The sequence below is a fragment of the Schistocerca serialis genome, chromosome 3, assembly GCF_023864345.2.
Source record: "Schistocerca serialis cubense isolate TAMUIC-IGC-003099 chromosome 3, iqSchSeri2.2, whole genome shotgun sequence".
In the NCBI taxonomy this organism is placed as follows: domain Eukaryota; kingdom Metazoa; phylum Arthropoda; class Insecta; order Orthoptera; family Acrididae; genus Schistocerca; species Schistocerca serialis.
In genome coordinates, this window is record NC_064640.1 from 220181927 (window position 1) to 220326105 (window position 144179).

The 144179-nt window shown below is 44.3% G+C and overlaps 1 pseudogene; it reads left to right on the forward strand.

Annotated features, from left to right (window-relative positions):
- The first annotated feature begins 39621 nt into the window (after positions 1-39621).
- Positions 39622-39739, forward strand: LOC126471819 (5S ribosomal RNA; annotated as a pseudogene).
- The last annotated feature ends 104440 nt before the right edge of the window (positions 39740-144179 follow it).

The window sequence follows — 144179 nt, forward strand, 5'->3', positions numbered from 1 at the left end:
TTTGACACCTGTGAGATGGAGGTCAGGACCACGACGCTCAGCGCTGAAATCAAGCGGTTTTCTTTTGGGCGGCCGAGGAAAACATTGCAGAGTCACTGCCGCCCAAAACAGACACAGGAAGACCTCAGGCGGCTGCATGAAACCACCCCATTCCTTGAGGCGTTGATTCCCACACATATAACGGTCGGAAACGGCATTTCGCAGGCAGTGCGTTGAGCAACAGGAATATGTTCTTGACAGCCTTTGACAGTGCTGACAGCCCCCAGCCGATTCCACCCTTCTCTAGGGATATCGTGGTCTGCCCCAATGAACATAATCGTATCCATTTCGATTGCAGTGCTCTGGTGTACAGGATGGAACTAATAGAGACCGTTCAAAACCATTCGACGAAATTTGAACGTGATTTGAAACAACGAAACGTGCTTACACTTTTTCAGCCCTCCTGCTGTTTCGAGCTCCTCTGTAGCAAGATCGCGTGGAGGGGGGGAGGGAGTCAGGTGCGACATTGACACATGCATGAATAAAATGTTAAAGTGTTTCTCTAAGACCACCCGGTTTGGCAACTCCGTTGGTACCACCCACTCACCTTTGTTGTGCACTTTAAAAATGTACCTGTGCATTGGCCTGCAGGCAAACAGCTCTGTTGCTGTAGGCTCTGCTAGCGAGCATGCTGAATCAGAGGGTTGCCTGCCTGAAGGCATATGACGATTTCCTCGTATGGATCGTCCCCTGAAGTGCAGTTTTTAGGGTGCATACGTTTACGGTAGGTTGCGCGATTAATTAAACACCGTCGTGCGGCGTGGCCGTGCGGTTTGAGGCGTCATGCACGGATTGAGCGGCCATCCCGCCGGAGGTTCGAGTCCTCCCTCGGGCATGGATGTGTGTGATGTCCTTAGGTTAGTTAGGTTTAAGTAGTTCTAAGTCTAGGGGACTGATGACCTCAGATGTTAGTCCCATAGTGCTCAGTGCCATTTGTAGAGAAGCTCCTATCACAAATCAACAACACCACAAACCATCTGCTCATGTTACGTGGTTTTTTATGTGTACTATCAACACGAATTCTAATTTCTTATGAAAGATCACCTGAAGTCGCCGAAGTGGCGTCAAATCAAACCCGGCGAATGGTCTACCCTACGGGAGGAACTAGTCACACGACAACAGACAGATCACCTGAAGTGAAGCCATGATCACGTGATCAGTTTATAATACATGCATGGTGGTTTTTAATGTTAGTTGGAGGCATCTGTCCGTAATCTCGCAACGCAGTCTTCATCTTGTCCTTAAACTTCTTGAAATTTGTTCTCACTTTGGATTTTTCCCACCATGCGATGAGAATCACAACATCCTTCGTATTTGCTCTTGAGAATAATTACACTTCTGATTGGTAAATGGTTATATGTAGCCCATTCTTTACCAAAGCACTTGAAAATCCGAATCATTTCCCGGAATGTGGTTTGCAAATGAAAACTAATTGTAATTAAATCGACCCAGACGTGTAAAATATACTTGCTGTGGCTTATTACCAATAGCTTAGCTTAGTGGGATTGGACCACATACGATTATGTGTATCAGTCAGGTAATTTGTAACAATGGGTGAACTGTCTTAAAACTTAACTACGTTCGTTTTCATATTTAACGTGCTTCCCTCTACTACAGTAAAATCATTAGGTTTAAAGTGCTTGACAACAAGACTTCCCGCATATCCTCCTTTCCTGTTTTTGATGTTTCTTGCTTGTATCGTTAGAGCAATAAAAAATTCGCGTTAGAGGTTGAAGATGACATCACGAATCAAAAACCAATCACATAACGTGTTATTTTCATCTGTATTGTCAATACGTATTCTAATTTTAGGAGTCACGTCCGGTAGTGGAGAGACGATCATGTGACCAACTTCAAGCTCATATTATTTACCAGTAGGCGAATTTCAGAACTACGTGTTCTCAAGAGTCTCATTGTATGGTGGAAAATCCATAGGGAGAGCAAAGGTTCAAGAAATTGAAAGACGAGATGTAGATTGTGTTGCAAAATTGCAGACTGATGCCTCCAATTATATCTCTAGCCTTACAAACCGCCATGTATGTATTATAAATTGATCATATGATAATGGCTTCACTTCGGGTTATGACTGATAATAAATTATAATGTCTGTTGACAGGACACATAAAAATTCACGTAACGTGATTGATTGATTCGTGGTGTTTTAGATTTGTATTAAGTGCTTCTCTAAGGCAACAACACATAACATATGTGGATATGTGTGTTATACTTCCACCATGCTGCGCTAATGTCAACATGCTGTTGCATATACCACGATTACCAGTAATGATCAAGCTAATCTATAACAATTTAAGCCGGCCGCTGTGCCCTAGCGGTTCTAGGCGCATCAGTCCGGAACCGCGCTGCTGCTACCGTCGCAGGTTCGAATCCTACCTCGGTCAAGGATGTGCGTGGTGTCCTTAGGCTAGTTAGGTTTAAATAGTTCTATGTCTAGGGGACTGATGATCTCCGATGTTAAGTCCCATAGTGCTTACAGCCATTTGAAACATTTTATAACAATTGATCATTTGCATATACCACGTCTCAGAAAATGACTCGTGCATCTTTCATCGAATGTTATGTAGAAATACGAGGGACGTTCAGTAAGAAATGCGACACATTTTCTTTCTGAAAGAACGTTGGCTTTATTCAGCATTCCAGTACACCACATTATACCTGACTTTTTTGGCTTCAAAACATATTTTTCAACATAATCTCCGTACAATGCGGCGGCCTTATGCCCTCTTCCTGGGAGGGCTTGTATGACCGCACGGTAGCATTCTAGCACTCAGTCGGAGCCAACGGCTTCCTGCATTAATAAATTATCCATAATCCACTTACTGCTTCCCACGGAGTGAATCCTTCATTAGGCCCAACAGATGAAAGTCGGGAGCTGGCACAAGGGAGATCGGACAGGTTTGCACGACCTTGTTGTGAAGATAACAGACGCCTCTCCTAACGACTCACCGTGCTTTTGTTCACTGCCAGGTCTCCTCAGACATTCTGCAAGCGCTGATGAATATCTGCGATGCTCTGGTTTTCCTCCAAAAGAAACTCAGCTCTCTGTTCGGAACGTACCTCCGTTACAGACCTCATTTTGAAGACTACGTACAGCACCGCCACCTATCGGAACTTCGTAAAGCTATAGTGGCTGAAGTGGGAATATTCCACGACGTCCCACGACAAACTCCGCATTTTTTTTTCAATACGCCCCTCTTACTTTGAATTATCTATGCAATTGTTTTTTTAAAGCTATAATGTCACTTGTCAATAGTGCATGGATAATATAGTCTTAGTACTTAGCAAATAGAGATTTTTGTTAAATAATCAATTACGTAATTTATTCGACATTCAAGCTTCTCTTATGTGTTTTAGAATACTGGTTGGGCCCATGCTTTGTAGTGCGTACAGAAAAGTCAGACACACACACACACACACACACACACACACACACACACACACACACACACACACACATACTAAAAATACTGTAGTGGTAATGTAGATTTCGTTTATTTGTTTAAATATCTTGTTGTGGCAGGTTAATTGTAATTACATGTCTTTATTGTCTTTTTTATTCTATGTGACGGTGCTGGCTGACCAAAAATTATGCTGCACACACGTAGACTCTGATTTTTAAGAGCGTGTTGGGTGGGGGATGACGGAGCTTGGTTCTCACAGGTCCAGAGAGAAGGTGGGAGGGGGTGGGGGAGGGGGGAGAAGAATTCTGGTAGGTTGTAGGGCCTGACAGTACTTCAGTTCGTGACAGTCTGTCGTCCCAGACAGCTATAAACAGAAATGAGTGTGAATGATCATTCGTCAGTGAGCTCGCAGGAGGTCCAAGTAGGAGTTTATTTTTTGTTAATTTTTTCCGATATGTCTATTGTTAATAAAGTATGGTCGACTTATAGGGGGCTAAGGTAGTTTAGTCTCTAGAATGCCACTGTGGACCTCCTGTTCGCACCTGAAGGAAACGGACAGGTGTCCCCTCCAGGCTAACTTCGCCGAGATGACGGAAGCACGCAATTCGCCTAGAGGAGTGGATAAACTAACATTTTCCGCCATTTTTTGCAAAAGCATCTACGTATTTTGAAGACTCAAGTTTAGAAACAATGTCATGCTTTGTAATGAATGAGATTGACTCTTCCACCTTACTGGACAAAATTTGCCACACAGAATTGTCACACTATATTACACCATGAATTATATTATATTTACCATTTTTTGCATAATATATAGCGACGTCTTCAATTTACTCACACGCTGCATTGTAAAAGTGTCTTACACTATAAATTACGTTAATATTTACCGCCATTCTGCGTAATATATCCTGATGTCATTCATTTAGCTACACACTGCACTATCAAAGTGTCTTAGATCGCAAATTACTTTAATATTTGCGTCCATTTTGAATAACATACCTTGAATTTATTAATTTATAACTTCAAAGTGTCTTGCCTCATAATATTTGCCAACATTTAGCTGTGAACATCTTGACGTTGATGTGATGCGACGAGGACGTGATGTACTGCACCACTGATGTGACGTTACATGACGAAGTTGTGACGTCGAGAGCAGTAGTACAATACTAACGTAACTCGAATAATAATGAATTTTATTTATTATTTATAACAAATACCCACACCTTGAATCTCTCACTACAATGTACAGATCCCAAATGACAAAAATTCACAATTCGAATAATGATACAGTTAATGAATTATTTATAACAAATACCAACACCCTGGTCCTCTCATTATAGAGCTCAGGCCTAAAATGACGAAACCTGCAAAACTGAAATAATAATAAAATTAATTTATTATTATTAACAAGGACAAATACCCACACCCTGATCCCAAACAATCATTATCATCTCCGTATGATGCACATAACAAGACAGAGATCACCGATTCGGTTTCTGTAGTTATCAAGGATGAGGAGGGAAAGTTGTGACATGAATCTTATTGGTCCAGGGCGAGGGTTTCCCCTGCGTGACCTCGCTCTATTGTCTTTGGTGCGTGGACTTGACAGGGGATCCCCAAGGAAGAGAAGTAGGGGAGGAGGGGGGGGGGGCTGACCTCTTCGAAGAATTCCCTTGGGTGTAACCAGACACTGGATGTGTACTCTGATGCTCAAGGTCAAAGTAGTGCATAATATACTCTAGATAACCACTTACGTTGTAACTTTTTCAATTTTTTGTGCCTACAAATATTCATGCCAATTTTTCTTCCAGTGTTTCATAGACTAATATTTGGATAACTGCTTCTTCTCTTTTAGGTGATGTTGTGCATTTGATCAAGTTACCAATGTATTTTGAGTGACTGACCATCCATGAAAGCTGAGTCTTGTCACTTCTCGATGAATCGCTGCAGCTGACTTCTTTTTCCTGTGGCTGTAACGGAAGACTTCTCCCACAGAAGCTGTAATACACCAATTATCTGTAATCAATCATTCGTAATCAATAATCTTACACTATTATCCCTATACTATCACTTCCATTCCAATGCTTTCTACATTATTTACTTTTGATGTTACTTTTACCCTGTGATTTCCTGACTAAAATGTCGTTTTGCTCTTTGTATTTAAAATCTCTGATGACCCAGTTCACTTATGACTTTAATCACTTATAATTTCCCTACAAAACTGAGGCTTTTAAAATTTTGCACTCTCATTCGTTGCATATTAGCTGAATGAATTTACTGTTGGCATCCCAGTTCGTGCAACTGCTACATAATGTTCAGATTTAAGTCTACATCCACATACACAGGACTACACCACTAACCACTTTGCAGTAACATGGCGGAGCATATTTCGCACTATTCTTAGTGATTCCTTTTGCTGTTCCAGTGACAAACTGTGCGAAAGAAAAGTGATTGCCTCGTTGTGGGTGGAAGGGAAGGGTACGAGGGGACAGGAGGGCCGTAGGAAGTACGCAGTTACGCCACTGGATTTCTTTTTACAGACTATTCCACCCTAAAATGCTGATGCTGTTTGAGCTGTGAGGAAGCAGTATGTCCCAAACGCAGAATCAGCCACCTCTCTGTATCTTCATACTATTTATTATTACTGCTTCTTTGACCGGCAGGACAAGCTTCTCTCGTCTGTCAGACAGGAGCTAAGAGTAGTTCCTTAATTTCTGGCCCTTCAGGAGGAAGCTTTCGAGACAAATTTCGGAGATCATTCGTTCGACAGAACCTTTCATCCGAAATACCTTGAAAGCTGCATATTAAATAGGCACTTCCAGTTTTCCAATTACATGTTCTCGTTAGCTCACGACCTAGTCTTTGCTGATACTCTATACTCTGCAACGAAGTTTCTGTAACAAATATAACAAGTATCGACTACAGACAGTCATGATGTTTCAACAGTCAGCGCTTAAGCCGCCGAAGGGGGGGGGGGGGGGACAGCAGGCTGGCTAATTGGCTAATAACTGCGAAGGAGACACGTTGTCTTACTACATCGAATGCGTAGACAGCTGGCAGGTATGACTGCCGCAGGTCTGCCGTCTTGGTGAGGCAATTCTATTAATTACGATTATCCGAACGGATTCGTTTACCCTATTAAATTTACTCTATTAAATTGTTCATGAGGTGCTCGCATTCCACGGATAACTTTTTTTTCTAAACTTGTTATGGACTGCGGAAATGAACATGTTTTCATCCGTGTGGTGTTGCAAACGATTCGCGCCTTTGTGAAGTCAGTAAGTGCGAGTCCTGTTACAGAATCGAAGTCTTGTCACTTAACCCGAAACATTACGCAGTCAATTCAGTAATTCTTTCCTTCGGTTTATTATTCAATGATTGTCCTTGTGTCGTGTACAGAAACGAGTTCATGTGACGCTGACAGCCCTATATCCGACTTGTATTTCACGTGTCTTTGTGGTCCAAGGAGTCATCTGTAATGTCCATTTGGGTTTCAACCAATTATATAACTTAAATTTAAAGACAATTTCTTCATTTAACCATTCTGACCATTTACTGAGTATTTAAGTGCACCTTTGCATAATGTTTGTCTGTCGCCATTTTGTAATCGTTCGTTACGAGACACTACCTTTATCTAAGCTAATGGTTGTATCTAATGAATTCCATCGAGGATTTAATTTCACAAATAGCATCGCGTACTTTTAACAATACATAACTCCTTTCTGATGCATACATTTCCAGCTAACAAGGAAGGTCTTGACGACGAACCTTGGTCGGTGGGACGCTGTGCATGATCGTGCAAAAGTGTGTTTATTCCTGTTTTACAAACTACCTCGAATAGAGTATCTACAGCTGTATCTACATGAGTACTCTGCAATTAATACTTACGTGCTTGATAGAGGGTGCATCGAATCACTTTCACACTATTCCTTTACCGTTCCACACCCGAACAATGCACTGGGAAAACGAACGTTTAAGTCTCACCGTGCGAGTTCTGATTTCTCTTATTTTATTACGATAGTCATTTCTCCCTAACAAGGTGGGCGCCAACAAAATGTTTTCGCATGCAGAGGGTAAAGTTGGAGGTGAAAATACCGTGAAAAGATCTGGCCACATCGAAAAAGCCTTTGTTTAATGATTGCCATCCCAACTCGCGTGTCGTATCTGTGTCACTCTCTCTCCTATTTCGAGACAGTACAAAACGAGCTGCCCTTCTTTGAACTGTTTCAATGTCCTCCGTCAATCCTATCTAGTAGGGATCCCATACCGCACGGCACTACTCTAGCAGAGATTGGAAAGCCATAGTGCATGCATTATCACAAAGTGTCCCTCGCGTTTTGGATAACCACCGACATTCAGATCTTCCAGACCGAAACATCATCCAACCGACTTTAATTCGTATTATTAGTAGGTATTTAACGTTTCATATTTGGCTATTATCATTACAGTATGGAGTCTGTGTCCCCATTGCACAGTGACCAACAATAAGTTGCTCACTAGTAAACTCTTGATATTGTTAGGATCTTGAGAGTGATATTCATGTTACATGCTGTTCTGTTTCTAACGCTACAGCTGATATTTTCTGGCGCGCGATTTAACGTAAGCGTGTGTAGTTCATTTAACTTTCTTTCCTCACACCGAAGTCAGATTGCGTTTATTAATGAGTTCCTTTGGTCATTATCGGGCATGTTACAAGCCGTAATTTCTTCTTATCAGAGCTAGTAGGTTTATTATACAGTGGATAAACCATTTCTCAAAAGAGTACACACCTTGCAACATTCCCCGTAATATGATTAGCGTTCTCTGTAATTCCTGTGTAGCTGCTGACTTAACAGAAAAAGAGACTGGCGTTCACAAACTTTTTTACACATTTATTTAAGCATCAGGGAATATCGTAAGATTGTTATTACTGCATTTCTTGAAAAAATAAAGTTAATCGAGCGCTCCTCGTGACATTGATTTGAATTTATTTCACTTCACAGATGTGAAGCATTCTGCTAGGAAAATAGTCGATTTGTTCTCAAGTTTCTGCTCAACCAACTGTTCAAGGTCTCATACACTTTGAGCTACTTACTACTCAGCTTACATTACAGATGTGCTTGACAATGTCACAAAACAGTTAATTATGCCACCTGAAGTTGATTCGAGTTCGTTGCATACCGTAGTTTAGAAGCAGTTACACTCTCACTAGATGCCGTGTTTGCATGAGTAATGGTACGCAATCAGACCTATAACGATATAGTGATGCACGGCAGAGGTTATGTGTGGAAGTGGAAATCGCTGCCGAGCTGAGACTCCTCATCTGTCTACAGCAAGTCACCTTTATTAACATTGTAAACATCCTTGAGAACGTTCTCATTGTATGAGGATGTAGAGAAATGACTTCTACATCTACATCTACATCCATACTCCGCAAGCCACCTGACGGTGTGTGGCGGAGGGTACCTTGAGTACCGCAACGGTCGCAGGTTCGAATCCTGCCTCGGGCATGGATGTTTGTGATGTCCTTAGGTTAGTTAGGTTTAAGTAGTTCTAAGTTCTAGGGGACTAATGACCTCAGCAGTTGAGTCCCATAGTGCTCAGAGCCATTTGAACCATTTGAACCTTGAGTACCTCTATCGGTTCTTCCTTCTATTCCATTCTCGTATTGTTCGTGGAAAGAAGGATTGTCGGTATGCCTCTGTGTGGGCTCTAATCTCTCTGATTTTATCCTCACGGTCTCTTCGCGAGATATACGTAGGAGGGAGCAATATACTGCTTGACTCCTCGGTGAAGGTATGTTCTCGAAACTTCAATAAAAGCCCATACTGAGCTACTGAGCGTCTCTCCTGCAGAGTCTTCCACTGGAGTTTATCTATCATCTCCGTAACGCTTTCGCGATTACTAAATGATCCTGTAACGAAGCGCGCTGCTCTTCGTTGGATCTTATCTATCTCTTCTATCAACCCTATCTGGTACGGATCCCACACTGCTGAGCATTATTCAAGCAGTGGGCGAACAAGCGTACTGTAACCGACTTCCTTTGTTTTCGGATTGCATTTCCTTAGGATTCTTCCAATGAATCTCAGTCTGGCATCTGCTTTACCGACGATAAACTTTATATAATCATTCCATTTCAAATCACTCCTAATGCGTACTCCCAGATAATTTGTGGAATTAACTGCTTCCAGTTGCTGACCTGCTATTTTGTAGCTAAATGATAAGGGAACTATCTTCCTATGTATTCTCAGCACATTACACTTGTCTACATTGAGATTCAATTGCCATTCCCTGCACCATGCGTCAATTCGCTGCAGATCCTCCTGCATTTCAGTACAATTTTCCATTGTTACAACCTCTCGATACACCACAGCATCATCCGCAAAAAGCCTCAGTGAACTTCCGATGTCATCCACTAGGTCATTTATGTATATTGTGAATAGCAACGGTCCTATGACACTCCCCTGCGGCACACCTGAAATCATTCTTACTTCGGAAGACTTCTCTCCATTGAGAATGACATGCTGCGTCCTGTTATCTAGGAACTCTTCAATCCAATCACACAGTTGCTTTGATAGTCCATATGCTCATACTTTGTTCATTAAACGACTGTGGGGAACTGTATCGAACGCCTTGCGGAAGTCAAGAAACACGGCAGCTACCTGTGAACCCGTATCTATGGCCCTCTGAGTCTCGTGGACGAATAGCGCGAGCTGGGTTTCACATGACCGTCTTTTTCGAAACCCACGCTGATTCCTACAGAGTAGATTTCTAGTCTCCAGAAAAGTCATTATACTCGAACACAATACGTGTTCCAAAATTCTACAACTGATTGACGTCAGAGATATAGGTCTATAGTTCTGCACATCTGCTCGACGTCCCTTCTTGAAAGCCTGTGCCATTTTCCAATCCTTTGGAACGCTACGCTCTTCTAGAGACCTACGGTACACCGCTGCAAGAAGGGGGGCAAGTTCCTTCGCGTACTCTGTGTAAAATTGAACTGGTATCCCATCAGGTCCAGAGGCCTTTCCTCTTTTGAGCGATTTTAATTGTTTCTCTATCCCTCTGTCGTCTATTTCGATACCTACCATTTTGTCATCTGTGCGACACTCTAGAGAAGGAACTACAGTGCAGACTTCCAAAACCTACAGCATTTCCCTGCATTTAGGGAAAGGGCTTCGAATCCATATACAACTATCGGCTCCAAAACCGTTTCATTGTGATGTATCCTAGTGTTTTGTGAAAGGCATTTTTTGGTGTAGATCGTGCGCGACGTTTGGTAGGCCACTTGAAGTCCACATATTCGCTCCTGAAATGCTTCCTAGTCTAGTCCGTTTTCCATAATGATGTAACCCAGCTACTTAAAAATATCTATTCTGCTGATGTCTCCAAAGTTTGTCCAGAGTTTTGGGAGAGCATTTTTATGTCAATTATTATTTCTATTTTTTCTTTCAAATGATACGTATCTTTAACTCAGTTTGTTCGGCGGTTTTCTTTAGTAGTTACAGTTAAATCCTAGCAGTTTCTACGACGTTTGACAGAAGGGCTATATCATCATCAACAGATACACAGTCTACTATCATTCCCTTGATTTAATTCAGATTCTTATCGGGCTATAGTCATTTTCCATAAATCTCGTCCTGATAATTTTTTCAGTAACACAGTTCAAAAGCGTCAGAGGCAGCCCATCGCCTTGTCTTCCTCCTCCTTTGATATCAAAGGAATCTGAGAGGCACAATGGGAAGTTTGTCTTCGAGTTTGTATCCGTAAGGGTGACTCTAATTCCAGGAGTTTAAGCTCGATATTATCATAATAATAATAATAACTATTATTTTATTGTAATTATTACAAAGCCGAAACTCAATTTCGTAACAAACTAAGTCATGTAATAAAGTCGAAAAAAAACTCCTTAACGCGACCTACTTTACAAATATATACGATACTTGCATACCCAAAGGCAACAACAAAATAAAATAAAATAAATTTTCACTTTCCCATGCAGCCACTGTCGAGAGACGGAATTCTAGCGTGACCGGAGAGTGATGGACGAAGGAACCATCCTGGTATTGGTGTGGCATGATTTTAGTGTAACATTTGGAAACCGAAACCAGAATGGACGGGAGAATACATTGAGGAAGTGTCGTGAAGTTGATGTTACATGCATTGTAAAGCGTAAGGTAAAACTTTGAGAAAGTTATATTTAATACTTTTTTGCAAAACGAGATTCTCATGTTAATTAGTTATTCAGTTACTGCTTGATAAAGCAGCTTCATGCTTTTAAGTGAAAAGCGCAAAATACTGATGTTCTACAGCATTAATTTGGTTAGTAAGCGGGTGTTTGGTTTACAAGGCCAGCATCAGTCTATAACTGATACTGCACGAGTACATATCCACTATTTTATTCTTTTCGTTTGTAAAAGAAGGAACAGGTTCTTATGTATTCACTTCCATATTACTGTATGAGAACACATATTGTATTTTAATAGGAAATACAGTAGATCTCACTGCACATGCTTTGTATTGTACTGAAAATAATGTCGATATTTCTTAACAAACTATAGTTACAGTGCCTGTAGCTGCTGCGTTAAATAACATGAGTGCTTCACATAATTTTAGATAAACAGTTAAGTCATAAATAACTCAAATGCGAACCAAATGGTAATAAGTGACTCCATGGAACAACTTCAGATTTTACATTTATTGAACTTATTTAATTACACTAAATATAATTCATTTGGTACATGAGTAGATATTCATGAAAATACACTCTTGAGATGTTCAAGAATTCATTTTACTAAGAGATGTGATTAAAGTACCACACTCACATTTGGGACGAGCGTAAACAGCTTCCCTAAGTCAGTTAAGGCGAATGTTGTGATCGTTCCTGTGAGGGCAGCATGGCCGCTTTCCTTTCCCATCCGTGTCCAATCCAAACTTTTGTTCAGTCTCTAGAGACCTAGTCACTGACAGATAGTTATGTCCTAATCTTTCTTCTACATCTACATCTACATCTACATCTACGTGATTGCTCTGCTATTCACAATAAAGTGCCTGGCACAGGGTTCAATGAACGACCTTCAAGCTGTCTCACTACCGTTCCACTCTCGAACGGCACGCGGGAAAAACTAGCACTTAAATTTTTCTGTGCGAACCCTGATTTCTCTTATTTTAACGTGATGATCATTTCTCCCTATGTAGGTGGGTGCCAACAGAATGTTTTCGCAATCGGAGCAGAAACTGGTGATTGAAATTTCATGAGAAGATCCCGTCTCAACGAAAAACGCCTTTGCTTTAATGATTGCCACTCCAATTCACGTATCATGTCTGTGACACTACCTCCCCTATTTCGCGATAATACAAAACGAGATGCCCTTCTTTGTACTTTTTCGATGTCATCCGTCAGTCCCACCTGATGCGGATCCCACACCGCATAACAGTACTCCAGAATAGGGCGGACAAACGTAGTGTAAGCAGTCTCTTTGGTAGACCTGTTGCACCTTCTAAGTGTCCTGCCAATGAATCGCAGTCTTTGGTTTGCTCTACCCACAATATTATCTATGTGATCGTTCCAATTTAGGTTATTTGTAATTGTAATCCCTAAGTATTTAATTGAATTTACAGCCCTCAGATTTGTGTGACTTATCGCGTAATCGAAATTCTTTTAGTACTCATGTGAATAACTTTGCACTTTTCTCTATTCAGGGTCAATTGCCACTTTTCGCTTCATACAGATATTTTATCTAAACCATGTGTCAAGTCTTTTGATCATCTGATGACTTTACAAGACGGTAAATGACAGCATCATCTGCAAACAATCTAAGACGGCTACTCAGATTGTCTCCTATGCCGTTAATATACATCAGGAACAATAGAGGGCCTATTACACTTTCTTTGGGAACGCCGGATATTACTTCTGTTTTACTCGATGACTTTCCGTCTATTACTACGAACTGTGACCTTTCTGACAGGAAATCACGAATCCAGTCGCACAACTGAGGTGATACTCCGTAGGCACGCAGTTTGGTTATAAGACACTTGTGAGGAACGGTGTCGAAAACCTTCTGGAAATCTAAAAATATGGAATCAATTTGTCATCCCTTGTCAATAGCACTTATTACTTCATGAGTATAAAGAGCTAGTTGTGTTTCACAAGAACGATATTTTCTGAATCCGTGCTATGTGTCAATAAATCGTTTTCTTCGAGGTACTTCATAATGTTCGAATACAGTATATGTTCCAAAACCCTACTGCAAATCGACTTTAGTGATATCGGCCTGTAATTCAACGGAATACTCCTACTTCCCTTTTTGGGTATTGGTGTGACTTGAGCAATTTTCCGGTCTTTAGGTACGTATCTTTCTGTGAGCGAGTGGTCATCAGAATTAACTTACACTAGATCGCGAAAATCCAGAAACGAACTCTCTAATTTTTCTATATGTCGTTATGTGGGATATTTATGCTGAACTAATAGGGTTTTTAAATTTATATATGGTAGTGGCGGTGTAAGTAGTTATCAAGGGCCAATTCTACCCACATTATGATTATAACTGGTTTCTTATCTAAAGTCACTGATAAGGGTCTCAGATCACACACTCGGGCTACTTATATTCAAGGTCAACCCCAGTACCCACCCCCCTTTCTCCAGGGAAACACCAGCAATTATTCAAGGTCATGCGGGGTAACCACAAAACACCGCTTAACACTCCCCGTAGGCCAGTGGGATGGCACGAAGCACCTGGGCGAATAGGAATAGAGTTCATCCCTGCCCTTTATTATACACTCCTGGAAATTGAAATAAGAACACCGTGAATTCATTGTCCCAGGAAGGGGAAACTTTATTGACACATTCCTGGGGTCAGATACATCACATGATCACACTGACAGAACCACAGGCACATAGACACAGGCAACAGAGCATGCACAATGTTGGCACTAGTACAGTGTATCTCCACCTTTCGCAGCAATGCAGGCTGCTATTCTCCCATGGAGACGATCGTAGAGATGCTGGATGTAGTCCTGTGGAACGGCTTGCCATGCCATTTCCACCTGGCGCCTCAGTTGGACCAGCGTTCGTGCTGGACGTGCAGACCGCGTGAGACGACGCTTCATCCAGTCCCAAACATGCTCAATGGGGGACAGATCCGGAGATCTTGCTGGCCAGGGTAGTTGACTTACACCTTCTAGAGCACGTTGGGTGGCACGGGATACATGCGGACGTGCATTGTCCTGTTGGAACAGCAAGTTCCCTTGCCGGTCTAGGAATGGTAGAACGATGGGTTCGATGACGGTTTGGATGTACCGTGCACTATTCAGTGTCAACTCGACGATCACCAGTGGTGTACGGCCAGTGTAGGAGATCGCTCCCCACACCATGATGCCGGGTGTTGGCCCTGTGTGCCTCGGTCGTATGCAGTCCTGATTGTGGCGCTCACCTGCACGGCGCCAAACACGCATACGACCATCATTGGCACCAAGGCAGAAGCGACTCTCATCGCTGAAGACGACACGTCTCCATTCGTCCCTCCATTCACGCCTGTCGCGACACCACTGGAGGCGGGCTGCACGATGTTGGGGCGTGAGCGGAAGACGGCCTAACGGTGTGCGGGACCGTAGCCCAGCTTCATGGAGACGGTTGCGAATGGTCCTCGCCGATACCCCAGGAGCAACAGTGTCCCTAATTTGCTGGGAAGTGGCGGTGCGGTCCCCTACGGCACTGCATAGGATCCTACGGTCTTGGCGTGCATCCGTGCGTCGCTGCGGTCTGGTCCCAGGTCGACGGGCACGTGCACCTTCCGCCGACCACTGGCGACAACATCGATGTACTGTGGAGACCTCACGCCCCACGTGTTGAGCAATTCGGCGGTACGTCCACCCGGCCTCCCGCATGCCCACTATACGCCCTCGCTCAAAGTCCGTCAACTGCACATACGGTTCACGTCCACGCTGTCGCGGCATGCTACCAGTGTTAAAGACTGCGATGGAGCTCCGTATGCCACGGCAAACTGGCTGACACTGACGGCGGCGGTGCACAAATGCTGCGCAGCTAGCGCCATTCGACGGCCAACACCGCGGTTCCTGGTGTGTCCGCTGTGCCGTGCGTGTGATCATTGCTTGTACAGCCCTCTTGCAATGTCCGGAGCAAGTATGGTGGGTCTGACACACCGGTGTCAATGTGTTCTTTTTTCCATTTCCAGGAATGTATTATGAATCCAAATTCCCAAGACCCCTCAGTCAAGGCTGGATCTTCATAGTGAAAGGATGAAGCACCAGAAGGGACTAGACAGAGCTCCTAGACATAATAATAATAATAATAAGACCGTTAGATTTAAAAGTTGGTATCTGTTACTAATATTAGTATTATTAATATCGTTATTTATAGATTTATACGATTTTCCTTGTTTTGTTACTTTTTATTCCAGAAGCAGCACAGTGTGACCATTATCCTGTAGGAGCAGAACTGCTGAATGAGGACAGTGACGTACTATTGTCCATACTGCACATCAGCAGCATCTTCCTGCTTTATTGGACTTGGTGACGTCCGGCTATTCTGTACTACCAGAGCCGCAACTGCAGCAGCCACTGCCGTTGGAACTACCATAGGTCACCAACCTGCAGACAAGTCCCACAACAGCACTGATGTTTGCCAACATTTCCACTCGACTTCAAGTGGATCTATATGAATTACTGGATAGTGACTTTGGTGTGGTAATTCAAGTTAAAAATGCACAATCAGTCATTGCCAAAGTGCAGTATTCATGGTACAAGTGGGAATGTACGAGCAATATGCTGGAGTATGCAGAAAGAAAGATGGCAGACGAGCATGTCCTGCCTCACACTCATATACGAGGGTTATTCGGACAGTAAGGAATGATCGGTCGCGAAATGGAAACCACAGTGAAAATCTGATGAAGTTTTGCTCGGGTGTGTTGGGCAGTGTCTCTAGTATGCCTGTAGATCGCATTACGTCGTTCTTTTTAGTTCTGAGCACACAGGGAGCACATAAAGATACCTAGAACAACAGTGTCTCCCGCCGAGTACGAGTGCCTGGTGAGAAGTTTCGCCTGAAGCTATGCAGCCAACATTACATAACTGTTGTGCGTTTTCTTCTTCAAGACAATTCTCAGCCGCATTCTGCAGGGGCAATGAAGATGCTTCTGCATCGTTTTGAATTGCAAATGTTTGATTACCCACAATAAAGCCCGTAATTGTCTCCCTCTGAGTTTCATCTCTGCTCACGTGAACCGCTGGCTATAAAGACAACATTTTGGGACAGACACGAGCTGTAGGCCAGCGTAGAGAATTGGCGAAAAGCACTGGCGGCTGCCTTCTATAACGAGGGTATTGGAAAGCTGGTACAACGCTATGACAAAAGTCTAAGTCGGATCGGCGACTATGGAGGTAAGTAGCTGGAAGTTGTAGCTAGCTGTTGCAAATAAAACAGTTTTGATTTTCATTGTGTTTTCTATTTTCGACCTATCGTTCCTTACTTTCCGCATAGCCCTCGTAGAAATTCATATGTATTGGTGTAAAGTATCCACACGGAAGCGACCACGCAGAATACTAGAACAATTGTGGAGATGTGGATTTGCGAGCATGAATGACACCTAACGGTCCTTCTGGGACAAGGTAGTAAAGGCTACACACCAGAGGAAATTACAGTAATACAGCAATAATCAAGCTAAAGAGAGAAACACAAGCTCAATATAGAGAGAAGTCTGAGTGAGACAAGAAAAGTGGAATTCATGGTTATCAAATATGAGGGCGAGAAGAAAAGTAACGCCTCCGAAATTTTTATTCTGTTCGCAATACCGGTTGAGATATTACATGTTATCGATATTACTCGGTCGACTTTCCTGCTCCGCCGACGCAAGTTGCAACCGTCTGCCGTTAGAGGGATTGCAGTCTCTAACGTAACTATGCCGGTGTCTGAGAAACAGTTCAGTCGAGTTTCTAACTGCAGAAAACGTGCCTCCAATTGAAATCCATGGAAGAATTAATTGCTGAGTGAGGTGACGACTCTATTAACATTAGTAATACGTGATGTTAGTTTGCTCGTGCTCGTAATGAAGAAAACAGTGGTGCTAACCTCATCGTGTGTGGCCGAACTCGGAATGGTCGACCACGTACAGCAACCGACGAGACTCAGCTGAATCTAGTTGCAGAACTCACCAAAGAAAATCGTCGGATAACACAGTTACACTCTCCTTTAGCATGAGAGTGCCAGACCACACACGAACGGAGCAACGTCTGCAACTATCCTGTCATAGATCATCGTCCATACGGTTCCTACCTGGCCTCATCCCATTTTCGTCTGCTTCGAAAACTTAAAGGTCACCTTTGAGGGACTTCACTTTGATAGTGATGCAGCAATACAAACAGTTTGTTTTCCTTAGAAAGCTTTACACTGAGGTGACAAAAGTCATGAGATACTTCCTAATCGTGTCAGACTTCCTTTTGCTCGGCGTGGTGCAGCAGCTGGATGTGACATGGACTCAATAAGTCGTTCGAAGCCCCTGCAGAAATACTGCGTCATGCTGCTCTACAGCCGTCCATAATTGAGATAGTGTTGCCGTTGCAGGATTTTGTGCACAAACTTATCTCTCGATTATGTCCCATAAATGTTCGATGAGAATCATGTTGGGTGATCTGGGTGGCCAAAAAATTCGCTCAAATTGTCCAGAACGTTCTTCAAACCAATCGCGAACATTTCTGGCCCGGAGATACGGCACATTGTCATCCACAAAAATTCCGTAGTTGTTCGGAAACTTGAAGTCCATGAATGGTTGCAAATGGTTTCCAAGTAGCTGAATATAACCATTTCCAGTCAATGATCAGTTAAATTGGACCAGAGGACCCAGTCCATTCCACGTAGACACTGCCCACACCTTTATGGAGCCACCACCAGCTTACAAAGTGCCTAGTTTACAACATGGGTCCATGGTTTTCTAGGATCTGTGCAACACTCGAGCTCTACCATAAGCTCTTACCAGACTGAAATCGGGACTCATCTGACCAGGGCACAGTTTTCCAGTAGTGTGGGGTCCATCCGATACGATCACGAGCCCAGGAGACGCGCTGCAGGCAATGTCGTGCTGTCAGCAAAGGCACTCGCGTAAGTCGTCTGCTACCGCAGCCCATTAACGCCAAATTTCACCGCACTGCCCTAACGGATAAGTTCGTCGTACGATCCACATTGATTTCTGTGGTTATTTCACGCAGTGTTGTCTGTATTGTAGCACTGACAGCTCTACTACGCAAACGCCGCTGCTCTTAGACGCTAAGTGAAGGCCGTAGACTACTGCATTGTTGTGATGAGAGGTAGTGCCTACAATTTGGTATTTTCGTCACACTCTTCAAACTTTGGATCTCGCAGTATTTAATTACCTAACTATTTCCCAAATGAAATGTCCCATGCGTCTAGCTCCAACTACCACTCTGCGCTCAAAGCCTATTAACTCACGTTGTGTGGCCAAAATCTTTTCACATGAATCACCTGAGTACAAATGCGAGCCAGGTCTGGAGAATAGGGGGGATGTGAAACGAGTTTCCAATAATTTTGCGGCCACAACTGCTGAGGTGTGTGCAGGTGCATTGTCGTGATGGAAAAGGACTTCTTTGTTGTCCAGTCGCAGGAGTATTTCTTGCAGCTCGGTTTTCGAACGGTCCAATAACGATAAATAGTATGAACCTGTAATAGTTTTACCCTTTTCCAGATAGTCGATGAGGATTTTCCCTTGCGAATCCCAAAAGACAGTCACCATAACCTTTCCAGCCGAAGGAATGGCCTTCGCCTTTTTTGGTGCAGATTCTCCCTTGGTAACCCATTGTTTAGATTGTTGTTTGGTCTCAGGAGTATAGTAATGTATCCATGTTTCATCCACAGTGACGAAACGACGCTTAAAGTCCTGTGGATTCTCCCTGAACAGCTACAAACCATCCTTGCAACACTTCACACGATTCCGTTTTCGGTCAAGTGTGAGCAATCGCGGAATCCATCTTGCGGAAAGCTTTCTCATGTCCAACTGTTTATGCAAAATATTCTGTACCCGTTCATTCGAGATGCCCACAGCACCAACAATCTCACGCACCCTAACTCTTCTGTCATCCATCACCAGATCATGGATTTTATTAATTATTTCTGGAGTCGTAACCTCCACAGGGCATCCAGAACACTCAGCATCACTTGTGGCCATATGGCCACTGCGATTTTTTTTTCTTTATTGCAATTTTAATCACCTCATACAGGCGGGCTGTCAGCAGCATATTACGCTGCTCTTCAGCCTTAAGTGGTACAATAATATGACATATAGGTGACACAGACAATACAATAAAAACGGCGGGCAAAAAATGTAGATACAAAAAAACAATAAACGTGAGCCGTTCAAGCTGGATGAGAAAAAACACTAACACTTGTTGACACAGCGCACATAACACGGATGACTGCGACGGCACATGTGAACAGTGGAGGCATGACGGCGAAAGAACACTAAACACAAAACGAAGGCACACACACGAGACACTGATGGCGATGATCTCTGGCGTGCGAATGTTCACTGAGCGTGTACGAGTCCGGGGACCTGCCAAGAGAGGAGGAGGAGGAAGGGGAGTGGGAGATGGAGAGGGGAGAGCAGAGATGCCATGGGCAGGGGAGATAGGGGAAGGGAGGAAGGGGGAGGGGAAGTCAGTGGGAAGAGGGGTGGAGGAAGGGGGATGGGGGGAAAAGGAAAGAGAAGGGAGGGGAAGAGAGGGAGGTTGCCTAAAGGAAAGGGCACAGGAAGTGGGAGGGAGGATCAAAGTTGATAGGAGGGGTATATGGAGGGGAGGAGGACATCATCAGGGAGGGGGAGCTGGCGGAAGCCACCTTGGGAGAGGGTAAGGAGGGTGGAGAGATGGAGACCGGGTGGGATATGGGAATACAGGCACGGCAGCAGGCGGGGGTGGGAGAGGATGGGCGAGACAAGCAGGTCTGGAGGATCGAGTTTGCGGGAGGTGTATAGGATCCGTATCCTTTCAAGGAAAAGGAGGAGGTGGGGGAACGGAATGAGATCATACAGGATCCCAGTGGGGGAGGGGAGACGGATGCGATAGGTGAGGCGGAGAGCATGGCGTTCAAGGATTTGAAGGGATTTATAAAAGGTAGGGGGGGCGGAGATCCAGGCCGGATGGGTGTAACAAAGGATAGGGTGGACGAGGGATTTATAGGTGTGGAGGATGGTGGAGGGGTCCAGACCCCACGTACGGCCGGAAAGGAGCTTGAGGAGACGGAATCGGGAGCGTGCCTTGGCTTGGATTGTCTGGAGACGGGGGGTCCAGGAGAGGCGATGGTCGAGGGTGACGCCAAGGTACTTAAGGGTGGGGTGAGGGCGATAGGATGGCCATAGATGGTGAGATAGAAATCAAGGAGGCGGAAGGAAGGGGTGGTTTTGCCTACAATGGTCGCCTGGGTTTTGGAGGGATTGACCTTGAGCAACCACTGGTTGCACCAAGCGGTGAACCGGTCAAGATGGGATTGGAGAAGGTGTTGGGAGCGCTGCAGGGTGGGGGCAAGGGCAAGGAAGGCGGTGCCATCGGCAAACTGGAGAAGGTGGACGGGGGGTGATGGCGGCGGCATGTCCGCCATATACAAAAGGTACAGGAGGGGGGAGAGGACGGAGCCTTGGGGCACACCGGCAGAGGGAAAGAAGGTGTAGGAATCTGTGTTATGGATGGTGACGTAGGAAGGATGGTGGGAGAGAAAGGAGCCGATGAGACGGACGTAGTTAATGGGAAGGGTGATGATTTGGAGCTTGAAGAGGAGACCAGAATGCCATACGCGGTCATAAGCACGTTCGAGGTCCAGGGAGAGGGAGATGTTGGAGCGACGGGAATTAAGCCGTTCGGAAAGGAGATGAGTGAGGTGAAGGAGAAGGTCGTCGGAAGAGGAGGACGGCCGAAAGCCACACTGGGTAACGGGAAGGAGACGGTGCTGTCGGAGATGCTGGTGGATGGGTCGGGTGAGGATAGATTCCAGGACCTTGCTGAAGACCGAGGTAAGGCTGATGGGACGGTAGGAGGAGATGGCGGACGGCGGTTTGCCAGGTTTAAGGAACGTCAGGATACGGGAGTTTTTCCACAGGTCGGGGTAGTAACTGTTAGACATTGTAGAGCTTGGCCAGGGTGGAGAGGAAAGAGACAGGAGCCTCACGAAGGTGACGGTAGGTGATACGATCGTGACCAGGAGCGGTGTTGCGTTTTGTGCGGAGTGTAGCAATGAGTTCTTGTGTAGTGATAGGGGCATTGCGTTCTGTGTGTGCAATGTGGGAGTAAGGTAGGACGGTGGGGGTGGATGGTGACAGTAGGGACGTGGGCCTCGACGGCCTCAGACAAGGTCTGCCGCAGAAAGTAGGCGGCATGGGTTACATCGTCAGGGTGGTGGTAGGTGAAGCGGTGGTTCAAAATGGTTCAAATGGCTCTGAGCACTATGGGACTTAACATCTATGGTCATCAGTCCCCTAGAACTTAGAACTACTTAAACCTAACTAACCTAAGGACAGCACACAACACCCAGCCATCACGAGGCAGAGAAAATCCCTGACCCCGCCGGGAATCGAACCCGGGAACCCGAGCGTGGGAAGCGAGAACGCTACCGCACGACCACGAGATGCGGGCGGTGAAGCGGTGGCTATCGACCTGGGTTGAGAGGGTATCCCGGCAGGCATCCCAGTTGGCACGGGAATAGTCATGGACGTACTTTGGGGGAGGGTCATTACGAGGGTCGGGGCAGTGGCGACGACCAGCTGAAACGGTGAGGAGGGCAGGGAGATGGTCGCTACCAATAGGCTCCAGGACTTCCACCGTTATGTGGCCAAGGAGGTTAGGGGAGGAAAGGATAACATCAGGAGTGGAGTTGGATTTGGAATGGGTGTGCTGGGGAATGGGGATGAGGTCGCCTTGAAGGGAGGAGAGGAACCGATGCCACCGCCGTAACTGGGTGGCGGAACAACTATGGATGTTGAGGTCTGCAGCGAGCACGTAGGAGGAGAAGGTATGGTCAGTGTGGGAGAGGAAGTCGAAGGGAAGAGGGGTGTTAGGGCGGAGATAGATGGTGGCGCAGGTGACGGTAAGGCTGGGGAAGAAGAGACTAAGGATCAGGCGTTCGGTGGGGTCGGGAAGAAGAGGTTGGAGCCGAACTGGGATCTGGTGGTGGTGACCAATGGGAACTCTGCCACGCGCAATCGGGAGGGGATTATCGGAGCGGTGAAGGAGGTAGGGCGAAGTGTGGATGGTATGGTGGGGTTGGAGGAAGGTTTCATTGAGGAGGAAGGCATCCACGTGGTGGGTGGCAAGGGTGTGCAGGAAGAGGTTCTTGTTGGCGGGAAGGGAGCGGATGTTGTTGAAAAGGATACGGTGCTGTCGCGCCATGACAGGGATTTAGACAAGGGTGTCAAGACGGGAGAAGTTGAAATGGGCCTGGTTGTTGGAGTAGGTGGCATACATTTTTAAGTGGAAAACAGAACGGGTAGCGAGGGATACCTGTTGGAGGGTGTGAGGGCGCTGGACGGGTGAACATTTTGGGGGATGATGGTGAGGAATCTGATGATGTCCTCAGCGGTAGGGGGTGGGCGAAGGGAATTGGCAGGAGGGGTGGGGGCGTCCAGAGGGCGGACAGGAACGGTGAGTTCAGGAGTGGTAGGAGGGGGTCGGGCCTTACATTTCTGGGAATAAGTAGGATGAGGGAGGTTACAGGTATTACAGGAAGGGGGGACTGGAGATTTGGGCACTGCTGTAAAAAGTGGGCTTGCCTACAGTGCGGGCAGATGGGGGCCTCGCGGCACACAGATGTCGGGTGTGCATTATACTGCAAGCACCTTTGGCAGCGGAGGGATTGAGGAAGGGAATGGGAAGGGTCAACTTGGTAGCGTTGGTGAAAGAGAATGGCATCCTCCTTCAGGAGACAGTCTATGGAGGGGGCGTGTTCAGAAAAGACCCACATAAGGCGGGTGGGGCCGGCTGAGGTATGGATGCAGCAAACCACACGCACCTCCAGATGGGGATGCGCCTTGAGCTCCGCCAACACCTCCTCCTCCTCCGTGATCGCCAGACGAAGCTGAGTGATGACGGCGGTGAGGGTCGGGGGGCGATGCGGGGGTTGGCGTTGGCGGGAGGGAGGTGGGGAAGGAGCAGGGGTGAGGGAGTCATTGGGGCCAAAGCAGGTGACAGGGAAGCAGAAAAGGAGATCTGTGTGGAGGGTAGGGCTGGGGGAGGAGATGAGGACCGAATCACGGTGATGAGTGAGGAGGGAGACGGGGGCCACCAGGAAAATTCTGGCGAAGGAAGAGGGTAAGGTTCTGGGCCTCAAGAAGGGAGAGATCAGGACGGGAGAGGAGGTAGCGGTAGGAGGAGGGGGCGGAGGAGGAGGAGGGGGTGGGGCAGGGACAGGGGGGGAGACATCCATGGCATCATGGGCTGGGAAAGGGGAACGAGGTGGAGCCTTTTTGGGAGTAGAGGAGGCGGGGGTGCCACTGTGGCATTTGACGGCGGCGGAGGAGGTGTGGGGGATGGGAGCGACTCAAATGTGGCAGGGAGTGGCAGGTCCCGGTGCTGGAGTCGGCGCCGGAGATGGTGAAGGCGATGGCGAAGGCAACGGTGATGACGATGATGATGAAGGCGAAGCGGAGAGTTGAGCGTGGGCCGTGGCCCTCCGGTGGACCACCCTAGCGGGGGCCGCAGAAACGGAAGGCGCAGAGGGAGGGAGTGGAGGGAAGGGATCAGAGGAGGTGCAGGAGGGAGGAACTGGGGATGGTGCGACAAATAGTAAGGGAGATGGGAGAGTGAGGAGTGGGGGGATGGACTGACGGGTGGGTGATGGGGCACACCACGTGATAGTGGTGGCGGCGGCAGAGGGGGATGTGTATATGATGGCAGTGGTGGTGGCAGTAGTGGTGGTGGTGGGGGTCGACATTACGATAAGGGGAAAGACACAGGACAGGACAAAGAAGCAAATGAGGGATGGGCAAGGCGACGAGAGACACAGAGTAAAAGGGACGGAGAACGATGAAGGAGACTGGGGCCGAAGCCCCACTCTGCTGCTGTTGGCGGGGGAGCTACATGTCTTGCTGGCCTGTGGGGACGCTGCTGCTGCTGGAGGCTGGCTGGGACTGCTGCTGGCTGCTGGCTGGGACCGCTGCCGGACGCTGGATGCTGGACGCTGGACGCTGGACGGAACCGCCGCTGGCTGCTGGCAGGAACCGCTGCTGGGTGCTGGCTGGAACATTGCTGGACGCTGGCTGCAGGCTGCTGGCTGGACCGCTGATGGACGCTGGCTGCAGGCTGCTGGCTGGACCGCTGCTGGACGCTGGCTGCTGGCTGCTGGCTGGACCGCTGCTGGACGCTGGCTGCAGGCTGCTGGCTGGACCGCTGCTGGACACTGGCTGCTGGCTGCTGGCTGGACTGCTACTGGACGCTGGCCTCTGGCTGCTGGCTGGACCGCTGCTGGAAGCTGGCTGCAGGCTGCTGGCTGGACCGCTGCTGGACGCTGGCTGCTGGCTGGCGCCTGCAATATACCTAACGCTTCGATTAGAACCGAAAGGCCAATCGAAGGGCAGTATCCTTCCGGATTACCGCCCGGAGCCACTCCGAAAATTTTGAAACCACTTATAAATTGTTCTAATCGAAGGTGCAGAGTCACTGTAATGTTTATCAAGCTCCTCTTTAGTCTCCTGAGGCGTTTTGCCTTCCATAAAGTAAAGTTGTGTCATCACACGAAATTCTTTTTCGTACATTTTGTGACAATCACTCGACTTCCTTGATTGACACGAATGTCAAACATAAAGAAATAGACCAATACGTCTGAAACTTGGTGTGCGTTCTTTCCAGAGATGCTACTAACTAAACGTGACCTCGATACGCGCCGGTGGTGCCATCTCTCGGACATTGCACGGACTTTTCAAACGCCCCTCGTAACACCTCCGATAATGCGCTGCCCTTCTACGCCTTGCATGTGCGATGCTGCCGCCATCTGTATTATGTGAATATCGTTATCCCATGACTTTTGTCTTTTCAGTGTAAGAGATTACACACAAAGATACTGGGAGGCAATGCTTTTCAGGACGCCCTCGTATTAAAAAATAATAGCAAAATTAAGACAGGTAGATCTGTGATTGGCTGGCGCTTCTAAAGAATGGCTCACCTAGCAGAACGTGGCATCTGCCCAAGATTCTCGCTCATTTCCCTAGGAGAAATGCTAAAGGTCACTTGTAGCGATGCCTTGGTGGCTATGACTTCTCATAGACATTTTTTGTGCTGAAGAAGGCACGGTGGTTTGATGTCTAGGTATGTGGTAGTGATATTTCTGCACGCAGAGCTTTAGACACGTTTATTTCTCTGTTACAACTGTGTAGTTTTTGTGGATAGTTACAGTGAGTAATGTGTTAAAATACAGCAGACGCGATGACGTTTCCAGGGTTTTTCTAAAGTCGGTAGGAAGGTGGGCGTACTAAACTTTAATGTAAGTAATAAAATGTAATTTTTATCTTGACAGTCAAATTCCTATCGTCTCGTGTCGACCATTGCCTACAAGGCTGAACCCAGATGCTAGGAGATGTAAAAAGGGTTTTCTAGCCAAAGCTACGTAATTTTATGAAGTATAAGCAATCGGATCATTAGCTAAATTTTGCCGTGGATGTGTGAGAATACATACCTCGATGTGGTTGACGCAAAAATACAGTATTCACAATTGATGAGTTAGAAAACATTCGTGAAACCTACGAGGGTCACTCCAAAAGAAATACACACTATTTTTGTAAAAATACAGTTTTCATTCTGCATATGTGAAAGTTATACAGTGTGTAGATACACCCTTCCATCTTGTTTTCAAACTTAGTTCAACCTGTTCCCGTGAGTGGCTCCGTCACAGCATGTCTTCAAGTTGGCTGCTGCACTTGACGTTCGTCAGAAGCGACGTGCTGTCATACAATTCCTGTGCTGTGAAAACGAGACAGCGGGAAACATCCACAAGAAGTTGATAAACGTGTATGGAGATGCTGCTGTCGATCGCAGTACAGTTAGTCGGTGGGCAAGCAGGTTACGTGATGAAAGCGGGCACGGCAATATTGAGGATTGTCCTTGCAGCGGTAGGCCTCGTACTGCACACACCACAGACAATGTGCAGAGAGTTAACGAATTGGTGACTGCTGACAGAGGCATCACTGAAGAAACTTCAGACTCGACTGAGTCGTGTTCGACCACATCGGGAAAAGCAGGATGTTTTGCTCTTGCACGACAATGCACGGCCACATGTCAGTCAAAAAACCATGGAAGCGATCACAAAACTCGGATGGACAACACTGAAACACTCGCCTTACAGTCCTGACCTGGCTCCATGTGACTACCATCTCTTTGGGAACTTGAAAGACTCTCTTCGTGGACCAAGGTTTAAAGATGATGACTCCCTTGAGCACGCTGCGAAACTGTGGCTCCAACAGGTTGGTCCAGAATTTTACCGTGCAGGTATACAGGCGCTGGTTCCAAGATGGCGTAAGGCAGTTGAGAGGGATGGAAATTATGTGGAGAAATGAAACCATTGTTCCTAAAGGATGTATCTACATACTGTAAAACATTCAAACATGTAGAATAAAAGATGGATTTAAAAGAAATAGTGTGCATTTCTGTTGGAGTGACCCTCGTACAATAGGATGATGGGAAGTGAAACTTGAACGTGATTTCTACAGACATTGAGGACACCGCTTTGTCACTGTGTCACGTCGTCCCCTCGCGGGGACGAGGAACTGCAAGCAACGGTGAAACTTCTGGGCCGAGTCTGAAACTGCAAAAGCAGCGTAGCGAGTAAAGAGCGGTGCACCAAAGGGTCGACGGCGCGTTTATCTGCTGGATGCCGGGAGCTGGCACGGCACAAAAAGCCGGCAGCTGCCGCTTCTTGCGCCAGGGCCTGCCCTCTGCCCTCTGTCATCTGTTACGCGACAACCAGCTGCCGACAAATGAACGGCCACAGTTTCCTGTCTCCAGTTCTGTCCTCTCCTCATGATACATGCGGCAAGAAATTATCAGGTTTCCTTGCTTTTCATGCACTCGCATCCAGTTTTGGTGTAAATGTACACTGTCACATCGCGAATTTCGATCTCATAAAGATGCGTGTTTCCTGACAAATAATACTAATGGCTTTTGTACAACTTCAACCTGATATCCTCGCACCAGAATTGTGTGTTTTTCACTTAATATCCGGGACAACGAAGAAATCATTTTTACACAAGATCACTACTCCATACTTTGTTGATCCCTCTCAAATCTCCGAAAAATAAACTGAAAAATGTAGAAAGAAATTAAATACACGTCCTAGCAACGATTTTGTTATTTTTGAATGTTCGCTTTGCGAGTAGTGGGCTCGGACATTTCAGTGGCCTCATTAGTCTTAAGAAAAACGAATTTAACCCGACATTTCAATGAAACAGCTAAATTCCCGAGTTCTTGCGATTTACTGTCGTCAGTGAAACACGAACGTCTAGTGAAAGTGTCGAAGTCGTAAATCATTGTGCTGACTTGATGTAATGGGCCACACACTCGGCACACCAACACACCAACGGAACGTTCAAAATGGTTCATATGGCTCTAAGCACTATGGGACTCAACATCTGAAGTCATCAGTCCCCTAGACTTAGAACTACATAAGCCTAACTAGCTTAAGGACATCACACACATCCATGTCCGAGGCAGGATTCGAACCTGCGACCGTAGCAGCAGCGCGGTTCCGGACTGAAGCGTCTAGAACCGCTCGGCCACTGCGGCCGGCCCAACGGAACGTATCTCGATTCCAAGACTTGTAATGAGACGGTTAGAAAGTGAAATCTTAATGGTGAGTATGAGAACCTTCGACGAAAGAAGTCACTGACACCACTCATGAAGACTTGTTCCTCAGAACTATATTTCTTAATGAAAGTGTGAGGAAACAATGTCACGTAGCGAAATCAAAAATTTCCGTGCGGTATGTATTCGACAAGTATTTTCGTATTCTAGATCTATATGAAAGAAGAATGTCATGTCTACTTTGGAAACAAAATTTGTTTCATTAATAAAGCTGTAGGACCAGGTAGGTGGAAAAGGCAATTCTTATTTAGCTAACAAAAAAAAAAGTGGTTCAAATGGCTCTGAGCACTATGGGACTTAACTTATGAGGTTATCAGTCCCCTAGAGCTTAGAACTACTTAAACCTAACCTAAGGACATCACACACACCCATACCTGAGGCAGGATTCGAACCTGCGACCGTAGCGGTCGCGCGGTTCCAGACTGTAGCGCCTAGAACCGCTCGGTCACTCAGGCCGGCATTTAGCTAACACAGAGTAAAATAGCTCAGAGGTTAAAATACTTATTTTGCATTCGGGAGGACCGAGGTTCGAAGGTTTGAAATCACTGCTTAGGAGAACTTCTATTTTCCGTAATTTATCTAAGTCATTTGAGAACAATCCGTGATGCGTTCTTCAGCCAAATCACAACCAATTCCCTTCGCCTACCTACATGGTTCTAACTCAGACTGCAATGACCTTCATGTCGAAAAGACGCTTAACTATCTTTCCATCGTTCACCTGAGAGGCTGCATTGTTCATGAAGTAGTATCATTCTGGAATAGTGTATTTTGCCTCTATTTATACGGATATGATTATCATTGTATGACAATCCGAGAAACGATCGAGTTCGTGTAATAAACCGTCGATCAGCTTACAGAAAAAATTTTCAGAAAACACATTTCAAAACCACAAAAAGGTCTTTTTATAGTTGTTGTTTCCGCGTAGTTTCGATGTTAAATCATTAGCAGGTCGACAAATACTGTGAAAATAATGGGAAGCCGATTCGTTGGTATAAGATAAAGGGAGAGTACAGCAGACCAATGTATCAAGTCTTACGATTTTACAGTGTAGTTCCAGAAGATCGTCGCCACGGCTTTACCAGCTGAGATTGTGGCTGAACTATTTCTTCGGCGGTTAGGTGGTGTGGTGCCATACCATGGACTGCTATTTTTTTTTACGTTTAGAAGTGATGAACCCATGGTTCATCACTTGTGACGATGTTCGACAATCAATTCTCACGATCATCCTTGTAACGCGTCAGCAATTCCACACCGACGGTCATTCATGGCTCTTTATGGTCTTCTGTTAGGCAGCGAAAAAACCAGCAGGCTCACCATACGCCTCTGAGGACCACAACCGGTGGGAAAGTGTGTCAGCACTATGGACAGAGCCGGCCGGAGTGGCCGAGTGGTTCTAGGCGCTACAGTCTGGAACCGCGCTGCCGCTGCGGTCGCAGGTCCGAATCCTGCCTCGGGCATGGTTGTGTGTGATGTCCCTAGGTTAGTTAGGTTTAGGTAGTTCTAAGTTCTAGGGGACTGATGACCTCTGCAGTTAAGTCTCATAGTGCTCAGAGCCATTTTTGAACTACGGACAGAAGCCGTGCGGGGTAGCCGCGCGGTGTGAGGCGTCTTGTCACGGTCCGTGCGGCTCGCCCTGTCGGAGGTTCGAGTCCTCCCTCGGGTATTGGTGTGTGTGTCGTCCTTAGCGTACGTTAGTTTAAGTTAGATTAAGTAGTGTGTAAGATTAGCCTCTACAACACGTTACGAGAATTTAGTATACCCAGTAAAATCATTAGCATGATACAACCGTGCATGGATGGCTCCCAGGCAGCAGTGAAGTTCAGAGGATACATATCCCCCGCCTTTCCAATTACAACAGGCTTACGACAAGGAGACGCTCTTTCATGTGTCCTCTTCAACCTTGCATTAGAGAATGTGGTTCAGGAGAGTAATTTACATCTATACAATGGTCTCCAACTCGAACACAGTGAAGTAAAACTTCTGGCTTATGCAGATGATATAGTGTTGCTGAGTGAAACTGAAGAAGAACTGAAAGACATGTACAGATCTCTCAGGGACAGTGCCAGCAAATGGGGCTTTTGGTTAACCAAGAGAAAACAGAATATATGGAAGCAGGTCGAGTCATAAACCCACATCCTTACTTTGAAATAGACCAAAACTCTAAATCCAGAAAAGTTCTTCAGTTTAAATACCTTGGATCACGTTTCAACAGTAAAAATATCATAACAATGGATATAAACGAAAAAATAGCCTCAGGGTCAAGATGTCTGTACTCACTAAGCATCCAACTCAAAAGTAAAGCTCTGTCAATCACCACAAAGATGAAGATATGCAACACTATCATCTGTCCCCTAGTACTGTACGGTTCAGAAAGCTGGACGCTTACAAAGAATGAAAGGGAAAAACTGAATATCAGCTAATGAAGCAACCCACTATCATCCAGAAATTAAAATGTAGGAGACTGCAATGGGCTGGACATGTGGCTAGAACGGAAAACAACAGAATCACCGAAAAAGCATTTGAAGGAACTCTCCAGGCAACAAGGCCATTGGGCTGACCTCGTAGACGGTGGAAAGATGACATAGAGAAGGACATCGCAGAATTAGGAATTTCCGCAGGGTGGAGAGAGACTACGAGAGATAGAAGGCGGTGGAAGCAGATCGTTGATGCAGCGCGTGGTCTACAGGGCCTGTGATCGCTGAGGAGAAGAGAGAAGAAGAAGTAAGCTTAGGGACCGATGACCTCAGCAGTTTGGTCCCATAAAAAAGAAATAAATAAAAACATCTACCGACAGAAACATCCAGTTGAGCAAAGAGGTGTTTGATTGAATCCGTTGAGTACATTGAATAAGAGTGTCTGCACATTCCAACATGACAGGAGTCACAGCTATGTACGGCCGGCCGGCATGCGAGAGATCGGACTAATCTGCGTGGCCTCGTTGCAGTGATAACAGACGCCTCGCCCACCACTCACCGTTCTTTGGTCACTGCCAGGTCTCCGTAGACATTCTGCAAGCACCTGTGAATATCTGCGATGGTCTGGTTTTCCTCCAAAAGATTCTCAATGACAGCTCTCTGCTTGGAACGCACCTCCTTTACAGACGCCATTTTGAAGGCTACATACAGCGCTGCCACCTACCGGAACTTCGTGAAACTATAGAGGCAGAAGAGGGAATATTCCACGATGTCCGACAACAAACTCCGGACTTTCTCAACCGAAATTTGCCGGGAAAAAATGTGTTGCATTACGTACTGAAACACCTCGTGTATTTTTTATGGGTATTTCAAGTCGGTACCTGTGAAGATGTTCTGCTCTTTAATTGTCAACTAATTCTTAAAAATACATCTACGTGGTACTGTAACATCGTTTGATAGCAAATTTGAAGTACCCGTTGTTTATGCGACTGCATAGTAGATACTGAAACTTCTCATCCCTTTCGTATGTCATTCCCATTCATTTTTAAAGGCTTTATGTGCAGACATCCACTGGACCTGAGAACGGCCTTCATAGCACGAACAAATAACAAACGGGATTATGAGAGCATTTTGACTAATCAGGTCGATTCCATGGCGTAATGTTTGTTCCCCAATGGTGATGCTAAGTTGCAAGACGACAGTGCCCCTGTTCACACAGCTCGGGCCTGGTTTTGTGGGCACTAGGATCAGTCGTCACATCAGCCTTGCCCATCACAGTTACGAGATCTCAAAAACAGTGAGCCTTTACGGTCTGCTTTGAAGAGAATGGTGCGTGATCGCTATCCGCCTCCATCTTGTAAAAATGTTACTCAGTATGGTGGACTTTCATGTCAATACTTGGTCACCGATATCCGGAAATACACATCGTAATCACCATTCACTGTAACTTGAATGAGTGGGCTCAAGTCAGGATACTAAAAGCACCCGCGAGACATCATAGAACCACCTCTGGTCTGAACTAGAATCTCCAGACACTGCGGGTTAAATTGCTCAGATGGACGTCCGTGCACTCGACAGCTCCCATAGTATGAAGACGCTTCGAGGCAACTACCGTGCAACTACATCGTTGATTGGCTCACTGAAGATGTGCAGCTGTATGCGCCAGTATGAGCAATGACCTTTTTGGATGTACACGACCGCAAAAACCCATTCTATGCAACTTCATTCGCAATGTTCGTAAGGCAACTGGATTACATAGACCTACGTTCACTGAAAGTAGCAATTTCTGTGGTGTTTGATACTGATTGTCATTGGCGTAGTATACCTATCTCCGTTTTCTACCAGGGGGGATCTTTTACGACCACCGTTATTACGTCATATTACATGGCTGATTATTCTGTCACTTCAGCCATCTTACTGTGGTGATTCTATACAACCGACTGTCATAAACTTAGGTCAGTGTTGGAGGGTCACCTGACTGCCTGGTTCCAGTTGTACACCACCTACAGAGCTGCAAAGCGGCAGTTGTGGTCTTTTAACGAAGTGACAAATACACGACCCAGTCTCATTACTGTGAGCATTGCCTCGGTGATACGCCAACGTGCAGTAACCACTCAAATATGGCAGTTGGTAGCGCTAGCAGTGGAGGATATACCTCGCCCGCCGCGAGGTTGAATGTCGCTTGGTGGTGTTGTGGGCACGTGATGCATTAATGAAATAATGTAAGACGAAGAGAGATGAACAGGCAGTCATTATAGGAAAGATAAGGGCCACAAATGCGGAAATCCATTGATATAAGAGGTTTTGACAAAGGGCACATAGTTGTGGCACTGCAGCTGGAAACGAGAATCTCTGAAACGGCGAAGCCAGTTGCCTGTTAGCCTACTACTGTTGTGAGTACCTATGGAAAGTGGCCGAAGGATGGTAAAATAACGAGTAGATCGTATGGTAATGAACGACCATTGCTCATCACACCCCCTGTGTAATCCATGATAGGCAGCTATCTGTGGTAGATGTGACGACAGAGCACAATGCTGGTTCAGGCGCAAGTGTTTCAGAGCACATCGTTCAAAGGTCATTGTTAAACATGCAGCTCCACACCACACGTCACCTATGTGTTCCTGTGCTGACCCAACGACATCGTCTGTTGTGACTGCAGTGAGCACAGCATCACTGAGTTTTCTCCGTGGATCGATAGAAACGCCTTTCAAATGACGCCAGACTGATGGTTGGGTCCTTACACGCCATCATCCAGGCGAATGGCTGTACGAAATATGCGCCGCACCACAAATGCGGACCGGTGAGAGCAGAATTATGCTATGGGGTACATGGAGTTGGACTTCCATAAGATCTGTGCTGGTAATCTAAGTCATCATGACAGCAGTAAAAATGGAAATGAGCATTTGGAGTCATTGGCCGGGAGGCCCCATACAGGGCAAGTCAGGCCGCCTTGGTGCAGATATTATTACATTCGACGCAACATGGGGCGACCTCCGCGCCGGATGGGAATGAAATGATGATGAAGACAACACAACACCCAGTCCCTGAGAGGAGAAAATCCCCGAGCCAGCCAGGAATCGAACATGGGCCCCTTGGGACGGCAGGCCGTCACGCTGACCATTCAGCTATCAGGACTGACATGAGCAGTGAACCACATGAGTATTATTGCGCACCATCTGCATCGCTTCATGGTTGAAGTCTCCCAATGCGACGATGACACCTTCCAGCAGGATAACTGTCCATGTTGCAGAATCGTGCAATAGTGGTATGAGGGGCATCATAGTGAACTGACGTTGACGTCTTACCCAGAAAATGTGCCTGATCTCTACCCACTGGAACACATATCGGGCGCCAGATGCGTACCCGTAAACCACCATCACATAATTTGCGGAATTACTCGATCTGTGCGTAGACATCTGGTGCCATATACTTCTGAAATCCCGTCAAGGACGTGTAGAATCCATGTCAAGCGGAATATCTGATGTACCGTGTTTAAAAAGTGGAACAACACGCTATTAATAATGATTTGGCTCATCGGTGGTGTGTAAAGTGTGTCGGGGGCGGGGGGGGGGGGGGGGGGGCGATGAGCTTTGCAGCTGTTGTAATGCGGAAACGGAGCGATTTATCGATTTATATGACGTCAAAAAAGGCATGGTTATTGGGTTTTGAGCCAAGGGTGGAAAGTTTGTGAAATGTTTGTGTAGTGCCGTGGTTAAAGCATACGGTGCATGGCAAAATGGCACTGCCCGAAATCGGCGCTGGGACAACTGTGGAGCCAACGGGAACATATGACAAGGGTGGACGATGGCTGTGGAAATGTGAGCAGTCGGACAGACATGCAACTGTTGAGCAACGGACAGCCAAGATGAACTATTGGGCTCCCAACAGTGTGTTCCCTACCACTGAACGTTGCTGCGTATGGGCGTTCACAGCAGGCCCCCGGTTCATGATCCCATTCTGATTGCTGAGGAGGGCGACGAACGCTAGAATTTTCCGGCCAATACTGCAACTGGAGTCCATGGAGTAGCGACATATGGTCCTTTCAGATGAATTATGTTTTATGCTCCATCGGACAGAAAGCAAATACCCTGCAACAGTCGCAGGAAGGTACGAGGCCTGAGAAGAGAGTGTTGTGGTCTGGGGAACGTTTTCGTGGCATTCCCTGGGTGGTCTTGTCATTCTGGAAGGTACAATGGATCAACAAGTATCCTTGGGGACCGTGTCCAGCCATTTATGCTGTTTGTTTCCCCTGGGCATGATGGTATCTACCAGCAGGGCACTGTAGCGTGTCACACAGCTTTGCGTGGCTTGAATGGTTTACTCTACTCCTCTGGCCAGCGAACTTCCTAAATTTAAACCCAATCGAGAATCTGTGGGACCATCTCAATCGAGCTGCTCACGCCACGGATCCTCAGCCGAGAAATCAGTCACACTGGCGATGGTACTGGTGTTGACATGGCTCCACATCCCTTTTGGTACCTTCCAGATCTTCAGTGACTCTCCTCCTGCACATCTCACAGCGATCTGGAGGGCAAAAGATAGATATTCAAGATTTTGACAAGTCGTCAAATTAATTTGACTGAACAGTGTATTTTGTGTGGTGAGCTTGTAACGTTACATAAACAGAATTATTTAAACAAATATGAATTTTTAATAAAGATGGTTTCAAAGCGGATTGAAAAGTATAGAATAATTTCTCCTAGCCAAAACAGATTCCTAACCCCATAAAAATGTGTGCTTGTGAATTTTTAATAGCTCTGACAAAAATTGTAAGAATTACAAGGGATAATGTGCGGCGTATGCAATAACTAATTTTGAATGAGTTAGTCATGTATTGTCATGGTTATTAAAAATTCGCAAGCAAAAAATTTCGGGACTATCTGTATAGGGTTAGGAATCTTAATGGGGACAGAAGAAATTATTTTATACCTTTTAGTCCATTTTAAAAACGTGTAATATCTATAATTTATTTTTATTTAAATAATTATTTTCTGCTTTTTAGTCATATATGTGTGAAATTTGTAAATGGATTTTAAACTTTTGAAGAGATTATATTTTCTGTTGAAATATTTATTTATATATACACTGACGGAAAAAAATCGCAACAAGAAGGAGTTGTGCGAGATAAACGGAAGGTGGTGGCCATGTTTCTACGTCTGAAAGATATGTCTATTCAAATTTAGCGCCAGTCGCACAAGACTGGCTCTAGTGGCGCTAGTATGAGGACGCAAATGAGGTTTGCTTTAAATACATTCTGTAACTGTCGTGAGCGTTATGCGTAGTTTACAAGACGACACTCGGTTGCAAGCAACTGCGCTACCGGCCATTGCGCATGCCCGCCACGCGTTTGCGCAACTCGTTGGTGAAACTAAACAGTTTCGGTGTGTTCTAACTTTGGCGACACTATTTGCATGAGTTTCGAGGTTATGTGTGTTCGTAGAGTGTAGACAAACTGAAATATGAAGTGGGGAACTGAGAATAATGTTCGCTTTTTGGATATCTGTGCTTAGCATAGGTGTTTGTAGGATTACAAAAATATGCAACATGTTGCTGCCGCAGAGACCCTCATGTGCGACCATAACACAGATGGTTTGACAATATCTGACCTGCAGGGCAAAATTTATTGAGTTAGGAGCACATATAGAACTGAATTAAGAGGAAATACAAGCAAGTGTAATTCTAGCTGTGCCAATGCTCTCGTCTACAAGACTAAAATCCCATCGTTTGAGTTGGCCAACTTGTTGTTAAAGAATTTTGTTCAAAAAAAAAATGGCTCTGAGCACTATGGGACTTAACATCTGTGGTCATCAGTCCCCTATAACTTACAAGGGAACCTCCCCATCGCATCCCCCTCAGATTTAGTTATAAGTTGGCACAGTGGATAGGCCTTGAAAAACTGAACACAGATCAATCGAGAAAACAGGAAGAAGTTGTGTGAAACTATGAAAAAAATTAATAAAATACACAAACGGAGTAGTCCAAACGATGATAGGCAACATCAAGGAGAATGGGAGTCAAAGAGCGTCGTGGTCTCCTGGTTAGCGAGAGCAGCTACGGAACAAGAGATCCTAGGTTCAAGTCTTCCTCGAGTGAAAATTTTAATTTTCTATTTTCAGTTTTTATGACAAACTCCTATGTTTTCATCACGTTTTTGGGAGTGATTATCACATCCACAGGAAAACCTAAATCGGGCAAGGTAGAAGAATCTTTTTACCCATTCGCTAAGTGTACAAGTTAGGTGGGTCGACATCATATTCCTGTCATGTGACACACATGCCGTCACCAGTGTTGCATAGAATATATCTGACGTGTTTTCCTGTGGAGGAATCGGTTGACCTATGTCCCTGTGATCAAATGTTTTCGGTTCCCATTGGAGAGGCACGTCCTTTCGTCTACTAATCGCACGGTTTTGCGGTGCGGTCGCAAAACACAGACACTAAACCTATTACAGTGAACAGAGACGTCAATGAACGAACGGACAGATCATAACTTTGCGAAAATAAAGAAAGTAAAATTTTCAGTCGAAGTAAGGCTTCAACCAAGGACCACTCGTTCCGCAGCTACTTACGCTAACCACGGGACCACGGCGCTCCTGAGCTCACAGTTACCTTGATGTTGTTTATGTTGCGCATGGACTACTCAGTTTGTATATTTTACTAATTTTTTTCATAGTTCCACACAACTTCTTCCTGTTTTCTCGATTGATCTGTGTTCAGTTTTTGAAGCTCTATCCACTGTGCCAACTTATAACCAAATCTGAGGGGGGTGCGATGGGGAGGTTCCCTTGTTAGAACTACTTAAACCTAACTAACCTAAGGACATCACACTCATCCATGCCCGAGGCAGGATTCGAACCTGCGACCGTAGCAGTCGCACGGTTCCGGACTGCGCGCCTAGTACCGCTAGACCACCGCGGCCGGCAAGAATTTTGTTAAAGAATATTTTGTTAAAGAATATTGTTGACAGGAGGGAAGGCTATACAAATTCAAGATGCTGCATTCTTTATCCAACATTCATATATTTAAAACGTCGCTGCAGTGCTCCCCCTTCACATACGTTAGAATTTTGAAATACTGCTACTGTACAGATCCATCTTCAAGAGAGTAGTTTGCAAACCATTCTCTTCTTAATGCGACCTGTTTAGAATAATTACTGTTGCTAATGTTAATAATTATTACTGTTAATGTTAATAATTATTGATGTTAATGAAATAGCGTCGTCACCAACTAAATCCGATCTTATAGCATGCCGAGTGTTCTCGATTGTAATGCACGCAATATGATATGTAATTTCAGTTCTGGCGACAGTACTTCATGCATTACAGTACCTTTATTCCTTATTGCATAATTAACTCTATTTAGAGCAAACGTGAACAGTTCTAGTGACATTCTAAGATAATTAAAAGAACTTCTTGGATGTGTGTGAAATCTTATGGGACTTAACTGCTAATGTCATCAGTCCCTAAGCTTACACACTACTTAACCTAAATTATCCTAAGGATAAACACACACACACCCATGCCTGAGGGAGGACTCGAACCTCCGCCGGGACCAGCCTCACAGTCTATGACTGCAGCGCCTAAGACCACTCGGCTAATCCCGCGCGGCGAACCTCTTGGATCTTCCGTTATAAATTATTTCAGCAAGGATGCTGAGCAAACCGAGCTGACGTCTTTTCTTCATCCAGTCACGAATCGAAACATGTTTCTCATTTTTTTCTTATGAAACGATTCCACGCAAGAAGCATTAACTCCATCACAACTCGTGCGACGTGCAGCTGCCAAAACTTTCATTTCAGACATGACTCAGGGGGACCGACAAAACGACGAAACTGAAGTGTATGCTGGTGTCGCCGTGTCTACAGTCATATATGAAACCACTTGCGTGCAACTCATTCCACGCAACGAGTGGTGCAACCCAATGTCGTGTAACCTAGGCTTTAATTACTTAGTCGTGTAACAGGGTAATGAGAAGCTGATTGTTTCTTCTGCGATGTTTCAGAAAGACTTGTAAGGAATGTAGCCACTATACATGATTGCGGACAGACAGTCGCAAGAAGACTGGACGCCGGCCGGTCACGTGGCACTAACGAGAGTAAAGACAACTGAGTTCGCAGTGTGGCTCTGCGACATCTACTGCATCTGCAGCAGCAGGCTGAGAAACAGTAGGCACCGGGTAACATAAGGAATTGTTATAAATCGGTTCTTTCAAGGACAGTTTTGAGTCAGACTTTTCCACTGGCACCGAACCACCGTTGTTTGCGACTTCAGTGATGTCAGGCCAGAGCTCACTGGAGGTCAGGGCGGAGGTCTCTTGCGCTTTCTAATTAGAACTGGTTCATCCTCGGTGCCAGTGATGGCCGCGTGTTGGTTACGAGGGCCTGCAGCCAACCTATCTGCGCGCTAAACAGACTGGACCTACACCTTGAGTTATAGTCTGGGGAGCTATTTCCTAGGGCAGCACGTGCACTCTCGTGTTTATCCTACATACCCCGACTGCAAAATTGTACGTCACTCTAGTGATTCGGCCTAGAGTGCTGCCATTCATGGACAGCATTCCACGGGGTGTTTACCAACAGGATAACACTCGCCCACGTACTGCTGTTGTTACCCAACGTCATCTACAGAGTGTCGACGTGTTGTCTTGGCCTGCTTGATCACCAGATCTGTCGCCAGTCAGTCACAAAGGGGACAACATCGGTTTACAACTCCAGCATCATCCACAAGCAGCATTAACTGTCCCTTTATTGACCGACCAGGTGCAACAGACATGGTACTCCGTCCCACAAACGGATATCTGACACCTGTACAACACAATGAGAGAACGTCTGCATGCTTGCATTTAACTTTCTAGTGATTACATCGGTTATTAATGTATTAGCACTTTAACTTTGCAATGGCTTATCTCATGCTTGGCAACGGCCTTGCCGCAGTGGATACACCGGTTCCCGTGAGATCACCGAAGTTAAGCGCTGTCGGGCGTGGTAGGCACTTGGATGGGTGACCATCCAGGCCGCCATGCGCTGTTGCCATTTTTCGGGGTGCACTCAGTCTCGTGATGCCAACTGAGGAGCTACTCGACCGACTAGTAGCGGCTTCGGTCAAGTATACCATCATAACGACCCGGAGAGCGGTGTGCTGACCCCACACCCCTCCTATTTGCATCCTCCACTGAGGATGACACGGCGGTCGGATGGTCCCGGTAGGCCACTCGTGGCCTGAAGACGGAGACTGCTTTTTTTATCTCATGCTTACATTACCGGTGATCTTGCAATGTTTATCACTTAAATATGTTACATAGACAAATGTAGTGCAGAATACTATACATTAATTACTTTTTGGTATAGCGACTTTTTCCTGTCAGTGTATACTACCATTTAACCTGCAGCTATGCGCGGCTATGTGTGTATCACATATGTTGCACACATCTGCTCTTCCCCCTCTCTCGGTTTCCATCTCCTCTTCCCCTTTTGTCTGTTCAACCATATCCGTTCAGTCACATACCGCCTGGAATGCATTGTGGTATTACCTATTCAACACGCCAGTTCTGTTGGGCAGCCGAGATGTCAGGTGTTACCGAACTTGTTCGACCTCCCTAACATTCTTATCAAACATACCTACGAAAAATTGAGTTAATATTGCTGTGTCATCTAGTTGTGAGTTATGTCTAAAATTTCAGGTCTCTAGCTCATCGGGAAGTTAGTTTAAAATCAATCTCAAATTTTCATCGAACAGATGGACAGATCAGAAAGCAACCTAATAAAAATATGTTAAAATACGAATCGACATTCATAATAGAATCTCTATGTACTACAAAAAGCTTCTGAGATTAGATTTCGAGAACTGAAGTTAGCAATAATATGTTATTAAAGTTTAAAAATTTATTGTTTAAAGTCACGGCAATAATGAAATCATCGATTTTTTTCCCACTACGCGTTTCGATGGTTCATAGCTTGCTTCGCATTTGGTCTTTTGCTGTGAAAAGGCGACTATCCTTTACACTAACACCAAGAGCCTAACAACACACTTCTCCATCTGCAGATGATGGAGCGAATCACTCAAAGTCTACAGAGTGCCAAAGATACATCAGCAAAACGATCCTTTAAGGCCAGCAGTGAACTGGATTAAATCGCTTATATACAATTTGGCAAATTATCTAGCCTGCAAACTAAGAGCTCTAGTTGCCAAAATGGACTCTTATGTGAGGATCTCGACGCACTTCATAGAAATCATAAAGGGAGAAACAGTTTTACCTCCGGAAATCGTGGCCAGCTTCGACGTCAAGTCATTATTCACAAACGTGCCAGTAGACGAAACTGTTCACACCCTACAAGAACACGTACCGCAAGCTATATGAGACCTCGTTGAGCTATGTTTGACTTCAACATACATCAAAAGGCAAGGACAATACCACGAGCAGACAGACGACGTAGCAATGGGGCCTCCCTTACCACCGTCAGTAGCAAATACATTCATGGATGCGTTTGAAGCAACCGCACTTTGTTTCGCTCGTTTACGCCTACGATGCTGGTTCAGATGTGGCCTCATGGTGAAACGGAGCTACACACGTTTCACGAATATTTGAATAAAATGCACTGGAAGATACAACTCACGCTCTAGTTCAAATGGCTCTGAGCACTATGGGACTTAACACCTGAGGTCATCAGTCCCCTAGACTTAAACTACCTAAACCTGACTAACCTAAGGACACAGATCGATTCCGTGTTTCTAGATTTCCGGAAGGCTTTTGACACTGTACCACACAAGTGGTTCAAAAATGGTTCAGATGGCTCTGAGCACTATGGGACTTAACTTCTGAGGTCATCAATCCCCGAGCACTTAGAACTAATTGAACCTAATTAACCTAAGGACATCACACACCTCCATGCCCGAGGCAGGATTCGAACCTGCAACCGTAGCAGCAGCGCGTTTCCGGACTGAAGCGCCTAGAACAGCTCGGCCACAGCGGCCTGCAACTCACGGTCTACGAGAGAAGAATGGCGCAATTACATTCCTGGACGTGGAACTCTACAGGACAACGGACAGCATACTAGGACTCAGAGTATACCGCTACACACACGGACAGGTATTTGCACACTCAATCCAACCACCACACAGTGCAGAACAACTCAGTCGCCCGTTCTTTGGCCATCCGTGCGCAGGGCCTCCTCCTCGTCTCACATCAGGCCTTAGAAGGCCCAACGGTACGGACCGGCCGCCGTGTCATCCTCAGCCCACAGGCGTCACTGGATGCGGATATGGAGGGGCATGTGGTCAGCACACAGCTCTCCGGGCCGTATGTCACTTTACGAGACCGGAGCCGCTACTTCTCAATCAAGTGCTGAGTGCGCCCCGCTTGACAACAGCGCTCGGCAGACCGGATGGTCACCCATCCCGGCCCGACAGTGCTTAACTTCGGTCATCTGACTGGAACCGGTGTTACCACTGCGGCAAGGCCGTTAGCGAGCAGCGCCTAAGTGATGCTAAAAACATAACACATGGGTTCAAAAGTCTGCGTGCAACTGTTGTTGATAATTCTTCCGGGTTATATGGCCGTGGTCCATGGAATACTTCTATTCCTAGCGTTTCGTCCAATACTACGTTGGACATCCTCAGAGGTATGGCTGGTCCTGCTGAGTCCTGCCGACTGACGAGTCGGGCGTCGGAGAGCGGCCTAAATACCGAGGAAAGTGGGCGTGGTCTAGCTTGCACATAGTACCAGAGAGAAAACTAGTCAAAGATAAAATGTAACTATTGATAATAGTTCGTCATAGATAAAAATCACTTATCGATTCTGTAACGCCACTGTCCATATCTCGCTTAATTTCAAGGCCTCTTCTTTTCTATTAAAATTATCTTCATGTTTATAAATTTCAATAGTCTCCCTATACAGTCGTGGATAATAGTTCGTGGTAGCACTTAAAACTGTATTTTCAGAAAACTTAACTACATGGTCACCGGACTGAAGTGCATGTTCCGCAACGGCCGATTTATCTATTTTACCCAGTCGGCAAAGAATTTTATGCTTCTTTACCCTGGTATTCACACTTATTTTCGTAGTACCAATATAGACCCTGCCACAGGTACACGGAATTTTATACACACCGCTAGATGATAATGGTGGCCTTCTATCTTTAACAGAACGAAGTATTTTTATGGTAGGTTTGAATACCGGTTTCACTTTATGTTTCAGCAAAATTTTGCCGATTCGATCTGTAACCTTACTAATGAAAGGTAAGGACATCGTGTTCTTCCTTACCTTATCAACAACAGTACCATCCGGTCGTTAAAGCCTTCATTGTATGATTAGAAGATTCTGCGTACAACGTTCGTGGCCAACGACTGCAACCATAAGTCAATCCAAACAGCCATGGCAACGAAACAAAAGGAAGCGAGATAGGCAAGAAATCGATATACTGTGTCACTGACCGGATTGGTAAACTCCTCCGTCGGGGCCGGCCTCTGTGACCGAGCGGCTCTTGGCGCTTCAGTCCGGAACCGCGCTGCTGCTACGGTCGCAGGTTCGAATCCTGCCTCGAGCATGGATATGTGTGATGTCCTTAGGTTGGTTAGGTTTAAGTAGTTCTAAGTCTAGGGGACTGATGACCTCAAATGTTAAGTCCCATAGTACTTGGAGCCATTTGAACTATTTAAAACTCCGTCGGGTTGGTGTCCTGCCTGTCTACCACAGCAACCGCAATATTCAGGATGTGCTAGGTTCCACAAAAACCGAGCGAGGTGGCGCAGTGGTTAGACACTGGACTCGCATTCGGGAGGACGACGGTTCAATCCCGCGTCCGGCCATCCTGATTTAGGTTTTCCGTGATTTCCCTAAAATCGCTCCAGGCAAATGCCGGGATGGTTCCTTTCAAAGGGCACGGCCGACTTCCTTCCCCATCCTTCCCTAATCCGATGAGACCGATGACCTCGCTGTCTGGTCTCCTTCCCCAAACCAACCAACCAACCAACCGTTCCACAAAAGACAAAATAGGTGCTTCACACACTGCGGTATGTACAAGGTGGAATATCAGTGTCGAGAAGTATACATCGGTGAGACTGACAGGCTGACAGCAACGCTCATACGAGAACATGAGCACTACGATCGTCTGAGGCTGCACAGAAAGTTTGCAGTGGCGGATCACCAACAAGACTGCGGCAATGAACTCAAATATAACGAAACCTGCGTACTGGCTAAACAGCCGGCTTTGAGCGAAACGCAAGATCAGAGAAGCCAAAGAAATAATGAAACACTGTAACAACATGAACAGAGAGGATGGATACAAGCTTGCCCCATCCTGGTTGCCAACCCTCAGAGTCCAGCAGGCCGCACGATCAACACGCGACGCGAGCGCTACCGGCCTGCGTCCAGCAGGAGGAAAACAGGAGCCTACGACTCATTCGCCGATGATCACCAATGCAAGAAGCTAAAGACAGTAACAGGTCCTCACTCCCTCCATCAGAATACACCATTAGAATAAATGAAAGCGAGGTGGCGCAGTGGTTAGCACACTGGACTCGCATTCGGGAGGACGACGGTTCAAACTCGCGTCCAGCCATCCTCATTTAGGTTTTCCGTGATTTCCCTAAATCGCTTCAGGCAAATGCCGGGATGGTTCCTTCGAAAGGGCGCAGCCGATTTGCTTCCCGATCCCTCCCTAATCCGTGATTGTGTTCCGTCTCTAATGACCTCGTTGTCGACGGGGCGTTAAACACTAATCTCCTCCCATTATAATAAAGTTCCGTTCCTTCCGCCGCAAATGACCAACGATAACTGTGACCTTTTAAAACTATGACGTAACGTCATGCTCAGTGAGCGGGAGTGACGAAATATAAGCGACTCCTCACATATAAGTACTTCAGTAGACCCAGAAGAAGACCACTGTAACCCTGGCCGAAACGTTAGTTTCTCCAGGACAGTTTCTTTTTCTTACATTATGACGTGTACGATGCTCGGAGAACTTTTGTGTCAACTGACTCTAGTCGCGGAAGCCTACGCAATTATATCCTTGAAAATCATTGTGGGGAAAATAAATGAGTGACTGACGCAGTCAACCGTTTCATTTATATACCAATATTTTCTTTAAGTGGTGAGTTAACCAACGTAAAACTTTTGTAAAGAGAGTTAGACGGGTATTTAAACTCCGCTCTTCCCGAATGAGAGTCCAATGTTTTCACTACTGCGCCAATACGCCCGTTACACACATTACAGCAATTTCGACTGCATACTTCCATTAGTCTGTCTAGAAAACGTTATCTCACATTCTTTAATTAAATTAATTTTTTTAAAATAGGTTCAGTTAATTTGTTAGTAGACATGAGTTCCCGAATAATTTTGTCCCTGTCGCAGACGTTTTCGATATTAAGCGTAACTCCTTCGTAAAAAGTGAAACAAGTTGCCGAAATACCCAAAACTGACTGGCTCTTCCTAATTACAGAGTAAGAAATCACATGGTCTTGACGTCGTGCATCTTGGTGTGTGTAATACTGATCCCTCAGCAGCCGCTCACATAAATTTGAGCTCACATCTCGTGGTCGTGCGGTAGCGTTCTCGCTTCCCACGAACGGGTTCCCGGGTTCGATTCCCGGCGGGGTCAGGGATTTTCTCTGCCTCGTGATGGCTGGGTGTTGTGTGATGTCCTTAGGTTAGTTAGGTTTAAGTAGTTCTAAGTTCTAGGGGACTGATGACCATAGATGTTAAGTCCCATAGTGCTCAGAGCCATTTGAACCATTTTGAACAGAAATTTAAGAGACGATTGAAGGAAGGAAAGTGATAAGTAAATTGAACAAACAGTGTTAATTTGAAAGGATTACCCATGCACGCAAGAAATGTTTGAGCGTGAATGGTGAGATATCGACAGTCTGATCACTCTGTCTATAAGCAGAAGCCCCAACGTGGAGTTAAATGTGCCAGTGTCTCCAGAACTAGGCTGTGCTGGACGTGATGCGGAATTCCTGCAGAGCTTATTGCACTCAGCAGCGAAACCTGGGGCGGCAGAAACTTTGTGGATATCGATTCATCGTTCCCAGCTGCGGAGAAAAGTTGCCCAATATCGTGCTTTCATACCGAAAGCCACTCTTTCCCGACAGAAAGGAAACTGACTGGTCCAGAGTATCGACTTTCGGAACTGCAGCGTAATTTCATCTCACTTTACGTCTGTAGTTCCCAACGTAACAAACTCAATGTATCACTGAATAAACTAACAATGAAAAATTCGATAGTAATAAAATACGTATGTTTGTTCGGATCTCTATTTTTAACATATTTTCTCTTGTTATGGATGGATGAATAAACTAACAATGAAAAATTCGATAGTAATAAAATACGTATGTTTGTTCGGATCTCTATTTTTAACATATTTTCTCTTGTTATGGATGGAGAAGTAGCTCCAAAGGAAGGATTGAAGCCCGCATCTCGTGGTCGTGCTGTAGCGTTCTCGCTTCCCACGCCCGGGTTCCCAGGTTCGATTCCCAGCGGGGTCAGGGATTTTCTCTGCCTCGTGATGGCTGGGTGTTGTGTGCTGTCCTTAGGTTAGTTAGGTTTAAGTAGTTCTAGGGGACTGATGACCATAGATGTTAAGTCCCATAGTGCTCAGAGCCATTTGAATCATTTTTGAAGGATTGAAGCAATCATTTATTGAATCGGTAAAAGTAAAGCACATGATACATCGCATATGTCTACTCGTAGGAGAAAAAATATAATTTGCAACATGAAAGATACATCTGCTATTTATTGTAAGTGATCCAAAAATATCACAGCGTTCGTGTAGACGCGGTGGACGGTGAATGAGAATGGGCGCTCGGAGTGGCCGAGCGGGTCTAGACGCTACCGCCTGGAACTGCGCGACCGTACGGTAGCAGGTTCGAATCCTGCCTCGGGCACAGATGTGTGTAATATTCTTAGCTTAGTTAGGTTTAAGTAGTTCTCAGTTCTAGGGGACTGATGACCTCAGAAGTTAAGTCCCATAGTGTTCAGAGTCATTTGGTGAATGAGAAAACCGTCCCGCCATTCAGATTTACGGGAGGTGAACAAAAATATGGCACCATCATAAAGCAAAACACATTATCATACCTAATACCGCTTTCTAGAACTGTTGGCGTTCAAAACAGCTCCCAGTCGTCTCGGAATGGATAAATACCGGTCCTGTATAGTTTTCACGCGAATCTTGTACCATTCTACCTTCAAAATAGTGGTTAGTTCAGTTAACGTTATTGGAGGTGAATAGAGATCACGCATCTCCTGCCCAAAGCAGACCACTAAGGCTTAATATGTCTGAGATGTTGTAACTGTGACGGGCAGGGGAGATGTGACAGTTGATCCTAGTGCTCACAAAACCTATCCTAGACGAGCGAGCTGTGTCAACAGGTGGCCTGCCGTCCCGGAACCCAGCATCACCAAAGGGGAACAAACATTCCGCCATGGGATGGACCTGATCAGCCAAAATGGTCTCATAAACCTTGGCAGTAATGAGACTTTGCACAGTAGGCTTGCCAAACTTCCCGTGCTGCCTGTGCGGCCCATGTGCAGGCCAGGGCTCGACGCATTTTCGGCTTTGCTTGTTCTTTCCCAGAAGTGTTCTCACAACGTGACACTTCATTTAGTAATGATGTGTGGCATTTTTCTGTCGGGAAAATTCTTTTCAGTCCGGCAGAATCGTGGTAGCGGCGTTGCTTACCCTTTACTATTTGTTCGTGATATGAAGGACGTTCACAAGTTCAGTGGCTGTTTGCACAAAAAGAGTCTGTGCAGTGATATATTGTCACAAGCCTTTAGAAATGAATGGGAATGACATAAGAAAGGGATCAAAATTCTCAATATCTACTATGCAGCGACGGGTACTGGAAATTTGCTCTGAAGGATTTAGTTGACAATTAAAGAGCAGAACATCTTCACAGGTACCGACTTACAGTACCCATAAAAATTTTTTTCCTTCCCAGTTTCGGTTCAGAAAATGCGGAATTTAGGAATTTTTTGTGGGACGTCGTGGAATATTCCCGCTTCAGCACCTGTACTTTCATGAAGTTCCGACAGATGGTGGCGCTACACGTAACCTTCAAAATGGTGTCTACAACGCAGGTGCGTTCGAGGCAGACAGCTGTCATCGAGATTCTTTTGGCGGAAACACAGAGGATCGCAGATATTCCTAGGCGCTTGCAGAATGTCTAGGGAGACGTGGCAGTGAACAAAAGAACGATGAGTCGTGGGCGAGGTGTTGGTCATGATTGCAACAAGGTCTCGCAGACCTGTCCGGTTTCCTCCTTGCCGGCCGGCCGCACATATCTGTGACTCCCGTGGAATGTTGAAACGTGCGGACACTCTCATTCGAGGTGCCCAACAGTTTACAATCAAACACCTCGCCGGTCAACTGGATGTCTCTCTTGGCAGTGCTAACGCACTCGTTCACTAGTTGGGGTCCTCAAACGTAACGGAAGACTATAAAAAGCTTTGTGTTCTGCCTTACAGCAGGTCTGGTCATGGGGGAAGCCTCGTCAGAGAGGTCCACCGCATGCTCATCCAAGGAAGTGATTCCAGTGGTGGTTTCCCGTTGCCTTCCACTGCTGATGATGAAATGATAATGAGGACAAAACAACAACCAGTCCCTGTGCCTAGAAAATCTCCGACCGAGCAGGGACAGATCGCCACGCTGACGACTTTTTTTTCTTTTCTTTTTTTTTTCATTTTGTTCGATATAGTTCGTTGCGTTTGGTCTGGGCGGACGTCACATGGCATCCGTTCAAGTTGATCGTTGATTCCTTGACACATCCCTCTGACCGAACTCGATGAGCTACAGTGCCGGCATTTAATGACGATGAAAGGACACACAACACCCAGTCCCATGCCGGGAATCGAACCCGGGCCTCCTCCGTAGTAGAAGAGCACTCTGCTATAGGGGCGGACAGAAGACCATAAAAAGCAACGAAAGACGATCTATGTGTAATTGCTAACGCGTTACGAGGATGATCGTGACAGTTTATTGTTGAACATCGTTACAGGTGACGATACACTGGTGCATCACTTCGACACAGAAACAAAACAGAAGTACAGTGTGTAAACTTTTAGATGGCAGACCTCTCCCTAGTCCTGAATCGGTAGAAGTCGGTAAACGTCGGGAGGCTTCGGTATGCACGCAGTTTTGACTGCTGCCAACATTACGTCTGCTTCGTTATTGTTTTGCGCTGTACTGTTCCGCGTGTTTTTATTGTGCAGTTGTGCTAAACATTATCAAAATGAGTGAAGAGGCAGTTGCTGGCCCATCTCGGGAGTCGCCAACAACCCCTACCGGTAGGCTTACGGTTAGGAGGAAACCAGTATTACGTAGCGACGCTCGCAAAATTGTATTGCGTGTTATTGAATGCTGCGAAAGGGAAAGGGGGCAGAAAAAATTGCTTCACCCCATTTACAAATCTTCAGTGAGAGCTGCTACATACACAGGACAAAGCATGCGTAGCATTCGAAGATTCAAACAGTTTTCCAAGAATCATCCTGGCGTATCACCACAAACGCCTGGCAAGAAAAAGTGAGTTTCCATTTCAAATATTTTGTTCGCGATCACTTTGAAGGAGCCCCCTATTTCGTCCGAATTACCTTATATTTCATTTTTCCTTGCTATCGTATTGCTTTGTATGGAAACACCACTGGTTACTGTATTATTTCGATACACATTCATATTACAGTACATTTCAAAATTAAAAAAAAATACATGCAGTGCAGAAGGCATTTTCTTGTAAATCTTTCTCTCTCTTTTAACTTAGGAAAAGAAGTGGAAAATCGAAGTAATGATCGATGATTTCAACCAGCGTGTCATTCGCGACACGATAGCGGAATTTTATTCAGTGCGGAAGATTGTGCCGAGCCTGCAAACACTGCTTCCAGTTTTGTACGACAAAATAGGCTGGAAGTGGAGTATTGTCTCGCTGAGAAAAGTACTTTTGTCTATGGGATTCATATGGCGTAAGGTGGAAAACAAGAGGAATGTGTTGTCAGAACTTCCAGACATCGTGCACTGGCGATCTCGTTTCATGGTTTGTGAGCGCATAGTAGACAAACATACATACATTCATTTATATATATAGATTTTAATGTACATGACGATTTCAGTTTCGTTTACGAACAACATTTAAAGCGAGTTTTACTTCCAAGCGTTTCGTCTGCTTTCGTGTAAGCATGACGCGCAATTTGTAGTGCCAGCACTGCAGCTGGTAGGCGTGCCTTGTCCCCCCCCCCCCCCCCCCAAAGGCTCCACTCCCCTCGCCAACCAATGCTTACTTCCTCCTCTCCCCGCACTCCCCTCACATCTCTGCCGTCTTACAGTTAACACACTGTACATGGAGAGGCGCCACACCACCTCATCTCCGAAGAAAAAGTTCAGCCGCACCCTCTGTCGGAAAATTCATGGGAACGGTCTTCTGGTACTCTGAAGGGGTTATTCAGGTTGACGTCCTCCCTCGTTGTTATACGATCAACACTGAAGTGTGCTGCGCTATCGTCAACAAACTGAACGAACGGCTTCAGCGTGTCTGTCAACACGTAAACACAAACGTACTTCCCCTGCTCCATGCCAACGCAAGGCGTCACACAAGTCTGTTTTTAGATTTCCAGACGGCTTTCGGCATCGTTCCTCACAAGCGTCTTCTTACCAAACTGTGTGCCTACGAAGTATCTCCTCTGTTGTGCGACTGGATTTGTGATTTCCTGTCAGAAAGGTCACAGATCGTAGTAATAGACGGAAAATCATAGAGTAAAACAGAAGTAACATCCGGCGTTCCCCAAGGAAAGAAAAAAACTGGTGCGTGAAAAAAACCGATTTCAGGCAGGTGCATTTTTTGTTCATCCGCGAAAAACAAACATTTCCGTTTCGTATTCGAAAAAACCGTTTCAGGGGTGAATTCTGAACACTTCTATGGATCCAAAAATGCAATTAAAAATCGATTTTTTGAACCAAAAGATAGTAAACTTATTCTTAAAGCAAATCCGAATACATTTACGATATCAGAAAAATGAGGTCAGTTTACTATTTTCCCAATAATTTTATTTAAATGTTGATTGAAAGTGCTATAAAAACTGTTCTAGTTTAAAAGTGGCCAATCACATGTTTTAACAGTCGCCATAATTGAAAAGAAAACCAAAAGGAACTTCTGCCAAGGAGGCATAAATAATTGCTTAAACAACATATGATAACAATTCAGTGTCATTTAACGTGAGTGAACCTGCACAAGAATACTAGCTTATTTATCTATGAACAAACCTGTATTTGTAATTATTGTCAACGATCTTAGTTTGACCTAGTATTTATAACATTTTCTTATTTAAATGTTGTTTTAATATATTTTGTCTGCAAAGTGATCGTGTCTAGTCATATCATCTACATAGAGGTTAAGAATGATGTATTTTTGGTGTGGATAGTCTTCAGCCAATGGAAAAGCTAACAGAAGTTGAACACTGCAGGAATCAAGTGGAAATGAAATGATTATGTGGCACTGATGGCCGGCAGGCCCCATCCGAGAAGGTTCGGCTACTGAGTTGCAAAGTCTTATTTCAATCAACGCAACATTGGGCGTCTTGCTCGCCAGTGATGATGAAAGGATGATGAGGACAACACAATACCCAGTCCACGAGCGAAGAAAATCTCCAACCCGGCCAGGAATCGAGCCCAGGCCCGCTGCGTAGTACGAAAACACCTTACCATTCAGCTACACAGGTGGAGACTGGCATTTTTCGATTGAAGAGCTCAAGGGAGCGGCTCTGGACTCTTGGATGTTCGTTCTTGTAGAAGACAGACCTGCCTGTGGTACCGTGTGGTTTTTGATGGAGTGGGTAATAGATTCTAGGTGGTGAATGACCGCTATCATACTTTTAATTTATCAAGGGATTTTGTATTTAGAGGGATCTGAATGTGCTCCAGACTAGTACTCCAACTTGTTCTGCTTGTATCACGGAACTGAGGACAGACAGAGTATGTGTTATTATTCTTCGTCTCATGTTTGATAATTTGCAAATCATCATGTTGAAATCTGAGCTGTTTTGAGCTGGTGAATATTTCGTGTATTGTGGTTACTAAATGGACTTAGTTTTCACCTATCATTGATTACAACTTAGTTTAAGGATTTTATTACGATTCTCGTAATGCTCTCAGCGTAACTTTAATGCGTTTGAAAGGAATTTTTTTCTGTATTGTAACTGAATATCATAAGCCATTTATCTAAGATATCTTTTCTTGAATAAACATCATTCAAGACAATTGTCTGTCATCTACATGAATTACAGACATTAGAATAGAACTCTTGTTATTAAATTATTCATTTAAACTATATTTCGTGTTTCTGTTTAATTTATCAACTCGCAATTCTAGCCATTGCATATATACTACTGGCCATTAAAATTGCTACACCAATAAGAAATGCAGATGATAAACGGGTATTCATTGGACAAATATATTATACTAGAACTGACATGTGATTACATTTTCACGCAATTTGGGTGCATAGATCCTGAGAAATCAGTACCCAGAACAACCGCCTCTGGCCGTAATAACGGCCTTGATACGCCTGGGCATTGAGGCAAACAGAGCTTGGATCGTGTGTACAGGTACAGCTTCAACACGATACCACAGTTCATCAAGAGTAATGACTGGCGTATTGTGACGAGCCAGTTGCTCAGCCACCATTGACCAGACGTTTTCAATTGGTGAGAGATCTGGAGAGTGTGTGGCCAGGGCAGCAGTCGAACATTTTCTGTATCCAGAAAGGCCCGTACAGGACCTGCAACATGCGGTCGTGCATTATCCTGCTGAAATGTAGGGTTTCGCAGGGATCGAATGAAGGGTAGAGCCACGGGTCGTAACACATCTGAAATGTAACGTCCACTGTTCAAAGTGCCGTCAATGCGAACAAGAGGTGACCAAGACGTGTAACCAGTAGCACCCCATACCATCACGCCGGGTGATACGCCTGTATGGCGATGACGAATACACGCTTCCAATGTGCGTTCACCGCGATGTCGCCAAACACAGATGCGACCATCATGATGCTGTAAACAGAACCTGGATTCATCCGAAAAAATGACGTTTTGTCATTCGTGCACCCAGGTTCGTCGTTGAGTACACCACCGCAGGCACTCCTGTCTGTGATGCAGCTTCAAGGGTAACCGCAGCCATGGTCTCCGATCTGATAGTCCATGCTGCTGCAAACGTCGTCGAACTGTTCGTGCAGATGGTCGTTGTCTTGCAAACGTCCCCATCTGTTGCCTCAGGGATCGAGACGTGGCTGCACGATCCGTTACAGCCATGCGGATAAGATGCCTGTCACCTCGACTGCTAGTGATACGAGGCCGTTGTGATCCAGCACGGCGTTCCGTATTAACCCCTGAACCCACCAATTTCATATTCTGCTAAGAGTCGTTAGATCTCGACCAAAGCGAGCAGCAATGTCGCGATACGATAAACCGTAATCGCGATAGGCTACAACCCGACCTTTATCAAAAATGCCTTATAAGAGGCATCACAACAACGTTTCACCAGGCCACGCCGGTCAACTACTGTTTGTGTGTGAATAATCGGTCGGAAACTTTCCTCATGTCAGCACGTTGTAGGTGTCGCTACCGGCACCAAACTTGTGTGAATGCTCTGAAAAGCTAATCATTTGCATATCACAGCATCTTCTTCCTGTCGGTTAAATTTCGCGTCTGTAGCACGTCATCTTCGTGGTGTAGCAATTTTAATGGCCAGTAGTGTACCATTTGACTGCAGGATCATAGCTACAGGTTATTGTTTACAAAGAATTAGCTGTGGGGCATGAAACCAGACATGCATGGCTCGACCCTGTGACTACAGTGAGGCATTCTTTTTAAACAGAGCCATGCATAGCTCAAGTAACTAAAGTGTAAATAGCACAGGTAATGACACAATTGGTTTGCTCGTATCTACATCTACATCGATACTCTGCAAATTATATTTTAGTACCTGGCAGAGGGTTCATAGAACCACCTTCACAATTCTCTATTATTCCAATCTTGTATAGCGCGCGTAAAGAACGAACACCTATATCTTTCCGTACGAGCTCTGATTTACCTTGTTTTATCGTGGTGATCGTTTCTCCCTATGTAGGCCGGTGTAAACAAAATATTTTCTCATTCGGAGGAGAAAGTTGGTGATTGGAATTTCGTGAGAAGATTCCGCCGCAACGAAAAACGCCTTTCTTTTAATGATGTCCAGCCCAAATCCTGTATCATTTCTGTGACACTCTCTCCCATATTTCGCGATAATACAAAATGAGCTGCCTTTCTTTGAACATTTTCGATGTACTCCGTCAGTCGTATGTGGAAAGAATCCCACACCGCGTAAGAGTATTCTGAAAGGGGACGGACAAGCGTAGTTTAGGCAGTCTCCTTAGTAGATCTGTTACATTTTCTAAGTGTCCTGCCAATAAAACGCAGTCTTTGGTTAGCCTTCCCCACAACATTTTCTGTGTGTTCCTTCCAATTTATGTTGTTCGTAATTGTAATGCCTCGGTATTTAGTTAAATTTACGGCTTTTAGATTAGACTGATTTATCGTGTAAACAAAGTTTACTAATAACTTTTAGCACTTATGTGGATGACCTCACACTTTTCCTTATTTATGGTCACCCCTAATTTTGGCACCATTTAGATATCTTTTCTAAATCATGTTGCAAAAAAAAAAAAAAAAAGTGTGTGAAATCGTATGGACCTTAACTGCTAAGGCCATCAGTCCCTAAGCTTACACACTACTTAACCTAAATTATACTAAGGACAAACACACACACCCATGCCCGAGGGAGGACTCGAATCTCCGCCTGGACCAGCCGCACAGTCCATGACTGCAGCGCCAAGGCCGCTCGGCTAATCCCGCGCGTTTTGCAATTTGTTTTGATCTTCTGATGACTTTATTAGTTCAAATGGCTCTGAGCACTATGGGACTTAACATCTGAGGTCATCAGTCCCCTAGAACTTAGAACTAATTAAGCCTAACTCACCTAAGGACATTACACACATCCATGCCCGAGGCAGGATTCGAACCTGCGACCGTAGCAGTCGCGCGGCTCCGGACTGAAGCGCCTAGAACCCTCTCCGCCACCGCGGCCGGCTGACTTTATTAGTCGATAACCGACTGCGTTATCTGCAAACAACCTAAGGCGGCTGCTCAGTTTGTCTCCCAAATCGTTTATATAGATAAGGAACAGAAAACGGCCTATAACACTACCTTGGGAAGGCCAGAAATCAATTCTGTTTTACTCGATGACTTTCCGTCAGTTACTACGAACTGTGACCTCTCTGGCAGGAAATCACAGATCAAGTCACATAACTTAGACGATATTCCATAAGCACGCAATTTCACTACAAGCCATTTGTGTGCTACGGTCGCAGGTTCGAATCCTGCCTCGGGCGTGGATGTGTGTGATGTCCTTAGGTTAGTTAGGTTTAATTAGTTCTAAGTTCTAGGGGACTGATGACCTCAGAAGTTAAGTCCCATAGTGCTCAGAGCCATCTGAACCATTTTTGAACCACTTGTGTGGTAGAGTGTCAAAAGCCTTCCGGAAATCTATAAACACGGAATCGATCTGAAATCCCTTGTCAGTAGCACTCAACGCTTTATGTGAATAAAGAGCTAGTTGTGTTTCACAGGAACGATATTTTCTAAACCCATATTGTGTGTCAATAGAGAGTTTTCTTCGAGGTAATTCGTAATCTTAGAATACAATATATGTTCCAAGGCTAGTTAGAGACCAGCTACTACTCGGCAGTAACCGTTATGAACTGTCGCAAATCGGATTTTCTCCTCCGGATTATGAATGTAATCCCCTTGAAATCAAAACTGTAATTCTAACACTTAACAATAGTCTGTGAATCAAGCTCAGAATCCGGTGAAGAGTTCTCGGGCTTCCAGCCGGGTGGCGGTGTCTTCAAACTGCGACGTTTCGACGAGTGACATACTCATCATCTTCTGGCGAAGTGCCGAGACTTTGCGGATGCCGGTCCTTTTATACCTGCGGCGTGTCCCCCACCACCTGGACGCGGGAGGCTGGGTCCAGTGGAGCCAGCCAGGGGGGGGGGGGGGTTGGAGGGGGAAGCGGGTGCGCCGTTCGTGTCTCCGTCAGAGCATTCCGGTCGCGTCTCGTGACCTGGACGGTTCTGGTGCGTTCCTGGCGTATTGCGGCTAATGCTGGATTCCAGGCCGCGCTCAGTAGATAACCTTCGGCCCTGTTCACAAGATTCTTGTAGACCCGTATTTCTATTGATTCTTTAATGACGCTATCGCAATAGCTCGCGGCTCGGCACAGCACCATGGTGTTTTCGAAATCAAGGGTGTGGTTTTTTTGATGCTATGTTCTGCTATAGCAGATTTCTCTATCTGTCCAAGTCGAACATGCCTGATGTGTCCCTCGCACCTTTTAGAGATGCAGCGCTGCGTTTGTCCAATGTACTGCACACCACATTCGCAGGCAATGCTGTATATACCAGGTGTGTTTAGTTTGAGTGGGTCTTTAGCAGAGCCCAGCAGCTCTTTCGTCTTCGGCGGTGGTCGGAAGACGGTATTTATGTTTGATTTTCTCAATAGCCACCCGACTTTGGCTGATTTGGGCCCCAAATATCGAAGAAAGGCGAGTCACAAATGACGCACGCCGTATGTACCAAGGTGGTCAGTACTGACCGGCGTTGCATTGGATGGTGGCAGCTGGTTGCATGGAGGTACAGGTCTGTGTGCGTCTTTTTTCTATATACTGAATGGCCCAGCGTACCATCCGCTTTCTTCCTGATCAGTATGTCCAGGAATGGAATACAGCCATTCTCTTCTACTTCCATCGTGAAGGTGATATTCTCATGTATGCCGTTTAGGTGGTCCATAAACTCCTCCAGTGCCTGCCTGCCATGCTGCCAAATCACGAAAGTGTCGTCCACATAGCGCATCAGGAAGAAAGCGGATGGCACGCTGGGCCATTCAGTATATAGAAAAAAGACGCACACAGACCTGTACCTCCATGCAACCAGCTGCCACCATCCGGCGCAACGCTGTCAGCACTGACCACCTTGGTACATAGGGCGCGCGTCAGTTGTGACAAAGAAAGCCTCTCAGACGAATTACACCACCTAAGAGAGGTATTTCGGAAGAACGGGTACAGTGAAACACAGATTCTCAGGGCCTTCAAGAGGAGACAGGCTGACAAATTTCAGGAAGAGGAAGAGCAAGTTAACAAGAGACTCGCCTTTCTTCCATATTTGGGGCCCATATCAGCCAAAATCGTGAGGCTATTGAGAAAATCAAACATAAATACCGTCTTCCGACCACCGCCGAAGACGAAAGAGCTGCTGGGCTCTGCTAAAGACCCACTCAAAATAAACACACCTGGTATATACAGCATTGCCTGCGAATGTGGTGTGCAGTACATTGGACAAACGCAGCGCTGCATCTCTAAAAGGTGCGTGGAACACATCAGGCATGTTCGACTTGGACAGATAGAGAAATCTGCTATAGCAGAACATAGCATCAAAGAAAACCACACCTTGGATTTCGAAAACACCAGGGTGCTGTGCCGAGCCGCGAGCTATTGGGATAGCGTCATTAAAGAATCAATAGAAATACGGGTCCACGAGAATCTTGTGAACAGGGACGAAGGTTATCAACTGAGCGCGGCCTGGAATCCAGCATTAGCCGCAATACGCCAGGAACGCAACACGAGACGCGATCGGAATGCTCTGACGGAGACACGAACGGCGCACCCGCTTCCCCCTCCACCCCCCCCCCCCCCCCCGCCGGCTCTGCTGGACCCAGCCTCCCGCGGCCAGGTGGTGGGGGGCACGCCGCAGGTATAAAGGGACCGGCATCCGCAAAGTCTCGGCACTTCGCCCGAAGATGATGAGTATGTCACTCGTCGAAACGTCGCAGTTTGATGACACCGCCACCCGGCTGGAAGCCCGAGAACTCTTCGCCAGCTGTATACACCGGGAAAGCATACATTCACAAGTTCAGAATCTATTGCGCTATAGGTACTTTCCATGGGAACTCCGAGCATAAGATTTTGCAGCTGTTGCGGGTGTGAGGTTCGGTAGTAAAAGTTAGCGGCGAAACTTCATGAAAGAAAAAGAAAGCTACGCAGAGGCGTGAGTTCGAGTCTGAAGCGGCCAGCAGCAGCTGTGACCTCAACGGCGGCACTGGAGCAGCGGGGCCCTTGGCAGCGAGGACCACATATGGCGACTTCGAGATCGTCGGCATAGCCAGCATCTACACTTTCAGCAGCAGCAGTACGATTAAGCAATCACCCAGTCTGTGTGGTTCAGATAATGTTAATGGGCCAATTAGTCCAAATTCTGAACGTGGTAGTGTTCATATTGATGATATTACTGAGCAGATAGTCCGAAATGAGAGAAAGGAGATGTAATTGCCACTGATTCGATGGCGTGGTTAAGGGAAATCCTGACAAACCTGAAGTCTAAAATGGGGGTACTGGGTACAGTTTAGTATCAATAAAAAGAGTGGTTCAGTAGGGACAAGTGTAGCAGAAACAGTAAAAGCTAAGATGAAGAAAATTAAATCAGGTACAGAATGGATAACTGATTCATAATTTGAAGCAATGTAGGCAAAATTTCTGAGGAAGTTAGTCTGGTCAACACCAGAGTCGACACTGTAGAAAAAGATTTTGGGGACAAACTGCAAAAAAAGACCGGATGAGCTGGGTGGTGATGTTAAGAATTGTGTGCTGAGGCAAAATTCAGTTGAGGATGTGACCACTAAGTCTGTTAACAATTTGTCTGTTACAGTGATAGAGTGTCAAAAAGAGGTGGTGAAAAATAGACAACAGTTGGAAGCAGAGATTAACAACGAAGATTTGGAGCGGGAGCAGCAGATTAAAGACGTGGGGCACAGTTAAACTCCTTAGCACCCAAATCAGGATACTACTGTGATGGGTGTTCTGTGAGTTAATTCAGGAACGAAAAAGTGCTTTACAGATGATGGAAAATACTATACATGTGGTTTTATTGCTGTACGTACAGAGGGTTTTGTGAGAGAAACGTCGGAAAACGCAAAAATTAAGGTCTCTAAAAAGTATCTCGAAGGCGATGCACAACCATGGGCAGTTTTAATTTATGCTTCATTTACTACCCATGAAGGGGAGGACGGCGGTTCAATCCCGCGTCCGGCCATCCTGATTTAGGTTTTCCGTGATTTCCCTAAACCGCTCCAGGCAAATGCCGGGATGGTTCCTTTGAAAGGGCACGGCCGACTTCCTTCCTCTTCTTTCCCTAATCCGATGAGACCGATGACCTCGCTGTCTGATCTCCTCCCCCAAAAACCACCCGAACTACCCATGAAGTGGTTTATGAGTTGTCTCCTGAACAAATTCTGGAGTGAAGCGAAGGAAAAGCGATTACAGAATGAGTTGCTAAACCGATAAAGCTTCAGACAAGGAGGTGTGTCAATGTGGGGTTTTTGTATGGATGAACTGGCTAAGTTGACACTTATTAATCGTCCGCTGGAAGTGTTGTCGGACATTATGATAATTAAGGGAAGCATACTGGAACATTTCCAATGGGATCTTACAGATAGTCCCACAAATTCGAACTATGAATTTCTAAATTTAATTGAGAAACTTGAACAAGCTTTGAAAATCAAGCCACATTATAGGAACAATAGACCAGGGTACCAGAATGGGATCAATAATAATATTGTAGCCGGGTAACCTCTTTTGATGCTAGTTAATTGTCAGGATGAGCATTACTGCAAAGGGCATTTGATTCTAAAGCATTGTGTCAGGGTGAAAAACACTAAATAAATTACTTTTTCTCTCTTAACAACATGTGGGCAGGGTGGGTTCTTCCTTGGCTCGGGTATGAGGTAGAATGAAACAGCATTTTTACATAAGATAACTTTTATTGAAAGATTTGTACAATGGTTTCCTTACTGGATTGTTCTGGTTGGGAGAGCGGCAGCTGTGTCGTTTGCGAAGCCTTCTGCTGCGTGAGCGACGGCGTCTGATTACGCCTGGCAGTGTGTATCTCGTGTCGCTGTTTCGCCCAGTTGACTGGAGACGCGCATCGTGAGGTGGCCCGTTTAATTATTGAGAACGAAGTCGTGAATCGGATGGTGATACCTTGGATGTGGCGTCCCAGTGTTTCTCTTCTCTATGCGGCCGCGTGTGTCACTGTTGTGCGTCGGCAAGCGGCGCGGCGCGGTGGGGGAAGGCCAGTGTCCCAGACTCGAACAACGGACTCCAGCTTGCCAGTCTTCGGCTGTCAGATCTTCATCACCAGCTCACAGGTGACTGCTGATGTGAGGCCGTCTCCTTCCCGTCCTCACGAGTCACCCGGGCACGTAAAAATCAGTCTTCAAATACCTTCTAACTTCTGTCTTCTGGCGGCCAGGCTGCTGCTTGCTATTCCATTACAGCGGCGGACTTGGTGCTTCTGTGTATGATGTAGTCGCTTCCTGCATGACGGTCTTCAGCACCGACTGAACTGTACTGGGAACTGAACTCGAACCGAAACTGAACTGAAAACTACTGTCGGGCCCACTGCGTCTCACGTATTTATTTACTTCAGTTCACTGGAGGTGAACGACTTCACGGTCATTGCCTCTTCTGTCACGTTGAAAAGCTTCTCGAAGGATCTTCTTAACGTCGGTCATTGGCTCTTGGAATGTAGGCGAGGGCCTTTGATCACATGTGACAATTGAGAAACACTTGAGTCGGTCAGTCGTCCGCTTATGTGGGGAGAGCGATGGCTTCTCCTGAACGTGCTGACTTGCAAGCGCCAGCCGTTCCCACTGCTGCTCTGCCTGCTGTTTGCCAGTGTGTAACTCTTCTAAACTAAACTAAGTTTTTCATTTATTTTCTAATTTCTACTTCACTTCACATTGATTTCACTAATTTATTTACCTATCTTTAGCACCACTCAACAATATCCACAATAATTATAATGATCATAACAGAAATAATTATCACCATACTAATAATTACCAAAGGGGAAATAGAAAGGGGAACATTCATAATGGAAATCAAAACCTGGAACAAAGATCTGAGGGGCAGAAGCCAGAATACGAGGTCTATAAATTAGAGATTGTCGCATCTCAGATCTGGAGATGGCGAAATGAACTGGTGTTGAAATGGACATGTTATTTTAAAAATTCTATTGGTGATGGAAATTCGGCAAAGAAGCCTCAGATGTTGGAGATGGAAACTATAGAAAGTAAGAATAAAGTGAAGAATAAGTTTAAGCAACACAACTGTAAAGAGGGCGCAAGAACGGCGTAAAATGAGCAGAACAATTAGATAATGAGGATATGGGGCTGAAAAATTGATTTTGTCGAAGGGAAGTGAAAGATGTAATGAATGTTATTTTGTTGAAAGATTCTGTGATCAAAAGAGAGGCTAAGGTGGATATGAATTTGGTGGAGGTAGAATGTTCGATGAATTTTGATGAGGCACTAGTCTGTAGCAACAATTATAGTAATAAATGTGAAAGTAATGTAGATGATTTTGTGTCGGAGGAAGTAGATGGGGCTATCAGTGTAGGCAGCGAAGCTGTTGTCTCGTCAGCTGAATGACGATAGTATGTGAAGGTGTATCCGAAGGCGGCGTAGGAATAGTCTCGTCAGCTGCTGATGAATTTTACTGTGTATCGGCGGAAGTGGGTGATTTATTGTTAAGGGGACGTACAGGCGATATTTTAGGTGCTGAAGTTACGAAGGATGAAGCTAATGATTTAGATATCTCACAGGAAGTAATTTGCATATTTATTTCTGTTGATGGAAGTGAAACTGTGAGTGTTGATGAAAGCATGAATTATTAGTGGATGTGGAAGGATGAATGTTAAAGTAATGTATTAGGTAGTAGATCAGAATGCAGAGTTACGGAACATTGACAGTAGAGAAAATGTAAAGGAGATATGGTTAGATCAGAGTTTGGTGGGACTCAAGTGTATTGTGAGTTCCACTGTAGCCCATGCAAAAACAGCAATTTATATGGTGTAATGGCGGATGTTGAAAGAGCTATTGGTAGTGATTTCTATAATACATCGATAGATGTAATGTTGGAGGTAGATCAGGAAATCTAGCAACGGATAATGAGATCGAGGGTTGTTCTGAAATTATAATATCTACCACAAATAAGGAAGAAAAAGGGAGGGACGATGAAAACGATCTTTTGAGGGAACAGTGTTTAGATAGGGGTGAAATTAAAAATGTGCAACCTGTAAGCGAAGTGACAGATGATGATGAAGAAGAAAAAAGTTTGTGTGATTGTCGAACAAAAAAGTGGGTTTCCAAAATTTTGTCGGTGAAGAGTAAGAGTCCGTTGGTGAACAAGGAAAGAAAGCTTTAATTTGAGCAGGTCAAAAAACGCAGAAAGGGGAGATTCACCCTGGCGAAATAAATGTTAAAACAGGAAACAGTGGCGGAGTTGCATCTTGTACAAGAATAATGGCATGTGTATTAATAATTGTGTAAGTAAGGGTATTTTCATGTGAAATTTTTAAGAATTTTGTTTTTTTTCTGTTTTGTAAAAAGTACTGATGAATTTCAAATGTACGTGACAGTGTATGGAGGTTCAGTTTAGTGGAAGTAATGAATATGTATTGGCAGCACAACCTTTGGTGCCCGGAGGTCGCCAAATTTCTTTATTTTCGTAAGAGAGGATTATGAATTGTGCTGTATTTTGGGGGGAAATTTCAAGATGTTACTTATATGTGTTAGTTGTAGTATTTTGGATAGGTTTCTGGTGTAATATGTTTATAATTATTGTTCCCACAAAATTTGGTGCTTGGATGTCACCAGACCTTATTAAAATTGAAATTCATTGTGAGAGTAGAACGTGTAGGTATGTGCAAAGTATGAGCAACGTTTCTGGAGCTGTATTACGTGGGTTAATTCTATGATGTACGCTATTTTGAAAGCGTTTTGAATAGACCTGTAGGTAACAGTTTGGGGACAACCTTGCAATTTGTTTATGAGAGTAATTCTGGGGATAAGTGTTTTATTATGAAAATGGCATATTGAAGAGTTTAGAACGTAGTTATTTGCTGAGTTTGAAGGAAAGTTAAATGGACGATTTCTGCACAATATAATATTAGTTTAAAAGTTTCCATTAGCCATGGCAAAACTAGAGAAACGGAAAAATGTCAGTTGATTTATGGTGCTGGACAAATTTCATGCCGCGAAATACGTGTTTTCTAGTGGGTGTTTGAAATGTCGAGATGAATTAAATGTATTTTGCCTACGCTATAAATCAATTTATGCTTGCTATCTTGTTTGTGATGTATCGATTCCAATGGGGAGGGCGTTCAGTGCCTGCTCTATTTGGATTCGTAGAGCCATATGGTTGCTGATAACTATACCACAGTCGTACTTACACAGCTATCGTTCTCCAACAATAATGGTGACTGCGAACTGACGCGTGTCCAGCATCGTACGTGCCCAAGAGGGCCATGAAAGTTTGCAGAGGCGGCTGGACTGCGAACCATCTAAACTTCGGCGCTAGAACACCGACCAAGTGCTGTGTTGGTGATGATGAAATGCAACGATGTGGTCAAAGCAAAAGTCTGCTATCAGGCTCAGGTAAATCCCAAAAGAGAGCAGCTTGGCAATAGTCTCATGCTTAGAAAAATGTGGAATGAACGGCAATGGCGGACTTTGAGACAAGTTGAAATGTGACTTCTTACAGTTCTTTGAGCACGAATAATCCTTTATAAACAAGTATTAACCCCATATATACACAATAGTATTTTCAATATCTTTCAAACTTCATTTTCACAATGAACCTCTGAATTAACAACTCTTAAACGCTTCTTGCGCTTTCAACAAATGATATCTCAGGTGATAGCGTTACATGACAGCTTTCACCCCTGAAAGCCACTCATCTGTATCTGTTTTATTTATTGAGTTATGATCTCTTTTGTATCTGTTTTCTTATGCAAATGTTTTGCAAGACTACACTGGTCTTCCGGTATGATGTGAAAGGCTACAGGCGACTGTGAGTTTGCAGATTTAAAGAGGGTACATTAATCATGGCAATTTTCTGCAGACATTCTTACATGCAGTCAGAATTTAACGACACTGGGGCACTTACGAATTCTTGCCAGCTTGCAGGAACAATTTTCTTGCCAACATGGATGGTATGGCAAAGGTGAAGAAGAAAGGATGATGACTGGCATGTGCCTGGTAGAGGCAATTATAGGAAAAGGTGAGAGAAATGTGTCGGATAGGAGGAATATGTGTACTGTACATACCTGTATTAGTAATAAGAGAAGAAGTGTGTGTTATAATTATTATGTTAGGATGTGTGATAGATATTATCCGAAATGAAGAGTAATAACATCTTGTTATTATTTTGATGTCTGTAATAGAGGCAATGAGGTTGCCAGAAGAGGAAACAGGTGTTGCTATGGAGCTGAGGGGCAAAATAGTTAGTGGAAAGGAAGTTATTAACAATGAATTATTATGAGAGCCTACTCAAAAGAAGCATATGTGGATCTGGTTTTTGTGGTGGTGATGCAGCGGATGATGTTAGTATTCTTTGATAGTTATTAAATGGGCTTGCTTAAAAGGAAGCAAGTGCTGATATTAAGATTTTGCGGGTTATGGTGCATCTGATAATGTGGTTATTAATAGAATTTTAAGAGCGCGCCTTTATCAGTGGGCGATAATAATTATTTTAGTGATTAATGTGTCAGTTAAGTGAGAATTAATTATTGTAATACAATTAATATGAAATTCGTCCTAAGGTAGAAATTGAGATCTGTTTTTTTTTTTTTTTTTTTTTTATGGAAGGTCAACATCATGTGTTTAGGGATAAGAATTTCAGTACTGGTTGAACAGAGACGGAAAAAGTAGAATAGATTGAAAAGTAAAAAGAATGAAGAGAGGTAAATGTATTTATGCTAAAGTATTTATTTATTCTGTATTTTCATGTTACTGTAACTATTTTGGAGGTTTCCATTATATTATTATTATTATTATTATTATTATTATTATTATTATTATTATAATATGTGACCAGGAAGCTATATGATTTGCGCAACTGGTGTAAGTGATAGTGATGTTTGAAGTTCTATCTGAATGAGAGGGATAAATTTTGATGTCACGTAAGCATATGCTAGGTGTAAGAAAAGAATTTGGGCATTTATTTGTGTGAATATATGTGTGGAGGCATGCGGATGATAAAATATTGTGAATTGTGCTAATGAGCAGGTGTGGCATGAGAAATGGTACCTGGAGAATAAGTCTGGTGCATAGGGGTGAGATAAAGGGTGTGAATTTGAATGTAAATTTTGATTTGTAAAAAGGGAATTAATACATGTTGATTTATTTATTCTTGTTAGAATATAGAGGTAAATTGTGTTTTGTAAGGTTAGGAAAGGATCTGAGCTAGCTTTGTTTATTGTGGTTATCTATTTAGCTGGGGAAGCAGGATTTAATTTGTTGTTTCATTATTGTTAATTAATATCATGGGTAGCTTGCGGGAAGCAAAAAAATCCTGTCAAAATTTAAATGGTATTGGCTGTAGCATGGTGGAATGTCATGGATATGTGAAGCTGTTTGAATTTACATTAATTCATTTGTCTTATTGCCTTAATGAGTTTTATTTCGGAACTAAATACAGTGGACACACGGTGAACCAGGGAAGGGTTTTGTACTGTGATCACTGGGTGGTCATGGGTCAGTCATTTGAGTTATGACTTGCTGGGGCCATTTGTCTGAACATTTGATAGTACACAGCTTGGCTGGCGAGAGATTGCACAGCACTGCCATCTGCAAGGACTATAGCCATAGTGATGAGGCCTGGACGTAAGAAACTGGTTGCATATATCAGGTGCAATCACCGAACATCAGCGCCGATAAGAAGAGACGTGTGTGTTATGTGGCTAGCTGAAACCAAATCACCGATTACTGTGCAGGGAAAGTTTATGTCCCATTATGGAAAGAAAACACCTGATGTCGAGTTAATTATGAACACGAACGGAAACTTTTTAGCAACGGAATTGGTTCAGAAACGGACAAGTAGCGGCAGACCATCTCTTTCGGAGGAGACCGCGTACGTAGTTCAGACCGCATTCACCAAGTCGTCACAAAAATCGATTAGACAAGCTTCGCGGGGGCTTCAACTGCCAAAGAGTGCAGTGCACGAAGTGGTTCGCAAACGTCTTAAACTGTACGCTTACAACATCCAAATTGTCCAGGCGTTGCAACCAGATGATTGGCCAACACGTGAACATTTTGCAATGACATGCAGTACCATTTAGATGAGGACAATGATTTCTTGAAGCTTGTGCGTTTTCCCGATGAGGCTACATTTAATGTTTGTGGCTCAGTTAATCGCCATAATGTCCGGATCGGGGCATCAGACACCCCACATATCGTACGAGAACACATTCGGGACAGTCCTAAGATCAATATGTAGTGTGGGTTTATGTGTGATCGAGTGACTGACCCATTTTAATTCCGTGAAAGAATTGCGAGAGGACATAGTTACCTAGATATTTTAGTGAATTATGCCATTCCGCCGGCCGCGGTGGTCTAGCGGTGCTAGGCGCGCAGTCCGGAACCGCGCGACTGCTACGGTCGCAGGCTCGAATCCTGCCTCGGGCATGGATGTGTGTGATGTCCTTAGGTTAGTTAGGTTTAAGTAGTTCTAAGTTCTAGGGGACTGATGACCACAGTAGTTAAGTCCCATAGTGCTCAGAGCCATTTGAACCATTTTTTCTAATTATGCCATTCCATAGCCAAAGGATATGCAAGACTTTATCGTATTTCGGCAGTATGACCTCTCCGTCATTGGGTTGTAGAAGTCCATGATTTCCTTAATGAAACATTCCCCAACAGGCGGATTGGCAGGGATGGCCCAATTCCATGGCCCTTGAGATCAAATGACATTACCCCCTTGGATTTCTTTCTTTACGGGCCTGTGAAAGATACTGTGTACAAAACGGCAGTTCCGGATATTTCGACATTGCAACAACGCATCAGGGATTCCATTGACACAGTGACACCAGACATACTGCAGAATGTGTGGCAAGAGACTGAATACTGGCTTGATATTTTGCATTTTGCCAGGGGTGCACATATTGAAGTGATTTAAGTATTGAAGAGTGTTACCTGTATTAAACTTTTACGCAATGTTACAAACTTAATGAGTAGAGGCATGTGTTATATAACGCATGATTCATTTACTGTATCCATTTAAGAATTACACTGTTCTGTTATCAGGATAAACATTTATATACACCCTGTGTTTATGATTATGTTTGTATTTATGTATGTTTCCTCCGTAGTACTCATGCTGTTTCATTCACTGCAAAATATGTTTCACACCTTTTTCACAAATTAGGTATTGCTGCCAGTTTACCGTTGTGTAGGAAGATGGCACTGATAGGACACTTTTGATATCAAGTTGATATGTAAATTAATTAAACTGATCAATTAATTACCTCACCGAACTACGCCCACCCCCACATGATGCGATGTGTTTCCCTCAGCCTGCACGTGGGTCCCCGCCCATTCTCCCCTCTTCCACACCTCTCCCCCTCCTCCCCCCCCCCCTATTCTATTGGTGGGCATTTAGAATTTTGGTGGGAATTTAGAATTTTGATGGGAATTTCGAAAATGGTGGGAACTTCTTTGTCCCAGGGCTGTGCCGACGTCCAACCCGACCCCACACCCCGGAGTTGGAGGGAAATTAAAAATGGCCTCTCTGCGGCTCAAACCTTGGTCCTTCTGGACAGAAATCCCAAGTAACCCCCCAACACGTGGAAACTACCCAGATGCATGAGAGGAAGTTTAGGTTAGGGTACTTTATTTATTTTGGTTGGGTAACTAAAGTAATGATTGTCCTAATTACGCAATTAATCATAAAGATTGGGCCTAATTACACAACCATATGCATAGCGCCACACAAGGAGTGCCTAAAATCAAAATACAGCTAAAATTGATGGTGCCATACAACTGGTGCTATCCTGCTAGGAAAAAATTTCACAATACCACCCGAAACACGTGGCAGACGCACTGAAACTGTACTCTTCACCTACAAGCTGGTAGGAAAAAAGTGTGGAGTGAGAAGTACTATCTTTACATTTTTGGTGGGAAATATATTCAACTGAAGAGATGCTTGAGTTGGACAGAGAGGAGTTTAATAAGTGTATTACCTGTAAGCATATAGCTGAGGACTGTATCTACTGTTGTTTGACGTCAGGCTATAGATGCCTTCCCGACAATCAATCTGCAGCCCAGATAATCGAAGCTACTACACGCTACCACAACTGATGGAAAATGCTTCACTGTTCTCATTACACATCGTGGAAAAAACCACCACTCATAATGAATGCGTCATAATGCAACACATGAACTGGGAGAAATTGTTGTCCCAATAGACAGCAGAGGGGGCTGTAGTTGAGCCCGTGTTCTCCTTCATGTGCTATCACAAACTGCCAAAATTAGAGGCCCTCTTGTCTCCCCTCATCTCTACCCCTCCATCTCCCCTCCCTCCATCCACCTTTGGGTAGGGCATCTGTGAGCAATATGTATGTGGACATGGCCTTTTGGACAAGGTGCTGCGTATTTTTAGTTATTTTAGAGATGACAAACTTTATAATGTGCTGAGTTTTATCCACTTGACATCTTGTGAATGAGGTTCAGCATAAAAGCAACATGTTTTACTACAAAAAAAAAAAAAATAAAGAAAGAGAGTCTGAGACCTGAAGATAGCAGCTAAGGCTGTTGAAACCGATTGTATGGAATAAAAAATATTTTGTGCGTCTTGGCTTTTGAATGGTATTTAACAAAAGTTTCAGGTCTTGTATTGCCCACATCAGTCGAATACTGGACAGTTGCGATCACGAACATTGGCAGTCGGCAGTGTTTGCTGGACATTTGCGGTCAGCACGGTTTGCCGGACATCTGCGGTTATCCTGTTCGACAGGTCGTTTAAGCAGCAATCCATCAGGGAACCGAGGCCTTTCCTCGTGCTCGTCCTGTCCGCTTACGAGCCGTCGCTTCCGCATCTTACTCAATACAGCCAGTGCGTAAGGCGCCTCCTTTTTCGACATCTTGAAATCACGTTGCCAAATGAAAATATTGATATAATTATTGATGAGATTTTAGATATAATCGTTACATCTAATACTAAAATGTCTCGAACTACCGCTCCATTGTACCGGAATATCGAGCTTCTTTTCAGTATCCGGAACTCGAAACATTTAAAACTTCGGGTAACAAAAGCCATATCATCGACTACGTCGATCTGTAATTAGTTCTTCCAAGCATAAATGTAGTCAATCGGTCTGTGCAGTAGCTACTTTACACACTTGTTGACTGAGATAGAAACAGCTTATCGCCATGGGAGAAACAGAAAAGGAACTACGTAAAAAGACCACGAATGTTCGCTAATCATTTTGAACACTGCTTTTGTGGCTATTTGAATATCTACATCTACACAGATATTTCGCAATCGAAATCCACCGTGGCAGAGAGTACTCCGTACCCCTACTAGTCATTTCTTCTTCTGTTCCGCTCGCAAACAGAACGAGGGAGAAACGACTGTCTATATGCCTCTGTATGATACCTAATTTATCGTATCTTGTCTTCGTGGTCTTCACGCGCAATCTGTGTTGGGGGTAGTAGAATCATTCTGGAGTCAGCTACAAATGCCGGTTCTCTAAATTTTCTAAGTTCCAAGCACTCCAGCAGTACTCAAGAATAGGTCGCACTAGTGTCCTATATGCTGTCTCCCTGTCTCCTTTACACATGAACCACGTTCTTGTTGTTGTTGTGGTCTTCAGTCCTGAGACTGGTTTGATGCAGCTCTCCATGCTACTCTATCCTGTATAAGCTTCTTCATCTCCCAGCACTAACTGCAACCTACATCCTTCTGAATCTATTTAGTGTATTCATCTCTTGGTCTCCCTCTACGATTTTTACCCTCCAACGCTGCCCTCCAATGCTAGCTTTGTGATCCCTTGATGCCTCAGAACATGTCCTACCAACCGGTCCCTTCTTCTTGTCAAGCTGTGCCACAAACTCCTCTTCTCTCCAATTCTATTCAATACCTCCTCATTAGTTACGTGATCTACCCATCTAGTCTTCAGCATTCCTCTGTAGCACCACATTTCGAAAGCTTCTATTCTCTTCTTGTCCAAAATATTTATCGTCCATGTTTCACTTCCATACATGGCTACACTCCATACAAGTACTTTCAGAAACGACTTCCTGACACTTAAATCTATACTCGATGTTAACAAATTCCTCTTCTTCAGAAACGCTTTCCATGCCATTGCCAGTCTACATTTTATATCCTCTCTACTTCGACCATCATCAGTTATTTTGCTCCCCAAATATCAAAACTCCTTTACTACTTTAAGTGTCTCATTTCCTAATCTAATTCCCTCAGCATCACCCGAATTAATTCGACTACATTCCATTATCCTCGTTTTGCTTTTGTTGATGTTCATTTTATATCCTCCTTTCAAGACACTGTCGATTCCATTCAACTGCTCTTCCGAGTCCTTTGCTGTCTCTGACAGAATTACAATGTCATCGGCGAACCTCAAAGTTTTTATTTCTTCTCCATGGATTTTAATACCTACTCCGAATTTTTCTTTTGTTTCCTTTACTGCTTGCTCAATATACAGACTGAATAACATCGGGGAGAGGCTAGAACCCTGTCTCACTCCCTTCCCAACCTCTGCTTCCGTTTCATGCCCCTCGACTCTTATAACTGCCATCTGGTTTCTGTACAAATTGTAAATGGCCTTTCGCTCCCTGTATTTTACCCCCGCCACCTTTAGAATTTGAAAGAGAGTATTCCAGTCAACATTGTCAAAAGCTTTCTCTAAGTCTACAAATGCTAGAAACGTGGGTTTGCCTTTCCTTAATTTATTTTCTAAGATAAGTCGTAGGGTCAGTATTGTCTCACGTGTTCCAACATTTCTACGGAATCCAAACTGATCTTCCCCGAGGTCCGCTTCTACCAGTTTTTCCATTCGTCTGTAAAGAATTCGCGTTAGTATTTTGCAGCTGTGACTTTTAAACTGATAGTTTGGTAATTTTCACATCTGTCAACACCTGCTTTCTTTGGAATTGGAATTATATTCTTCTTGAAGTCTGAGGGTATTTCGCCTGTCTCATACATCTTGCTCACCAGATGGTAGAGTTTTGTCAGGACTGGCTTTCCCAAGCCCGTCAGTAGTTCCAATGGAATGTTGTCTACTCCTGGGGCCACACTTTCCTAGAATTCTCCCACTAAACAGAAGTCGACGATTCGCCTTCCCTACCACAACCCTCATATTTTCGCTCCATTTCATATTGCTTTGCAACGTTGTGCGCAGATATTTGAACGACTTGACCGTCAAACAGGACACTACCAATGCTGTATCCGAACATTATGGGATTGTTTGCCCTACCCATCCACATTAATTTAAATTTTTCTACATTTACAGCTAGCTACCATTAATGACACCAACTAGAAATTTGGTCTAAGCCACCTTGTACCCTGCTATAGTCACTCAACTTCGACACCTTACTGCACACTACAGCATCATCAGCAAACAACCGCAATTTGCTGCCCACCCTGTCCGCCAAATAAATTATGTATAGAGAATATTATTGGCCCTTTCACACCTCCCTGAGGCACTCCTGACGCTCTCCGGGAATCTATAAATACGGAATGTGCTTGTTGACCTAGCCCCATCGTTTGCAGGATATCATGTGAAAAAAGGGCAAGCTAAATTTCGCACGAGCGATGCTTTCTAAAACCATGCTGACTCGTGGACATACGATTCTCAGTCTCAAGAAAATTTATAATATTCGAAATGAGAATATGTTCAATGGTTCTGCAGCAAACCGATGTTAGGGATATTGGTCTGTATTGTTGTTTTGCTCTTCTTATACGCAGCAGTCACCTGCTATGTTCTCTCCTGTCTCTTGGAACGTTGTTCTGGGCGAGAGATTCGCGATAAATGCAAGGTAGGTAAGGAACCAATGCCATAGCGCATTCTTTGAAAAATCGAATAGGGATTCCATCGGGATCTGGTGACTTTTTTTTTTCCAACTCTTTCACTTGCTTATTACTATGTCGTATACACGGGAGTCTGTTCAATGGTCAAAAGATGGTACATTTGTACGATTCTCCTGCGTGAACGATTTCTTGAACGTGAAATTTAAAACCTCGGCTTTCGTTTTGCTATCTTCAACTGCCACACAAGACTGGTCAACAAGTGAGTGGATGGAAGCCTTAGATCCACTTAGCGATTTTACATAGCACCAAATCTTTTGCGAAGATATGACGGTGGTAGTTGTTGTATACTTCGCATACATATATTTTCACAGTTGCACGAACCTCTACTAAATTTTGCGTGTCGTCGTTTGTGATTTCTCTTTTCATCCGAAGGTGCAACAGCCGCTGCTTCCTCAACATTTTCCGAATCTCGTTATTAAAGTATGTTAGGTCTTTTCGGTCCTTAATCCTCTTACTGGACATATAATCTGCTTAAACTTTGCGCACAGTTCTTCTACGTCCATGTTACTGGAACTAAGTGACGTTAATTTACTGTCCAAGTTAGATGCTAACAAAAGCTTATCCGCTCTTTTTAGCAGAAACACTCTCCCAGCCTTCTTAACTGATTTATTAACTTTAGTAACCATAGTTGCTAATGACTGAAAGCCCAACAAACAATAAGGAAAGAAGAAATGGGTACGTGAATGGTTGAAAAGAAGAATGAAATACTGCGTGATCATTTACTCACCAAAATACGATATCCCTTACGGCCAAAAATTCATTAATATTATGTCGCGGCACAACGTTCAAAAGAGAGAAAGAAAATATGGTCATTGAATAGGAAATTACAGTTGAATAAAGTTAAATGTAAGTGTAATTAGGAGCGTCATTTGAGTAATGTTTAACATTATCTTCATTAAGTTAAAAAAAAAAAGGTTCAAATGTGTGTGAAATCTTATGGGACTCAACTGCTAAGGTCATCAGTCCCTAAGCTTACACACTGCTTAACCTAAATTATCCTAAGGACAAACATACACACCCATGCCCGAGGGAGGACTCGAACCTCCGCCGGGACCAGCCGCACAGTCCATGACTGCAGCGCCTGAGACCGCTCGGCTAATCCCGCGCGGCTCTTCGTTAAGTCAAATCCCATTGCTTATTGAGTAAACGCTGGAGAACCGAGCTGCGACCAACTATTTCCGTTATTGTTTTGCGAGACTGATGGGAGACCTGAAACACGTTTTAATTTTTACAACTAATGAAGGCTGATTCGCATCACATTTTGCACGGGCTTTGGACTGTGGAAATGATAAATGATCATTTACCATTTAGGGGTGCTTAAAAACAGCCTAAATAGGCTTCACCATTTTTAGGCAAGGACTAGAGCACACTTTACGTACAACTATAGCTCAATATTACCGCCGACAAAATTGCTTCAGTATACTTAAAAATTTTAATTAAATAATTTACGAGGACTCAGTGGTATTAATGGCTTTTTAATACATTACTTTTTAATTTATTAGTCCAGTTTCTGAGAACGGAAATGGCTTTCAAGCAGGGCCTAATGTTGCCAGTCTCTTCAGAATTTTTTTGGTTCTCTGTATCCTGTCGTCTAGCTTCAAGTATTTCTTCTTTCTCGTCTTCCCTTCAAGATTCATCTCCAACTTCATTTACATCCGTTTTGTGAGTTCCGCTTCCTTCTCAAACACTCCACCAAATAGGTGATTCTAGAGTGGAGGGTTTCCAACGACGTTGTTTATTACGCTTGCCATCCTTCAACAACATTCGTCGTTAGATGCCTTTTTCCGTAGCAATTCCACATTGCCGTGGGGTTGTCTTCATTCTGTAGCCGATGTCGACAAAACAGCCAAGAAATTGAGAGAGCCTTTCTCATCAATGTCAACTCATCCGTTATTTACGTCCTGCGGTTTTACAAACGCCAGCGCTGCGCACATGCTGACGTGAAGTCTTAAATCTTCGTTCTAGTGGTAATCATCAGTTAGATTCAGCGAACATATGTGTCTTCCTTCTTGTCAGGGAGCAGTGCAAATACAGCAAGAAGAATGTTTGTTTCGGTCACTCTGGCCTCCTATGGCTGCGTGTATAGTATAGATTTGTGCAAACTACTTGCTGCAGCTCTCAAATGTTCTATTCATTTAAAAATGGGAAGACGCTTTGAAGCTTTCTTTCCTTTGTTTCCACTAAAAGTTATTATGCTTTCCTCTAATTTATCGTCTTATAGAAGAAAAATACTGTCATCTCTCATTTTTAAGAGATATTCGTGAAGAATAATTTCATAAGAGTTCCTGGGCTCTTATTGGTTCCCCCGCTCTTGACTCCGTTGACGACGCAAGGTACTCCTCATTCTGAGTTAGACATCACTGTAAAAAGGTCAATGTTTATTACGATGATTTCCCATTCCATCAACGTATCTGTGATAATTGTGTATTTTCTTCTCGAGCCCTCCTCTTCGCCCTCTCCACTTGCTTCTTTACTTCCAGAGCTGTATCATCAGGTGGTCGACAGAAAGATCCTAATCTTCTAAGAAATTCTCCTTTCTTCGAATGCATTCTTCACTTGGAATGATTTGACTTTTGGCAGAACAGGTAAAACTGCAAGTGGCTGGACACCGTACAGGGGAAATCCATGGCCCGGCTAGTGGGGGAGGAGACAAGAGTACCCAGCCCTTCTGAGCAGGTGAAACTGCAAATGTCAGGAGTCGCAAGTTTCCGGAAACACATCAGTCAGATCGTCCAGTCACAACTGAGTTGGCTTGTTTAAGGCACTCGGGTTGACAAATCATAATCTATGTAAATTGACTCCTCTGTTCGAATTAGAAACTATTCGTTGAAGCATGCATAGAATAAACCCGATTTAAAAGCACCAGTTAACGTACAACAAATCATCACTAAAAAAAGAAAAAAATTGATGCTAAACTATGAAATCACCTAACGCTCCAAAAAGTCTAATCGACAGGAGTATTTCGCTATATACCAATTTTTTACCAACAGTTCATTATAAAGAGGCAGTACTATCTTTAATCACAGCAATTTACTTAGAAATATGGATATTGTTGATGTAAGTACGAAGACTTCTGGGACCAGTGTATTTTTGTTTAGGCATTAGGCTGTATCACAAAAAAATCATGGTTAACACCATCTCGCGGCGGTTTCAAAGCTATTATTTGCTTATAGAGATTGACGTGATCCAGTATCCAAACGGCTTTTCTTCTTCTTCTTTCGTTTCACCCTACTTTGCGTTACGTTAAATCAGTCAATTTTTAATGTTCTGCGCTTTTCTATTAGCCCAGTATTGTTTCTGACCTTGCTTTCCTTTCTTCTTCAGAGATTTGGATTGTTCGTTCGGTTTTAATTTTGATTTGGAACTTCTGTTTCTTGTCTTGCCTTTTTTTGCAGTTTTGTCTATGAGCATATTTTCTGTGATTTGGAGTTCTCTTAAGTCATTCTCCGCTTCCTTCAACCATTTTTTTTTTGAGGAAGGTCAAAAATATTTTTGTTAAATGGATTATATTCAAAATAATTATTATTATTTGCTTATGTATTATTATATTTGAGTCGAGCATTAATTCTTGACTCTGTAAACAAGAAAACCTAATTCCTAATCTGATACTAAAGAAATAAGAAGCAAATTCGACACAATTTGTTTACTACAGAATTGCTGAATTTGCTGTCACATGTAATTTATTGCAACACAACGGTAGCGGCAGTAGTAGTACCTCGTGGACGTAAGTCAGCAGGGCAGACTAAGCGGACAATACTTTTATTATGCTGTCATTGCTCGTCGGACCGGTTAATAATTCCTGACATTATTCTGTTAGGGAATCGCACGATGTTTGCATTTTGTCCTAAAGAGCCCCCGTACTTAGCTGAATGTTACCGTACTTGCCTCCAATGTAGCGGGCCTGGGTTCGATTCGCGGTCGGGTTGGAGATTTTCTCCGCTCGTGGACTGGGCGCTGTGTTGTCCTCATCATCATTACATCCTCATCACCGGCACGCAAGTCGTCTAATGTTCCGTCGACAGAAATAAGACTTGCACTCGGCGGCCGAAGTTCCCCCGATTGGGCCTCCCGGAAAACTATGTCACACGCTCATTTCATTTTTTGTCCTAGAGTGTAGTTATCCAGTCATAAACATATCTCACTTTTTGCACCCTGTAGAAATCACATACTTGGTAAGCTGACGCTATGCTGTGGTGTCACGTCCTGATACGATCATCACCCGCAGTCAGACTGGAGCGTGACTCATGTGGAAAGACAATGCAACGGCACTCCTTGGCCTAATGCCGATGTTCGGTGTTCCGCAGCGGACGCGCTGAACTCTGGCGTTGCGTCAAGGAAGACTGGCTGAGAGAGCGACTTAGCCAGAAAATACTTTTGTTAAACAGCAACGACATGGAGACCTTTTGTATTCGTAGTACAAACAGGCAGGCAGAGCCTGTAACACTGGGAATGCCTTCAGATTTCCGCCTGAGTCAGGCGAGACTGGTATATTTTTCACAACTACGTTGCTAATATGCTTGTGACGTCGCCCACATTGGCAGCTTTAGACTGATTAAACAATTAATGCCGTACGAATGTAATGTACGTCTTCCACTACAGCTGCACTCACTCCTCTAGTGCTTGTCATAGCTTGCAGTGTCATTCGGCGTGTTCTATCATCAAGGACTCGCTATATTCAAGGAGAAATCTGAAAATTACCTGACAGCTCAGGAGTTAATCATACAGTTAGTGTACCGCTCTTGAACTATTTTCGTTTTATAATTGGCACGGTCGGTGAAGGAAAAAGTTTGCGCTGTAGGCACCAGACATAATCATTAGTTTATACAGATTAAAATGTTATTCATAGACTTCAGTGTCATCAAATATCATTAATTTTAAATATGGTTTCAACTGTATCTTTTAATCTTACAATTAGACAGTTTGATTTATATATTGATAATTGATTATGTTTATTCTTTATTACATGTAGCTTTTTAAATACTCTAACGCCATATCAAAATCAGTAACTGTTAAATCTTATGACATCACGGAAGCCTCCGAAATAATTCGACACCTTCCGCGGGTGTTTGAAGATTCCTGCAGTTAATGATACAACGAGTGCATGGGTGTGTGGAAGCAAGACAGTGATATTTTGAATATCCGTTATGATTTTCTGACTCGATTACTTCATAAAGTAGCTACAAAATGAAGAGTTTTACAGAATGTCTCATTTTTACTGTGTCCCGTGCTCACAGAAACCGAAACTGAGGAGGATATCTCCAGGCGCCACATTCATTGCAGACCGATCAATGGACTTTGGTGGGTGGCGTATCGGTTTTAGCTTAAATCTAAGGAGAGGCCTTGGAAGGAAGTTTTGAGAAAACGTCCAGGAAATGATGATAGGATGCGTTGATTTTATTGTCATCAAAGTTCATAAAATTCCACATTTGTTGTGACTACATTTGGAAGTGATGAAGGCTATTTTATATTCTCCCCTTTCATCATCACTCATACTCTTCCATCATGAATAAATAGAAAGTAGGTATTCCTCTTTTGGATTTGCAGCTATTGTATTTCTTTTCCGTGTCTGTAGTTAAAATTTTTGAATATACACTCCTGGAAATGGAAAAAGAACACATTGACGCCGGTGTGTCAGACCCACCATACTTGCTCCGGACACTGCGAGAGGGCTGTACAAGCAATGATCACACGCACGGCACAGCCGACACACCAGGAACCGCGGTGTTGGCCGTCGAATGGCGCTAGCTGCGCAGCATTTGTGCACCGCCGCCGTCAGTGTCAGCCAGTTTGCCGTGGCATACGGAGCTCCATCGCAGTCTTTAACACTGGTAGCATGCCGCGACAGCGTGGACGTGAACTGTATGTGCAGTTGACGGACTTTGAGCGAGGGCGTATAGTGGGCATGCGGGAGGCCGGGTGGACGTACCGCCGAACTGCTCAACACGTGGGGCGTGAGGTCTCCACAGTACATCGATGTTGTCGCCAGTGGTCGGCGGAAGGTGCACGTGCCCGTCGACTTGGGACCGGACCGCAGCGACGCACGGATGCACGCCAAGACCGTAGGATCCTACGCAGTGCCGTAGGGGACCGCACCGCCACTTCCCAGCAAATTAGGGACACTGTTGCTCCTGGGGTATCGGCGAGGACCATTCGCAACCGTCTCCATGAAGCTGGGCTACGGTCCCACACACCGTTAGGCCGTCTTCCGCTCACGCCCCAACATCGTGCAGCCCGCCTCCAGTGGTGTCGCGACAGGCGTGAATGGAGGGACGAATGGAGACGTGTCGTCTTCAGCGATGAGAGTCGCTTCTGCCTTGGTGCCAATGATGGTCGTATGCGTGTTTGGCGCCGTGCAGGTGAGCGCCACAATCAGGACTGCATACGACCGAGGCACACAGGGCCAACACGCGTCATCATGGTGTGGGGAGCGATCTCCTACACTGGCCGTACACCACTGGTGATCGTCGAGGGGAGACTGAATAGTGCACGGTACATCCAAACCGTCATCGAACCCATCGTTCTACCATTCCTAGACCGGCAAGGGAACTTGCTGTTCCAACAGGACAATGCACGTCCGCATGTATCCCGTGCCACCCAACGTGCTCTAGAAGGTGTAAGTCAACTACCCTGGCCAGCAAGATTTCCGGATCTGTCCCCCATTGAGCATGTTTGGGACTGGATGAAGCGTCGTCTCACGCGGTCTGCACGTCCAGCACGAACGCTGGTCCAACTGAGGCGTCAGGTGGAAATGGCATGGCAAGCCGTTCCACAGGACTACATCCAGCATCTCTACGATCGTCTCCATTGGAGAATAGCAGCCTGCATTGCTGCGAAAGGTGGATATACACTGTACTAGTGCCGACATTGTGCATGCTCTGTTGCCTGTGTCTATGTGCCTGTGGTTCTGTCAGTGTGATCATGTGATGTATCTGACCCCAGGAATGTGTCAATAAAGTTTCCCCTTCCTGGGACAATGAATTCACGGTGTTCTTATTTCAATTTCCAGGAGTGTAGTTTCCGTCTTTTACGCAAAACACTGTTTTTTCTTGTTGCCCAAACATGTTTCGACACCTCTGTGCCACCGTCAATGGGATTTGTTTAGTGAACAACTGTAAAAAGTGAACATATTTTAGGTTGTAACTGATGTGATAAAATGAGGCCTACAGAAAATTTTTGTTCGTCTTTGTTATTACCTGGATTTTACATTATGTGGTTTACAGAACCATTTGTATGGTGTCCTGTACTGATAGCTAGTCATCTGCAAACCAAAAGATGTAACTGTGAATTGTATCAGGGGATGTGTTAACTTGCTGATAAAATTCAAATTTACATCGTGTGGTTTGCAGATGACGACCTATCAGCGCAGAACACCATACGGACAGTCCTGAAAAACTATGTAATGTAAAATCCAGGTAAGAACAAAAACGAACAAAAATTGTCTTTAGGCCTCATTTTGTTACATCAGCTGCACCCCTAAAATATGTTCACTTTTTACAAAAATGGTTCAAATGGCTCTGAGCACTATGGGACTTAAGTGCTGACGTCATCAGTCCCCTAGAACGTAGAACTACTTAAACCTAACTAACCTAAGGACATCACACGCATCTATGCCCGAGGCAGGATTCGAACCTGCGACCGTAGCGGTCGCAGACTGTAGCGCCTAGAACCTCACTTTTTACAGTTTTTCACTAAACAAATCCCACTGATTGTGGCACAGAGGTGCCGAAACATGTTTGGGTAACAAGAAAAAACAGTGTTTTGCATAAAAGGCGGAACCTATATCCAATAATTGAAGGTAGGTAAATTTGCACTTGTACAAGATGTTAAAAAAAGTATTCTGTATTTTGAGAGGTAACAGTATGGACAAAAACAAGACAAAAAGTCCAGCAAACATTGGCTCTAAAATGCACGTTTTAAGAACTATGAGCACTTGTTCATCTTTCTGCTGCTAGCTCTTTGCTATTGCGATCGGTTTAAAGAATGAAATTTACAAATGACTACACATATCTCTGTTATTGTCCTTGAATAAAGCATGCGAGAGGAGATATCGTTCCAACAGCTGCTGCAGATGTGGTTCATGCGCTACGGAGTACAATTCAATTTTCTCCGAAGTGCCCGAGAACAACTCACAAAGGCATTTAATGGGAAGTGGATTGCTGGGGGAGGTCCAGTTCCTTGGCCAGCTCGTTCCCCAAAACCCTTTAGATTTTTGGCTCTGGCAACGCTACAAATATTTGGTGTATGTAAGCCTGATTAACGATGTACAAACACTACAGTAACGTATAAATGCATCCGTAAACAACCTGGAGTATTTCAGAATGACGTCGGACTGAACCATGCCTTACTATGACTCGACCACGATACTCAGCGCGTCCTTCAACCATAGCTCACAAGAGCAGGTAGTATATAACAATAAACAGATTTCATAGTAACATAATGATGTGTTACTTTTTCACTCATTTCTTTATTGCATTCTGTAGGTCGTTCGTAACAGTGAAGAGTTTGCAGTAGTCGAGATGTATTCCACAGCAATGAAGATGGAAAAGTGCTGACAGCTCTTAAGATATGCATTTTAGAGCTCATGGTTACTGAATATTGTTTTCTTGTTTGTGTCGATACTAGCAACCCTCAAAATATGGAATATTTTTTTAACACTCTGTCTAAGCTTGTCGGAACTATATATTTGGCACACAATGTTCTTTCCTGTAAGAGTGCTTGCTATTACTGTGGCTATCTTAGGCAGCCGCTTCCACCAAAAAATCTAGGATAATGTGTGATGTCTTAGCATTAGTGTTCAGAGTTTGTTGGGCTCCACATCACCCAGAACGCAGAGTCAGGGCCGCTATGGCCTGGCAAGTACAGCAAAGAAAGCTGATCACTTTCTTCGTTTTGTTGTTTATGATCGGTCACATTGCAAGCAAGTATTCACTGAGCAAAATTTTCTGAAATTTGTTAAATGGAAAAAACACGTATTGCACTTATGTTAACTAGACACACTCAAGCGCCAAAGAAACTAGTATAGGCATGCGTATTCAAACACAGAGATATGTAAACAGGCAGAATACGCCACTGTGATCGGAAACGCCTATATAAGACAAAAATTCTCTGGTTATCGCTGCTACGATGGCAGGTTATCAAGATTTAAGTGACTTTGAACGCGGTGTTAGAGTCGGCGCAGGAGTGATGAGCCACAGCGTCTCCGAGTTAGCAATGAGGTGGGGATTTTCCCGTACGACCATTTCACGAGTGTACCGTGAATGTCAGAAATCCGGTAAAACATCAAATCTCCGACATCGCTGCGGTCGGAAAGAGATCCTGCTAGAACGGGACCAACGACCACTGAAGAGAATCGTTCAACGTGTTAGAAGTGCAGCCCTTCCGCAAATTGCTTCAGATTTCAATGCTGAGCCATCAACGAAACATCATCTATATGGGCTTTCGGAGCCGAAGGCTCACTCGTATACCCGTGATGATTGCACGACACAAAGCTTTACGCCTCGCCTGGGCCCGTCATCACCGACATTGGACTGTTGATGACTGGAAACATGTGTCCTGGTCGGGCGACTCTCGTTTCAAATTGTATCTGGCGGATGGGCGTGCTCTGTAATGGTGTGGGGAATGTACTGTTGGATGATGATGATGATGATGATGTTTGGATTGTGGGGCGCTTAACTACGCGGTTATCAGCGCCCGTACAAATTCCCAATCTTTGCTCAGCCCAATTTCGCTACTCTCATGATTGATGAGGACATCACAAACACCCAGTCATCTCGAGGTGTACAGTTGGAGTGATATGGGACCCCGGATACATCTAGATTCCACTCTGACAAGTGACACGTACGTAAGCATCCTGTCTGATCACCTGCATCCATTCATGTCTATTGTGCATTCCGACAGACTTGTGCAATTCCAGCAGGGCAAAGCGACACCCCACACGTCCAGAACTGCTACACATTGGCTCCAATAATACTCTTCTGAGTATAAACACTTACGCTGGCCAGAAAACTCCCCAGACATGAACATTATTGAGCATATTTGGGATGTCTTGCAATGTGCTGTTCAGAAGAGATCTTCACCCCTCGTACTTTTGCAGATTTGTGGACAGCCCTGCAGGTTTCATGGTGTCAGTTCCCTCCAGCACTATTTCAGACATTAGTCGAGTCCATGCCACGTCGTGTTGCGGCACTTCTGCGTCGTCGTGGGGTCCCTACACGACACTAGGCAGGTGTACTAGTTCCTTTGGCTTTTCAGTGTGCGATCAGCGCTGCATAATATGAGAGAGGGGATATCCACGTACATTGAGTCTTCACGAGTTTAAGGACCCTTCTGTTCAAGTCACATGATTTATTTTGAGTATTTGGAAGCAATTGAGGCCAGTTTTGCAAAAATTAAATCTGTTTTTTCTGGTGCTCATTTACTTAGAGTAATAGAGCACACGACCAGGACTCCGGGTTTTCGGTCGGAGCTTTGGTTAACTGTTGTTTTTGAAGAACTGTAAGATGAACTTACGGAGTTTAATGTTCCGATGTGGCTCTTTCCCACACGTAATTTTTCTTGACTTTTTTGTGATTCTTGTTGTGATTAAGTGGGCCATGAGGTAATTTATTCTTAAAGCAGGGGATGTTCTTAGATCATTCGCTAATTAGTTAATATGCTCCTTGAGTGCACCAAGCACGCACTATGCACGTAAAGTAATTAAAAGCAGCGCCACACCTTGCCGACGTGGGATAACGTACGGAGAGTAAAAGCAAGTTCATCGCTTGGGGCAGTAAAGAGCAAAGACCAGTAATAGCACCACATGAAATGGCAAAATATCTGGATATGTTTGTGCTGCTTCCATGTTGCAGCTGTCTCTCTGAACGAGCGATACTCCTTTATCGACCGTTACAGCCCCTTCTTTTGCGCCACTTTGTCGGCGACAGGTATTGCAGTATTACTGGGCCGCAGGACAATGGATGTGCCGGAATAAAAGCGAGGGTGCCGCAGTTGCAAGTTTCGCATCTGCCTCGGAGGGGACGGGGTGAGCATCCGCACGTGATTGCTACCAAGCCGGCGGCAGAATACTCGGGCACGCGGTTCAGGGGAGAAGGGGGAGATTACTGTTTAACGTCCCGTCGACAACGAGGTCATTAGAGACGGAGCACAAGCTCGGATTAGTGAAGGATGGGGAAGGAAATCGGCCGTGCCCTTTCTAAGGAACCATCCCGGCATTTGCCTGAAGCGATTTAGGGAAATCACGGTAAACCTAAATCAGGATGGCCGGACGCGGGATTGAACCGTCGTCCTCCCGAATGCGAGTCCAGTGTGCTAACCACTGCGCCACCTCGCTCGGTCACACGTGGTTCACCCCTCTCTCGATGTTCTCTTGATACTAGGCCTATACATAGCAAAAAGGGGAACATTCGAAGACGCGCTGACATTACATTACTGTGAAAGCCTTTTTCTCAGCATACCATAGATTTTGTTTGTCTCTATTTCTTAGAGGTGCGCGAAAGCTATTGTCACCAGTTCGGTATAAGTCAAGCGTGGTAGCGCAGTGGTCACTGCACTAGACTCGCATTCGGAAGAAGTGGGATTCAAAACCCGTTCGGCCATCCGGGTTCAGTTGTCTCATAGTCCTCTGACCCGATGAAGGTAAATGCTGAGCCGGTTACTTTTGATCGACACAGTCAGTTGCATTACCCACTCTTGTTCATGCGGCCTTGTTGTCCGTCCCTAATAACCTCGTCCTTGCAGGGACATAAAATTCTGATTTCCTTAAGTTTGGCACCCTGATCTCTCTTACCTTTGCAGGTCATTTCCTATCCTTTGTGGCCCTTTAATGTCACTGTCCTATGTGGTTCTTTACTATTCTTCTTTTCCTGACTGGTTCTTTCCTGTCCTTCATTTCCTGTCATATCAACACCACTGGCCATTAAAATTGCTACACCACGAAGATGACGTGCTACAGACGCGAAATTTAACCGACAGGTAGAAGATGCTGCGATATGCAAATGATTAGCTTTTAAGAGCATTCACACAAGGTTGACGCCGGTGTCGACATCTACAACCTGCGTACATCAGGAAAGTTTTCAACTGATTTCTCACACACAGTCTGCATTTGACCGTCGTTGCCTGGTGAAACGTTGTTGTGATGCCTCGTGTAAGGAGGAGAAATGAGTACCATCAGCCGGCCGAAGTGGCCGTGCGGTTAAAGGCGCTGCAGTCTGAAACCGCAAGACCGTTACGGTCGCAGGTTCGAATCCTGCCTCGGGCATGGATGTTTGTGATGTCCTTACGTTAGTTAGGTTTAACTAGTTCTAAGCTCTAGGGGACTAATGACCTCAGCAGTTGAGTCCCATAGTGCTCAGAGCCATTTGAACCATTTAGTACCATCACGTTTCCGACTTAGATAAAGGTCGGATTGTCGCCCATCGCTATTGCGGTTTATCGTATCGCCACATTGCTGCTCGCGTTGGTCGAGATCCAGGATATGGAACCGATGGGTTCAGGAGGGTAATACGGAACGCCGTGCTGGATCCCAACGGCCTCGTATCACTAGCAGTCCAGATGACAGGTATCTTATCCGCATGGCTGTAACGGATCGTGCAGCCACGTCTCGATCCCTGAGTCAACAGATGGGGACGTTTGCAAGACAACAACCATCTGCACGAACAGTTCGACGACGCTTGCAGCAGCATGGACTATCATCTCGGAGACCATGGCTGCGGTTTGCCTTGACGCTGCATCACAGACAGGAGCGCCTGCCATGGTGTACTCAACGACGAACCTGGGTGCACGAATGGCAAAACGTCATTTTTTCGGATGAATCCAGGTTCTGTTTACAGCATTATGATGGTCGCATCCGCGTTTGACGACATCGCTGTGAACGCACATTGGAAGCGTGTATTCGGCATCGCCATACTGGCGTATCACCCGGCGTGATGGTATGGTGTGCCATTGGTTACACGTCTCGGTCACCTCTTGTTCGCATTGACGGCACTTTGAACAGTGGACGTTACATTTCAGATGTGTTACGACCCGTGACCCTACCCTTCATTCGATCCCCGCGAAACCCTACATTTCAGCAGGATAATGCACGACCGCATGTTGCAGGTCCTGTACGGGCCTTTCTGGATACAGAAAATGTTCGACTGCTGCCCTGTCCAGAACATTCTCGAGATCTCTCACCAACTGAAAACGTCTGGTCAATGGTAGCCGAGCAACTGGCTCGTCACAATACGCTAGTCACTACTCTTGATGTACTGTGGTATCGTGTTGAAGCTGCATGGGCAGCTGTACCTGTACACGTCATCCAAGCTCTGTTTGACTCAATGCCCAGGCGTATCAAGGCCGTTATTACGGCTAGAGATGGTTGTTCTGGGTACTAATTTATCAGGATCTATGCACCCAAATTGCGCTAAAATGTACTCACATGTCAGTTCTAGTATAATATATTTGTCCAATGAATACCCGTTTATCATCTGCATTTCTTCTTGGTGTAGCAATTTTAATGACCAGAAGTGTAGTTATTTCTTATCCTTCCTCATCCATTCCTATCTTGTCAGTTTGTTTCCTGTACTACCTTTCGTGTCCTGCTTCTTTCCCGTCCTTCCTCATCCTTTCTGTGTTACCTGGCTCTTTCCTCCCTATATGGTTCTTTCTTGTTCTTCCTGGTCCGTTCCTGTCCTGTTTGGTTCTATCCCGTTTTCCCGATCCTTTCCTGTTCTATCTGGTTCCTTCGTGTTATTCCTGATCCTTTCCTGCCCTGTCTGGTTCTTTCCTGTCCTTTCTGGTCCTTCCTGTCCTTTCTGGTCCTTTCCTATCTTGTCTAGTTCTCTCGTGTCTTTTCTGATCCTTTCTTGTCGTTCTCGGTCTTTTCATGTCCTTTCTAGTTCTTTCCTACCCTTTATGGTCCTTACTTGTCCTTTCTGATCCTTTCCTACGCTATATTGTCTTTTATGGTCTTTTCCTATTTTTATCCTTTCTTTCTGGCCCTTCGTCCTTTCTTGATTTTTCTTGTACTCTCTGTCCTTTCAGATACAACTTATTGTCACAACGCATAGCTAATAACTTTTTACTCACCGCATGAAACTTACACACGGCAACGTGTGATGTTTTCAACTTTTTCTCTCGCAGTCAAATATGGCTTCGCAGAAGCAACTCATAAGAAAATACGTACGGATCGTAGACTGTCTCGTATCTGCTACCTTTTCGACAGTTTATTTCGAATTTGGCAAAACACTTGTACTGTAATTTCATTAACCCTACCATTGAATTAGAAATTCGATGAAATCATATAGCCGGTTCGGAGGCATGCTCCCTGTATAATGGCAACATTTTAGAATCGGAACTTTTTTGTGTCTGCATTATAATGCTCCTATCGGTACAATCACGATCATTACGTCGTAGATCGAAGGGAAGGAACCTGATTTTCTGGACTGGCCTCCTCAGAGTCGGAAACCGAGTACTTCTGCCACCTTCGTCTGAAGTAGACGAATTGTTAGTTGCTCGCCAGATCAATTCACCAAAAATTCTGGCAACAACTGTTCACAATGGTTTAGTTAGGATGGAAAAAAATTACTTGTCCAAGGTATCGATAATAAATACAAAGCTGTGAAAATGAGAAGATAGATCTGTATCGATATAAATAGGGACATGCTTATTTTTTGGCTTATGAATCTGTCACCCACAGGAAGTTAGTGGAAGCAACCGTTCATTATGTGGCATTTGCTGAATTTTACGAATTGCTCAGAACACCTCACACAAAGTCTACGAAGTGCCTACCTTGCTGGAAGGTGGCACTTCTGCACATTTTAGTGTTCATCTTCAAGGGCATCTCAGTGCATATTACCCTGGGAAGCGGATTGGTCAAGATGGAATAATTCATTAATGCCCACTTGTTGTTATGGTCTTCAGTCCAGAGACCGGTTTGATGCAGCTCTCCATGCTACTCTATCCTGTGCAAGCTTCTTCATCTCCAAGCAACTACTGCAACCTACATCCTTCTTAATCTGTTTAGTGTATTGGTCTCTTAGTCTTCCTCTACAATTTTTACCCTCCATGCTTCCCTCCAGTACTAAATTGGTGATCCCTTGATGCCTCAGAACGACCAACCGATCCCTTCTTCTAATCAAGTTGTGCCACAAATTCTCCTTCCCCCCCAATTCTGTTCAGTGCCGCCTCAGTAGTTACGTGATCTACGCATCTAATCTTCAGCATTCCTCTGTAGCACCACATTTCGAAAGCTTCTATTCTTCTCTTGTCTAAACTATTTACCGTCGACGTTTCACTTCCACACATTGCTATACTCCATAAAAATACTTTCTGAAAGGACTTCCTGACATTTAAATCGATATTCGATGTTAACAAATTTCTCTTCTTCAGAAACGCTTTCTTTACCATAGCCAGTCTACATTTTATATCCTCTACTTCGACCATCATCAGTTATTTTGCCTCCCAAATAGCAAAACTCTTCTACTACTTTAAGTGTCTCATTTTCTGATCTAATACCCTCAGCATCACGTGATTTAATTCGACTACATTCTATTATCCTAGTTTTACTTTTGTTGACGTTCATCTTATATCTTTCTTTCAAGACACTGTCCGTCTCGTTCAACTGTTCTTCCAGGTCCTTTGCTGTCTATGACAGAATTAGAATGTCGCCGCAAACCTCAAAGTTTTAATTTTTCTCCATGGATTTTAATTTCTATTCCAAACTTTTCTTTTGTTACCTTTACTGCTTGCTCAATATACAGATTGAATAACATAGGGGATAGGCTACAACCCTGTCTCAATCAGTGCTTCCCTTTCGTGCCCCTCGACTCTTGTAACTGCCCACAGCGCACAACAGTGTGCAGAGTTGCGCAGAGTGCCTAAATTCGTTACGCCTGCCTTGCTGGTGAATACTGTACAGAGCCAAGGAAACATTATACCGGTTCGAGGAAGAGCTTACTATGTTATGCAATTGCTGTTTATAGAAGCCGATGCATTTACTAACACGCGTGCCTTTAAGCGTTGAAGACGCTTAGCTTAAGCTGGCCAAAAGTCCACTTTTCATGATTTACGGAATGCATAACTTCCTGCGATAGTCTGATATGTGGGGCATTGCTGAGGCAATGTGTTATTGTTTATTGTGCACTGATACACGGTAGAGCTAGTCTGTATTTACGTCTCGCTTGCAGTGCATATGAAGCTTCTCTACTGGCTTGAAATCATTGTACGTTTGTGTATGTGTCAAATTGTGTTTGTACTTGAAGTGTGGTGAAAAGCAATATGAATTCCGAAGAGCTGGATGTATACCGTTATTTATAATTATTTTCATTCATATTATTTACTACTTTTATTAGTAATTGTAATAGTTCCGGGTGTTTCCCTAAATATTCGTTAATTCAGTTCAAATTGGTTCAAATGGCTCTGAGCACTATGGGACTTAACTGCTAAGGTCATCAGTCCCCTAGAACTTAGAACTACTTAAAGCTAACTAACCTAAGGACATCACACACATCCATGCCCGAGGCAGGATTCGAACCTGCGACCGTAGCGGTAGCGCGGTTCCAGACTGTAGTGCCCAGAACCGCTCGACCACACCGGCCGGCGTTAATTCAGTGTGATAGAAAAATCATTCCACTATCGGAAATTTAAAAATGTGGCCACCGAATACAGCAGTTTGATTTCCTATGATTGTTTTACATTACTGAGTTGTAAGCTACAAAAAATGTCGTCTCCGAAATGAATACTGAAAACATTTTGTTTTTATTCTGGGCCCATCGAAAGTCAAAATTAAGACAAGAAAAGGCTTCTATGTGGAGACATGTTCTGAAAAAGAGTTTGTAAAAAGATTCCACTTTGTGGAAAATTGTATATTGTCAGTTGCTACCTTCCCTGATAAGGAAAGGAAAAGTTTTAAACATACGCTGTCTTATACGAGTATAAAGTCACAATTAAAGAAACGCTGACTTGCTTCACACGAAGATGAAAGTACCTTCTTAACAATAATCATAATTGTCTACAAAGGGTCCTGGAGGGGGTTCGAGTCCACCCTCGGGCATGGATGTGTGTGTTTGTCCTTAGCATAATTTAGGTTAAGTAGTGTGTAAGCGTAGGGACTGATGACCTTAGCAGTTAAGTCCCATAAGATTTCACACACCATTAAAATTCTCTGTTGCAAAACTCGAGTTGGAAAGGCATCAAAATCGTTCGTAGAGTTAAGCGAACACTGTAAAAGGTGTAAGACACGGTTAACGAGAAATAATTTTGGAACCACAGAATTAATGTACGTCATTCAAATGAAAGTCTGAGAATCTGGAAATGTTGACGGTTCCGAAGCGGTTAAAGATATTACTTCATCTTCTACACAAGGAGCTAAATACGGACAAGCATTAGATCGGAGTCGTAGAGACTTACAAGCAAAAAATGACTTTCACGTATCCAAGTCTTGCCAGTCTTTGTGGAAGCTTCGTTGACAAGGAAACAATAAGAAATAATCGGAACAGCTGATAACAACGTCTGTCCCTGCTACACTATCCTCCAAGAGGCTAAAAACCAGTGCTAGCCTGTGTCTGAATCCAATCAGTTGTTGCCACGTGTGTGGAATTAAACTTCAAGCCTTGCTTAGTCACACATGTGAACGATTAATATTATATTTGGAAGAGGTTTTAAATTATCTTTCAAATGATGACATAAATGCATTGGAACGTTTCTATAAACGGGGTTTTGGTCGTTCACAGCGAATTCAGTTTAAACCAAAATTTGAAAAAATCCCTGATACGAGCATATGTCAGTCATCTTCTGGTTTCCTCGATGGTTTGCCGTCGATTAATACGCACTGCGACCTTTTTGAGAGGAAATGTCGAATCGAATCGCACAATATGCCGTAGGGACGCAGTTTTATTAGAAGTCTCTCGTGAGAAACGGTGCCGAAAGCCTTTTGGAAACTTAGAAATATGAGAGAAGTTTCAGATCCCTTGTCGATATCACTAACTTCTTCGAGGAAATAAAGAGGTAGTTCTGTTTCATAAGAACAATATTTTCTAAATTCATGCTGACTGTGTGTCAATAGACAGTTACCTTCGAAGTAATTTATAATTTCCAAAACCCTACTGTAAATAGAAGTTAGCGATGTGGCTCTGTAATACAGCGGGTTACTCCTATTTCCTTTCTTGAGTATTGGTGTGACCTGTGCAACTTTCTCGTCTTTTGGTACGGATCCTTCGCCAAGCGAGCGGTTGTATGTGATTGCAGAGTATGGGGCTATTGTATCAGCATACAGGTCATTATCGGTATGCTATCTGGACCGGAAGACAACCCTTTATTAAGTACTTTAAACTGCTTCTCTGCATCGAGGCTATCTACTTCTAAATTACTCATGTTGGCAGTTGTTTTCGATTCGAATTCTGGAATACTTCCTCTTCTTTGGTGGAGGATATTCGGAAAACTGTGTTTAATAATTCCACTTTAGTGGCGTTGTCATCGGTTATATTAACTTTGATATCGCACAGTGAAGGTATTGATTGTGTCTTGCCGTTGGTGTACTTTACACACAACAAGAATCTCGTTGGATTTTCTGTCAGATTTCGGGTCAGAGTTTCATTTTGGAAGCTATTCTAACCTTCTCGTGCAATGTTTCGAGCTTGAGTAAAACATCACCAGTCTTGGAGATTTTGTGTTCCTTTAAATTCAGCATGTGTTTTTAGTTGGTTCGGCAACGGTCTTCTGTCATGTTTTGTGTGCCATTGGAGATCTGTACCATCTCTTATTAATTTATTTGGTATAAATCTCTCAGTTGTGTCAGATACTATTAGTATTTCTTTGAATTTAAGCCACGTATCGTCTGCACTCACATAGTTGTTTGGGAAGGAGTGGAGACGTCAAGCGAATTATTATCTGGCTCTCAAATAGATATATTTTGCTTTTACTTTTGATGGATTTGGATGTTGCCGTGCTCAAGCGCGCTACAACGATCTTGTGATCACTAATCCCTGTATCTGACATGGATGCTACGTATTTGCTCAGGATTATTTGTTGCTGCGAGGTAAATCTTCTTTCCGCAACTATTTACACTTGGAATGGAATTCATTCACCCCTTTCATCTATAAATGTAACTCCGTCACGGGTTCAGGAGCGCGGAACACCGGCTGGCCGATGAAATGTAATAATACAGTACCAGCAGCAGTTATTTTGATATTGTTTTATTAGGCAACCAGTTCCGAGTTTCCAATCACATCATCTTCAGGCCTGTCGCGCGGGGTAGCTGCGCGGTTTAGGGCGTCTTGTCACGGTCCGCGCGGCTTCCCCCGTCGGAGGTTCGAGTCCTCCCACGGGCATGGGTGTTTGTGTCATCCTTAGCGTAAGTTAGTTTAAGTTAGATTAAATAGTGTGTAAGCTTAGAGACCGATGACCTCAGCAGTTTGGTCCCATAAGACCTTAGTACAACTTTCCAAATTCTTCGGTCCTGCCACATGAATGACACCAAGTACCACACTTGCATATATAAGACAAGGCATCAGTATTCGTATCTGGTTTTGTAGATATGCTAACTTCATGTGGCCGAGCGGCTCTAGGCGCTTCAGTCCGGAACCGCGTGCCTGCTACCGTCGCAGGTTCGACTCCTGCCTCGGGCATGGACGTGTGTGATGTCCTTAGGTTAATTAGATTTAAGTAGTTATAAGTCTAGGGGACTGATGAACTCAGATGTTAAGTCCCATAGTGCTTAGGGCCATTTGAACCATTTGTAGAGACGTGTATGTTTCACATGGACACTATACGTAAACACGAGTAAATGTAAGGTCGTGACAGAGTGGCGAAAAGGGGCAGTCGTGTTTGGCCGTTTCCATGTCCATACGGTGTGTGATGTTGCTGGATTTGTTGGTGTTTGGCCGAGAACTTGTCTACGAGCAGTGGTTTAACGCACGTCAGCATTGTGGTGATCCTGACTCAGAAGGACCGGAAACGCGTTTCACGGTTTGTGAATCAAAGTCGATTCCAAACCGGACAGGAACTGCAGCAGGCAGTGAATGATAGGTCCGTCCCAACCTGTTAGCGAGAGAACGGGAACTGCATTGAGAGGCACCCACATGCCTTGCTCATACTGTGGCATCAAGCAGTCAGGCCTGCAAGATGAGTGGTCTGCCAAGCGAGTGGATTCATTCTTATTTATCGAGTAACATGAACTCTCGTACTCACAATTAAGTTACAAATTATCCTCCTGTATGAATAATACGCAACGGAAACGCACATCTGACTATCAGTAATTTACAGAACTCTGACTGTTCACTACGAACTGGCAATACCACATTTTCTTTTTGTCTTTTATTTAACTGCTTTTGTCAACACGTGGCCACCGCACTGAATATGAATGGCGCACACATTATAAATTCGGGACATCATGACAACATACAATTCGAAGGAAAAGTCCACCAATCTTTTTCTTTTCACTATCTTATTTATTCCGATAAATTCTATAACCTAAACACACAAATTCTATAACCTACAACAATAACACATGAGAAATTCCGCCCAGTGGGCATGGCTTTACATTGGTGATTCTCTACCTTATGGTCTCGTAATTATTTAACGCTACAGTGCACTTTCTGGATAGGATGGTGGATCTTTTACTATATCTCACACTTCGACTCTCACAATCATCATCACGAAACTTTCCTCCAGATCGAGCGGTACAGAAGGAACAAGCATAACCCACTAATCTTTTGAAACTACCTTGCTACTCTCCCATGCAAACCACACATACCCAAATTACATGACATACACCACACTACAACATGGAATACAATACAATAAATAGTCACAACACTATCACTTTCAGCTTTCCCACTTCAATTAGTATTTATCCCAGTTTCACACGACACTGCCCCACTTCGTAATTCTACTTTCCTACTATGAACTCTGGAGATATAAGCACGTCTTCCTGTGCAATGCAAGCCATGTGGCGTTGCTGGATAGACGGCTGACTCACCTTGCTTCTCTCTCAGAGTGTTATAGTTTGAATCAAGCGTCACACGGAAACATATCTCGCAAAGTAATATTAATTCATCACACACACGAGTCCTCAACTGATACCATGGACGAGTACTTCTCTTTATCCTTTGTCTCATGCACAGATTGAGACTCACACAGTACTCACCACGTGGAAGTACTCGTCTCTAATTTCAAGTCCTGCACACGCCATTTCTTAAATATTTCAACTTATAGTACACACACTAGTAATTCAGCTTAACTTAAGCACACGGAAGTATTTCAACTTATTGCTACACGTGGTTTCGTTGTGACCGTTGGTCACTTCCGAAGATTACTACGATCCCATTAATATTACCTGCCTGACATTTAATTCTCCCCACAAAAGTTCCTGAAATAGAGAAATTATTATTTCAAACTACTCTCAAATATTCTACATGAAACCATGTCTCCACTCTTTTGTCTCTACGGAGCACAACTAAGACAGGTCTTAACAGCACAAGATCCAGCGGCAGAGTGCTGAAACATGGCCGTTCTTCAGGTCCTCTCGCACCTCTGTCGAAGTGGGGGAGCACCTTACTACCGTATTGGTCAGCCACATTTCAGGCGCTCAAAGCTCAGGTAAATTTCATCTCTTTGGTCCCACCAAAGGTGGCCAAAGGATCGTCTCAAAGATGATCATATATTCACATTCACTATCTGCGGTTAGCAGACGACCATACATTCATTCATTTCACAGATCTCACGAAACTGGATGTAGGGATTTATGTTGTGGTAGTGCACATGTGATCAATTAAATAAATAAATTGTCATTCTTTCCCACACTGGTATCCGGCTTAGCTGTATTAATTGAAATTGAGTTACTTTAAAAAAAAATGTGTTGTTCTGACAAAAATAATGAAGTATGTTGTACCTATTTTCAATGTCGGGCGGTACTGTACCCTTTCAGCATGCAATGAATATCTGAAGTCGGTTACTTCGCAAAAGGCACACAGGCACATAAAGACTACAACAGCAAAGTCCGTTGGCGATCAGAGGGATCGGTTTTGTGAACACTTCCCCACGCTATTGTATCAGGACTGGCCAGCAAAATCGCCTTACTTGAACCCCTTAGAAATTTTGTGGAACATGTTGGAACAGCAGATGAAATGCCGACATCAACACCCCCACAGTTTGGTGGAGTTTGCGATCAGATCCTCAGGGAGTGGCTTACTGGTACAGACCAGCACAACCTTGAGTACTCCTTTCCTAACCGAATCAAGGCGGTTATCGAGTCAAGGGACGGAATCGCAGGGCAACAAATGATGCTTGCAATGATTTCTCTAGGGAAGATCAATTGTTTCTTCTGAGCTTATTTCTTTCAACACCACGATTAATGTAGTAATTATACTATGGTGCTCTCTGAAGCTGGATTGATGTTTATCATAGGTTTCATAACTTTTGAGATAATTCTTCAGCTGTTCATGAACAATGTCCTATGATGCTTTAGATACCCCGGGCAATATAATGATCGGCCATTACACATCTAGTGATCTTGGATTATATCATATCTCTGGGCACATGTTGAATTAAGGATTTCTTATACTCGGTGGGATATGTACGACTAACAGCGGAGAATTGGAAGATGTCTATGAGAACTGGAATCACATTATCGACAGCGTTCTTAATGACACCTGTGTTCACTCCGTAATTAGTACTGCCTCGGAAGATATTCTCATGATTGCTTTCTGTACTGGGTACGTAGAAACATGTTTTAAGAAGAGCACAACTATCGGGAAGGTGGCTGATAATTTATTCCAGTTTCAGAACTAGTTACTATTAAGAAAAAGAATCGCTTAATTCGTCTGCACCGGCTTGAAAAACGGAATCATGCTTTGCCTTTTTTAGGCCGAAGGGGCGCAGTATTCTTCAGAGTGCTGTCGGATTGGACGCAACGCATACAAGAGAGCGGACAAAAGAGATTTTTACAACCACTAATAGCATCTGAACCTCTTTTACGTCTAACACTACACTCCGAAAGTCATCGCGCGATGCGTACTTGAGGGTACACAGTATACCGATATAATTTACTTTGAACTGCATATTTTTGATGTCGGGTGGATCATCATGGAACAAAAATAAAGAGTTACGAGAATTTTACTGATAGATGGTGCTGTAAGCGTCAGAATATGCACACTAACGGACGAAACATACGGGCGTTTTTCAGTTTGCGTGCGAGGCGCCCAACATGACTTTCGATGTACGATCGCGCTCTTTCACGAGAACGGTGTTTGTTCACCAGTAGCCCCCAAACGTTCCGGACACTCAAGGGTATGGAAAAAGGACATTGGTCCGATGTCTGCTACGGGACCGGGGAAATGATTGTAAAATTCTAATGATAGGTTCTTTTGAAGTGCAATGTGGCAAAGTAAGGAAAACAGTTAACCCGACGTCTTTCGAAGATGTGGCCACAGCACTGTTAGAACAACATATGGGAATTCAGCCGGTGATGTCTGCAACAATCGCCGATATTTCGACGGGTGAACATCCTGTCATTTTCAAGGCACAGGTGCAACGAGAGAGCGCTGTACAAGGAAATTTAAAAACTCGGTATGCAGAATGTATTCCGAAAGGGAACAAACATCACACACACACACACACACACACACACACACACACACACACACACACACACACACATGCACACACCGTAAACATCAGAGTCACCACACAACCGAAGATGAACAAGTCATCAATAGTAAATATTAATTACCAACGCGTGAGTTAGAATTAAGTCTGTCTCTCTGTTGTTTGACCAGGGAGAGTGTAGGATTCCAAACAGAATTTCAGGAAAAACCTCCATCGCTATTTATAAGGTCGCTTGCTAAATCTATCTCAACTGCTTTCTTAATAACACAAACCCTATAGCTGGAAGTACTTACCGGAGTCTCCGTATTGTTATATACCATAAAATGACCGCTGCTAAGACAGTGTTCTGCAAGAGTAAATTTGCCCGGCTACTGTAAGCGTGTGTGACGCTTATGTTCCATACATGGATCCTATTGCAGACCGCTCTCTCGTTGTATTTGTGCCCTGAAAATGACAAGGTGTGCACCTGAAACAATATCGGCGTTTGTTGAAGACATCAAACTGATGCATTCTTGTACATTTTTGAACATTTTACACGTCGGAATGAACTCAAGTTTCACAGTGACATCGTGTTTAAATGAATAGTTTGTTCATTGTGAACACTTTGACTGAGTGGTAACATATCTGTGTGAGAGCGGCATGTAGCTTTTACTTCATTAGAATTAGCTTCACGTTCACTATGTTTTTATCTTTTAGCTCTTTGAAGATTCTCATTCCCACATTTTTGGTGAGTCTGGCAATGTAATAAAAGTCGACGAACAAGAAGCATAAGATGAGTTTTGTCGTGAATTTTACCATATGTATTTTTGAGATATTTTGTTTCAACTGATTTAGAAGGAACTTTGTTTCTACGCTACCGATTGTATTAATGTTGCATTCAGGCTTTTTATTCGGCTTCACGATTTTCAGTTGAAGCGGATGCTTCATCTGCAAACAGTACTGATAGATTGTTGACATTGATGGGTAAATCATCAACACAGAACAAAAATGAATGGACTCTATAACACTAATGTTCTAAATGCAAAATGATAAGTGTTACCCGTTTACAGAGTTATGTGACTGTGAACGTGTGCAATAGGACTGCTAACTTCGATTCCCACCAGTCCAGAATGGACAAATAATACGAGAGTTGTTGTCTACAACTTTTTCCTTCTTTACGTTTAGAATTTAGAAATTAAATGTAAACTCTTAATGTTAGAACTGGGCGAGAACATGCTATTAATATCAGTCACAACTTCTATAAAATTCGCGACTGTTAAGAATGACCAAAGTAAATGGCTCTGAGCACTATGGGACTTAACATCTATGGTCATCAGTCCCCTAGAACTTAGAACTACTTAAACCTAACTAACCTAAGGACAGCACACAACACCCAGCCATCACGAGGCAGAGAAAATCCCTGACCCCGCCGGGAATCGAACCCGGGAACCCGGGCGTGGGAAGCGAGAACGCTACCGCACGACCACGAGATGCGGGCAACCAAAGTAATAAAACTTCCATACTATAATGTTTATTAACTGACCAGCTTTATACAACAAACACTATCTTAATGAAAATTAATCAGTCACTGATCAAAACCATTTCTAGCATACGGGAATCCCAGAAATGTGATAGGATTCAACAACACTTTTAGTAGCACTTTCCACCCACAGAAACGTGCAGCACATATATTAAATTTTGTATCAGTAATTGAAGCAAAAGACATTTTATGCGAATATGAAAATTTAACCAACTGTTTTCTGCAGCAGTTTGGTCTTTAGATCACGTTGAGCATTTTATGACCCTAAGTACCTTTGAAACTGATGTAATAATTCGACTGACATACACTCCTGGAAATTGAAATAAGAACACCGTGAATTCATTGTCCCAGGAAGGGGAAACTTTATTGACACATTCCTGGGGTCAGATACATCACATGATCACACTGACAGAACCACAGGCACATAGACACAGGCAACAGAGCATGCACAATGTCGGCACTAGTACAGTGTATATCCACCTTTCGCAGCAATGCAGGCTGCTATTCTCCCATGGAGACGATCGTAGAGATGCTGGATGTAGTCCTGTGGAACGGCTTGCCATGCCATTTCCACCTGGCGCCTCAGTTGGACCAGCGTTCCTGCTGGACGTGCAGACCGCGTGAGACGACGCTTCATCCAGTCCCAAACATGCTCAATGGGGGACAGATCCGGAGATCTTGCTGGCCAGGGTAGTTGACTTACACCTTCTAGAGCACGTTGGGTGGCACGGGATACATGCGGACGTGCATTGTCCTGTTGGAACAGCAAGTTCCCTTGCCGGTCTAGGAATGGTAGAACGATGGGTTCGGTGACGGTTTGGATGTACCGTGCCTATTCAGTGTCCCCTCGACGAACACCAGTGGTGTACGGCCAGTGTAGGAGATCGCTCCCCACACCATGATGCCGGGTGTTGGCCCTGTGTGCCTCGGTCGTATGCAGTCCTGATTGTGGCGCTCACCTGCACGGCGCCAAACACGCATACGACCATCATTGGCACCAAGGCAGAAGCGACTCTCATCGCTGAAGACGACACGTCTCCATTCGTCCCTCCATTCACGCCTGTCGCGACACCACTGGAGGCGGGCTGCACGATGTTGGGGCGTGAGCGGAAGACGGCCTAACGGTGTGCGGGACCGTAGCCCAGCTTCATGGAGACGGTTGCGAATGGTCCTCGCCGATACCACAGGAGCAACAGTGTCCCTAATTTGCTGGGAAGTGGCGGTGCGGTCCCCTACGGCACTGCGTAGGATCCTACGGTCTTGGCGTGCATCCGTGCGTCGCTGCGGTCCGGTCCCAGGTCGACGGGCACGTGCACCTTCCGCCGACCACTGGCGACAACATCGATGTACTGTGGAGACCTCACGCCCCACGTGTTGAGCAATTCGGCGGTACGTCCACCCGGCCTCCCGCATGCCCACTATACGCCCTCGCTCAAAGTCCGTCAACTGCACATGCGGTTCACGTCCACGCTGTCGCGGCATGCTACCAGTGTTAAAGACTGCGATGGAGCTCCGTATGCCACGGCAAACTGGCTGACACTGACGGCGGCGGTGCACAAATGCTGCGCAGCTAGCGCCATTCGACGGCCAACACCGCGGTTCCTGGTGTGTCCGCTGTGCCGTGCGTGTGATCATTGCTTGTACAGCCCTCTCGCAGTGTCCGGAGCAAGTATGGTGGGTCTGACACACCGGTGTCAATGTGTTCTTTTTTCCATTTCCAGGAGTGTATTTGAACGCTTTGATTATTAACTGTAGCCGGCCGCGGTGGCCGTGCGGTTCTGGCGCTGCAGTCCGGAACCGAGGGACTGCTACGGTCGCAGGTTCGAATCCTGCCTCGGGCATGGGTGTGTGTGATGTCCTTAGGTTAGTTAGGTTTAAGTAGTTCTAAGTTCTAGGGGACTTATGACCTAAGATGTTGAGTCCCATAGTGCTCAGAGCCATTTGAACTATGAACTGTAGCAAAAACGCAAATAATTAACTTAAGATTTGTAGATACTTAGTATCTTTTAGTATCAGGATTAGACGAGAACACAGGTTACCTGACTAAGGAAGGCGATGTTCTCATTACACACTCCCATAGAATTTCACAAATATAATGACGTACTGTAATGACATGACCGATTCATGCACTATAACAAGTCTAAATAACCTGTACACTGTCTGGAGGTGACGAAGTGATGATCCGCTGTGACGATAGTGCTGAAAAAGTATTCCGCAATAGTGGCTCTTCATACGAATTGCTCTGTTGAATTCTTCTTTTCACTGTTAGACGCCTTAGAGCATTCCATATTATGCAACATTGCAAAATGTTGATAGCACTCGCATCCGAGACCCTTTCATAATAATTTGGAAATAATTTTGCCTCATTTTCCACTCTTTGATGTTCATATTTCGGTAGCTAGTTACTGAATGACTGAAGTCAACTTGTCGTGATAACTGCACAGCCTCAAGCTTACTCCCGTGGCGCACTAACACTTCGCAGACAGAGGGACTTCCCTCCAACTTTTCTTTTCTATCCGTTACAGCTCTAACTATCGATTCCCCATGTATGAATCAGCAAAATGATATTTTTTACATTTTAAACTGTAAAAGAAATATATTTCTCAAATATACTCAATGAAAGGAATGCATGCATTTGAGGGCAGACAATAATAATAATGTCTAGCGGTTCTAGGCGCGCATTCCGGAACCGCGCGACTGCTACGGTCGCAGGTTCGAATCCTGCCTCGGGCATGGATGTGTGTGATGTCCTTAGGTTAGTTAGGTTTAAGTAGTTCTAAGTTCTAGGGGACTGATGACCACAGTAGTTAAGTCCCATAGTGCTCAGAGCCATTGGAACCATTTTTTAAAATAATAATAATACATCAATGTTTACTTCGATGGCACAAAAGTATAATGGTTACAACATCAAGGATATATGGTGCTTGTGTAAGGACGACCATGCAGAATTTTCCATTTGTGATCAGAATGCTCTATTGCATCGTGTCCTTAGGCCCCAATCAAGAAGTAAACATTCAGGTTAATAGTGTCATTTTTTTCTTTTCAGTCATTTTAACTTCACAATGAAACAATTTTACAGTGGATTAGTAGACATTTGTCGACATTCTGTATTAGTGAACACGTTAATATATAATGCGATCTCAATGTTGACTACACAAAACCTTAAGACGTTGGCTACATCTGCGTGTCACTTCGTAAATATTTGGTACAAATTACAAAACTTTAATGATGTGCAGGTTGGATCTTTGAGCATATCATACCAGGAAATCATTTTCATCGATCCACGATGCAATGACGCCCACTTTATGGTTAACAACGTTAGTACGCAGATAGAAAAAGTCGTTCATTGTCGAGTAGCTGTTCTGCACGATGGAAGTGGGGCCTTATCTCCTTACAGTGCGTCTCTCCTGAGGCAGTCTGTATGCAGATGGAACTACCGGATGGTTATAATTAAACTTTCCCTATTTAACAAGTTATAACACGGAAACTAATTACCGTACGAGTAGCAAACTCGGTAGCATTAATGTCCAGAGTATGGGGTGCATGATTTCCATGCGTCACAGCGCCACCGTCCAGTTCCAACTATGGCCATCAGGTGCCGTGGTCAGTCATAGTGCTTCATAGTCTCACACACCTGACCAGTCGTAGTGCAGCTGTTGACGTGTCAGCATGAGCTTGGACAAAAGGAGCAGGGCACTATCGGTGAAGCTCTGTTATCAACGCAACAGTAATGCTGCAGCTGCACTTCGAGAATATCACCGGCTGAAATGATTACGAAGGGTCCTCTTTCTCCACCTGCTGTGCGGAGCATGATGAAGAAGTTCGAATCAACTGGAGAACTGGGCGTCGCTCCGGGAAGAGGCCGACAACCGGTTGCACCACAGGTGGCTGATGAAATCGCTGTTGATACAGCAGACAACGCTACGCGCAATTCCCGATCGTCAGGCAGCGCACACTGTGTCAGGATAGTTGAACATTCCGTGGACCACTGTACGGGAGGTGCTTAGAACCATTCTCAAATGGTATCCGTGCAAGATCCATCTCGCTCATCAGCTTGCACCACAGGACGCACAACGACGTGTTGACTTCGCCCTCGACTTTCTCGCTAGGATTGAAGTTGACGAGGGCTGACCCTGGACCATTCTATGCACAGACGAGGCACATTTTTCTCTGACGAGTGAGATGAACACACAGAATTGGCGAGTGTGGGGTTCTTCACCTCCAGTCACTGAGCATGAAGTTCCTCTGTATGGTGAATGCGTCACTGTACGGTGTGGCTTCACGGCTACGTTCATCATTCGCCCATTATTTTTTGAACAGGTTGACGCTCAAGGACCAAATATGTGCAGTGTGATTGGCCAGCGTTACTGCGATATGCTTCATACCCACCCTACAGGAGAGAGACGCACTGAACTCAACAGTTTTCATACAAGATGGGGCCTCACGGCACATCGCTTGTGAAACGGTCGCCTAGGAACGGTCGAATTATCAGCCGATCGTTTTCAAATGCTTGGCCGACACGAACACCTGATCTCACTCCCTGTGGTTTCTGGTTGTGGGGCTACATGAAGGCCAGGTTTAGCCAGCGGAACATTCACACGTGTGCTGACCTGAAGCGCAGCATATCAAGAGAGGTAGCCAGCATACCTAAGGGCATGCTTCGTTCTGCTGTGCAGAATGCAATGCTTTCAGACTCTTCTGGGCGCTTATGAACGCCATATCCAGTTCCTAGCAGTAATGGTACCGGTTTGTAATAGTATGATGTACTGTAGAGTATATTAAAAGTGCCAGAATGATATTTTCACTCTGCAGCGGAGTGTGCGTTGATATGAAACTTCCTGGCAGATTAAAACTGTGTGCCGGACCGAGACTCGAACTCGGGACTTTGCCTTTCGCGGGCAAGTACTCTACCAACTGAGCTACCCAAGCACGACTCACGTCCGGTACTCACAGCTTTACTTCTGCCAGTACCTCGTCTGCTACCTTCCAAACTTTACAGAAGCTCTCCTGCGAACTTTGCAGAACTAGCACTCCTGAAAGAAAGGATATTGCGGAGACATGGCTTAGCCACAGCCTGGGGGATGTTTCCAGAATGAGATTTTCACTCTGCAGCGGAGTGTGCGCTGATATGAAACATCCTGGCAGATTAAAACTGTGTGCCGGACCGAGACTCGAACACTCCGCTGCAGAGTGAAAATCTCATTCTGGAAACGTCCCCCAGGCCGTGGCTAAGCCATGTCTCCGCAATATCCTTTCTTTCAGGAGTGCTAGTTCTGCAAGGTTCGCAGGAGAGCTTCTGCAAAGTTTGGAAGGTAGGAGACGAGGTACTGGCAGAAGTAAAGCTGTGAGGACGGGGCGTGAGTCGTGCTTGGGTAGCTCAGTTGGTAGAGCACTTGCCCGCGAAAGGCAAAGGTCCCGAGTTCGAGTCTCGGTCCGGCACACAGTTTTAATCTGCCAGGAAGTTTTATATTAAAAGTGTTTCAATTGAATTGATTCTGCATTACTTCTCTTCCTCATATCCTTGACATTAATGCTACCAAATTTGGTCGTCGTACAGTAATTAGTTTCCGTGTTATAACCTATTAAATAGGGAAAATTTAATTATAGCCACCCGTTACTTCCATCCGAACCCCCTGCCTCCCGCAATGGATAAATTGCGTGCACTGTACAGCGCCTGTGGTACATTCGCTGTTTACTATGTGTATGATATGGCAGCAAGATGAGAAACCTTCCTACGTACGTTCACTGGTGATTCTGTCTCTAGATGTTAGGAGGAGTCGTACGTGAGGGACTGGCACCCGAGAAAGGAGTTTCAACAGGAGGTCACAGCGACACGCTGATTCTAAGTTCAACTCTCGTTTCTCTACTCCGCCTCCATCACAAGGCGCAGTACTTCGTGCGTCATGGCATGTATGTTCCAGAAATAGCTCGTTTGGGAGCATTTTTCAGAGTCATCACACCATAGGAAATTGGCATTTGACTAATGGGGTGAAGGTTATATGTAGAACGCAGGTCCTTGTAGGTCTTAGAGACAGTAGGTATCTCCTCCCTTTACCATACCATCGGGAAACCTCATTCACTGAAGGTAGTTAGGTGCTCAGTACCGTCCGGTGGCATCGAAAATATGTGTGAAACCTTATGAGACTTCACTGCTAAGGTCCTCAGTCCCTAAGCTTACACACTTCTTAACCTAAATTATCCTAAGGACAAAAACACACACCCATGCCCGAGGGAAGACTCGAACCTCCGCCGGGACCAACCGCCCAGTCCATGACTGCAGCGCCTAAGACCGCTCGGCTAATCCCGAGCGGTCTGGGCACTATCGGTGAAGCTCTGTTATCAACGCAACAGTAATGCTGCAGCTGCACTTCGAGAATATTACGGGCTGAAATGATTACCAAGGGTCCTCTTTCTCCACCTGCTGTGCGGAGCATGATGAAGAAGTTCGGGTCAACTGGAGAACGGGGCGTCGCTCCGGAAAGAGGCCGACGACCGGTTGCACCACAGGTGGTTGATGAAATCGCTGTTGATATGGCAGACAACGCTGCGCGCAATTCCCGATCATCAGGCAGCGCACACTGTGTCAGGATAGTGCTCTGTAAGTAGTGTAACAGCTGTTCTGAGCCGTTAATCTTGCGTCGCTTTCTTTTGGAGGAAAACCATCCTCGTATTCATCATGGACACACTGTGGGTGGGTGAACTCCACGCAGCGGGTTTCTGCTATTGGCGACTGCTTTATTTCCTTTGCCTTCAGTGACCCAGTTAGGTGGCTCATAGTAGTAGAATTGATTCACATTCATAAGGCTAGGGCTTAGTTCCCCATGTGGCTACCCAGAATTGGGTTTTCCTTGGTTGCCATAATTCACTTGAGGCAAATTCAGAGACGGTTCGTCTCTAAAGTAAACAACTAATTTTCTAATCCATTTTTATGCTCTGCCTAATGACTTCTTCGTTGATGCGATCGTTAGACTCCAATCTTCCTTTCTTCTTGTAGAACTCTCGGGTGGCTGTCTAGGTCACATCATAAGTTCTCCACGATACTTCGTGAAACAGATTCGTTGCCATCTTCAAGTGGTTCATCATCACTGCTGCCCTACTCAGGTCGGCGTGCTATACAGTGTGAACATAAATAAAACCGACAAACTGGAGGGATGGATTCCTGACTGGAAATGGAGAAAAAGGATCCTATGAGTATGTGTCCGGCAATGCATCTTTCCCACGGTAGATGGCGCTGACGAATGACAGATCGTCTGCGTGCCGTGTGTTCCTTGTGTGTTGCTGGCTGTGTGATTGACGCAGCGTACTCGAAGCAGAAGAGTGGTCCGATATTCATGGCGGGAACAAGCCGAGACGGTGTTTGTGTACGGCCAAGCAAATGGAAATGGTCGAGAGGCAGTACGACTATACCAAAGCAACTATCCTCACGACCCCAACCACAACACACAACATTTCAAGCCCTTTTTGGGCGTTAGTGTGATCGTGGATCCTTTCATATAAACTAACGAACAGGGAGGCGTCGGACTGTACGTACACCACATTTGGAGTACCTGGTTCTACAGGATATTGAGATGAACCCTAGTAAAAGGTAACTGCCCCGACAACATGGTTTAAACCAAAGTACGATTATGGGTATCCTGCATGACAACTGCTACTATCTCTGTCACCCGCAGTCAGGTGGAGGCCAATTTGAACATCTGTTGTGATGTGGATGCGATTCAGCTCTGTACTGTGTTCCGCGACGATTTGTTGTCGTTGCACGCACACCGTTCATTTCTAGACACATGGTCATTCGACCTTTTTTCCTTCATTCTAAGTCAGGAATCCGTCCCTGCAGTTTGCCGGTTTCATTAACGTTCAAACTGTATGCGTTGGCCGTTACCCCGTCCACTACTCTGCTCCTGTCACTAGCCGTGCAGAGGACGCGGTAGGTGCTGGCAGTGGCGGGGTTGGCAACGCCCGGCTGCGAACTGCGGCCTCCAGCCTCCGTGCTCTCGCCATCGGGTTTGGACCTCACTGTATACGAACGTTTTTTTTTCTCGATTCAGTGCATTCCACACCAGACTCAGTTAGGGCCGCTATCTTTGTTAATTCAACCATCTTGGGCTCTAATTTCGATGGCCTCTTTAAGCGTCCATTCTCCTCAGTCAGCCAATAAAATAAGTGATTTTTACGGTTCTTTTTAAACTAATAACCAAGTAAGATAAATCTTTTTGCATTTTATTTATGGATTCTTGGCCAAATTTTTGTGATTTTTGTAAGAATTTCAGTCATCACTAAGCCCCCATCCGATGAGTTAAAGTTGCTCTGTCCAAAACGAGGCGTGTCCATGACGAAAGCCCTGCAGTCTGCAAATATTTTATGAAATCAGAAAGTAAACAATTTTCTTAATCTGTAGGATATTGCGCACGGAGCAGTAGCACAGTTTTTTGAAATCTGAAAAACTAACACAATGTCAAAAGTTTGAAACAAAAATGTAGTTTTGTCGTGTTTCTTTGGCCACTTTTTGCAAATACCTAATAAATAAATTAAAATACAAATAAATTACCCTATTGTTCATTGAGGACTTGTCCTAAGAGTAATTCAGCCAAATTTCAGAATTATATCTGTATTAGCGTGCCCGCATCTATTCCGTCAGCTTGAAGAACACTCTGTCGAGAAATAAGCGTTTAAAGATAAAGGTATGATTTCTACGAGACTAAAAATGAGTTCGCGCAAAAATTTTCATACTCACAGTTAATCTGCTACCCCGGCACCGTGCACGAGTCATTCCACGACCTCGAAATACTGATGCTGCACAATTTTCTGATGTTTCCCGGCCGCCCACGCTTCGCGGGAATCGTGCAATGCACACAAATGGCATCCTGCAGCCGATCACTGTCACGATCGATGACAAATGTTTCTGCGTGCTATCCAGCTTCGACTACAACGATTTGCTTCATTTTAAAAATTGCTTTGAAACCTTTACTACATTCGAAGCTGCCATAAAGCGCGACATTTCAGCTGTTCTCGAGCCGCAGTTGATGTGTTTTAGAGCAAACTGCCAGTTGGGCCATACTGACTGGCATTCGTGTGTACCATCAAATACACTACTGGCCATTAAAATTGCTACACCAAGAAGAAATGCAGATGATAAACGGTTTTCATTGGACAAATATATTATACTAGAACTGACATGTGATTACATTTTCACGCAATTTGGGTGCATAGATCCTGAGAAATCAGTACCCAGAACAACCACCTCTGGCCGTAATAACGGCCTTGATACCCCTGGGCATTGATTCAAACAGAGCTTGGATGACGAGTACAGGTACATCTGCCCATGCAGCTTTAACACGATACCACAGTTCATCAAGAGTAGTGACTGGCGTATTGTGACGAGCCAGTTGCTCGGTCAAAATTGACCAGACGTTTTCAATTGGTGAGAGACCTGGAGAATGTGCTGGCCAGGGCAGCAGTCGAACATTTTCTGTATCCAGAAAGGCCCGTACAGGACCTGCAACATGCGGTCGTGCATTATCCTGTTCAAATGTAGGGTTTCGCAGGGATCAAATGTTCAAATGTGTGTGAAATCTTATGGGACTTAACTGCTAAGGTCATCAGCCCCTAAGCTTACACACTACTTAATCTAAACTATCCTAAGGACAAACACACACACCCATACCCGAGGGAGGTCTCGAACCTCCGCCGAGACCAGCCGTTGCAGGGATCGAATGAAGGGTAGAGCCACGGGTCGAAACACATCTGAAATGTAACGTCCACTGTTCGAAGTGCCGTCAATGCGAACAAGAGGTGACCGAGACGTGTAACCAATGGCACACCATACCATCCCGCCGGGTGATACGCCAGTATGGCGATGACGAATACACGCTTCCAATGTGCGTTCACCGCGATGTCGTCAAACGCGGATGCGACCATCATAATGCTGTAAACAGAACCTGGATTAGGTTCGTCGTTGAGTACACCATGGCAGGCGCTCCTGTCTGTGATGCAGCGTCAAGGGAAACCGCAGCCATGGTCTCCGAGATGATAGTCCATGCTGCTGCAAGCGTCGTCGAACTGTTCGTGCAGATGGTTGTTGTCTTGCAAACGTCCCCATCTGTTGACTCAGGATATCGAGACGTGGCTGCACGATCCGTTGCAGCCATGCGGATAAGATACCTGTCATCTGGACTGCTAGTGATACGAGGCCGTTGGGATCCAGCACGGCGTTCCGTATTACCCTCCTGAACCCACCGATTCCATATTCTGCTAACAGTCATTGGATCTCGACCAACGCGAGCAGCAATGTCGCGATATGATAAACCGCAATCGCGATAGGCTACAATCCGCCCTTTATCAAAGTCAGAAACGTGATGGTACTCATTTCTCCTCCTTACACGAGGCATCACAACAACATTGCACCAGGCAACGCCGGTCAACTGCTGTTTGTGTATGAGAAATCGGTTGGAAACTTTCCTCATGTCAGCACGTTGTAGGTGCCGCCACCGGCGCCAACCTTGTGTGAATGCTCTGAAAAGCTAATCATCTGCAAATCGCAGCATCTTGTTCCTGTCGGTTAAATTTCGCGTCTGTAGCACGTCATCTTTGTGGTGTAGCAATTTTAATGGCCAGTAGTGTGGTTTTATGTCGTCGGGAGTCCGTTTTGAGTAAGGTCTTATTACAAAGTAATAAGAAAAAACACAATCATCATAGTCATCTAAGGGAAACTTAGACGCCGGTGGTATGTTAAGTAATGAATTAGGTAACAAGCTTTTAATTGCTGAGGCTCTGAAAATGCGTCCATCACTGTTTCTGACAACGTACCCAGTTTCAGTCATAGTTAAATTATCGTCGGAAACACAGTACCGTAGTAGTACTACAAAGTAGCATGATTCAAAATTAAAATTAGTCAAACCATTACTAGGAATTTTCTGTATGCCAACATGTTTCCCATAGGTTGCCTCCATAAGGTTTGGAAGGTTCCGTAGGAACTAAAAGCGTTCAGCAATCCGTTTCCACTGATCTTGAGTGGGGAATGCTATGTAGGCATCTTTCAACTCATTGCATACGCCATATGATCTGTGTAGTTTCAGATACTATTTGCCCAACTGTAATCTCTCCCCGACGAAAGTAGAGTTCCTGTGAAACGAATGTACAGGGTGACAATTATTGAACTATATGAAAAAAGTAAATTAGTTACAAACTGCGGCGTTGACACACTTTATTCAACATGTAATCGTCACTACAGATAATTGGCTTTAGGTTATGACAAGTTCGACATTCCTGCCATTATTGGCGATAATGTGGCGCAGACGAATAGTGGAAACCTGCATGACCCGCTGAAGTGTCGGGACATCGATGCTGTCGATGACCTCCTGAACGTCTGTTTTCAGATCAGCAGTGGTTTTTGGTGTTATTGTGTACACCTTGTCTTTAACATAGCCCCACAAAAAGGAGTCGCATGTGTACAGATCCGGAGAATATGAGGGTCAATCGAGGCCCATGCCAGTGGCCTCTGGGTACCCCAAAGCCAGAATGCGGTCCCCAAACTGCTCCTCCAGGACATCACTCTCCTGGTTCGATCAGGTCGAGCTCTGTCTTGCATGAAGCACATATTGTCGAAATTAGGGTAAGTTTGGATAATGGGGATGAAATCATCTTGCAAAGCATTCACGTACCGTTCGGTAGTCATCTGTCATCAAGGAATATCGCACCGATTATTCCATGACTCGACACTGCACACCACACAGTCACCCTTTGAGGGTGAAGTGACTTCTCGATCGCGAAATGCGCGTTTTGCTTCTTGACGAACCCATCTAAATGGAAGTGGCCCACAAAAACGTGGCGCGTGCGCATGTGCACACTAATTTCCATCATGCCCCGCGGCCAATTGTATGTTTTGAACGTCCTAACGCAAACCGTTCAGAAGTTATGACGATTTTATTTCACATAGTTCAATAATTTTCACCCAGTACTTACTGGAGCCAAATACGTGAAATAAGCATATAGGTAAGCGAAGGTATTATTACCTTCAAAACATGGTGCCAAAAAATATTTTATTGTAAATTATATACTTATCAATCAAGAAGTTACCGTGCCCGAATACAAGGAAAAATGGAGGAACCTGCGGAGTATGTTCATTAACAATTTCAGGCACAAACGCAGGCCGCTGTGGCCGAGCGGTTCTAGGTGCTTCAGTCCGGAACCGCGCTGCTGCTACTGTCGCAGGTTCGAATCCTGCCTCGGGCATGGATGTGTGGGATGTCCTTAGGTTAGTTAGGTTTAAGTAGTTCTAAGTCTAGGGGACTGATGACCTCAGATGTTAAGTCCCATAGTGCTTAGCGCCATTTGAACCATCAAGCACAAACCGAGTGACAGTGAAGCAACAAAGAAGAAACTCTGTTACCTGATGGATGCAACGAAATTTGCTTTTCCTTCCGTAAAAGTAGCTGGCCCCTACAATCCGCATCCCTCACCAACACCATATATTTCGGAAATAGAAAAATTTCAAAAAAATAACACTCTTCTCAGAAAATATTTCGTCCAAGCTTGAAATTATCACTGTTGACTAGCAGCAATCACCCTCCTCACGACCATCACGGCAGTCCAGCCCTACACAAAAGTCCCTGAATTATCTCCGGCCGTGACGCCAGGACAATCTTCGGCAATTCATGAGAATGAGGTGACACTATCACGAGACTCCATGGGTGCGAGAAGATGAGTCAGGAAGAGAAAATATTGAAACTTTCAAAGTGACGCAGAAAAGCCTGTCCTGAATATTTTTCAGCAAAAACGGCGAAAATTTCAAACACCTCCACCGAAAAAGATATGAGAGAGAGGCCAGTATACACAGTTTTCTAGTCAGCCTTGTCCCAGACCTCATGCGGTTGTGTGATTTTTAGTTAAGGTGTTATAAAAGAAAGGCATTACTCCCCATATTTAATATCTACAATCGCACAAAAAGTATCGGCACAGTTACATTTTAGAGGTTGTAGGTTAAACGAAACATATATTTCAGAACAGAACACGTGCCACCTTACGTTACATAAGGTACAAATATGACCGAATCACCTGCCCGTAAAGTAACATACAGTGTTATGAAAATAAACATCGCTGTTCTGCATCCGAAAAAGGATTGGCATACGCGTATGAATCGGGCAGTGTGTTCGTTTTCTTCATTGATGTTCACCTTCTAATAGCTAGTGTGCATTCCTTTAGCATCTATAATAGCAAGTAAACGCCTAGGAAAGCTTTGTATTAAATTCCGGGTGATATCAGGGGTAATTTTCGACCATTCCTCCAGGAGCACTTTCTCCAAGTCGTTTTTACCGCATGGACGCCTTTTTTTGACTTATGTGTCAAGATGAGTCCACAAGTTCTCAATGGGGTTCAAATCAGGGCTCTGAGGTGGTGTTAGAACCGTTCTGGGGGCATTGTACAGTAACCACTCCCGGGTTTTCATGGCGGTATGTTTTGGGTCGTTGTCTTGCTGGAAATGAAACACCCCAGTAAGGCCCAATGTCTGTGATGTCTGTGCACTAGCGCAACACGTCGATGTATCTCATATGACCCATTGTACCGTGGATTACAGCTAGATTTCCAACGCCGGACGCCACCATACTGCCCCAGACCATGATATCGCCCCCACTGTGTTCGACTGTGGTTCAAATGGCTCTGAGCACTATGGGCCTTAACATCTGAGGTCATCAGTCCCCTAGAACTTAGAACTACTTAAAACTTACTAACCTAAGGACATCACACTCATCCATGCCCGAGGCAGAATTCGAACCTGCGACCGTAGCAGTCGCGCGGTTCCGGACTGAAGCGCCTAGAAACGCTCGGTGTTCGACTGTGGGATGGATGTGTTTGATGTCGAGATGCGTATTCGGCTTGCCCCAAACTTTCTTTCTTGCATCAAATCCGAACACATTGAACTTCGATTCGTCTCTAAATATCACAGTATTCCAAAACTCTATCGGCTTGCTGATGTAGTCCTTGCAAACTGAAGGCGTTTCTGCCGGTTAATTTCCGATATGTATGGCTTTTTCCTGGGAGAACGTCCATGCATGTCAGCCTCATTCAACACATTTCGTATAGTTTGAACACTAACCGTCCTGTCAGGCGTTGTCTGAACAACCTCAGCAATAGTTGCTGCACTTGTAGCAGGTTCCTTCCGAGGAAGTTCGATGATACGGGGACGCTCTCGGGTTGTAAGCACTTTTGGATGTCCAGGACGACACTTATTCACTGTTGTTCTAGTCTCTTTGTATTGATGGATGATGGCTCGTACCGTGGAGTAGCCAACAGACACCTCTGCCTCCGATTTGTCGATAGTTTCTCCCTTGTGAATGGAGCAATACCACTCTCTCACGCAACGCCACTGAATTTTCCTTTTTCTTCGGCCCCATGCTGACCACTATCGCGCAATACAGCAACATGCTAGCGACTGGGCCGTCAACAACACGCAGTGTCTATTGCGTCAGCAGATGGCGTTCCGGTACCTGAAAACCCAGCGATATACCGGGAAGCCACGCTCTGTGCCAATACTTTTTGTGTGTAGTGGAGATACATGTTTGCCTTTACGCTGCATTTCTTTGTTAATGGTAGGCACTGTGGGCATAACTGTAATGTCTGGTAAGTGAGGTAGCACGTACATGTGCTGTGTACTGGAAGGTGCGGCGTTTGTAACCAGCAACGACAAATACGCACGTTGCCAATACTTTTTGCTGCGATTGTACAGGGCTATTACAAATGATTGAAGCGGTTTCATAAATTCACTGTAGCTCCATTCATTGACATATGGTCACGACACACTACAGATACGTAGAAAAACTCATAAAGTTTTGTTCGGCTGAAGCCGCACTTCAGGTTTCTGCCGCCAGAGCGCTCGAGAGCGCAGTGAGACAAAATGGCGACAGGAGCCGAGAAAGCGTATGTCGTGCTTGAAATGCACTCACATCAGTCAGTCATAACAGTGCAACAACACTTCAGGACGAAGTTCAACAAAGATCCACCAACTGCTAACTCCATTCGGTGATGGTATGCGCAGTTTAATGCTTCTGGATGCCTCTGTAAGGGGAACTCAATGGGTCGGCCTGCAGTGAGCGAAGAAACGGTTGAACGCGTGCGGGCAAGTTTCACGCGTAGCCCGCGGAAGTCGACGAATAAAACAAGCAGGGAGCTAAACGTACCACAGCCGACGGTTTGGAAAATCTTACGGAAAAGGCTAAAGCAGAAGCCTCACCGTTTACAATTGCTACAAGCCCTGACACCCGATGACAAAGTCAAACGCTTTGAATTTTCGGCGCGGTTGCAACAGCTCATGGAAGAGGATGCGTTCAGTGCGAAACTTGTTTTCAGTGATGAAGCAACAATTTTTCTTAATGGTGAAGTGAACAGACACAATGTGCGAATCTGGGCGGTAGAGAATCCTCACGCATTCGTGCAGCAAATTCGCAATTCACCAAATGTTAACGTGTTTTGTGCAATCTCACGGTTTAAAGTTTACGGCCCCTTTTTCTTCTGCGAAAAAAACGTTACAGGACACGTGTATCTGGACATGCTGGAAAATTGGCTCATGCCACAACTGGAGACCGACAGCGCCGACTTCATCTTTCAACAGGATGGTGCTCCACCACACTTCCATCATGATATTCGGCATTTCTTAAACAGGAGATTGGAAAACCGATGGATCGGTCGTGGTGGAGATCATGATCAGCAATTCATGTCATGGCCTCCACGCTCTCTCGACTTAACCCCATGCGATTTCTTTCTGTGGGGTTATGTGAAAGATTCAGTGTTTAAACCTCCTCTGCCAAGAAACGTGCCAGAACTGCGAGCTCGCATCAACGATGCTTTCGAACTCATTGATGGGGCATTCTGCGCCGAGTGTGGGAGGAACTTGATTATCGGCTTGATGTCTGCCGAATCACTAAAGAGGCACATATCGAACATTTGTGAATGCCTAAAAAAACTTTTTGAGTTTTTGTATGTGTGTGCAAAGCATTGTGAAAATATCTCAAATAATAAAGTTATTGTAAAGGCTGTGAAATCGCTTTAATCATTTGTAATAACCCTGTATATCTAGTATTTAATATATTTATATCCATACAAATAAATATAATCTTTTCCATTCTTTTGTATGTTTGTTACAAATGTAGACTAAAAATATTACCTTAATTTCATAAGTATTCGTTCCTCTGCACTCACGTATTCTCTCAAGTTTGTATTCATGTGCTGAATAGCTGGAGCTACAATTTTCACTAGGGCGATGTAAGATTCGTTTGACGTTCTGTATAATGCTAAAAAATTGTAATTACTCTCTTGCAATTTTCTAGCACCAACAAACAATCGATGATGAAAATTCCGTTCTATGTAAGGATGCACCAGTAACATTCGCTGTGTCTTTCTTCTCTTCTGCCGGTACCAAACATCACAGCATCCCCCTCATTGCTAGAACTGTTCATTATATAAGAAGTGATAAGCTGACTGAAGGAAAAGCGCGCCCACGGCAAGTGCCAATCGACCCGTGTGCGCACCGCCTAAGTTCACGACCTGTCTGCACACCGAGAGCTCTCGTCCACCGGAAATGCTCCATATGCCAGTAGCGAGGGGCTGTGCCCCCTGTGCGAACCGCGTCGACACAAATGACCGTATAATAAACATTCTGCTACAAAATTGTTGAGGCTTTCGTGGCCACTTGTTGACAAACTGCCTACTGGCTTCTGTCTCGGGTTCTTCGCTCCCCAACGTTCATCTAGTGATTTTTCTGACGTTTCGCCAGCACGAGTGGCTGGCATTGTCAAAGCTTCACCCTCCATTGCCGGTGGTGAACTGGAGCCGAGCTCGCGGCCGCAGACTATATGTACCTGGCGCGCCAACGTCCGAGGGCTTCTCCGCGGTCATTTCCGGTGCGGTTCTCCTCGGGTGGTGGTTTGACAGCCGAGCCAGAAAAGAGGCATGATTAGTACGCTCGTAACGAGAGCAGGACGAATATGTGAGCCGCAACACCTCAAACGAGAAATGCAACACCTGGAAACTGTCCTGAGGAGCAATGGGTACTCCACAAATTATATTAGAATTGTAACAGAGCCAAACACTCGGCGAAGTAAGGAACCAGAAAAAGAAATGTCGGGTACGGCCTTTCTGCCCTACATTCCCAGAGTGACGGACAAAATCGGCCGTATATTGCGCAGACATGGCGTAAAGACGATTTTCAAACCGACAAGGAAGATCAAAGAGTGTCTTAGATCGGCGAAGGAGAAAAGAGACCCACTTGCAATGTTGGGAATATACCGTATACCATGCACATGCGGAAAAGTTTATGTCGGAATGACTGGACGATCCATTAACACCAGGATCAAAGAGCATAAACGACATTGCAGGTTGGGGCAGGTGGAGAAATCGGCCGTGGCAGAGCACGCACTGAATGAGACCGACCACGTAATAAAATTCGCCGACACGGAAGTTCTGGCTGTAGAGAAGCACTATCACACGCGCTTGTTCAGAGAAGCTGTGGAAATACAAAAACACGCGAATAGTTTGAACAAGAAAGAGGGAAGCCTTAAGGTAAACGGATCCTGGCTTCCCGTACTGCAGCGAACGACCGTCGCAGGTAGCAAGAGGAGAACCGCACCGGAAATGACCGCGGAGAAGCCCTCGGACGTTGGCGCGCCAGGTACATATAGTCTGCGGCCGCGAGCTCGGCTCCAGTTCACCACCGGCAATGGAGGGTGAAGCTTTCACAATGCCAGCCACTCGTGCTGGCGAAACGTCAGAAAAATCATTAGATGAACGTCGGCCGAAGAACCCGAGACAGAAGCCAGTAGGCAGTTTGTAAACATTCTGCTGCCGGAAGAACAGCGTCGCCAACTGGCGACATAACGCACTGTGGGCTGCTCTCTTACATACGCATCTTGCGTTGGTTACGGCTGTTTCAACGTTTAACTCCTGCTTTTGCTACTGTTACGATTCATAGTTAGTCCTAATAGGAACAATCGTTATGCAATGTCATCTTAAAAATTTTTTTCCTTTGTTATTACGTAAGTTGTTTTATGATCCATGCTCTGCCTTTTTAAAGTACAGCGTACTTTGCCGGCCGGGGTGGCCGACCGAGCGAGGTGGAGCAGTGGTTAGTACACTGGACTCGCATTCGGGAGGACGACGGTTCAATCCCGCGTCCGGCCATCCTGATTTAGATTTTTCCGTGATTTCCCTGAATCGTTCCAGGCAAATGCCGGGATGGTTCCTTTGAAAGGGCACGGCCGACTTCCTTCCCCATCCTTCCCTAATCCGATGAGAACGGTGACCTCGCAGTTTGGTCTCTTCCCCCAAACAACTCAACTCAACTCTCTCAGGAAAATTCGCGACGTCTAGAACTGGTCATGAATGCCTGCGTCCGATATATCTGTGACGTTCGACTTTTTGATCACATTTCACCAGCATATGCAAAATTGTCCTGGCTGCGTGCAGACAAACGCAGAGATTTCCATACACTCTGTCCTGAGAGAGGCCTTGTAGGATAATATCGCTGTAGTCAATAATTAGGTGTATAAGCGTTTGTAATAATTTCTTTTTCAGATCGAAAGGGAAGAGTTTTTTATATTTTTGTAGGACATGAAGGGATGCTGATGCTTTTTTTGCACACTGCAGTTACGTGCTCTGTCCAATTTAGATTTTCATCTATTATTACTCCCAAACTCTTTGCTGAGGGAGAGAAGTTAATATTTGTTCCATTTAGAATAAGAGATGGTACGGATTCCCGATGTTTGGGGCAAATGAGCTTAGAGTGACCAACAAGTACCGCTTGGGTTTTAGATGGGTTTAGTTTTAGACCTATGTCCTGTGCCCATTTTGACAGTGCATCGAGGTCAGTATTGAAATTTTCAATAGCTTTCTCGAGATTGCTTGGTTTCGCACTTAGATACAACTGAAGGTCATCAGCATACATGTGATATTTGCAATAGGTCACAACCGATGACACATCATTGACATACAGAGAGAAGAGTATAGGACCTAATACTGAGCCTTGGGGAACGCCTGACACTACCTGCCGCCATTGTGATTTTATATCCCGAGACAGGACGCGCTGCTGACGAGACGTCATGTATGAGCGAAACCATTGCACTGCACTTGGTGAGAAATTTAGACCACTAAGTTTGGCTAGTAAGATGTCGAAGTTGACAGTATCAAATGCTTTGCTGAAATCTAAGAAGCAAATGATAGTCGCTTCTTGTCTGTCCATGGCAAGTTTCAGGTCATCTGTCACCTTTATCAGAGCGGACGTTGTGCTTCGATGTTTACGGAAACCTGATTGGTATTCGTCTAGTAGGTTGTTAGTAGTTAGGTAGTTGGTGAGCTGGTCATGAACTATATATTCTAAGGCCTTTGATAGTGCAGGAAGAAGGCAGATGGAGCGGTAGTCAGAGGGTGCTGTGGCGATGTCCTTTTTAGGCAGTGGCTTAATTTGTCCCAGTTTCCAGGCCTCAGGGAAAACACTTGTGATTAACGAATCGTTGAAAATGTCTGTTATAGAGGGCAGTAGTTGGTCAATAATAAGTTTTACCGTCTGGACAGTGATGCCATCATGTCCAGTAGATGCTGATCTAATCCGCATTATGGCTTTCTTGACAGTACTGCAAGTGACGTGCTGTAGATAGAATTTTTCTTTGCTACAGTCGTTCATCCCCATGAAGTAATCACTGATTCTCTGGTTTTTTTTTTGTTGTTTTTTTTTTTTTTGCGGTTCAATTGTGATTGTAGGTAATGTGAAGAAGCGGTTTAGTTCTTCAGCTGGGACCATGGGATTTTCTGCAACTTCTATTTTGCCTAAACCGAGACTACGGTGATTTTTCCACAGGATAGTGCCCCTTGTCCATTATCCTCACTACTCACGGAATTTCGGCGATTCCCGTAAGAGTTCGAGCCTGATGTGCATCCGTACTGAAGAGATCACTGGACTTCCTCGCCTGAATTACATATATGTGGTGTCTATTCTCTCGGACAACTACGGAAGAACAGACACCATATATATACTATAAAGTAGATCACTGCGTAAGAGCTCTCGGCTCTTCTACCTGCCGGAAAAGCTGCGGAGTTGAGACGGAAGGATTAGTGGACCTTTCCTCTACGTTTTCTATGTGCAGATTTCACTGGGAGCAGTTTACAGAACATCGTAGTCCTCTTGACGATAGGAAACGTGGAAGCTTCTCTTTTGAACTTTATCTGTATCACAATGTTTGTTGGTTTATCGCATTTCAAGCAGTCACTTCTCTGGGTGCTTAGGGCCAACGAAAATTGCTTTAGACCCTACAGGGTGAGACAGTTAAGATAAGCCACCAAAAATATGTCTAGAACGAATAAACATATCGTGGTATGGTTCTCGATAAGTTATAGCGGGCATTGTGGCGAGTTTACTGACACACGCAAATCATTTTTAACGTTTATAGCTGCCGGATTATTGTACATATTTTCTAATGCAAACTACATACTTTTTCCGTATCATTGGAAAGAATCTACAAAGACAACTTTTACATCATAACCAGTATGGAGTTTGATGAAATAACAGCAAGATAACAGCTTCGTAAACCGCTGTCCGCCGTCAGAATAAGAGTTCCCACACACATCTGCCGACTGGACCAAATATAAGCAATGACGTCACTCAGGTAGATTTGCACTTATGTCCCGTCAATCTATTCTCTGCTGTTGCAGCTATCAGACGGCACGCTCGTGTAGCTATTCAGACGTTCACGATGCATACAACAGTCGACAAAATGGATATTGTTTTCGTTTCTGATGAACGTCATCAAGTTGTCAAAACAGCTGTGCGGGATTGCGCCAGTTCATCACTATCTGTCTTTGCGAACGTTAGAAAAGACTGTACTGACTGATGTATGTCAATTTCCCCAAGCTTAGTACTGAATAATCAGACACAGTTCTCCTACTCGCCACTTTTAACTGAAGATACAGTAGTGCAAATCAGTATAAAGGCAGGGTTCATACGAAAGTGATAGTCTGAAGCATACATGTATTGAATTTCTTATGAAAGTAGTAGATACGTATAAGACACAAACATGACAGAATTACATAGCCCCTTTGATAACAAGAGCAACAAAATTAGGTGTGTTTGCATTTGCTCGATTTAAATTAGTATAAAAGCATTCAATGTCCTGTTGTGTTACTGCATTGTTAGTACTTTTTCCAACCTCCGTAGTTCCTAATTACCTCAAAAATTCTCTTCGACATTATTTTTGTTAGGGTTTATAATTCTTGCAGTGAAATTGTTTCCCACTCTTCTCGTATCGGTCTTTTCAGCTTATACACGGCCTCAAATTGCCATCTATTTCTATAAACACGGCTTGCAAGTATTCCCCAAGGGTCTTCCACAGGGTTCAAATCCGGGCTACGTACAGGGCAAAACATCGATATTTTGATCTTCAAACCACTTTTTGGTTGCATCAGAAACATGCACTGACGGATTATCTTGTTGAAACGTTAGACTTTCGTTCCCTAGATCCTCATACATTCTAATAAATCGTGTCTCCAGCATTTCAGTGTACATCTAAGAGTTCATTCTAGTGTTCAACCAAGCAATGCGTGATTTACCCATAGCGCAGAAGGCTGTCCAAATAACTCTTCAACTACCAAAATTTCTGCTCATTCTTACCCGCTGCTCTGATTGCAGATGATGCCAATAACGCTGAAATCCGTCCAGCGCATAAAAATTATATTTCTTCTCATCACTAAATATCACTTTATCCCAATCTGCAGTCAATGATATATCTCTCACAGCAAAGCCCAAACTAGCCTGTTAGTGTTTGGGTGTTAGAGCTGGTTTCTGCGGTCGTTTCTTGGATGCAAGATATTAGTTATGAGACAAAACTTATCGTACACGTTTGGCAGTCACTGGCAACTTTAAATCAGTAACAAGTTCAGAAGAGTAACGGTTTATGGCCCTTGGTTGCTCAAAAGTAACCGTTTCGATGCCTCAGATAATTTTCTACTTTGCCCATAGTTTTTGTTCTGTCTATACCATGCACCCAGTCTAACGAAATTATCGATGACTCCACGTGAGCCTTCTAGGCGATTTGACAATTATAGAGTTTCATTTTCTTGTACGCACCGGTTTTTGCTTTTTCGACACTAGATAAATGTTTTCCGCATAGCATTGTCACAATCATGGTTTATGTACACAACACACACTGTCACTAATTGTCGTCTGTTTCCTACCTGCAGTAAAGGCACGTACGCACGTAGTAATACCGCACAGAGCCGACTGAATTTATACCGAGCTCCACTCTCTACCACCGGAATTGTTGAAGTCTCGCTATATTCTGTACCACCGACATCAAATTCGATACCATCTGACGGCATTTGTCGGTAAACTGGATCTTATACGAGGGGCGTTTGAAAAGCCCGTGCAGAGTCCGAGAGATGACACCACCGGTGCGTATCGAGGTCATGTTTAGTTAGTAGCATTTTGGAAAGAACGTACACCAAGTTTCAGCCATATTGGTCTATTTCTTTATGTTTGGCATTCGTGTGAATCAAGCAAGTCGAGTGATTGGCAAAAAATGGACGAAAAAGAATTTCGTGTGGTGATTAAACATTACTTTATGAAAGGCAAAACGCCTCAGGAGACTAAAGAGAAGCTTGATAAACATTGCGGTGACTCTGCACCTTCGATTAGAAGAGTTTATAAGTGGTTTAAAAATTTTCGGAGTGGCCATATGGGCGCAAGTGGTGCTGAACGTTCTGGACGACCTGTGGAGGTTACGACTCCAAAAATCATTGACAAAATCCATGATATGGTGATGGATTACAGAAGAGTTAAGGTGCGTGAGATTGCTGGTGCTGTGGGCATCTCGAATGAATGTGTACATAATATTTTGCATAAACATTTGGGCATGAGAAAGCTATTCACAAGATGGGTTCCGCGATTGCTCATGCATCACCAAAAACGGTGTCGTGTGAAGTGTTGCAAGGATGGTTTGCAGCTGTTCAAGAAGAATCCACAGGACTTTAAGCGTTGTTTTGTCACTGTGGATGAAACATGGATACATTAGTACACTCCTGGGACCAAACAACAAGCTAAACAAGGGGTTACCAAGGGAGAATCTGCACCAAAAAATGCGAAGATCATTCCTTCGGCCGGAAAGGTTATGGCGACTGTCTTTTGGGATTCACAAGGGACAATCCTCATCGACTAAGGTCGACTAGGGTAAAACTAGTACAGGTGCATATTATTCATCGTTACTGGACCGTTTGAAAACTGAGCCGCAAGAAAAACGCCGGCGATTGGACCGCAAAAAAGTCCTTTTCCATCACGACAATGCGCCAGTACACACCTCAGCAGTTGTGGTCGCAAAATTAGTGGAAATAGGATTTCAACTCGTTTCATATCACACCTATTCTCCAGACCTTGCTCCCTCGGACTACTATTTCTTCCCCAATTTGAAGAAATGGCTGGCGGGGCAAAGATTTTATTCAAATGAGGAGGTGATTGCAGCAACTAATAGCTGTTTTGCAGACTTGGACAATTCCTATTATTCGGAAATGATCAACGAATTAGAACAGCGTTGGACGAAGTGTATAAGTCTAAAAGGAGACTATGTCGAAAAATAAAAAAAAGGTTTATCCCAAACACGTAAGTAGTTTTTATTTTTCCACGGACTTTTCAAACGCCCCTCGCCGGCCGCTGTGGCCGAGCGGTTCTAGGCGCTTCAGTCCGGAACCGCGCTGCTGCTACGGTTGCAGGTTCGAAGCCTGCCTCGGGCATGAATGTGTGTGATGTCTTTAGGTTTGTTAAGTTTAAGTAGTTCTAAGTCTAGGGGACTGATGACCTCAGATCTTAAGTCCCATAGTACTTAGAGCCATTTGAACCTACGCCCCTCGTACTATCGCATATTCACTGTACATAGCTATTCCAGCTACCGATGTAAATTTCCTTACAAATATCTACGCCTTTACACTGATTTGCACTACTACACTACGTACAATCCTATCCAGACCCTGTTGTAAATTACCCCTCCTACTCACATGCCCCATTTTTCGCTTTATATCATTTACTATAGTTTCATTTGCCCCGTTAAAAATGTTTACTTTGTACAATCACAGCTGTTTCACTTACCTACTTAGTCTCACTCGTATATCTTACCAGCTTCTAATATTGGACCTGTTACAGAAAATATTATTTCAAGATGAAACATGTCGCCAAAGTTAACTGTACAGTTTATTTTCTTCTTAAAAATAATTTTTTTAGTTTGTTATACAGTCCATTATGTAATTTGTCACGTATTTTGTCTAAGTTCAGTGATTTTACACAACTTTTTCAGTGAAATAATTCCTTTCCTTTTTAGTACGAAACCGAGATTTAAGAACTGTCATCTTTTGGAACGAACTGAAATACCCTGTAATGCACTAGTTTAAAATCTTTGATCCTACAAATTTCACAGCCACACGTACGGTATTTATTTTTGTAGGTGATGATGGCGTAACTGCCGAAAACCGGTTCATAAAGTATTAAATATTGTAGAATATTACACCACTGTCATGTCTGTTTTATTCATAAGCAGAAAAAATTTCAAGAAATTGGAAGTGTGAAGAATGAAATATATCAATGAAAAGAGTAGCAATTGATGAAATAAATGGAACTAACATTTAGCAGCGGTAACGTGCAATCCACATATGACTACGAGGCAGTTTGTGTGGAATCAGCCAAAGGGTGTTCAGAGAACTCTACATTCCAACGCATTTAATGTTTTTCTACATGTCGTCCCATCAATAGCTCCATGACAGTCACTTTCAAAGTAAGTAACTATAAGGGGCTGTCGAATGAAAAAGAGACAGAAGGAAAAAAGAAAGTAAACTGTTTATTATTTCATGATGAATCACCATAACAGTTAAACATTTATCACACTCCGAGACAAGACGATCAATGTCTTTTAGAAAAATATTTGTGGTTTCCTACGGAATCATGATTTACACAGTCGTGCACCTCTTCATCCAAAACAAAACCGCGACCACAAAAATCTCTCTTCAGGGCTCCAAAAATAAGGAAATCGCACGTCCAAGTGGACTCTTTGCAGAAATTGAGGCGCTCCGTCAGATCCAAACTCCCACAAATGTTGACTGACGGCATCATTCTATTGCAGGATAATGCCAGCCCACGTGTTGCCAAGGATGTTTCGACTACGCTGTAGAAGTTCCGCTGGTAAGCCCTTACACATCCTCCACAGAGTCCCAATCTCTCACCACGTGGTTTCCACATTTTTTGAGCCCTGGAGAAAGACGTTCGTGGCTGTAGATTTGCTTAGAATGAAGAGGTGCGCGCCTGCGCAAATATCTTTCCATGAAGGCATTCACCGTCTTGTGTCACAGTGGGATAAATTTAGTAATAGTTATCGCGATTACTTTTGAAATAATAAACAGTTTACTTATTTTTTTCCATCTGTCTCGTTTTCATTTGACAGTCCCTTATATTCTCCAACTGCTGCCTACGAAAACTGCAAAGGGATGCAGCATTTCTATGCAAGGAATTGTTTGCCGATAAAGTATCGTGTACAAACAATAGGAAAAGAAATTTTCAAATATGCTCTACTGCTCAGTTGATAATCGTCGCTAGCTGATGGAGGTAGATAAAAGACGACCTTGGTCCGTCAGCGTGTGACGTCATCTTTCCAAGAATCGCGTGATTAGTCCATGTTATATGGATGAGACTAGAACCAGGTGCAAGCATCAACAGTTCGGACCTGATATGCTGCCACTGTTATTCCAAAATATCCCACAAGTTATAAAGCAGCCCATGTGGTATCAACATGAAAGTCTGTGGCGTAGCTATATTGCGCCATGGGCTGGGATCAGAGGCTGATCTCCAGTTTTTTCATCTACACACGCTAAGACGGCGAGCTGAATTCTTCAGGGAGGAAGCGTAAGCGACAGCTTACCTGTGCACCACGCGCTCATGAGACGTGCTATATGAAAATCGTAATTCTTCTAGTAGGTATCGTGAACAGTTTGAAATAATTTGAATATTTTTAGCATAGTGCAGCAGAGTCAGCAACTGTAAAATGTAATTATATTAAATTTCAGCCCCCACTTGCATAAGCAAAGAAAATACAAATAATAATAATGTTTGCAATAATCATTAGTAACAGCTTTTTTAAACGTACTTGTGGTTATTTTACACTGAAACGCCAAAGAAACTGGTATAGACATGCCTATTCAAGTACAGAGATGTGTAAACGGGCAGAATATAGCGCTGCGGTCGGCAACACCTATATAAGACATCAAGTGTCTGGCACAGTTGTTAGATCGGTTACTGCTGCTACAATGGAAGGATTATCACGATTTAAGTTAGTTTGAACGTGGTATTATAGTCGGTGCACGAGCGATGGGACACAGCATCTTCGAGGTAGCGAGGAAGTGGGCATTTTCCGTGCGACCATTTCACGAGTGTACCGTGAATATCAGGAATCCATTAAAGCACCAAATCTCCGACACCGCGGAGGCCGGAAAAAGATCCTGCAAGAACGGAACCAACGACGACTGAAGAGAATCGTTCAAAGTGACAAAAGTACAACCCTTCCTCAAATTGCTGCAGATTTCAATGCTGGGCCATCAGCAAGTGTCAGCGTACGAACCATTTTACGAAACATGACCGATATGGGCTTTCGGAGCCGAAAGCTCACTCGTATATCCTTGATGACTGCACGACACAAAGCTTTACGCCTCGCCTGGGCCCGTCAACACCGACACTGGACTCCTGATGACCGGAAACATGCTGCCTGGTCGGACGAGTCTCGTTTCAAACTGTATCGAGCGGATGGACGTGTACGGTTATAGAGACAACCTCATGAATCCAAGGACCCTGCATGTCTTTAGGGGACTGTTCAAGCTGGTGGAGGCTCTGTAATGGTGTGGGGTGTGTGCAAAAAAAAAAAAAAAAAAAAAAAAATGGTTCAAATGGCTCTAAGCACTATGGAACTTAACATCTGAGGTCATCAGTCCCCTAGAACTTAGAACTACTTAAACCTAACTAACCTAAGGACATCACACACATCCATGCCCGAGGCAGGATTCGAACCTGCGACCGTAGCAGTCTAGCGGTTCTAGGCGCTCAGTCCGGAACCGCGCGACTGCTACGGTCGCAGGTTCGAATTCTGCCTCGGGCGTGGATGTTTATGATGTCCTTAGGTTAATTAGGTTTGAGTAGTTCTAAGTTCTAAGGGACTGATGGCCACAGATGTTAAGTCCCGTAGTGCTCAGAGCCATTTGAACCATTTTTTTGACGTCCGTGATCCTTTCTGGTGGAACTCCATTGATGCTCTCTTGTTTTCGGGGTAAAAATGGTGAACAACCATACTTCGCACATTGCTGATCACCGTACACGGCTTTTATCCTTGTTTGGATTTCTATTGGAAGCATGTTTTCTGCGGTTAGAAATTCTAAAACAGTATGATGTTTATCGTGCACCGTTAGTTACATTACACATCGCTGTGTTACACGCCACAATTCGGAGCCATCTAGCGGCAGAGGGTTGCAACTTGGGTCAGCGGAGCGGGAGAGTCTACCTAATAATATGCACGACATGCACAGGCGCCGACTCCGTGGGACCTGAGAGGGCCCGAGCTCCCTCAAAAATTCTTTTGGGGGGGCGAATCCCTCCCAATTATTTAAGAAAATTGTTAGTTATATTATGCTTTTTAGAATCACAAAATTATGTTGGAATTTTTTATTTTCCTTGTTTGACGATAGTTACCTTTTAAAATACATTCAGTAATGAGTTAAAACAAATAATTATTACGGTAGTAAGCAGGTTAACTGAAAACGAGTGGTGTGAATCATGATAGTGTTACGGTGCTGCGGGGACACTTAGAATTTGTCCCGGTGCGCGAACTATCGGGTAAATTCTGGCGCCGGCGGGCCAGCGCTGCGGCCGCGGCGACATCAAAAGGACTGGAGCAGAAGCGCCTGTAACCATCCGCATCGCGTCGCCTTGACGCTTCGAGACATTACGACGCCGCGGCTATATAAAACCCACTCTGTTGTCGCAGTCATTCAGTGTGGATTGTTTCGTTCACTGCATGCTACAGACGTGTTTAGTGTTCCGACTTTAGTGTGTAGTGGACTATTTTATATGACTATATTTTATTCGTTTACTTTAGTCTCTTAGTGTATTGTGAATTAAGTTGGCAATGGATAAATTTGTTGCCAAAAAGGCGCACTTGGAAGTTAATGATACTGCGAGTCAACCTCCAACAATTATTGTGTCGTCAATTGCTTCGTCGTCTTCAGGCGAGAACCGTTCACAGTCGAAACCTGGACAATCCGGTAAGGGAAGATCATTTAAGAAGTCTTGGTTGATCAAATATACATGGCTAGAGTATGAAGTATCTACCGAAAAAGCTTTTGCAAAACCTCCAAAGAGGCAGATGCTAATCTTCGTGTATGTATAGTTAAGGCTCACCGGCCATTTGACCATCTTCTTCTGTGCGGATGCACAAGCAATGCCCTAACTGTTACGGGAATCGGCGGTAAAGCTGCGAGTAATGAGTATGATGGGCAGGGGCACATGAATATAGTGCGGGACAATAAGTTGCGAATGTGGGTCCCACGGGAGGCGAGCGAGGGATAAATCCCTGCAGTCGCACTATCATCTGTGTCCTCGGTGATTCAGAGGGAGCCGGCACGGTAGCTCAGCGTGTTCGCTCAGAGGCCTGCTCGCCCTCTGTAATTTAAAAATAAATAAATAAATAGAACTGAGTAAAGGAATCTACGACCATCTTGAACGGATGTCTTGTGACGTCCATCCAGACCAAACGCAACGATCAGTACCAAACAAAATGAAAAGAAAAAAAAAAAAAAAAGATCGATAGAGCGTCTGCCATGTAAGCAGGAGATCCCGGGTTCGAGTCCCGGTCGGGGCACACATTTTCCACTGTCCCCGTTGACTTACATCAACGCATGTATGCAACTAAGGGTATTCATTTCATTGTATTACAATTTTTTTCAAAAAAAAAAAACAAAAATACAAAGAAGATGCATTTACTTCCGTCGGGTTTTCTACCTGGAAAAAGGCTTTAGAAAAATTACGTCTTCGTGAAAATACGTTTACGGATAAAGAAGGTGTTACGGTCGCAGGTTCGAATCCTGCCTCGGGCACGGATGTGTGTGATGTCCTTAGGTTAGTTAGGTTTAAGTAGTTCTAAGTTCTAGGGGACTGATGACCACAGATGTTAAGTCTCATAGTGCTCAGAGCCATTTTTTTAAAAAAAAATCAGTGCCCTCATCTAAGTGTTGCTGATCCGGAAAAATTATATGAGGGATTTATTTGTATATTCCATGGAAAGCGTGATAGGTTTGATCACTTTTGGGAATTGTGTCTAAAAGAAAAATCTTCACAAGCTGATGATCCTTCCCTTCCTCGGAATCGAAGTACACCAAAGAAGTATGAAAACAGCGAAGCCAGCTCACAGCACACTTTCAAAACCCCAAAGGAATATTACAAAGCTATTTACATTGAAGGTTGTGAAACGGTGCCCTCTTGCATTACTGAGCGGATTGCTTCAACTGGACTCACACAGGTCATTGCAGTCGAATAAGAGTGCTTGATTTTAGTGAACAGAGGTGAAACAAATTTGGAAAAATCAACTGAGTTTTTCAAAAATGACCTAGACATTGAGAGACTGCGCTTCCACTTGAATACCTTAGCCGATATCGTTAATAAAATACAACTCATCTTAAAAAACTTGCGTAATGTAAGAAAATACATTACACAAGAGCCTGCAGTTGGAGAAATGTTATGTGAAGTAATGAAGTGCATTAAGTTTCTCCACATAGTTCCAATCACGACAGCAATAGCAGAACGGTCATATCTCCGATCAACAATGGGACAGAAGCGACTGAACAACTTTGCTGTTCTTCATGCGCACCGAGATGTTTTGGATGAATTGGATATCCGACCACTCATCAACGACTTCATATTCAGTAATCCAGTCAGACGGTCGACATTTGCACCTTTCTAAAGACACTCTATCCCTAGTAATGGCATTTAGAGCAATATTAAAAAATCTGTATTAAATAGAGAATGAAATACATACATAATGTTAAATTTTCAGTTTCGAAATATTAGTACTAGTTTAGTACTGTATTACTGTATTACTATAGTACTGTATTAGTTATTTTCAAATACTTTTTAAGGTGTAAGACCCAATTCAAATCCGCTATTTACATGTGGTGTCACCGCCAGACACCACACTTGCTAGGTGGTAGCCTTTAAATCGGCCGCGGTCCATTAGTATACGTCGGACCCGCGTGTCGCCACTGTCAGTGATAGCAGACCGAGCGCCACCACACGGCAGGTCTAGAGAGACGTACTGGCACTCGCCCCAGTTGTACAGCCGACGTTCATAGCAATGGTTCACTGACAAAGACGCTCTCATTTGCCGAGACGATAGTTAGCATAGCCTTCAGCTAAGTCATTGGCTACGACCTAGCAAGGCGCCATAGCTTTGATAATAATATTGTAAAGCATGTATCATCAAGAGCGATGTTCTACAAATGTGGATTAAAGTTAAGTATTACAGCAACTGCGTCCATTTTCTAAGTTCTCATTTCCTTTTAACTGTTCCAGACCTCACGCCAATCTGCGTGAGCTTAACGCGTGCCTTTCGGCTTCCTCTCGTTGTGACTTGGCTGTCTTGCTAAGTCACAACATTACATACTTTTTGACTGAAAGTATTAGGCATACGGTATTAACTTTATTATAGCATTAACCTTGAGCTATTGTTTCTATTTAATGAAACCTGAACCTTATTCAAAGTAAGCTTAAATAGCTATTTCAATTATTAATCAAAGTGATATTACTGTGCGACAGCAATATTTTATGTTTTATTCTTTTAAAGATAGTGTAGGGTTTATTTAAATATGACTTCAGTCTTTTCAGAGCTATATATTCATTGCTCTGTAATAGTCTATAAGCATGATTATCACTGTAAATTAAATTAGCTTTTTACGGAAATACCGTGCGTGTTTATGTTTTGTTTCTTTTTTCAAAGCCAAAAAATGTGTCAGGCTTGTCGAGTTTTCTGGAGTGTTGAGTTATCGAGAGTCCAGTTTTCGGGGTTCTAATGTTGATCATATGAGTCTAAAATGCTTAAAAAACTTTAAAACTCACTATTTTTCATGTAAAATTTAGAAAATTTCCCGGTGCAAGACCCTCAGTAGCCCCCCCCCCCCCCCCAATATTTTTTATAAGTAGGCGTCCCTGACGCCTCATCAGATACTGAGAACAGAACAAAAATTCGGGGACATTACTTTTCAGTACGCCCTCGTAGACTGCTCGCGTAAATGTTACGTAGACCTTATCTGAGAAGGCAGCTTTTTCGTCTGCCAAAAAGTCCACACGAAGCTAATGATCAGTACTGAAAGCGGGTAGTCCGAAAAGTTCGTAATAATTAAATGTTGCAGCACTGATAAATCACTTGTCCACATTCCATAATGATTTCTCTTCTTATAACACACAGTTCTTTGTCTGCTACGTATCTGTGCCTTAAACTTGCAGAAGGGTATAGAAACACACCTTGCTGCCAACGTGACGTGGCTGCAGTTTCGGCTGCGTAAGTCTTTGTGACCCTAGAGAGCACGGAGTTATTCTGTCTCATGAATGAACCACATTTTGGGTCAATCAATATTAGTCAATGGCGAATCATACTGAGGGACTCCCGCAACTCGTCCAGCGAGCATCGTTTAATTAAAAAACAGCTTTTCACGAATCGACCTTTTTGAAATTTGAATATACTTTAATCAGTAATACCTTTACCTGTATAAAGTAGAGGAGTCAATTGGATTCAGGATATTTCTCCCACGATTCCAATTTTGGCGTCTTCCTTGCTATGAACGTTTCCATAACTCACTTCGTACAATCGCACAATGTTGAAAATATGTTAATGCTTATTTTATTATCTTATTTATTCTCTCTGAACTTAAATTCCTTTCAGAATTTCTTGATGGTTATTTACAGCTTGCTCAATATTCAGACTGAATAAAATCGGGAATTTGTTACAGCCTTCTCTCACTCCCTTCTCAATTACTACTCCCCTCTCGTGTCATTCGACTTTTATAACAGCAGTCTATTTTTTGGACAAGTTATAGATAATTTTCCTATCCCTACATCTTATCCCTACCATCTAACGTTGACAAAATTGTCTCTAATTCTACAAATGCTGTGTACGTAGGTTTGCTTTTCTCCAGCCTAAGATAAATTGTAGGATCAGTCTTGCCTCGGGTTTTTCTACATTTCTGCGAAAAATCAACTGATCTTTCCCGAAGTCGACTTCTACTACTTCTTCCATTACTCTGAAAACAATAAGTGTCAGTACTTTGGAAATATAACTTACTTAACTGATACCTCGGTAATATACATACCTGGCTGTACCTGCCATGGTCGGAAATGGAATTATTACAGTCATCCTAACATCTAACGCGAATTCTTTACAGACGAATGGGAAAACTGGTAGAAGCAGACCTCGGGGAGGATCAGTTTGGATTCCGTAGAAATGTTGGAACACGTGAGGCAATACTAACCTTACGACTTATCTTAGAAGAAAGATTAAGGAAAGGCAAACCTACGTTTCTAGCATTTGTAGACTTAGAGACAGCTTTTGACAACGTTAACTGGAATACTCTCTTTCAAATTCTGAAGGTGGCAGGGGTAAAACACAGGGAGCGAAAGGCTGTTTACAATTTGTACAGAAACCAGATGGCAGTTATAAGAGTCGAGGGGCATGAAAGGGAAGCAGTGGTTGGGAAAGGAGTGAGACAGGGTTGTAGCCTCTCCCCGATGTTATTCAATCTGTATATTGAGCAAGCAGTAAAGGAAACAAAAGAAAAATACGGAGTAGGTATTAAAATTCATGGAGAAGAAGTAAAAACTTTAAGGTTTGCCGATGACATTGTAATTCTGTCAGAGACAGCAAAGGACTTGGAAGAGCAGTTGAACGGAATGGACAGTGTCTTGAAAGGAGGATATAAGATGAACATCAACAAAAGCAAAACGAGGATAATGGAATGTAGTCAAATTAAATCAGGTGATGCTGAGGGGATTAGATTAGGAAATGAGACACTTAAAGTAGTAAAGGAGTTTTGCTATTTAGGGAGTAAAATAACTGATGATGGTCGAAGTAGAGAGGATATAAAATGTAGACTGGCAATGGCAAGGAAATCGTTTCTGAAGAAGAGAAATTTGTTAACATCGAGTATAGATTTAAGTGTCAGGAAGTCGTTTCTGAAAGTATTTGTATGGAGTGTAGCCATGTATGGAAGTGAAACATGGACGATAACCAGTTTGGACAAGAAGAGAATAGAAGCTTTCGAAATGTGGTGCTACAGAAGAATGCTGAAGATAAGGTGGGTAGATCACGTAACTAATGAGGAGGTATTGAATAGGATTGGGGAGAAGAGAAGTTTGTGGCACAACTTGACTAGAAGGGATCGGTTGGTAGGACATGTTTTGAGGCATCAAGGGATCACAAATTTAGCATTGGAGGGCAGCGTGGAGGGTAAAAGTCGTAGAGGGAGACCAAGAGATGAATACACTAAGCAGATTCAGAAGGATGTAGGTTGCAGTAGGTACTGGGAGATGAAGAAGCTTGCACAGGATAGAGTAGCATGGAGAGCTGCATCAAACCAGTCTCAGGACTGAAGACCACAACAACAACAACAACATCTGAGGGTTTCTCGTCCGTCTCAAGTGACGTTCACACCAGGTGGAATAGCTTTGTCATGGTTGGCTCTCCCAAGGAACTCAATACTTGTGACGGAATGTCGAGACTCCAGGTTCCTCGTTTCGACTTACAACGAGGTGACATAAGTCATGGGATAGCGACATGCACATATTCAGATGGTGGTAGTATCGCGTACACATGGCATAAAAGGACAGCGTTAATGGGCTGTGGCTGCAGACGACCAATGCGAGTGCTATCATTTGTACTCAGGTGTTCCATGGAAGAAAGTTTCCGAGGTATTGTGGATGCACGATGGAAATTAACAAGTTCTGAACTCGGAATGGTTGTTGAAGCTAGACGCATCGGACATTCCATTTCGGAAATCGTTAAGGAATTCAATGTTCCGAGACCCTCAGTGCCAAGAGTGTGCCGAGAATACTAAATTTCAAGATAACCTCTCACCATGGACAACACAGTGGAGTGACTGAAAGCAGCGGCGTTTGCATAGGGTTGGCAGTGCTAACAGACAAGCAACACCGCGCGAAATTGCGACAGAAATCAGTGCGGAACGAACAACGAACTTATGCGTTAGGACAGTGCGGCGAAGTTTGGCGTTAATGGGCTGTGGCTGCAGACGACCTACGCGAGTGTCTTTGCAAACAGCACACCACCTGCAGCGCCTCAAAAATGGTTCTAATGGCTCTGAGGACTATGGGACTTAACATCTGAGGTCATCAGTCCCCTAAAACTTAGAACTACTTAAACCTACTACTAACCTAGGGACATCACACACATCCATGCCCGAGGCAGGATTCGAACCTGCGACCGTAGCGGTCGCGCGGTTCTAAACTGAAGCGCTTAGAACCGCTCGGCCACCGCGGCCGGCCCTGCAGCGCCTCTCCTGGGCTCGTGACCATGTAGATTGGACCCTATACAACTGGAAAACCGTTAGCTGGTTAGATGAGTTTCGATTTCAGTTGGTATGAGCTGATGGTGGGGTTCGAAAGTGGCGCAGACACCACAAAGCCATGGACAAAAGTTGTCAATAAGACACTGTGAAAGCTGGTGGTGGCTCCGTATTAGTGTGGTCTGTGTTTGCATGGAATAGATTGGGTCCTCTGGTCCAACTGAACCGATCATTGACTGGAAATGGTTATGTTCCGCTACTTGGAGACCATTACCGCCACCGAGCGAGGTGGCGCAGTGGTTAGACACTGGACTCGCATTCGGGAGGACGACGGTTCAATCCCGCGTCCGGCCATCCTGATTTAGGTTTTCCGTGATTTCCCTAAATCACTCCAGGCAAATGCCGGGATGGTTCCTCTGAAAGGGCACGGCCGCCTTCCTTCCACATCCTCCCCTAAACCAATGAGACCGATGACCACGCTGTCTGGTCTCCTTCCCCAAACAACCAACCAACCAACCATTACCGCCATTCATAGACTTCATGTTCTCAAACTACGATGCGCCATATCACTGGGCCACAACTGTATGCGATTGGCTTGAAGAACGATCTGGACAATTCGAGCGAATCATTCGGCCATCCAGATCGCCTGACATGAATCCCAATGAGCCTTTATGGGACATACGCAAGAGGTCAGTTTGTGCACAAAATTCTGCACCGGCACCACCTTCACAATTATGGACGGCTATTGAGGCAGCACGGCTCAGGGGATCTCCAACGAATAGTTGAGCCCATGTCACTTCGAGTTGTCGCATTACGCCGGGCAGGAGGAGGTCCGACACGATTTAGGAGGTATCCCATGACTTTTGTCACCTTCTCGCCGTAGTACATGTCCCACCAAACACTCATTTACCCTCTCTTCTCTCTTCCATAATGTTGACTAAAATTTTATTATCTTTGTGTAGCCCCCGAAAATATTCCTTTCACTTTTCAGTTTTCCCTTTTTTGCTTATGCCGTCGTCACACGGGACGAGGCAGCTAAGGTTGACGTGATGTGGAAAGGAAATCCAACGTCACGAGCCACCGCGCCGTCGACTCACGAGACTAGCTGATTGACGTGATTTTGCGTTCTCAGCGGTCTCCATCGGCAGCTGTCGGATTTATTTGGCTCGCACATCTCACAGGTTTCTTTACGAAAATGGATGCGCATAAAATTCCTGCGTATGCTCTATTAGAACTCACATATCGTCTCTTTTCCATGTGCTAGTTATGTTGTTCTGACTATAGTCTACATAACTCATAACTTCAATATCTGTGAAAATGTAATGAGACAAAACAGACAGATAAATGTCCTGTCAGTAAGGACATCAGCTTATAAAAGTTCACAAAATAGAACAAATTCACTCCTGAAAGAGAGCGTACTTATATTTACATAACAGAAAAAAACATAGAAATTATTTATGTTGGTTTAATAAGAGGGTGCCACAAACTTTTAAAAACCACGAAGGTGGAAAAAGTCTTGATACAGCGGGACACGAAGCCGTGTCCCGCTATTCTGTAATGTGACGCCCCTTACCAACTTTGGTACGCTGAAGTTCATAGGGCGTATTTTATGTAACAGTCTTCCGAAGCCTTTAATGGCGGATACGTTATTGACATTTAATGACAACAAATCCTACCATGGACGACACATTTTTGATGAACCTTGAATGGGCCGTTGACATTGCATACTTTCACAACTCGCGAGTTATATCTACATCTACATGGATACTCTGCAAATCACATTTAACTGCCTGACAGAGGGTTCACAGAACCACCTTCACATTTCTCTATTATTCCAATCTCGTATAGCGCGCGGAAAGAAAGAGGACCTATATCTTTCCGTACGAGCTCCGATTTCCCTTATTTAATGGTGGTGATCGTTTCTCCCTATGTAGGTCGGTGTCAACAAAATATTTTCGCATTCGAAGGGGAAGTTGGTGATTGGAATTTCGTGAGAAGATTCCGTCGCAACGAAAAACGCCTTTCTTTTAATAATGTCCAGCCCAAATTCTGTATAATTTCTGTGACACTCTCTCCCATATTTCGAGATAATACGGCGTGTTGTGAAAGTACGCAGAGTTTGGCAGAGCACTGAAAGACCTAAGTCGAAACAAGGCCCCGGGAGAAGACAACATTCCATTAGAACTACTGATAGCCCTGGGAGAGCCAGCCCTGACAAAACTCTACCATCTGGTGAGCAAGATGTATGAGACAGGCGAAATACCCTCAGACTTCAAGAAGAATATAATTACTATAATCCCAAAGAAAGCAGGTGTTGACAGATGTGAAAATTACCGAACTATCAGTTTAATAAGTCACAGCTGCAAAATACTAACGCAAATTCTTTACAGACGAATAGAAAAACTGGTAGAAGCCGACCTCGGGGAAGATCAGTTTGGATTCCGTAGAAATGTGAGAACACTTGAGGCAATACTGACCCCTAAGACTTATCTTACAAGATAGATAAAGGAAAGGCAAAACTACATTTCTAGCATTTGTAGACTTAGAGAAAGCTTTTGACTATGTTGATTGGAATATTCTCTTTCAAATTCTGAAGGTGGCAGGGGTAAAATACAGGGAGCGAAAGGCTATTTACAATTTGCACAGAAACAAGATGGCAGTTATAAGAGCCAAGGGGCATGAAAGGGAAGCAGTGGTTGGTAAGGGGGTGAGACAGTGTTATACCCTATCTCCGATGTTATTCAATTTGTGTATTGAGCAAGCAGTAAAGGAAACAAAACAAAAATTCGTGGTAGGAATGAAAACCCACAGAGCAAAAATAAAAACTTTGAGGTTCACCGATGACATTGTAACTCTGTCAGAGACAGCAAAGGACCTGGAAGAGCAGTTCAACGGAACGGACTGTGTCTTGAAAGGAGGATATAAGATGAACATCAACAAAAGCAAAACCAGGATAATGGACTGGAGTCGATTTAAATCAGGTGATGCTAAGGGAGTTAGATTAGGAAATGAGACACTTAAAGTAGTAAATGTTGTTGTTATTGTGGTCTGCATTCCTGAGACTGGTTTGATGCAGCTCTCCATGCTACCCTATTCCGTGCAAGCTTCTTCATTTCCCAGTACTTTCTGCAACCTACACCCTTCTGAATCTGCTTAGTGTATTCATCTCTTGGTCTCCCTCTACGATTTTTACCCTCCACGCTGCCCTCCAATGCTAAATTTGTGATCCCTTGATGCCTCAGAACATGTCCTACCAACCTGTGCCTTCTTCTTGTCAAGTTGTGCCACAAACTCCTCTTCTCCCCAATTCTATTCAATACCTCCTCATTAGTTACGTGATCTACCCATCTAATCTTCAGCATTCTTCTGTAGCACCACATTTCGAAAGCTTCTATTCTCTTCTTGTCCAAACTATTTATCGTCCATGTTTCACTTCCATACATGGCTACACTCCATACAAATACTTTCAGAAACGACTTCCTGACACTTAAATCTATACTCGATGTTAACAAATTTCTCTTCCTCAGAAACGCTTTCCTTGCCATTGCCAGTCTACATTTTATATCTTCTCTACTTCGACCATCATCAATTATTTTGCACCCCAAATAGCAAAACACCTTTTACTGCTTTAAGTGTCTCATTTCCTAATGTAATTCCCTCAGCATCACCCGACTTAATTCGACTACATTCCATTATTCTCATTTTGCTTTTGTTGATGTTCACCTTATATCCTCCTTTCAAGACACTGTCAATTCCGTTCAACTGCTCTTCCAAGTCCTTTGCTGTCTCTGGCAGAATTACAATGTCATCGGTGAACCTCAAAGTTTTTATTTCTTCTCCATGTATTTTAATACCTACTCCGAATTTTTCTTGTGTTTCCTTTACTGCTTGCTCAATATACATATTGAATAACATCGTGGAGAGGTTACAACCCTGTCTCACTCCTTTCGCAACCACTGCTTTCCTTACATGCCCCTCGTCTCTTATAAGTGCCATCTGGTTTCTGTACTAATTGTAAATAGCCTTCCGCTCCCTGTATTTTACCCCTATCATCTTCATAATTTGAAATAGAATATTCCAGTCAACATAGTCAAAAGCTTTCTCTAAGTCTACAAATGCTAGAAACGTGGGTTTGCCTTTCCTTAATCTTTCTTCTAAGATAAGTCGTAAGGTCAGTATTGCCTCACGTGTTATAATATTTCTACGGAATCCAAACTGATCTTGCCCGAGGTCGGTATCTGCCAGTTTTTCAATTCGTCTGCAAAGAATTCGCGTTTGTATTTTGCAGCTGTGACTTATTAAACTGATAGTTCGGTAATTTTCACATCTGTCAACACCTGCTTTCTTTGGGATTATAATAATTATATTCTTCTTGAAGTCTGAGGGTATTTGACCTGTCTCATACATCTTGCTCACCAGATGGTAGAGTTTTCTAAGGACTGGCTCTCCCAAGGCCGTCAGTAGTTCTAACGTAATGTTGTCTACTTCCGGGGCCTTGTTTCGACTCAGGTCTTTCAGTGCTCTGACAAACTCTTCACGCGGTATCGTATCTCCCATTTCATATTCAAAGTAGTAGATGAGTTTTGCTATTTGGGGAGCAAAATAACTGAAGATGGCTGAAGCAGAGAGGGTATAAAATGTAGACTGGAAATCGCAAGGAAAAAGTTTCTGAAGAGGAGAAATTTGTTAACATCGAGTGTAGATTTAAGTGTCAGGAAATCATTTCTGAAAGTATTTGTATGGAGTGTAGCCATGTATGGAAGTGAAACATGGACGATAAATAGTTTGGACAAGAAGAGAATAGAAGCTTTCGAAATGTGGTGCTACAGAAGAATGCTGAAGATTAGATGGGTAGATCACGTAACTAATGAGGAGGTATTGAATAGAATTGGGGAGAAGAGGAGTTTGTGGAAAAACTTGACTAGAAGAAGGGATCGGTTGGTAGGTCACGTTCTGAGGCATGAAGAGATCACCAATTTAATATTGGAGGGCCGCGTAGAGGGTAAAAATCGTAGAGGGAGACCAAGAGATGAAACATTAAGCAGATTCAGAATGATGTAGATTGCAGTAGGTACTGGAAGATGAAGAAGCTTGCACAGGATAGAGTAGCATGGAGAGCTTTATCAAACCAGTCTTTGGACTGAAGACCACAACAACAACAATAAAGCGTGCTGCCTTCTTTGAACTTTTTCGATGTACTCTGTCAGTCCTATCTGGTAAGGATCCCACACCGCACAGCAGTATTCTAAACGAGGACGTACAAGCGTAGTGTAGGCAGTCTCCTACCTGGGCAGTTGAAATCAAACTCAAATTTTCTTTGAACCTTTTAGCAACTGTATCATCTGAATTGGGAGGTCGGTAAAAGGAGCCTATCATTATATTATTCCGGTTTCCAACAATGACCTCTGCCCTTACTAACTCACAGGAAGTATCTGCTTCAATTTCGCGGCCAGTTAAAGTACTTCTAACAGCAAGAAACGCGCCACCGCCAACCGTGTTTAGCCTATCCTTTCGGAACACCTATAGGTTCTTCGCAAAAATTTCAGCTGAGCTTATATCCGGCTTTAGTTCCTATAACGATTTGAGCATTAGAGCTTTCTTTTAGCGCCTGGAGCTCTGGTTCTTTCCCAACACAGCTATGAAAATTTACGACTGTTATACCAATGGTTCCTGTATCTACGTTTTTCCTGTATTCAGCCTGCACCCTTTTGTGACTGAAGCCCTTCTTGTGTTTTCCCGACACCCTCTAACCTAAAAATCCACCCAGTCTACGCCACACAGCCCCTGCTACCCGTGTAGCCGCCTCCTGCGTATAGTGGACACCTGACCTTTTCAGCGTAACCCGAAACCCACCCATCCTTTGGCGCAAGTCGAGGAATCTGCAGCCTACACGGTCTCAGAACCGTCTGAGCCTCTGATTCGGACCCTCCAGTCGGCTCTGTGCCAGAGGTCCGCAATCGGTCCTGTCGACTATGCTGCAAATGGTCAGCTCCGCTTTCATCTTGCAAGGAAGAACGGCAGTCTTTACCACTTCTGTTAACCGCTCGAAACCAGAGAGAATCTCTTCTGATCCAAAGTGACACACATCACTGGCACCGACGAGAACAACCACCTGCAGTTGGCTGCACTATGTGCTCTTCATGGCATCCGTGAGGACCCTTTCCACATCTGGAATGACTCCATGTGGCATGCACACGGAGTCCACATTGGTTTTCTTTCCCTTCTTGTCAGCCAAGTCCCTAAGAGGCCCCATAAGGCTCCTAAAGTTGGAGCTCCCAACTACCAATAATCCCACCCTCTGTTATTGACCGGATCTTGCAGGCTGAGTGGTTTCCTCTGAAACAGGACAGGCGACAGCATCTGGCTCAGCGACAGTGTCAGGCACAGACAGCACCTGCAACCTGTTTGTCAGACAAACCGGGGAGGCCTCACGTACGGCCGGCAGGGAAGTCTTTCGCCGCCTGCTTCGCCCCGGGGCGACCTCCCACTCGACAAGAGGTGAGGGGTCAACCTCAGAGCGAGCAATAACTGGGTTGGCCACCGGTGAGGACCGATCGGAATACTCGGACGTGCTGGATGTCCGCTGGATCCCCACGGCCGTCCCACAACAGTGGTGCCCATCCACTGCAGCCTCAAGCTGTGTATCCGAAGCCATCACAGCTTGAAGCTGAGAGCAAAGTGTCATCAACTCTGCTCGCATCCGCACACAACAATAGCAGTCCCTGTCCATACTAAAGACCGTGGAAAACTAAAATATGCAAATAAACGGACTATCGGCGCGTACTGCGCAACTCTATTGGAGAACCTGACGAACACAAAAACAACGAAAACAAGTAAATGCGAAACTTCTTTAATCCCCAATATGACGTTTCCCGTTTTTTATTACAAAAAACTGTAGCGATAACGATGCGTTCTCGAGACATTCAGTGTGTTGGTGCTTATAAGTAGCATAGGACACGACAAATACAATATGACGTCTCGCGAGTTCTGCTTATGATGCAGAGAGAGTTCTTGTTTCTTATTGGTTCTACTTTACGTGACACCTTACCGAAATATGGCAGAACGTTTTTGTGTTTCAACGCGAAATAACAGGAGATGACGTCACAAAACTCTTAAAGTGCTTCATCAGCGTTACCTATTTCGACCTGTGTGTCGACAGCTGTAGTACTGGCTGGCCATCTGAGTTGATATTCATACAGAAGCTTCACTTTTTTCCAAAGGTCTCTTAATTTTGCTAGAGACAGCATTTGGTTTTCCTGTAGTCATTTATATTACTACAGCGTTCCTGTTTTACCAGTTTGCACTTCCCATCATTCTAGTTTTTTGTATGTTTCTACTTATTTTCGCCTGCTTCATTTGCTACAATTTTGTATATTCTACTTTCGTCAACTAAGTCCGAGCTTTACTGTGTTATCCAAGGATTTCTAATAGTTCATGTCTTACCTATCTGATCCTCTGTAACTTCCTCTATCTCATCTCTCCAAGATACCCATTCGTCAAAAATGGTTCAAATGGCTCTGAGCACTATGGGACTCAACTTCTGAGGTCATTAGTCCCCTAGAACTTAGAACTAATTAAACCTAACTAACCTAAGGACATCACAAACATCCATGCCCGAGGCAGGATTCGAACCTGCGACCGTAGCGGTCTTGCGGTTTCAGACTGCAGCGCCTTTAACCGCACGGCCACTCCGGCCGGCTACCCATTCGTCCTCTACAGCATACCCATCCCCTGTTTCAGCCAAACATTTCCCAATGCTCCCTCCAAAACATTCAATAATATCTGCTTATTTTAACTCACCTAGGTTCCATCTGCTTTTGGCAACTTCTCAAGTTTTAAAGTGAAGTTCATAACGAATAAATTACGATCAAAGTCGATATCTTCCCCTTTTACAGTATTCTTACAGTTTAAAATATGAATTCAAAATCTGTCCTGCCATTATGTAATCAATCTGAAAACTTACAGTGTGTCTAGACCTCTTCCACGTATACAACCGTCTTTCACACTTCTTAAAGCATGTGTTTTTTTATAATTCTTGAAACAAGTGTTTGCAGTAATTAAATTATTCTCTCTCCAAAATTCTACCTGGCAACTGCCCATTTTGTTCCTTTCCCACAGGCCATGTTCTTCTACAACTTTTCTTCTCTTCCATACCATTTTCCCTCTCTTCCTTTTTTATTAACGTATTCCAGTACCCCATAATAATTAAATTTTCCTCTCTGCGAACTACCTGAATAATTTCTTTTATCTCATCATACATTATTGGAATCCTTTCAACATCTGGGAATCTATTTGGCTTAAAAACGTGTACCGCTGTCTTTGATATCGGCTTCCCGTCTGTCTTGGCTACGATAATGCACTCACTATGCTGTTTATAGCAGCTTATCTGCATTCTAACTTCCGTATTCATTATTAGGCATATTCCTGCTTTACAGCTATCTTCCCCTTACGGACCTGACCAAAACTTCTGTTCTTCCTGCCACCGCACTTCACTAATTTCCACTACATCGAACTTCAACCTATCCATTTCTTAGTTGTGCCCAAACTGATCCCGGGTTCCCGGGTTCCATTCCCGGCGGGGTCAGGGATTTTCTCTGCCTCGTGATGACTGGGTGTCGTGTGATGTCCTTAGGTTAGTTAGGTTTAAGTAGTTGTAAGTTCTAGGCGACTGATGACCATAGATGTTAAGTCCCATAGTGCTCAGAGCCATTTTTTGAGCCCAAACTGATATCGATACCTTTGCTTGTGGAACGTCTTTGACTATAATGAATGAAATTTTCACTCTACAGCGGACTGTGCAGATTAAAACTGTGTGCAGGACCGAGACTCGAACTCGGGACCTTTGCCTTTTGCGGGCAAGTGCTCTACCAACTTTTTTTAAAAAAAATCTCATTTTGTTCGTTATAGTTCTTTGCAATTGTTTGTGGCGGACGTCCTCTGACGCCCGCTGAAGTTCATTATTGAGCCATTCACTCAGTTTTTTTACTACAGAGAGCTGCTAACCCTCTGACCGAACACGCTGAGCTACCGTGCCGGCAGCTGAGGTACCCAAGCACGACTCACGCCCGGTCCTCACAGCTTTAATTCCGCCAGTACCTCGTCTCCTACCTTCCAAACTTCACAGAAGCTCTCCTGTCTTTGACTATCGTTATCTAGCTGCGGTTTCTCTGGCTTCTCGATAAGTGGTGGTCTTCTGACACCTCTGGTGCGATATTGTCCGGGATCCAGCTGCCACTTTTGGTGACCAAAAGTAAGAAAACAATTATTTGCTATAGTTTATTTAGTATCGCTAGTAAATGAATTGAACTTCAGCATACGCATTTTCCGTGGGTGTAGCCGCGCCAACCTCCCACACACGCTTAACAATGTTGAAAAACCGATATCGAGACACTTTGTTGATACAAATTTTATGTCGTACACAAACGAAAAAAAGTAGTTAGCTGACTTTGTCTCGGGGTACGATATGTCAGCTTCAAGCGTAAATATGCGAAAAATATGCATTGAGTAAAATGATACTAAGAAAACCGAAATTTGGCTAAGTGATAGTTAACTTTAACAGTTTAATGAAAAGAGTTCGCTGAGTTTTTCGCTGTGGAAAAATGCTCAGCTGACAACTTAAAGATTCGGTGCTTCGCTATGCGCGTGGGCGCGTTATTTTTCACTGCATCAGTTGAGCACTTTTCCACTGCGAAAAATTCAGCGCACTTTTTTGTGAAATTGTAATAGATAATTATTATTTCACGAACTTCCAGTTTCCTTGGTTTCCGATATCTGTCAATTTCGATTAATAAGACAAGTGCGTTTACGCGCGCGGACACCTTGCATCCATGTCACTGCATCAGCTGTTTCTCTCTCGGGCGAAATTATACTACTGATTATATTATAATACGTATTTATATTTAATGCATTTGCTAAAAAATATTTTAATTATAATTGCATATAGGTAATGAAAGAAATAGAATAATAATTCGCATCATCGCCCCCAAATTCCTGGTCGATTACAGATGTCGATCATCTGTTCCTCATCATCTGGAACCAAACATACTGATAATATATTGTAGCATAAAAATAATTGCATAAAACGTTTTTATACTTCTCATACATAATAATGCGTGAACATAATTTTTAAGTAAGTTAGAATATTATTAATAAAAGGCGTATACATTATAATGCAACGCTTTTTACATGTTCTTAATTTTTTAAAATTAAACACAATAATCAAGAAAATACTCTTAAATAAAGAAATATTAGTAGAAGGTAGAGGAATTCTAACCTACAGTACGGCGGTACTTCGTTTCTCTTCATCGAGTTGGAGAGAGAGACTGGGACAGGGAAGGAAGAAGGGAGAGAAAGAGAGAGAGAGAGAGAGAGAGAGAGAGGCGAACGCAGGTAATTGCCTATCGGGTTTCCCAGACGGCCGCCGTCGTGCAGTTCGCCGACGTGCCGCATGCATAGCAATGCGCCGATCTTTCAGTTGTCAACTAAGTACTTTCCCATCACGAAAAACTCAGAACTATTTTTCATTAAACTGTTAAAGTTAACTATCACTTAGTCAAATTTCAGCTTTCTTAATATCATTGTACTCAGTGCATACTTTTCACATCTTACATCTACAGCTACATCTACATTTATACTCCGCAAGACACCCAACGGTGTGTGGTGGAGGGCACTTTACGTGCCACTGTCATTACCTCCCTTTCCTGTTCCGGTCGCGTATGGTTAGCGGGAAGAACGACTGCCGGAAAGCCTCCGTGCGCGCTCGAATCTCTCTAATTTTACATTCGTGATCTCCTCGGGAGGTATAAGTAGGGGGAAGCAATATATTCGATACCTCATCCAGAAACGCACCCTCTCGAAACCTGGACAGCAAGCTACACCGCGATGCAGAGCGCCTCTCTTGCAGAGTCTGCCACTTGAGTTTGCTAAACATCTCCGTAACGCTATCACGCTTACCAAATAATCCTGTGACGAAACGCGCCGCTCTTCTTTGGATCTTCTCTGTCTCCTCTGTCAACCAGACCTGGTACGGATCCCACACTGATGAGCAATACTCAAGTATAGGTCGAACGAGTGTTCTGTAAGCCACCTACTTTGTTGATGGATTACATTTTCTAAGGACTCTCCCAATGAATCTCAACCTGGCACCCGCCTTACCAAAAATTAATTTTATATGATCATTCCACTTCAAATCGTTCCGTACGCGTACTCCCAGACATTTTACAGAAGTAACTGCTACCAGTGTTTGTTCCGCTATCATATAATCATACAACAAAGGATCCTTCTTTCTATGTATTCACAATAAATTACATTTGTATATGTTAAGGGTCAGTTGCCACTCTCTGCACCAAGTGCCTATCCGCTGCAGATCTTCCTGCATTTCGCTGCAATTTTCTAATGCTGCAACTTCTCTGTATACTACAGCATCATCCGCGAAAAGCCGCATGGAACTTCCGACACTATCTACTACGCGAGAAACTGCCGTATAATGCACCACAACAAAGTCAACTGACTACTCTTTTCCGTTTTGTTACAACACAGTAAACTCATCAACAAAGTCTCAGTTTCCTTCATAATGATTTCTTTATCATTATTAATATGCGTCTATGGAGGCTGCAGAGGCTGCACCCACAGCTACTATGCAAGCTGATGGTCACTTTGTTTATTAGCAACACGAAATGAACTACAGCAAAAAGTCTCAGCTTATTTTAAATAATGAACGAACAATGACAGCTAGCTCATGCTTGGAGCTCTGTCTGCCTGTATCATGGCTTGAGGTGTGGAAGTCCGCTCGCTGCGTTTGGACGGCAGATGTTTACTTCGAGGAGCTTGCCCACGCGATTCTGCGCCTCGATTTCAGGCCGTTCACTTCCTTGTAGTCGCGGAGCCTTGTTTACTTCGATTTGCGTATCTAGTGTCACTCACAAGGGAACCTCCCCATCGCACCCCCCTCAGATTTAGTTATAAATTGACACAGCGAATAGGCCTTGAAAAACTGAACACAGATCAATCGAGGAAACAGGAAGAAGTTGTGGGGTACTATGAAAAAAATAAGCAAAATATACAAACTGAGTAGTCCATGTGCAAGATAGGCAACATCACAGCGGGTTGTGAGGTAAGAAGCGCCGTGGTCCCGTGGATAGCGAGAGCAACTGCGGTATGAGAGGTCTTTGGTTCAAGTCTTCCCTTGAGCGAAAAATTTTTCTTTCTTTATTTTCGCAAAGTTATGATCTGTCCGTTCGTTCATTGACGTATCTGTTCACTGTCATAAGTTTAGTATCTGTGTTTTGCGACCGCACCGCAAAATCGTGCGATTAGTAGACGAAAGGACGTGCCTCTCCAATGGGAACCGAAAACATTTGATCGCAAGGTCATAGGTCAACCGATTCCACCACGGGAAAACACGTCTGATATATTCTATACGACACTGGTGACGGCATGTGCGTCACATGACAGGACAATGTTGTCGAGCCACCTAACTTGTACACTTGGCGAATGGGTAAGAAGATTCTTCTACCTTGCCCGATTTAGGTTTTCTTGTTGATGTGATAATCACTCCCAAAAAAGTGGTGAAAACATAAAGAGTTTGTCACATAAACTGCAACAAATGAATACAACAGTTTCACAGTCGCACAGTTTTCCCTGTGTTATGTCAAAACATATGTTTTTAACGCTTTCAAATTTTTCCGTGCGTAGACCGTCAAAACCTGCATATGTCCAAGCAAATCTGAACATGTCCTGGAATTTTGGAGAGCGAAGTTG